The 120435-nt window shown below is 42.0% G+C and overlaps 1 protein-coding gene and 1 long non-coding RNA gene across 2 annotated transcripts; one reads left to right on the forward strand and one right to left on the reverse strand.

The window, feature by feature from the left end:
- The first annotated feature begins 753 nt into the window (after positions 1–753).
- LOC127582451 (growth arrest and DNA damage-inducible protein GADD45 beta-like) lies at positions 754–2679 on the forward strand. The gene is made up of 4 exons (XM_052037716.1): positions 754–964; positions 1114–1215; positions 1361–1574; positions 1851–2679. Exons 1-4 carry the CDS (start codon positions 921–923, stop codon positions 1962–1964), a joined length of 474 nt encoding a protein of 157 aa, XP_051893676.1. The 5' UTR covers positions 754–920; the 3' UTR covers positions 1965–2679.
- Positions 2680–13490: 10811 nt separating this feature from the next.
- On the reverse strand, positions 13491–120152 carry LOC127582656 (uncharacterized). The gene is made up of 3 exons (XR_007958142.1): positions 120095–120152; positions 36952–37160; positions 13491–13918 (listed from the first exon to the last, which is right to left on the reverse strand). It is a non-coding gene; the product is annotated as an uncharacterized LOC127582656 (long non-coding RNA).
- Positions 120153–120435: the final 283 nt, after the last annotated feature.

Consider the following 120435-nt stretch of genomic DNA (forward strand, 5'->3'; position numbering starts at 1 on the left):
AGTACATTTAGTTATACTTTGTACTTCAGAACACTAAAGTGCCTTCGATTTCCTGGTGCATCCAGCTCAAACGAGGATAGATTCCAACTGCCTTTGCGCAACAGTTTAATATTTAGTTTCACCTGCAATCCACACTCTAAATTTCCAGTAGAGCCTGTTGCAAAACACGACTTCAGTTTAAGTCTTGATCAACAAGTGCAATAAAAATTCACAGAATGTTGAAATTACATAAAGCTGATTATCCCCACTTTTTTGCAGGAAATATTCATAATTAATTTGAAATAACTTCAAGGTTTCCCTAAATCAGTCCTCAATACCTCAGGACTTTTTGTTTTGCTGGTTGTTAAATTTTGCATAAATGTTTTATGGCATTTAAAATATAAAAAAAATTAATAAAGCAGTGTAAACTATATACAGCCGCATACAATATGTGCACACGTTGTTACCGGGAAGTCATGAGAGTCTAATGTTGCATTGCATTATGCGGTTTTATTCTTAAAGATGGGGATTCATTTCATTCCAACAGATAGAAGTCTGCAACTTAATAATCCCCACAGCACGCGAAACTTAGTCACAGAGAAAACTGCAGAGACCAAAAACAGGCAGACAAACAAGGAATTTCCCAGAACTGTGGAAAAGGAAAGACGCGACATCTGCTCCGGCGCCCACGTGCTGCTGCCTGCCAATTGCAAGAGTGATATGTAAATGAGCCGGTGGGTGGTTTGCAATACTTACTTAAAGAGCGGCGAGCACAGCTTCGGAGCTGCAGAAGGAATTGGAGATCTGAGTGGAGTTTGTATCAATTTTCTAGGATCGTCGACAAAGACCTTGGGGATTGTTACATTCAGCGCGAAGTCTGCAACGTATTATTCGATTGTTGCACTCGCCGGCTCCTTTAACTTGGACTTGATCACTGCAATATGACTCTGGAAGATACTACTGGAACTGACAATACCAGCAAAAAGTAAGCGCACTTAATTATTGCTTAATTCAAAATCGTGCATTTGTTCTGCCGGAGATCGGGTTTAACAATGTGGAAAAGACCACGCATTGAAAATATGAACTTGGTTTCTGAACACGTTTTAATTAAAAAATCTTTCTGCTTCTGTTCAGGATGCAGACAATTGACCAAGCCTTGGAAGAATTGTTGGTGGCAGCTCAGCGCCAGGGTTGCTTAACCGTTGGAGTTTATGAGTCGGCGAAACTAATGAATGTGTAAGTATTGTACAGTTGCATTAACCTCCGTCTTTTAAAAAAAAATACGTGCAATTTGTTGCAGTTTCGTTTTCCACATCAATCTGAATTATAAGCTTTATCGTTTTGCAATTATTCTGAGCATCTCTCGTTTTGTCCCGTGTAGTGACCCAGATAGCGTAGTTCTGTGTCTCTTGGCGGCTGACGAGGAGGACGAGAGCGACATCGCCTTGCAGATACACTTCACCCTGATCCAGGCATTTTGCTGTGAAAACGATATCAACATCGTGCGGCTGCGGGGTGTCAAACGGCTGGAAGAGATTCTGGAGGCTGGAGGAGAGAGCGCCGAACCCCTGGACATGCACTGCATGCTTGTCACGGTAGGTTCCTTCATCTCACCAAGTCTTGATGCATGTAGATTAATATTCTATTTAAATATTACAACTCGTGCTTTTTTTTTGCAAATACGTAATGCAGAATGAAATTGGCTCTTTTACAAGTTGTATAGTGGTTATTCAGTTGACTGGCATTTATAGGGTTAAACTGTTGTAACAGACGTGAAACTTAAGGTTGCGTGACGAGGGAGAAGCTGACTGGAATTGACGCGCTGGTATGCTGACGCGTTTCTGAACCAAGTGTTTTCATTTTATTTGCAGAACTCTCATACCGACGTTTGGAAATGCGAGGCACTGGAGGAAGTCGGAAGCTACTGCCAGGAAAGCAGAAACAAGAACCAATGGGTTCCTATTGTTTCTCTGCAAGAACGCTGAAAGACCTCTGTGGCGAATTAAAAAAAAGCTGCAAAATCCAATCTTTAAGTAAGAAGAGTGTATGCCGTTTTTTTTAAAGAAAAGATGCGGATGGATGAGGAAAATCTGGTTTGCGAAGGCACTGTTTTTAAAGATGCAAGAAATCGGCAGAGCAGGCGGGACTTGGCTGTTTTCGAGGCGGCAAGTGGATTGCAACCGCTCCCGGAGCCGAGAAGGGAGCAGAGGAGTTGGAGATCAGGAAGCAAATTTGGAAACGGAAGAGGTTTCGAAGCAGAACATTTTGTACATGTATAAATATTTTTTAAGACTGGATTGAAACTCAGGAGGAATGTGGTATACCAGGAAGGACTGCTTGATGGCTGATTGTACAATGGTTGCCGGCCATGCCTCTCGCACTTGTTGTTTCACATCACGGAGAATAAAAGGAAACCATACGAAGCTGCACAGGATTATGGGGGCCGTTTTTATTTCTCAACGGGAAACCTTGCATGAGCCACGGTTGTTGCAGCAAATGTGGAGAACTGTTGCACTTAGTTTCAAATCGGAGGCCAATGCAGGGAATCTGTCGTGTAGTGGGCATCGTGCAATTTGAGTCGAGACTATTATGAAATGTCATTATTTTCTCATCAGTGTTTTGTAATTACAACTGATCTTCGATGTGTATTAAAATGAACTTGCAAATTATATTTACAATAAATATTTAAACTTAAAAGTACTTATTCGTCTGACTTGCCTTTTTAATATCCAGTTTTTTTAGGATTGCATAAAATGCTTTTTATCTGTCAGAATGCAACAGATAACAAGGAAGAAAACCGGGTTGGGTGGGGGTGCGCAATAGAATCACACCTGTCTGCAGGGATAAATGTCTCATTGTCTTTGGTTCTATTGTTGCCCTTTCTCCTTGCTACCGCCTCCATCCCACCGCTATTTCATCTGTATTGCTGAGCCTTCTCTGCAAAACAAAAATTAGACTGCCTTTCTCACAGAAGTTTCCTGAATCATCGCTTGAGTGCAGACATTTGATTGCAATTTCAGGACATCGTAAAGAGCACTGCAACCCTGCATCAGACTAGTGGTCACTGTCCATTGTAGCCAACTTGCACGCCGCTAGTTCCCACACGTGGGGGAGGGAGGAAGAAGAACTAGTAACAGTTCCTATTTACAGAATATTTTACCCATTGCCCAAGAGTGTAGAGAGAATTCCACTATTTTTTAAAATGGCTCTACCTATTCTTTACTTCAAGGGGTGGCCTTGGTTTAGTGTAGTGGTTAGCATAATGCTATTACAGCACCAGCAACCCACTGCTGTCTGTAAGGAGTTTGTACATTCTCCTCAAGTCTGTGTGGGTTTCCTCCCACATATCAAACACCTACAGGTTAGGAGTTGTGGGCATACTATATTGGTGCCAGAAGAGTGGTGACACTTGCAGGCTGCCCGCAGCACATTCTCAGTAACACAAAAAGATGCATTTCACTGTGTGTTTCAATGTACATGTGACCAACATATTTTAAAAGATGGTACTTCCAACTGTGCATACTTGTCACTTCTACACTGAAGTACCAAGCTAGATTTGTGCTAAAGTCTCTGGAATGAAATCCAGAAACATCTGATTTGGAGCTGAGATGGCCTAATGTTGAGCCATGGGTGACCTGGGAGAGAAGAAAGCCTCCATTCAACACAGGTCAGACTGAAAATTTAGCTTTACTGAAACACTTTCCAGCAAGGTGATGCACTACTCCAAAGTCATGCTTGTTTTCTTTGTTTAACTGCTCATTCAAGTCTCTACAGTTACTGGCTTTGTGATGATTCATCCTGCCACAAAGATTTGTGTTGTCATGGATTTTAATTGGTTTTAAATGCATTGAAATTTTTAATTAAGCCAGAACTATAAAGTTTAATGATTTCAAAAAACTTCTTATAATCCACTTCAGTATTAAGCTATGCATCAATATAATCTCATTTGGTGTGTGGTTGCTAAACTAATGCCAAAATTATGCTGCCATAGTAGTCAAGTGACTGGACTTGTGTACAATGACCACAAATACAGAAACATAAGTTTGATTCCCATTGTGGCAGCTTGGTATTCAAAATCAATAATTGGCTAAAATTGGAATGAAAAGGCAGGATCAATAATGGTAACTATGAAGTTACAGGAATGTTATAAAAGCCCAACTTTTATGCTAATGTCCTTTACAGAGGAAAATCTGCCATCGTTAGTTGGTCTGACGTATGTGGTTCCCAACCAACAAATATGATCAACACTGAACTACCTCTGGTATGGCCTAATAAGCCATTTTTCCAGGAAACAATTACAGATGGACAATAAATGCCAGCAACATTCACATCCCTTGAAGGAATCTGTTCAAAAAAGGTCCCATTGTTGTTACTTAAAACTGATACTTACCTCATCATTTGGCTTGTGCAAGCTCTTCTTCCTAATGCTAGCAAAACAGTGGCAGCTACAAGTTCTAAATGATACCACTCCCATGTAGTTTTTTTTTAAAACTTAAAACTATATCTACAGCCTTTGGAACGTACTATACTACAATTGTGTTAAATTATCAAAGAACTACATCTAAAGAAATTATCTAAAGGCAAATTTGTGGCATTTGGCATGCAACCAATTCTCTCAGCCTAGACTAAATAGTATATCAGGGCTGGGGCTCCTCAGGGACTAAGATTTCAATATTTTAAGATGCTAATCCTTATTGGGAGGCCAATGAGAAAACGTTTACCAGCCCTGTGACCTTGGTCCTCAGGGCTAGTGAAGCCTCAGACCCCAGTGCTCCTAAGGCACAAAGTATACCATTGTACTAGGGATATGTTCCATCGACCCTGTCATGGTAAAATTGCTTTTGGATGAAAATGTCTCCTGATGATTGACCACTAAGCCAAAGATTCTTTTGGATGCGAATAGGAAACATTCAAAAAGTAGGAGACAGAAAGAAAATATTGGCGAGTAAGCCTAAATCTTTCATTTAAGTAAATGTGGAATCCATCATTTAGGAAATAGTAGCAGGAGATTGAGAAATTTATAATAAAATTAGCAAAATCAATACAGTTTTATGAAGGGAAATCATGTTTGACAAATTTATTTGAATTCTTTGAGGATGTAAACTAGAAATATGAATGAAGTAGTGTATTTAGACTTCAAAAAACATTTGATACGGTGTTACTACATAATGTTAAAGCTCATGACATTGGGAATAATATGTTTGTGCAAACTGAAGATTGGCTAAACAACAGACAGAGAGAGTTGGGATAAACAGGTCATTTTCAAGTTGGCAAGCTGTAACTAGTGGGCTGCCACAGGGTTCCACTTACAATTTACATTAATGACTTAAAGGACTTAGTGTATCCAAGCCAAAGCTGATGACAATAGGTGGAAAAGCAAATTCTGAGGAAGACACAAAGTCTTGAAAGGGATAAAATCAGTTAAGTGAGTGAATACCTTTAACAGGAAGAATTTAAAACCACAGAATATTGTTTAAAAGGTGAAGGACTAGAAAACGTTGCTGTACAGAGAAGTCCAGATGTCATGCAAAGATACAGTTGGCATGTAGCTACAGCAAGAAATTAGCAAGGCAAATCAAATTCCTGCAAAGAGGATTCAGTGTAAGAGAGGAAAATGTTGGTACAACTTCACCTAGATGAACCAAACACTTGTGACATCATCACTTCCAAGACTCCCTCCAAATCCCTACAAACCACACGTCATTCTGACTTGGAAGTACATCACCAATTCTACTTTGCTCTTGGGTCAAAATACTGGAACTCCCGGCATAACAATACTGTAAGTATATGCTCCCCAAACTAACTGCATAGTTCAAGAAAGTGGCACATCATCTCCTTGAAGTTACTTAGAGATGGAGAACAAGTTTCGGCCTTGCCAATGACATTCACATCTGATGAATGAATATACAAAAAACTGCACTCTAGAAGTTAATTATTGTGTGAAGCCTTTTGCCATTTCAAAAAGACTCAGCCATCAAATGATTAATTACCTTGTCAGTATGTGGCTCATGACCAATCAAAGCGGAGGAGAAGTATTTTGGGATGATTTTGAGAACCTGAAGGCTATGTACTGGGAGCTTGTAGAAGCCTGTCATAAGTGGCAGAAGAAACACCCCACATCACAAACTATGTTAGGCACCCACCCCGTTAAGAACTTCTGCCCCAACTGTGGAAGGATATGTAGCCACATCAGAACCCACAAATCCCAAGTGGAAGCAAGGCATTCTTAGGTAATTCCAGATGAAAAACACTATGATGCTGGAGGAACTCAGCAGGTCAGGCAGCATCCGTGGCGAAAAGCAGGCGGTCAATGTTTCAGGTCAGGATTCTTCTTCAGGACTCAGTCTGACCCAAAACACTGACCGCCTGCTTTTCTCCACAGATGCTGCCTGGTCTGCTGAGTTCCTCCAGCATCATAGTGTTTTTCATCTAGATTCCAGCATCTGCAGTCCTTTCTCTTTCCTTAGGTAGTTCCATAAGATTAAAAATGTAAATATTTAAGAAGAACTTGTTAGCGGTGATTCAGAAATCTTGGGATGTGCAAATGTATTACACCAACTGCAATCAACTATAGATTTCAAGCAAGTCTCCTCAAATTCTTTTTAGGCACCACACCTGGGTTACTGTTTTCATCTTTGGTCACCTTATTTAAGGATATTATTGGTTGGAGGATGTTCAGAGAAGTTTCACAAGAGATGAAGGGGCTGTCATCTAAAGAAAAATTCAGCAGGCTGCATAGATGCTCAGAGGTTGTTTCCTCTGGTAGAGGAAGTTAGAACCAGGAGGCATACTTTAGGATAAGGAACTATTCATTTAAGACTGATATGAGAGGTAACTTTTCACAAATGGTGGTGAAGCTTTGAAATTCTCTACCCTAGAGAGTTGTGGAGGCAGAGTCATTGAATTTATTCAGGCTGAGATGTTTTTGGACTATAGGGCACTCAAGAGTCATGGGGAACAGGCACAAAAGTGAAGTTAAGACCAAAGTCAGATCAGCTGTGATCTTACTGGACGGTGAAGTATGGCTGAGGAAATGCGCAGTCTACTGCTTCTTACATTCTAATTCTCCAATAAACTTTGGCAATCTTTTTTCCAATGGATTCTACAAACTACTTGAGGAAGCTCACTTGAAATCTATAATATTTGCATCTTGAGTTGATGTTTTACATTTCCAAATCCCAAGATCTCTAAATCTTAGCTAACAAGTTCTGTTAAACACTCACACATTAAACAGGTCATTAACCCTTTGATGGCAGAGTCTTAATGATACCACCAAAAGGCATCACACAATAATTAATTTCCAGAGTGCAGGTTTTTCTTTATTCATTCATCAGACATGGACATTACAGGCAAGGCCAAAATTTATTCTCAACTTGAATTAGTCTTGTGGAGATAGTGGTGAACCTCCTTGAACCATATAGACAATGCAATGGGGCTATACCCACAGTGCTGCCACGTTCCAGAATTTTGACCCGGCAATAAAGAATTGGTAATACATTTCCAAGTGAGAATGGTTCATAGGGTCTTGGAGATGACGATATGCCAGCTGCCCTTGTTCGTATAGGTGGGTGATTCTTATTGTGCACATACAACCAAGTGTGCAAATGCAGGTCTCAATCCAAACACCAGTTGTCATTATTTTGTTTTTCTTCTGTCCGCTCAGCATGCCTACGACCTCCAGTAATTCCAACTAAAAGATAATCTGCATTTACAAAGTATCTTTGACAACACAATGAAAGACCTTGGAAAAGTAGGCACTTGTAATCTAGGAAATACATGAACCCATGAACACTACCTTGATATTCTTCTTCTGCACTATTTAATTTTGTAACTATAATAATTTTTATGTTTTTATGTTTTGCACTATACTGCTGTCACAAAACAACAAATTTCACGACATATGTCAGTGATAATAAACCTAATTCTGAAATACAGCAGTCAGTTTGGACACCAAACTCTCACAAATTGCAATGAGATACCAAGCAGCTGATCCATTTTATAGACATCAGCTGAGAGATAAATATTGACGAGGAGAATGAACTTTTGGACTTTTTACATTCACTTGAGGAAGTACACCAGGCCTCAGTTTAAATGCTTGAACCAAATGATGGCACCTCTACCAGTGTAGCACTCTCAGTACTCACTGCAACGTTAACCTAGATTTTGTGCTCAAGTATCTAGAGTGGGACATGAAAACAGAACCATACACTTTTTCTTAAAGTTTGTCTGATCCTGGAAGGGCTCTGGAACTGAGCCTTATGCATCTAAAGGCTCCAGTTTCAATCACGCTCTGTAACTTTGTTGCTAGACTACTGGTCTAGAGAAACAATTTCACAACTTAAATTCCAGGAGCCATTCACAGAACATGACTCAAAAGGGAAACCAGTATCAAAAGCCCTTAAATGAAATAACCAAAGCAGGAATCCTATCCAATGGAAGTGGTTTCCCAATTGGTATTATGTGATCAACCAGGAATCTGCACTTATGGAATTCAAAGTCAAAGTCAAACTTATTGTCATATGCACAAGTACATGTATGCAGAGGTGCAATGAAAAACTTACTTGCAGCAGCACCACAGGTACATAGCATCATAGAAGCAGCATTCACAAGAAAAAAACATAAATTAAACACTATCTTTAAAAGAAAGAACACAATTAGAACAAAAAAAAGTTCATTTTAGTGCAAAGTGATCATATGTTGCTAAACTAGCGATTAGGTTGTGTTGGTTTGTTGTCACAATTTTTTTTAAATATTATTTTACTGACACTGATCTCTGTCTGGTACTGAGAGACAGCTCATCAGAGAAATGATTGGATTATAATTTGTTAGATATTAGTCTGAATAGGTCAGTTTATTACCTCATTATTCACTAACGACTGCTGTCTAGCCAGGACAACATGTGCACTTAAAAGGCCCACCTTGACTGATAAACTATCTTGCATGCATTTTATTTGGCAGGGCTAAAAGAAAGTAGGCAAGAAGGCATGATGTTGGTATCTGAGATTAGGAACAAAATGTAAACACAAAGAAATTTATATTTTACACATGTGATTATTCTATGAAGGAGTTCCTCCCCCAGCCCCCCAACATAATTAGAATAAAAAGGCACATTGGAAGACAAAGAAAATGCAATTGGATTTAAGACTATTTACTGCAACAAAGAACAAGCCCCAGCTCAGGCACAATTGATTAAATTGACTCCTTCTGTGAAGACACTTAACAAGATTAAAACACAAATCCTGGAGATGGCTATGTTGTAGTGTGGTGCTAACACAGACCAGATGTTACCGCCCTTGTTTAGCAATCTCAGTCAAGGCCATACTGCAGAATTTTGCATTCTTGAGGGGTAGTGCAAAACAAATCCAAAAGACTTGCATTTCTATGTCACCAGTGACTTCTCTTTCTGAACAATTCAGAGCATTTTACAGCCAAAGTAGTTATTTGAAGTGTAGTCACTATTGAAATGTGCACAGCAAGCTCCAACAATCAGCAATATCATAAAGATATAATCCGTTTTAAAAATAGTGACTAAATATTGGCCAGGACACTGGGGAAAACTCTTCTACTTTTCTTTGATATGGTGCTATTTGTGTCCAAAAGGGGGAAGATAGGGGCTCAGTTTAACTCATAAAAGACAGCACTTCTGATAGTGCAGCACTGCTTCAGTACTGCAATCAGTGGCAGGCCAGATTTTTGCGCTCAGGTCTGGAGTGGGACTTGAACTTGGAACCTTCAGACAAGTTTGTTTAGTCATATTGGCTAAAAGATAAATAATGATCTAGGATACCAGGGAGAACTTCCCAAATCTTGAAGATGCCATGGAATCTTTTTTGACCATGCCCTTCAAATGGCAGGTCACTCTTACAGTTTAGGCTCTCACACAGCTGGAAGCTGAGTCAGGAATGGAAAAAGCTGGCAATGCTTATAAATCTGTGTCTATTCCATCATGTGTCATGACTTCAAGGGAGGATAAAAACTCAAAAAGATTTAAAACTGAACCTAAACAATGCCCGCACGAGACATCACAAATCCTCTGGGTTATTTCAAGTAATACTGAAAAAAACATTTATCTCCATACACAAAAGAAATAGTAAAAGGAGATTTGTAATGAGTCATAATTCAGGAGACCAGCTCAGATAGGTGGGTGTTTCAGTAATTCTACAGAAAAATATGAACTGAAATGTAAGTTGAATATGCCTGACCTTTTACTGACAGCATGTTCATAGAGAACGCCCATTGACACAACTGAGCATTCTTGTGCAGAGCAATTAACTTCTGGTGGAAGAATCCAAGGTATTCAGGAATGGCTAACAGTTTCTGCTGGAGCATTTATTAGCTTTATATATAAAGCATGCAGCAGAAGTGTAGTACAATATCTCGCGAATGACAAAGCACTGTACTCTGGATCATCAGTTATTTGCACCTCTTCTTTTGTAGAACCTGCTGCAAGTTTCTTTTTTCCTTTTTTTGCCTGATTCCAGTCCTTCCTTCCCCTCCTGTGGACATTGAAAGTTGCAGAAAGCTACAAGATTATCAACAAGCGATCGAGTACAATTCTTGATGGTGAATGCTGACTGCAACAGCACCACTGTTAAGTCTGGACTTGTTCTTGCCTGATGGTTTTTAGCAGTTTTGGCAAATAGGAATTGTGTGGGATCTGTCTGATTCTTACTCCACCAAATATATCTGCTCCCCAAATGTAGTGCCCACTTATACCAGCCCTTTGAGATAAAGGAACTCAAAGCAAATTGAGAACTAAATCAGGGATCATGTTGGGTTTGTACAGCTCAAAGGGCGAGGGATTTGTGGGGGGCGGGGGGGAGAAAATAATAGTCAAAATTTTTCTGAAAACAAAACATTATCACAAAAGCCCCTCCAGAGCACCTACATTTTATAGCAGAAACCCTCTGATGATGCTTCACATTTAGTATTGAATATGCAAACACATTAATTCCCCAGCTAATACAAGTCACACAAGGCACGGGGGCAGCTTTATGCCTGAAAGAATAGATATGATGAGTTTGAAACTAGCTGGGTCTAAAGTAACTTTCTATTTCTTTAGTTTCATATTTTTCAGAGATGTAACTTACTCTGAGTAAATATCAATAGAACAGAATGTGAGTCAGACTTCACAGAAGCATGCACAAAGAATAAGAGCCCAACTTAATTTTCATTTACTGATGTTCTAAGCTGCTTGCTGTAGAGTATTGTTTGATTGCCAAACCCAACTCCATTGCTGGCATGTGGTAATTTAAAATGTTCTTTCTTCAATTCATCAGCATCTCTCTCCAGTCATCTTTCCTTTTACCTCCTCCCCCAGATTATTTTTCTGGCACCATCTGCACACTGCTGATTCGGAAACAGAGAGAAATGTGCTACTTTAAAATAAGTATGGTGTGCATGGGCAATTAGGATCATGTGCAGCAAGTTCCCCATGCATTGGTCAAGGAGCATGACACACAGACATGCTATGCATATACAACTCTGAGTAAGTCAACTTTTCCTCACTCCACATATGCTATCTGACCCGCAGAGTATTCCAATTTTCTGTTTTTATTATATTTTCAAAATCATCACAAATTGCCTCTGTCACAAGTAACTACTGCACTATTTAGAATATAATCTGTCTGATTCAGAGCTTTGATTAGTTACAGGGTTTGGATGAGGTTTGAATTTTTCAATTTTTATTTTTCATTTAATTTGGTGCCCATTTTCAACAAAATCAGATATTTTAGTTTTTTTTGAAAAGCATCACTCCACTCAAAAGATAAATCAAATTATGATTTCTATACAAGTCCTCCCCAATTAAGGCAAGGTTCCATTCCTGTGAACTGTTTGTAACCTGACCAGTTCACAAATCGGAAATGTAGACATGAACCAAGTTCCCGTACAGCAGAAGAGGCCTCCAGCCCTGCAACAGCTGCCAATCTGAGCCACCGGTCTCCCAGGTGTTCTCTCCTATGTATGGGCTGTACACGAGTCGGGCATTTGTAAGCTGGAGAGGACCTGTAACGTGCAACTACATTGAAATTGTTAATGATAGTAGCTTATGGACATTCAAACTTAGTAAAATTTAATTGCCTTCCACAAGGTAACTAACAAACCTACTAGTGCACCCACATTTACATGGGATCAGGATTTTTAATGTGCATTTAGAAAGTTAGAAGCAATATTTTTAAAGCAAAATGAGTAGCGTAAATTCTGCTTTGTTGACATTTATTGACAGCAAGGAATTTTATTGGCTAAAAAACGAATTAAATTCCAAGTAGGCCTTTGGGGATGTTTATTTGTTTGTGTTAATTGGTTAAAGCTGAAAATTTCGAGCTCTGGTTGAGGGAAACAATTATGGTAAAGTTTAAATATGGATTTATTTGGGACATTCAAATTTTGGGGCATTCAAGTTTATTTTAAAGAGGAAAATTCCATGGGAGTAATTAAACTGCATGACATGGATACACAAAGCCAATATAATGTTGAACTGTGTTCATACAGTCAACTCACATCCTTCCTACGTGGAGAAAGTTACACAGTAAAGGAGATTTGGCAAACTTGGAAGCAGTTTGGGGAAATACTGGGAATCTACTTTGCAAATTTTGCATATGTTTTGAATTATATAGAGTATACTTTTATGTGTATGTGGTTACAGCTAGTTACAAACATGCAAGTCGGATAGTAATGAGGATTTCATGGAATCATAGAATATTGCAGCATGGAAGGAGGCTACTCAGCTCATTATGCCAGCTCCTGCTTTTTGAAGTGCTGCCCAATTCATCTCACTTCTTCCCCATAACCCTGCTGCTGGAGCCAATTAAGCTCAAGGCAAAAAAAATGCATATAATAGATATCTAAAAGAACATATTATGCTGGAAATATATAACAGGTCAGGCAGCAGCTGTGGAGATTCTGAAACAGAGTCAGTGCTTCAGTTCGATTATCCTTCATCAGAATTCAAAGATCATCAACCTGAAACACTGACTGTTTCAGAGACACAGTGTCAGAGACACACAGTCAGAGACACAGCTTATCTGAAAGTTCCAAAGATTCCCAGTGTTCTACAGTGCCGGCTAAATGGAGAGTTGTTGTCCGATCTGCTTGGTTATTTCAATGTTCTGTTTTCTTATACTTCTGAGTAGGTAGTTTCAAAATCATCATTACCTCCTCTATCACTGTATTATTCAGAATATAATCTGTGTGTCAGATTCAGGGCTGGGACTTGTTGCAGGTTTCGGGTGAGACTTGAATTTTTCAGTTTTTATTTTTAATTAGTTCAAGTGATGATTTTTTTTCCAGCAATATCAGATGTCCTGATTCATTAAAAAGCATCAGTCTAAAATGGATCAACTTACAGTCTCTATAAGGTGTAACTGAGTTGAAACTGAACACGGCAATGGATGGAGCCTGGCTCTGAATCTCTTCCAGCCAGTGAGTTTTCTCCTGGTGCCTGATTTAAACCAAGAAACTTGCATTTAAATAGCACCTTACCTGATCTCAGGATATTTCAAACAATGAAATATTGTCACTATTCTAACAGGAAGCACAGCTGTCAATTTGTGCTATGATCCCACAAACAGAAATATTGGCCAGGGTCCAGAACTTATGCACGTTCTTCAATTAGTGCCATAGGATCTATTCTTGTTTTTAGTGCCCCAAAAACAAGAATAGAAAACATACACCATTGACTAGTAATACAATATGTATTATTTATTGCCTCCAATGTCATCTCCTCAACACCAAATAAAGAGTAGGTGATCACTTCACAGAACATCTCCACTGAATCTATTATTGTAACCAAGAACTTCTGGTCATTTGCCTTTTCAAATTCTCCAGCCCTTCTCATTCCAATGTTGACCTTGGCCTCCCACAGTGTTTCAATGAAGCCCCATGAAGTTTGAGGAACAGCACAGAAAATGTTGTAATTACTCAACAGGTCAGGCAGCATCTGTGGAGAGAGAAACAGAGTAATGTTTCAGAATTAGGAAAAGTAAGAAATCAAACAAGCATTAAGTTGCAGAGCTGCGTGAGAGGTTAAAAGAACCAAAGGAATGCCTATGATAGGTGGAAACCAAGAGAGACTAAAAAGTGGTGCTGTCAGCTGAAAGAAGGTTGTAAAGGCATTTTAAAAATCACATCCAGATTTTCTGGAGGAGGTGCAGGTAGAAGGCAAGTGGGACAAGGAGAAAGAAAAAGGAAACACCATGTTTGTACCTTGAGATACAAAATACTGTGGCTCCAGGAAATCCAAAATAAAAGAGAATGCTAGATATACTGAGCAGATCAGGCACAAGCTGATGACTGTTCATCAAAACCAGTCAGTTCTGTCACAAGCTAGAAAGGCAGCTTATCTGAAATTGTTGAATTTAATGAGTCCCAAGGATCGTAACATGCCTAAATTGAAAGAGGAGATGCTGTTCCATGAGCTTACATGGGACTTTGTGGGAACAGTGTAGGAAGCCAAAGACAGAGAGGTCACAATGGGAATGGGTTTGAGAATTTAAGTGACAGACAACTGAAAGCTCAAGATTACCCCTGCAGACTGAATGAAGATGCGCTACAAGCCAGTCACTGAAATTGCATTTGGTTTCTCCATGTAGAGAAGACCATGTGAGCACTGAATGCAGTACATTAAAATGAAGTAGTATAGGTGAATTGTTGCTTGAAGGAATGTTTAGGCCTCTGGATAATGGGAAGGGAAGAGGTAAAAGGGGAGGTGTTGCATGGTACGAGTCCAGAGGAAGGGAGGTGGATCTTAGTGGAGATGGAAGAGTGAGCTAGAGAGATGAAGAGGGAATGATCCCTCCAAATGCTAAAAAAAAAGGGGAGAAGATGTGCCTAAAGGCGGTATCATGTCGAAGGTGACAGAAATTATGGAGAATTATCTATTGAATGTGAAGGCCAATGGGGTAAAAACAAAAACAAATTACAAAAGCAAGTTACCGCAATTGCTGGAAATCAGAAATAAAAATACAAAATGCTGGAAATACTCAGCAAAAGTTAACTTTTCTTCACTTAAATCAAGCACTGGTCAAAATAAATAAATTTGGTAAAGACAGTGAATTACTGAATGAAACAGACTCAAAAAGTGACATGTTCAATGATAAAGAAATGTAGACACTGGAAATCTGAAATAAAAACAGAAGATGCTTGAAACACTCAGCAGGTCAGGTAGCATCTGAAGAAAAAGAAACAGTTAATGTTTCAGGTCCAGGACTGTATCAGTTCTGACAGATGCTGCCTGATTTGCTGAGTGCTTCCATCATTCTCTGTTTAACTTCAATATCTCTGCTGTACTTATCTGGAACAGTAATTGGGGTGTGTGGTAGGTGGGTTTCTACAACTGGCTTCTGCTGACGTGTACCAGCCTCTGTTTGCTGTGCAACAAACAGATTGACCAGTTGTTTGGGCATCCTCTATTGTCCAATTTTGTCACTTTTACAAGTTACAGCAAAACACGTCAAAGAGCTGGAAGAGGGCCACTGGCAAATTTAATAACATTTTTCTACTCCAGCTCTGCACTAGTGTCATCATTCAATGAAATCTAAGTTGAGTGACTGATGAGAGGGGGGAAATGAAGCTCAGTGTGACTGACTGAAGATAAAGATGGGAAAAGGACAACATCCCCTGACTGTCATAGAGCAAAGTGACAATGAGAGATGAGAATATGGGAAAACCAGAGAAATAAATGAGTGGGAAAAATGAGTTAACTGAGCTACCATTAACAAGACTTGCCAGGGGCTTACTTCACATATCTATTACATTGTGGGAAAAAGATTTTTTAATCTCTGTTTTGCTTCAGGCTTGTCAAGTTTGTACTCATGTCCCCTTGTTCTATGACCTCTATGTTGACTAACCTGCTTCTTTCATCATTTCAAAGGCATCTTTTAACTACTTAAAAGCCTGATTATGGACACATTATCAATGATCATTTCCTATTGTAGGCCCCACGGTGATAAAGAATATTAGTGCTAGTTTAAAGGCTAGTATTACTTTAAATGAGCTTCAGTTTCAAAGTAGTAGTGCTGCTTCATAGCTTAGTAGTACAAAACCTCACAAACGAATCACCTGCCCACGTCAGCCACCCCCTGCCCCATCTGTGGAACAGAATGTGCTTCCAATGTTGACCTTACTGGTCACCTCAGAACTCAGAGTGGAATCAGGTAATCATTGATTCCAAAGCACAGCCTAAGGAGGAGGAGGATGAGGACGTTCAATACCCCAACTCATGTGGTACAGACCTTGGCTCCTTTACCTTCTAATCTCCAGATCCACAACCCTTCAAAAACCACGTCCTCTAATCATGGGTCTTTGCATAGCCCAGATTTTCTTCACCCCATCACTGGCATCCATGCCTTCAACCACCAAAAGCCCCAGCTCCAAAATTCCTGCCCAAAAGCTCTCCACCCTCTCTTCATTGACAACCCTTAAAACATACTATTTGTCTAAGCTTTTTACCCATCCTAGTATCTCTTTGTTTGATAATGCTTTCATAAAATATTTTAAACCATTTTCTGTGTTGAGGTTGTTATATCAATGAAGCCTGTTTTTGTTGTTGTGTTATGGGCCAAATAAGTACTCTTATTCATAAAATATCTTACAATGTCTCCAATGCATCTGTAAAAACTTCACAGGCAAAGGAGTTTCCACAAAGTGTTGTCAATTATTGTATTTCAGATAACTACATTAGCCACTTTGCACTCAGGGAAGTTCCCACAAAGAGTAAGGGAATAACCAGATAATGTAATATTGGCCAAAGCAGTTCCTTTCTCTTTTTTAATAAATACTAGCCAACCAAATAGTTGACTGAGCATGACAAACATGCAGCATTAACTCCATGTAATACTGAACTGTTAACTTAAAATTCTTGCCTAGTCCATGAGTCCTAGTCCTAGAGACTTGAAACCATAAACTGACTCCATGGTGGTAAATGTGCCCATAAAAACGTAGGCACTCGAGCCTCCTAGTTTCCACACTGTCATAGATTACAATTAACTTCTACATTCTAGACATGATTGAGGAAAACTACCTAGGATTTTTACTCTTTATTCAGTTAGAAAGTATGATATGGGGTTAGGACACAACCCAGTTCAAGTCGTTACCTATACTGTTGAATAGTCTGCTTAATGGCACTGCCAGGTCTCATGTATAAAAAATGGCCATTTGGGCAAGAAGCTAGAAGGCTGTGTACAGAACAAGAGGAGGAGAGATTTAGGGAGGTGTTGCTCGGTTTTAGACATGCTGCTTCATTATAAATTCAAAGATTATTTGTTGTGTTTCAAAATGTTCTGAAGCTCTGTGGCATTTTTATTAAAATACTAGATTGATGAGGGAGGTTTATAGAAACTGAGCAAATATTGCAAGGCATGCTGCTGCTAATTTGTATCATTTCTCACAGATTGATCATGCCATTCACCTGCCTTTGTTTTTGAATAACTGACTCTCTCGCATCCTTTTGCTTTTGTAGGAGCAGGTTCCAAATTTCCACTATCGCTTCTGCAAAAAAAAAGTTGCCTGATTGACTTCCCTTCCAAATGGCATATCTATAATTTTAAGATTATGCCCTTTTGTTTTGGACTTCTGCACCAGCAGAAATAGTTTCTATTTATCCACCCTGTCAAAATCCTTAATCATTTTAAATTCCCATTTAGATCACCCTCAAACTTCTAGGTTCAAGAGAACGTGCCAAGTTTGTGTGGAATGATCTCATAATTTAACACTTTAAGTCCTGTGACATCTACTGATTATATGAAAAACACTGTTTATATTCTGACAAAGACTTTATAAGTGAATGTAACTGCAAACACTGTGGACATTCAAATAACGTGAACAAATACAATGCAAGAATAACTGTGGTGACAATCATCAATAGGGCATGAAACTCATGCCCTTTTATTTATTTTGTAGGATTAACTCCAAAATATCCTTGCATGGTATTTGGAAATTTTGGCCATGGTTCAGTTGTGCATTACGTCCTCTCATGTGGAACTAAGCAACAGAAAGAGAACATGAATTTATATAGTATTTTGCAAGAGCTTGATATACGCCACAGTTTATTACAACCATTTTTGAACAGAGGGCACGGTTGTAACAGAAGAAACATCACTGCCAGTTTGTACTCAACCAACCATCATAGACAGAAATGTGAATATGAACAGATTGTTTTAGTTATGTTGATTGAGTAATTAAATATTGGCCAGGACACCAGTAGAGAAGCCCCCTGCCCTTCTTCTAAATAGCATCAGCCTGATATGCCAGGTGGAGCTTGACTTTTCATCTGAAAGATGGCAGTTCCTTGATTACGATGTGAATGGTGGATAAATGATCAGACCGGATTATCCGAACCAGCAATTGCCAGTTACTGACGGTAATGTTGGGACTTGCCCGTTTCCAGCTGGAAACTGGGTGGATTGGTGGAGTGGCTTGCTGATTGTTGTGCCGGCTGCCTTCTGACCCTCTGCTTGATGACAAAGCCGATTCATCAATGCGCCATTGGAAGTTTGCACCTCCTAGCCTTTGTGTTCAGGTGGACCTGCCATCCAATGATCCTGCTCCACTGAGAGTTATTGAAACAATTGGACTGCTGAGCAGCAGGAAGCCTCTAGTTTAGTTGGACCCTGGCCATTTCCAGGGTCTCTGGCTCAGCACTGAACTCAGGCTTGGGAGTGTGAAGTGAATTTTGTAAATATTGTGTGGCTGTACAATTGATTGTTTGAAATACCAGCCAACGAGACAAGTTTGTGCAAACAAGTGTACAGGCATATAACATTGCAGATAGAAGTTGACCCTGGTAACTTTCAAAGTACGTTTTTTGACTCCTGCTTGCTCTAAGATAGTTGACATGGCGACCATGTTTCTCAGCCATGTCCTTATCTGGATGCGGGTGGGTTTAATGTTACACCCCAAAAAAAAAGGAAACATCTGAGCAATGTTAACAAGGATTTCCATGTCAATCACCTGTGAGACAAAGGAAATGATCAAAGGTAGGTCACGCGACCTTCCTCTTGCACTGATAAAGGGCAAGTGGTTTGGAGTATACTGGGGCTCTATCTTACAAACTCAGGCTCACCAATGTCTCCCGAGCAGCAAATGTTGTGGCCGCAATTGCAAGGCAGACGTTGAACCAGACAATCTACAAGACTATAAATAAATGGTAGTAGAGTGAGCACCACTAGTTCAGTGTGAATAGTGATATCACAAACTGTCTGTTTAGCAGAATGTTTCACTTTTGCTGGGTTTTGGGCTGAGGAAAAACACCTACTGGGAGAAGACTGGGGAAACGTAACCCGAAAACAAATAAAAGAGCTGATGTACAACATTTAAGATTTAGTGGTTAAATGGAATTAATAGGCACATTGTTGAATCATCACAGCATTCTGGACATCTTTACAGAAAGTGACATTCAGCAGAGCTGAGGGTGTGAGTTATTGCTCTTATGCTGCCAACAAATATACTTCTAATGTGTTCAATGGAAATGCACCCGTACACACAGAACATTTGCCATAAAACAATGTGCAATGGCTCAATTAGTACATGATTATCTGCCGTCAAAATAGGCCATGCAAGCCTGGGTCTGCGGTGAGTAACCAATGGTACCTGGGATTGGGGTGGTTGGTGGGGGGGGGGGGGGGGGGGGAGGGCACGGTGAGGAGGGCTCCAGGAGTAAGATGTAAAATCAACCGATTTTCCAATTCGGGCCTAGTGATCCTCTTGAAAAATGTGCAATTCTGGATGTCTGAATGGTGCTACTCCTCAAGGTAAAATAGCATTGAATCATTTCTGGAATAATGGCCACCCAAGTGAGCTACCAAAGGAATAGCACAGCAGCAGGAGTGGACTACCTCACAGACTACCCACCAGCACACACTGTCAGCTCCATGCCCCAGAACCTGTGGTTCCCACATCTCCTCATTAGCCATGTCAGAATCCATAAAACCAGAGTGGAAAGCAAGTGCTCTTCAATCCTAAGAGACTGCTTAATAAGAAGTACAGCCCCTGTGGGATTGTACCCCAAATAAAGGAGCAGTGCATTCAGGAGAGAAATACTGAAACAAGGGTCACAGGAACAGAATTATCAGGTCACCCTGGTTTATTGGTTGTGGCTTTACAGTTTGGTACTGTACCAAAGTACAGTTGTTCCAATTTATAAAGAATGGATTCACTGACAATAGTGCAGAGAAAAGGTGACACTTGGCTCTCTGTACATTACTTTCCCAGTTAAAAGAACAATTTATTACATATAGCTGGAAGGTGCAGCCAAGATTGACTTAAAATAATCACACTGCATTAGAACAGGACAAGGTTTACAGTCAATGCTATTCTGACTCATTGCACACAAAACCTTTCCATTCTGAGCTATTTCAGTCTTCAGAACATAATAAATTATCTGATTTCAAGGAAGACAGATTGACAATGGACTACGATTGAGATTAGGAATGAGGTAAAGATGTCACAGCATTCCTAGTTCTTTCAAGAAGTGCATGTATGCCAACATTGGTTTAGAATAGCTCAGATGGAATGTTTGGAATTGGATGGCACAATGATGGAGGAGCAGTGGGATTACTCAAGCAGTCCATGTAAAAGGTGGTGGGAGAGAAAACCAGAAAAGGAAAAGTTTGAGACTTGGATCAGTTGAGCTACAATTGGAGAAGGTGGGAGATAGTGATCAGGACTGACAAGCTGCCTGGTGATTAAAGAGGATGCCAATAACAGAGCACAGAGTGTGATGCAGATTCAGGATTTATTGTTGAGAAATGTGCAGACTGTTTAACCACAGCAGAACAAAAGATTCTGAAACCAACTGTACTTTGTGTTTACCAGGGAACTCGGAGGGAGGCTTGACAACCTCTGCTTTATTTGACATAGAACCTCAAATGCTACTCACTGAATCAGAAAGCACTTAACTCTGCTCAAACAAAAACAGAGGACAATCTACCACTGTTACAAGCTAAGCAAAAACTGACTGTACTGAACTGCCAAATTGCAGCAGTTAATTTAACTGCACAAGATTAATGCTCAAAAGGTTTGCCAAACCCCAACTTCCTCCAACTCATCTTCAACAGAAAATTCAAAGTCCAGAGCTCTCTGCAGCTCAATAATATTGACAATGAAATTCTGTTTATCCCACAACCTGCTTCCCAGCCCCTCTACCCTCCAGTTATCCCTCTATTCCCACAAAGGCTGAATTTTACAGGGGTCTATGTCATTAGTTGCTGACCTCCTGGCAGATCTGCAAACCAGGATACTAAAGAAAACCTCATATTTACACAGAATCCATCACAACCGCAGAATATTCCACAGTGCTTTACACCAATAAAGTTTTATCAACATAATGTAAAAAAAAGACTACAGTTATTTTCCTTACGGTAAACTCCCACAAACAGCAATAAGATCCAGACCACATTTGGTTTAGTGATGTTGGTAATCCAGGACATTGGGAAAAATGTCCCTGCTCTTCAAAGTAGTTCACAGGATCTTTTAGGTCCACCTGAGAAAGCAAATAGGGTCTTGGCCCAATGCCTCATCCAAAAAATGCCACCTCCAACAGTGCCAGACTCCTTCCTTAATACAGTGGTGTTGCCACCTTGGTCTGTCTGTTAAAGTCTTCAGGTGTGGTTCTGACCCCAGAGGCAACTGTGGTATGAAGGGTACCTCGCCTGGACAGTATGCATCAACTACTGATGCTTCCAGTGTGGACATTAACAGCAGAAACTGAGCTTACCTTCAGCCTTTTACCACCCAGAAGAGTTTTCCAGCCAAGAGATCACTGAATTGAGACCAAGAGGAGAAATCCTGTTGAATTTTTCCTCAACTCCTTCTTCCTCAAATGGATGCTGGAGTCATATTCCTGTCACTACATTGGCTGGGGATGGGTAACTCAGTGCAGACTGGAGATACATCCTTGGGCCTTTTCCATGCTGAACTTTAGGTCATATTTTTTTCTAAAATATCAAATTACCAACTTCTGTTGTGCAAGTTCTATATTCAAAAATAGTTTGGAGTTTGCCACATACTGCATTGGTCAGGGCCCTCATTAGGGATAGGGGCAAGCAGCTGAGTTTGACAATAGGCCGACTGGATATTGGGTAAACTGGGGAGGTGCTCCAGACCCACTGGCCATGTTGAATTGCAAATGACTGCAGATGTCAGCTTCTTCAGGTGATCAATGGCCTTAATGGGATCACCGGAGACATTCATTTTTTAAATTAGCTTCATTGCAGAGCCAGGAGGACCCAGAGTGTTTGGCCTGACTCCATATTAAACCTCAAGCTGGTGGTGGTCAACATTCACAACTCTCCTTTCCAATGCCTCACAGCCACCTGGGCATCAGAGTGGGACAATTGTTAAGTATTTGAGTGTTGAGTACAGTGCACATGGTTCTTGCTGGCATTCTGCCTCTGGGCCCACTTATCTGCATCTACCTATCACCACCCTGTGCCCACCCTGCCTCCCCAATTTTGTCCACCTATCACTGCTCTGCTTTTCCCTCCTATATATTGGGCTTCCCCTTTTCCTATCTTCAGTCCTGAAGAAGGGTCCTGACCTGAAACGTTGACCACCTGCTTTTCTCCATGGATGCTGCCTGGCCTGCTGAGTTCCTCCAGGATCATCGTGTTTTTCATCTAGATTCCAGCATCTGTAGTCCTTTGTTTCTCTGGGCCCACTTGTCATGTGTTATGCTGGCATTTCTATCTGCTTAAGACAATTCAATTTCTTCCATTTCTGAGATTACCAGTCATAACTTGTGGACAATACTCACTGTTGAGTCAGGGAGTTTCCATAATGTGAATTGGTTATAACGTGCTTGATGGATTACGTGGGCTGCATTGGTTATAGTGCGATCACAATAGGGAAAACCTGTTTAAATCTGTGCTTTGAAGGCAACTACAGCTTGTTCTGCTATAATGTAGCTCTCTATAACTCAAGGTTTCTTAGGAATATAACTACTGCATTATAGCAGAACTACCTGTATTATGATTGCAGCATGAAAATCTATACTGGCATTATAGTACGGTTCTGGAGGAGTGCTGCACTGTCAGAGGTGCCAGATTTCAGATCAGCCATCTGTTCTCTCAGGTAGGTACGAAACTTCAATAGTTTGTATGGTGCTATCAAAAGATGTGTGGTGTCCAGGAAAATATTTTTTACCGTCAGCCAATAAAAAGATTATTTATCCTTCAACTGACTACTGTTTAGACAAGTTTGCTGTAGGCAAATTAGTTCATGCAACTCCCTGGAAAAGCAAGAAAAAAATGCTGAGGCTGGAAATCTGAAATAAAAACAAAACAACACTGAAGATACTCAGCAAGATACTGCCCAACCTGCTGAGTTTCTCCAGCATTCTGTGGTTTTATTTCCTGTGGTTTCTTGTATTATAAGTGACTAAACTTTAAATACATCAATGGTTGTGAGGCACTGTGTTGAGAAATGCAAATCTTTGTCACTTCCATCCTTTAAAACATTCTGTAGGGTTCAAGTTTATGTGGGCTTGTCCAGGAACATGCAAGAATTTAGTAAATATTCAGCTATTTAGCTCTTCAAATCTGTCCTACTATCTACTAATTAATTTGTGACCCAACTTCATAGATCCTTCTTTCCCCATATCCCTTAATATTTTGGGCTATCTAACATTTTTTAATCAGATTTGAGACTGACAATTGAGCAAGCAAACACTGCTGCTTCCAGTTATTACTACCTTATGTTCATGTGTTCCCCAACTTTACTCCAAACGATTGGTCTTCAATGTTTAGGCAATGGCCCCTATAATCCTAAACAAATCAAGTAGGGGAAAGAATTTCTTTCTATCTACCCTATCAGTTCCTTTCAAAATTTTGACCCTAACATCAGGCAAGTAGAGGGCAACCAATATGGTGCCTTTAGCCAATGACTGATTTGTGCTTTCACAATGCTGCAGGTTTTCTTTGACAAACATAACAAACACCAAGCAACCAGCCTTGGCTGCAATCCTCCAGTTCAAAAGACCCCTTGCATGAAGTTTACAATGTGACTAGGCAGTCAGCAGGGCAGCCAGAGTTCCACTGTGTTCTTTATGATTTCGTCCATGGCAAGTTATTAAATATCTCTTAAGGTCTATTAGGCTACCTTGTGCTGGGCAATTTACATATTTAGTGTGCAGAGAGTATTTCATAGGTTAGCGGTGACCTGGAACTCAGTCTCTGAAATTTATTGCATCTTTCCGGGTGACAAACTGTAAATTAAACAGGACCCACCTGTGGCTTTGTGCTGGCACAGGGTTAGATTAATGCCATTATAATTGATGATGGACAGTGACCACCATTGTCTTCCACTTGTATCACTAATTCTAACTTGTCAAGTTGTCCTGTACTACCGTAATGCATCCTGTCCTTCACCAGTAACAGCCCCCGTGCCCCTACATCCATCCCTCCCACCACCACAACTCCCATTCTACATCCCACTTTTCTGACAAGTAAAATGTATTATTTTCTGTGGGAACAGGATATTCACCCCAATAGGTCCTTGTTGGTATTTATGTTCTAAGCAAGCCACTTTCACCCTTCATTTTACACCATCATCATATCCTTCTATCCCTTTTTCCATTTTATTTATTTAGCTCCCCACTGAATATATTCATAGAAGTCACCTCAATAGCTCCCCATGGGAGCAACCTTCACTTTCTCACTACCCTTTAGGTAAAGACATTTCTCGTGAATTGATTTTTGCATTTATTAGTGACTATATTTATGTCTGCACAATATTGTCACCCAGCTATAACAAATGTTAACTCCTTTATTCAATAGGGGTTGAGGATAGAAAGCAGGAAACTGCAGGCCAGTTAGCTTAACATCTGTTGTAGGGAAGTTATCAAAAGCTATTATTAGAGACATTATAGCAGGGGACTTGGAAATATTCAAGGTAATCAGGCAAAGTCAACATGTGAAAGGGAAATCAAGTTTGACCAATTTACTGGAATTCTTTGAAGAAGTAACATGCTGTGGTTCAGGAGAACTAGTGGTTAATCTGATTATAGCCTCAACTTTGCATTTCTGTCTAACCATAATAACATTTTAGCCCCCATGCTTATCAATTATCTATCTAGTGTGTCTTAAAAATATTGAAAACCCTACTTATGGCATCCTTTGAGGCAGGGTTCCAAAGACCCATGACCCTCTGAAAGAAAAAAATTTCACTGCAACTCTCCTAAATGGGTGACCCCTTATTTTTAAAAAGTGACCTCTAGTTCTGGGTTCTTCCACAAAAAAAATCCTTTCTCCATCAACCCTATCAAAACCCCTCAGGAGCTTAGACGTTTCAATCAAGCCTCTCTCATTTATCTGAAGTCTAGCAGATAAAAGCTGAGCCTGCCCAATCTTTCCTCAAAAGACAACTTGCCTATACCAGGTATCAGTCTCGTAAACCTTCTCCGAACTTTCAACATATTAACATTCTTCCTGAAATAGGACCAATACCGTTCACAGTACAGGCACAGTAGTGTAGCAGTTAGTGTAACGCTCTACAGCACCAACGACCTGAGTTCGATCCCAGCTGCTGTCTGTAAGGAGTTTGTACGTTCTCCCCTTGACTGCTCTGGTTTCCTCCCACATTCCAAAGACGTACGGGTTAGGAAGTTGTGGGCATGCTATGTTGGCGACGGAAGAGTGGCGACACTTGCGGGCTGCCCCCAGAACACTCTATGCAAAAGATGCATTTCATTGTGTGTTCGATGTACATGTGACTAATAAAGAAATCTTAAATCTTGAACATGTAGTCTTACCAATGTCTTAAATAACTAAAGCATCACCTCCCAACTTTTTTTTAAATTCGATTCTGCTAACCTGAAATGCAAGATGCTGCCTGACCTGCTGAGTATTTCCAGCATTTTCAGTTTGTACTTCTGATCACCCATCTCACCTAACTGCAGATCTGCATATCTGGAAGAGGTATGATGGTGCTTAGTCATTGTGATGTCCACAGTGAAACTCCCCAACAGCACTCATATCTGGGTTCACACACGGAACATTTTCACAGGGTAACTCAGGACATCTTGACTGACACACAAACACCTGAAATCCCGTAAATTTACAGCAGTTTGGGGGGGGGGGGGGAGTGGGGTTGGGAGTAGTTGAGGGTGTGGATGAGAACATTGACAGAGCAACAAACAAATCCCACCTTTATCTTAAAATGTTTAAATCTGTTGAAAGTTTTTACTCTCAAAACAAATTAATGCCCTTTTAAACAAAATACTCATTTCTGATTGGGCCAAGTGCAGTGCTCTGTGCAGCAACCACCAGAACAAGCTGTTTTGTCGTGTTTTTGTTTTTATTTCTATTCCCTTGTGGCGATTCCCTCACTGGGTCAAGGATCACCTACATGCAGGAACAGGCTGAGTGCAGTAGTGGCTGGCTGTTATCAATGTCCCTAGAGGAGCTCAAATACAGCCTCCAAGCCAAGGCACTAGTTAGCTGAGAGTGCAGTGACATTGACGGTAATTGAAAAGGTTCACTCGCGTCATTCTCTGAGATCAGTGACCCACAGCAATCACCAGTTCCCTTGCTGCAGGTAAGGTCTAGCACACACTGGACTGGACCAGTGAACTTTGTAGAACACCCTGCTTCTCTCCCTGTGAACTTTAGTCAATTGCTTTCAGCCCTATATGCAAACTGTTGCCAGAAATTCTTAGTACTTCAAACGCTTGCATGATGCACAGAGTAAACAGACTATGGGAGCTGGGAAGGGGTCACCAAGACTCTGTACGTAGGAGACACAAGAAACAGCAGATGCTGGAATCTGGAGCAACAATCTGGAGGAATTCAGCAGGTTGAGCAGTGCCTGTGAGGTGGGGGGGGTGGGGTGGGGGGTGGGAAGGAATTGTCGATGTTTCAGGTTGAAACCCAGCATCAGGACTGAGAGTGGAGTGGAGAGAAGGCCAGCAATTTTTCCTCTAAACCCCCCATTAGCGCCCCCCCCACCAATCACCCATTTTCATCTCCCTCCCCATCCTGGTTCCATCCACTTACTACCCACACATTTCACCCAACGGCTCTTTCCCTTCTCTACCATCTCGTCCTGGTTCCATCTGCCTTTCCCCTCTCCCCAATGGTTCCCATTATCACCTTCCTTGCTTATCAGATTCCAGCTGGTAGCCTTTGTGTTCCTGTTTACCACCCTCCAGCAGCTGTCTCCATCTTCACCCTCCCTTCCTGCCTCCATCTTCCTCTTTTTTTCTGTCTGCCTCCATCTCCCAACTCCACCTCTCCCTCTTCCCTATCTGGCTCAAACTGCCAGTCATCCAACCACTCACCACCCCCCCCCCACCCCCCTTAGTCCACCAATCACCTCTGGCCTCTGTATCACCACTTTACACCAATTATCTCCTCTCTCAGTCCTGATACAGGGTTTCAGCCTGAAATCTCAACAATTCCTTCCCTCCCACAAATAGTGCTCAACCTGCTGAGTTCCTCCAGCAGATTGTTTGCTGCTCTGTATGTTGATCATTTTAATTATCAATCTCAGGACAGTAAAATAATTAACTGAGTAGTAACAACCCTCAGGAAATACTGGAATGCCTGGAGATTTTTTCAAAAATTAGACACAAAGAGGCTGTTTTCATGTGGTGGAAGGCCAAAAGTATAAGAGTCATTTGATAAATCTAATAAACAAACTCAAGGGGAAGTATCCTTACGCAATAAGTAGGAAGAAAATGGGAGACACTACCATAGACAGTGTTGGCACGGGTGGGTATCTTCATGGGGAAGATACATAAACACGGGAGTGAGAAAGGAATAGAAGGATATATGTTGGGTTGAAAATAAGTAGAATGGGGAAAAAACTGTGCAGGCGTAGAACATAAAAATCTCGATCAGTTTACGTTATGAAATGTTGTGGTTTGTATTTTTTCCTGTCACCACAATTTGCAAAATAATCAGAACAATAAACCCCTTCAAGATTATTCAAAGTTGCCTTATCTGTGTTATATAATCTTATTTTTTTTCCCCCATACACTCATGTTAACTCCCCACTCCCTCAACTCAATAGTGGCTGCCAATATCATCTCTGGACAGTGGTATATCAAATCCAATGCAAACTAAAACCAATTATAATGTTCTTGTCACTGTTCTTGGCTTAAGTGTACCTGCCCAATAAACCTTTAGACACATTGCCAAAGTCAACCTTAGCAAGCTTAGTGGAATAATGAACTTTGAGGTGAGGACAAACTATCAGACTATCAAAGATGTCTTTTAAGCACTTTATGACTCAAGTTGAATTACATACTTACAGAGCAAGTCCTATCTGAGGAGATCCCCTGATGCGGCTCAAGACCATTGTATTGCTAACTGCCATGATCTCAAGAGTATTAACTACAGATCATACAGACTACCTTGGATGCAAGTAGCTTCACCTGTTGGAACATAATTCCTAAAAACTGCATACCCATGTGCTCTGTGGATGACAGTCCTTAAGGTAGACGAACACTAAAAATTCACAGAATGTGAAACAAGAACTGGAGAAGATCAATATTCCTCTTGACAGCTCGGATAAACTTGTCAAAGATACTGCATGCAGTTCTGAGAATCGCCAGTGAACTTAGACTGAACTTTACAGACAAGCCAGGAAACAGACTTCAACCCTTCCTCCTGCTCAATGGACATGTTTTCACAGTGTGTAGGCCTGGTTGGACTGACTCTTCTCCTACACTGGAGTCTGACTCTTAGTACCACCCCATCATGTGTCAAAATGCTGGATGTTTTTAATCAATAGCTAAAATTAGCCTGCTCAGTGCAAGACCAGGAACCAAACCTGTGACTTTCAGTTTGTGTGGATTAATTTCATATTGATGGATGGTTCACATTTTATAGCAAAGGGTGAACCTTTATAAATACCTTACAGCTGTATTCACCATATACTAGATGACTTCAATTTAATATTGAAAAGGTATAAATCTTGTAAATGTTGCACTGTGGTTGTGCTGATACAGGTACACTATAGCACCTAATATTTCACAGAGAGATATATTGGCACAAAATATGTGGAATGTTTCTTTGAGAATGTACTTATCTAGATATGTTAGTTAGCTCTAATACAAGGTTAGTCAACTGATACAAATACAGTTTCTAATGTAGTGTTACTAATGGAATATTCTGGTATTAAGCTGGTGAGATAGTGCACAGAAGGTTTAACTCTGCTGAAGCAGTATAAAGAATGTAGCACCTGACCTTTAATATCTTGATAAGATGCTTAGGTGTATCCCACCTTGAAAATTTTTTGAGTTAAGATTAAATCCCTGGTCCATATGCATGTATCTCAGGTTGCAAATAATACCAGGTCTACATGTTGTGACCTATATTATCATGAGGCAACAGCTGAAGAATGTCCCTTCTAAAGCTTACAGTATTCACACCAACAACTGACTATTATCAGTGAAATGGAGTTACTTTGTGATTTGTTGCCCACATGACCAGGGTTTCAAAGCTGCATGTGACCCATAGGACATTGTTTCAAACACCCAAGCCCTTGATGGCTGGTGGTAAAGGAGGATTCATGTTATTACAGAGGGTGGTGTGTCCTGGCCGCAGGTCTGAAGAGAGTTATTGGGTATACAAACAGCAGGGAACTGATATGGAGGGACTTGGTCTACAGGATGGGTGTAGAGATGCCAGATGGAACTCCTAGTCTCGAGGAACAATTTGGATGAGATCCTTGTTAGGAACAAATTGGTGCGATTGCCAATAGAAAGTTTTTTAAAAATCATTGTCAAGATGTGGATGTTGCTGGCAAGGCCAGTATTTATTGATATGTGAGAAAGTGGTAAAGGGTTTTCTTCTTGAAGTGCTGTAGTCCATGTGATGAAGGAGCTTCAACAGTGCTTTATGACATGAGCAAGGACAGTAAGATACACCCAATCTGAAATGGTGTGTAACCAAAGTGGCACTTGAGATATAGGTGTTCCCATATTCCTGTGCACAAGATATTTTATGTACAAGATAGGGGGAAAATAACTTTTTGTATGGTTTCTTTTTCTTAAAAAGTTCAGCATAATTGAAGCTGAATAATATTCAAATATTGCAAAGTTCTGGGGATCTCTTCCAGGAATACTGGGTCATGACAGAGTTTGGGAACAGGCTGTCCTGATTTTAATCAACATAGTGGTTAGGCTCACTGCCAGGTGCAGGGAAGGTTGAGATAAATTATTATGTGAAATAAGGCAATCACTGACCGGAAAGATACTCTAATCAGATGACAAAATTAATAGGATTGCCCAGATTCCACACAACAATGATGGAAATAAAAGTATATTCACCCTGGGTTACAGAATACCCAGTGCCATCCTTTTGTAAACTTTGTCTGTAAACAACTAGGCTCAAATTCTGTCCTACTCAAAGGACAATTTCTCACCTTTTACACTTGCCAAACAATTCAGTCAAAATGAATTATCACCTCTCTAGCCTAATTCTTACTACCATCCAGCTGAGGTTGCCTAGTTCGGGACAGATCATGTCTCAGCCATAACTCATGCAAAGTAGGAAAGCCATTAGTTAATAAGTAGCACAAGGAGTCTAAGCAAAAAGTCCACATCATCTTTCAAATGATGTTTCTTCTACCCTAATAAGAGAATGCTAATGTTTGTACAGTGCTATTCCAAAGAGGAGCAGGGGAGTTCTCTCTAGTCCTTGGCCATTATTTGTTCCTCAGTCAACTTTCTTAATTAAATTACCTAGTCCTTATGACTTTACTGTGTGTGGGAACTTGCTCTGCATAATTTGACTGCATCCTTTCCTTCGTAACTGGCTCTAAAGAATATTGAACAATTTAATGGTGTTCCAAAATGATATACGAAAGTTAATTAGTTTTAATATGTAAAGCAAACTTCAGCTGAGGAGAGTTTCTGACCCGAATCCCAGACAATTCATAAAGTTGTTTTCCATAAGTTGCACGACTCTGCTCCTGCTTCAGATAATCTACAGCTGAAACCTTTACTGACGATGTCACCTCTTGACTAACTGTTCTCATGCTCTTGTGCCCAATCTACCATCTGCAACCTCCTTCAACCTCTCATCCAAAGCTCTACTAATGGTATCCTACCTCATGAGATCTGGCTGAGCTATCTGCCTCCTGATCAGGCAATGCCTGAATTTTGAAAATGTCATCCCTATTTTGAAATCCCACCATGGTCTCACCCTTCCCAAACCTCCAGACAACTCCAGTGCTAAGATGCACTTAAGAACACAGAGGTTAACTATTCTGACCTCATGTGCATCCCTCCATTTCTCTGCTCCTAAACCTCTGCTGCTCCTGCTCCATTAAGAATACAAAAGGTAGAAGCAGAAGTAAGCCAATACAGCCCTTCAAGCCTGCCCTGCCATTTAATAACATCACATGGATCTGGCCTTGGCCTCAACAGTTTCCTGCTTGTTCCCCATTACCCTCGAGCCCTTTATGGACTAAAAGTCTATCGGTCACAGCCTTGAGTGGAGTACAGAATTCCAAAGATTCACAACTATCAGAGAGAAGAAATTCCTCCGCATCTCAGTCTTAAATGGGTGACTCATTTCCCTAGGGTTATGCCTTGGTTCTAAATTCCCTACCAGAAGAAACATCCTCTCAGCATTTACCCTGACAGACTCCATCAAAATGTTACATGCTTGACATCAACTCTAACTCTTCTAAACTTCAGAGAGTAGAGGTTCAATCTGCTTAATCTTTCCTCATAAGACTTCTCCTTCATACCTAGAATCATTCTGGCATGCTTCTCTGCATTGCTCCAAGGCAAGGATATCTCTATAACTACCAATACTCATGACGTTTTGCAATTTCATCAAACTCTCATACAGATGTAGATGTTCTTAAGTGTTTGATTGTGTTTGTAAGCACTGCTGGGACATGTAACTGTATTGATGTAAATACTGTTATTGCTCATAGGACTGAGGAAGTTCATCCAACAACTAAGCCAGAAGCAGAAGTCTACCTGGGTCACAGCTTAAATGTGCAACATGATGTTGGGGAGTGATCAAATGCCCCACTTCCGGTTTCATCTACTCTGTGTAGTCCAGTTTAAAATGCCACAAGATTCTCTCCTAGTTTTGCATGTTGTTTCAGTTGCATCTGGTGCTAAATTCCCTCGTGACTAATGTCCTCCAGGCATCACATGAATATCAGCACTGCACCACTTGCAAGTAATCATTAAATAACAGAGCAGGCAGCAAACAGCCAAACATTAACCTACACAGGAGTGTGCTAAGAAGATCATTTCAAGGATAAGTTTCAGCTGGTATTTGCAAACATCAGCACTAAAAACAATTGCTTTCGAAGATTAGCATTAGCTGCGATATCATAGAAAGTGACCAATGCTCAAACAGTAATTGCTACACTGGATTGCAAGGTATCTAAGGCACATTCCATACTTTAAAGAGGGGGATTGAGTGCAGAATTAAGGAAGTCTTGCTACAACTAAGCAGGGAGTTGGTGAGACCACACCAGGAGTGCTGTGTACAGTTTTGGTTTCCTACTTAAGGAGAGATTCCTTTGCACTGGAAGGAGTTCCAAGAAGGTTCACTAGGTCTATGCCAGGATGAAGGAGGCAGACTTCTGAGAAAAGATTGAGTCAATTTTGGCTTATATTTATAGAATCATACAGCACAGGAACAGGCCCTTTGGCCCATCATATCCATGCCAATCTCTTGGCCCATCCTCACTAATCCTATTTGCCTGGACAAGGACCATATCCTTTTAGGCCTTGTCTATTTAAGTGTCTAAGTATATTATTGAAGTTCAGAAGAATGAAAAATGTTATTGAAATAAACATTTCTGAGGGGGCTCAACAGGGGAAATGATGAGAGCATGTTTCTATTCAACATGTAATCTAAAAACTGCCTAGTCTCAGAATAATAGTTTCAGAAGTGCCTCGGGGTAGTCAATTTATAATGGAGATTAGGAGGAATTTCTCTCCAAAAGTCATGAATCTTTGGGATTCTCTATCCCAGGGATTCAAAAGGGCTGAGTCATTGAATAGATTCAAAGCTGAGGTAAAACAAACTTTCTGGATTATAAGGGAGCGTAGAGTAACAAGAACCTGGTAGGAAATGAAGACATGGCCAAAATCTGAGCAGCAATAACCTTATTGAATGTGTAGCAGACTCAAGGGCTCATGTAGCTGACCCCTGCAACTATTTCTTACGTACAATCTGTGCAAGTCCAAATCAGAAATAAGATTTGGTCAGTGCACTGCCTAATTTGGGAATGAGCTCCATGGCTTAGAATGGTCTGAAGTTCAATGCCTAGTTCAGGGTTACTGAAAACAAGCCCGTGTCCACTGGACAAACAGGGGACAATTTGTCAAATTCCTGCTCTTTATTTTATATTTACAATGACACAAACAGAAGCTATTCAGCCCATAGGACCCCGTGTCAGCTACCAGGGAAAGAGTCCCGTTTTGTTTCAATCCTCTATCCTTATTTCCTGGTACCTTGCAATTTATCCCAGTGTTGGAATGCTTCAATATCAGGTAGGTCTAAGAATGAACTGAGGTTTAACAGCCCCAACAGCTTGCAGATACTCATCATTTCACCTCGAATATGAAGAATGCCTGCAAAGCTCCCCCTACCTTGCCCTAAAATCAACAAGTTCAGCCATACAGACCACAAAGGTCTCAGACACTCATCAACAATAATGACATGCAATTATGCAGTGCCTTTAACCTAATAAAATGTCAGAAGCTATTTCGCAAGTTTATTATCAAACAAGTCACTTAAGATACAGAACATAGAACAGTACAGCACAGCATAGGAACAGGCCCTTCAGCCCACGATGTCTGCAACAAACACGATGCTAAATTAAACAAATCCTTTCATTCCCTGCAATATTCACGTGCCTACCTAAAAGCCACCATCATAACAGCTTCCACCACTATCATGTCCTCTAGTATTCGACGTTTTCTACCCTGGGGAAAAAGATTCTGACTGTCTACTCTAATATATGCCTCTCAATTTTATAAACTGAGGGTCTCCCCTCAGCCTCCAAACTCAAAGAAAACAAGCAAAATCTGTCCAAACTCTCCTTATAGCTTATATCCTCCAATCCTGGCAGCATTCCTTTCTAAAGCCTCCACATCATTCCTGCCATGGGGCGACCAGAATTACACACTTTACTCAAAGTGCAGCCTAACCAAAGTTTATATAGCTGCAACATAACTTCTTGACTCTTCTACACAATGCCCTACCAATAAAGGCAAGCATGCCATATGGCTTCTTTATCACCCTATCTACATGCGTGACCACTTTCAGGGAGCTATGGACTTGGACCCCAAGATCCCTCTGCACATCAATGCAGTTAAGGGCCTGCCATTAAATGTATACTTCCCTTTACATTACATGTGCAACACTTGTTCGGATTAAACTCCATTTGCCATTTCTCCGCCCATATCTGTAACTGATCTATATCTTGCAGTATCCTTTAACAACGTTCTTCACTGTCCAATCTTTGAGTTGGCTGCAAGCTTAGTAACCCACCCATCTACATTTAATCCAAGTAATTTATACACAATCACAAACAGAGGCCCCAGCAATGATCCCTGCAGAACTCCACTGGTCATGAATAATACCCTTCCACCACTATCATCTGTATTCTATAGGCAAGCCAGTTCTGAATCCAAACTACCAAGTCACCATGGATCCCATGCACCTTAATCTTCTGGACAGAATATTAGAACAGATGACCAAAGAGACAAGTTATAGAGCATACAGCAACGATAGAAGACCTTCAGCCCAACAAATCCATGCCGACCCAGCTAGTCTCAATTTCCTGCATTCAACCCATATGCCTCCAATCCCACCACCAAATGATATCATTCTACCTGCCACAACTTCCCCTGGCAGCTCATTCCATATACTCACCTCCCTCAGCATGAAAAAGTTGCCCCTCAGGCTCCTTTTAAAACTTTCCCCTCTCAGCCTAAACCTATGCCCCTTAGTTCTGGACTCCCCTACCCTGGGGAAAAGACCGTCACCATTGACCTCTTGAAATTTTAGACATTTCTGTAAGATCACCCCTCATTCTCCTATGTTCCAAGGAATAAAGACCTAGCCTGGCCAACCTCTCCCTATAATTCAGGCCCTCTAGTCCTGGCAACATCCTTGTAAATTTTCTCTGCAGTTTTTCCACATCTTTTCTAAAATAGGGTAACCAAAACGGGACACAGTACTCCAAGAGCGGCCTTACCAACGACTGAAGTCTTTAAGAAGCATCTTACAGAAGGGTGAGAAACGTAATGAAGCAGTGAAGGAAAAGGAGAAATTCAAAAGTTTCAAATGTAGGCAGCCAGTGTTAGAGTGATGAAAAGTGGTGAACCCAAAGAGTTATGTGGTTATAACTATAGGGTCTTATAACCCTGTTACAGCATGGGAATGATTTGAAAGCAAGGATAAGAATTTTTAAATTACGGTGTGGTCAGATTGATTCTGAGTTTGTTCTATCAGCTTAACTCACCTGTATAGGTCAGCGAGACAAGTTTGCTGACATGTGAGGGACTAAATTTTAGAAGTTACCAGTGAGGCTGCCCAGTATTCAACAGGAAATGGAAGAAAGGCTTGATAGGAAAAGCTAATTTTTTAAAAAATTTTTAGAAACATTTTACAAGGATTTGGGAAACCCCATACGCAAACCACAAAGTTAGCATGCCAGTACTGTAAGCAATAAAGTGGTAAATGGTCTGTTGGCAATTACTGCAAGGGGGTTAAAACACAAGAAATAGAATCAGCAGGCAGCCATTTGGCCCTTCAAGACTACTCTGCCATTCATCAAGATCATGGCCAATCTTCTACTACTTAGACATTATGGTCTTTTATGCAACTTTGATTAATAGATAAACATTACAACACAGTAGACCATTTGACCCATCAGGCCCATGCCAGCTCCTAGCAGAGCAATCTCATCAGTCCCATTACCACTCTCCCTATTTCTTCTTCAGCCCTATGCCTCTTCTAGCTATCACCTCTCGGCTTCTTACATCTCCCCCCTCCACCTACCTACCTTCCCCCACTCACCTGGATTCACCTGTGTGTGCTCCTCCCCCTTCCCCGACATTCTGGTTTCTGCCCTTTTCCTTTCCAGTCTCGATGAAGGGTCTCGACCCAAAATATCCACTGTTTATTTCTGTCCATAGATGCTGCCTGACCTGCTGAGTTCCTCCAGCACTTTTTGTGTGTTGCTCCCTATTTTGCTGTAGTCTTGCAACTTGACTTATTCCACATCCCATCCACTCCCTTCTGATACCTTTTGCCACTTACCTACACCAAGAGGTAATTTGCAGTAGCTAACTAATTTATCAGCATATCTTTGGGAGGAAACCAGTGCACTCAGTGGAAACATTCACAGTCACAGGGAAAGTGTAAAAATTCCACACATTCAGCAACCAAGGATCGAATTCAGATTAAACCTGGGAATCAAGCTGTGAAGCAGCAGAATGGACTCACTTGCTATCTTCAAAATTAGTATCATGGGTTCCTTTACACACACAAAAGAGGATAAGCGGGGCCTGGCTGTTCCAAAAGAATACACTTCTAACAATACAGCACAGATTTTGTACTCGAGTCTCCAGAGTGGAATTTAAACCCACAAACTTCTCACGAAGAGGTGGGAGTACTATCAACTTGGCCACATCTGCAAGTTCCACGAATTCCAGAACGCTCTGATACTTCTTTTCCAGGAATAACTCCAATTCCCTTCAGAATGCTACCGCTGTACAGTATATACTCAACCAGGACTTGCAGTCAGCAGGTCCCACATCACAGCGAGTGTTGTGGAAACACTAATAAAATTTAAAGATGTTAACACCCGCTTAATAAAAAAAACTGATAAGTGCAGATTTGACAATCAAGGCTCCTGGTGATGTTTTGATTCCAGTGATGTTGTTGCAAAATTAATGGACAAGTGAATTCATTAAATCCCAGGACGTTGCAACCCCCGAACCCTTCACCTCCCCAAGACCCCATACAACAATGCCCCCCTCACCCGTGTATTCCACCTCGATGTCGGCCAGCTCCTTCAGCGTGTTGTCGTAGGTCACCTCGGCCAGGTCGAACGAGCCAACGCGATCGTACACCCGCCTTGTCCTGCACATCAGGGCCTGGGCCTCCTCCTCGATTTGCTGTTTGCCCAGGTTCCAGCGCAGGCGGTTCGGGCCTGCGGGCTCTCCTGTCCCGCCGCCATTGATCAGCAATCTGCCGGTGGGAGACATGCCGCTTTTATATTTTATTTAAATACAATCAAATATATATTGACATCACGAGGGCCGCCTGCAGTTGGATAGGGTTTTGCTGAAAGATGCTGCACAGGAAGCCGAGGGACAGTAATGATTCGCGACAAGGCCTCCACCAGCTCCTCGTTCTGAAATGAGAACCGGATTGCAGAGGTAGTGCATGCCAGTTCGGTTGCTATTGAGATCTGATCAGGTGAAATACCTTCTATGTGTGGAAGGGAAGAAAGATCCTGAAGAATACCATCCTTGGATCATGTTCATTCAGCTGGATTGAACCATAATTGGAGGCACCCCTCCCTCAATACCCCGATGCAATCTGTCTAGCAAGGTCAGAGATCTTGAGGACAGCCTCACAATCACTAAAACCGCCTTAGAAGCCAACATTAGCTAAGAAGGTATGTTGTCAGGACATAGGATAGATATTACAAAAGTGCAGAGGTTGGAAACGTGAAATAAAAGCAAAACATTGGAAATATTCAGTAGTCCTTAGGAAAGAGGATGGGTTAATAATGACCTTGAATCAAAAATGGAAATGTGAGATGAAAGAGACTTTAAGATGCAAAGAAAGGGAGTAGGGGAGGAAAGCACACAAGAGAAGCATGAGAAGGAGAGATTAAATGGCATAGGTGATGATGATGCGAGGTTAAAGGGGATAGTAATATGTCAAAGAAGTAAAAGCTGCAACCATAGAAGGGCAACTGGGAACAGCAGGATCAGAATCTAAAATTGCTGAACTTAACTATTGAGTCATTAAGGCTGTAAAGTGTATGGTCAGAAGATATCTTTATTGGTCACATGTACATTGAAACACACAGTGAAATGCATATTTTGTGTAGTGTTCTGGGGAGCAGCCCACAAGATTTGCCACACTTCTGGCATCAACATAGCATGCCCACAACTTCCTAACCTATACATCTTTGGAATGTGGGAGGAAACCGGAGCACCCAGAGGAAACCCACACAGACATGGGGAGAACGTATAAACTCCTTACAGACAGCGGCCGGAATTGAACCTGGGTCGCTGGCACTGTAAAGCGTTACGCTAACCGCTACACTACTGTGCCTCAAGTTCACAATGAGTATTAGTGGAATAGAGTAAGAGGTCAAAAATAGAGACACCATGGGGGTTCATGGAGTCCTACAGCAAAGAAACATGCCTTTTGGTCCACCGAGTCCACACCGATCATCAACCACTCTTTTACACTAATCCTATATTAATCCCATTTTTAAAAATTCTCCCCACATTCTCATCAACTCCTCCCAGGTTCTGCCACTCGCCTACACATTAGGGGTAATTTACAGCAACCAATTAACTTACCAACCCGCACGTCTTTGGGATGTGAGAGGAAACCGGAGGACCTGAAGGGAACCTAAGCAGTCACAGGGAAAACATTGCAAGCTCCACACAGACAGCATCCAGTATCATAATTGAGCCCAGGTCTCTGATGCTGTGAGGTAACGGATCGACTAGCTCTGCCACTGTGCCTCCCAACAATGTGGAAGTGGGACAATAGGTCAGGGTCATGCTTGCAGACTGAACTGAGCTGTTTTGCAAGTTGTGTTTTATCTCTCCAATGCTGAGGAAACAGCATTGTGAGCAGTGAATGCAGCATCCTAAATTGAACTTTTAGTGTTTCACCTTGCAAGAGTGCATGTGCCCTGGCTTTATAAAGGGATGACAAAGGACTTGCGTTGGATCTTCTGCACTTTCTCAGGCTGGTGTGACAGGAAGCAATGGGGATATTGGTGACACTTGGAAGACAAGAGAAATGCGAAGGGAATGCTTATTATGGAATACTGAAAATGGACAGAGAAAAGGATATGTTTGGTTGTAATGTAAAACTGGAGATGATGGAGGATGATATGTTGAAATATATAGGTTGGTGGGGTGTAAGGTGAGGACAAGAGGAGCCCATTGTGATTCTGGTGTGGAAAGAAGGGATGAGGACAGAAGTGCAGGAAATGGAATGGGCATGGATATGCGATAATCAACCATGGGAGGGAACGCATACAATCTTGTGTAATTCTCGGCAGCTGAGTTATATTCCAGTTTGAAATTCAATATCAAGAAAATATTGGGGTTGACAACTGCAGTTTACAAAATTGATATAGACGCAAGGTCACAGATTACAAATATACTGAGCTCAGACAGGGGTGCAGACCAAGTTGTTGTGGGTTCCAGTCTAAACTGAGTACACTTTTTGAAAGGATGGATGATATGAGGAGTGCCATGTGCAGACTGTAGATTTGTTAGTAGAGGTGTATGGGCTAAATGGCTTCACACTTCAATAGAATTGCTCATCAGGGATTGGAACTGGTTCACTCCATTTGCCCCAGTACTGGTTGGTTAAGGAAAAAGAAGAATATGCCAGGATCCTGACTTCTGTCTGTTGCAGTGCGACTCTGTCTTGAAAGTATATGGTCCTTGAAGAATACATACCAGGTAGGCTGGAATGCCCTTCATGGTGGAATAGTCAGACAAAACTCATGGAATTTGACTTGGTGGATTCATGCAAATGAGATCTTTTTCTTCTGCTTTTTGTGTCTATTCACCAAAGTTATGGATCTTTTAGTTGACTGATGGTGAATCATAGCCCATTTTTCTGCTTTTTCAGATATTATCCCGCAGGCTTGTAGACATGAAAGCCAGCCAGTGTGTCATTTTCTTCCAAGATGCAGCTCCTCTGAACATACAGCATCGTCTCAGTACCACATTGAAGTGCTGGTTTAAATCATGAACTCAGGTCAGCAACAGGAGGTAAATCCACAACAACAGCTTCTACTTACATTCATATACCATCTATAACATAGTAATACCATCTATAACATAGTAAAATGACACAAGGCAATCCAACGGACTGCTATCCAATAGGCTATGACACCCAGTACAGGTGGCCAAAGAGGTGTGTTCTAAGGAGTGTCATAAGAGAGGCGCAGACATTAAGAGTGGGAATTCTAGTGCTTAGAGGAGGCAGTGAACATACAGCTGCTAACATTAAATTAAGAACTAAATTGAAAATGTACAAGAGCTTAGAATTGGGAGGGGGTGGAGGGGGGGTGCATGTGCGGGGTCGAGTACAGAGATCTCAGAAAATTGTAGATCTGAACAAGATTACAAAGGCAGGGAGTGGCTGAGACCATGTAGGGATTTGAAAACAAGGATGAGAACTTTATTCTTTTCTCATATTTGCCTTTTGTCTGACATAATTGTTTTGCAATCTATCTTTTTAACAAAAGCATCTGAACGGGGAGGTTCTTTGTTAAAAAGGAGACTATTTGCAGAGGCACCAAGTAATTTATAATAAACATAACTGCCAACAGTAGTGGAAAAAAAAGCAATTCATTCCCAAGGACAAAGGATAATTTTGTACACAATTGAAAAGCTGATAGATCTGAAATTCTCACAGACTGACAAAGGACAGGTCTTACTGCAACTTAAGGGTGCGAGAGCGGCGGAAACTCCCTCTGTTTCCCAGCATTCTGTCTCTCTCCTCAGAGGAAGTGTATGATTGTTCTCACGTTCACTGTCACTTCCAGACACTGCCCTTTCACAGGCCAACCTGGTGAATACAAAGCAGGATCTGGAATTGTTCACAAAAGTGACCACACCATTGAAAGTGAGATACAATGTAAAAAGAATCATTAACCCTTGGTTAACTTTGAAAAGCATTTGGAATTTATAGAGTATGGCATTCAAAGAGGAAATGGATAAATCCTGGAAAGGAAAAAAAAATAGGGCTCAGGGAAAGACCAGGGGATGAATTAGATAGTGCTACTGAATAAGGAAGTTATGTAGGGACTTTCAAAACATGGGACATCCCAAAGAAATATTGATTCACATAATATAAATACTATGATAGCCAACTAGTACATAGCAAACCCCACAGGGAGCAAAATGATAATGGCTGCATAACGTTCTTTTACTGATGTTGATTGAGGGATAAATATTAAGCAGGTAAACTGGGGTAACTCCTTGCTGTTCTCCAAAATTGTGCCATAGAATCGTTCATACACTTGAGAGGGCTCAACTTAATGTCTCATCTGAAAGATGCCACTTCTGAGGGTGCAGCAGATCCTTCCATCGTTCACTGAAGTCTCAGCCTAGATTTTTGAGCTCAAGTCTCCCAAGAAGAGTATGACCCCACAAACCTTTGGACAGAGTGCTGCGCAATGATGGACTGAATGGCCTCTTTGCCTGCTGTGTCATTCTGTTGCTGTAAAGTGAGCATCCGATCTGTGCAATCAGCCACATGCCTCTCCAGCAACAGCTTGGGAGGCCTCTGTCAAATAGTTCTCTACGGGTGAAGTTTGGGAACTAATTATTGGTCCCTAATTATCCAGGATCACACAGGAATGCAAATATTGCTGCTGTTTGTCACCTAACTTGGGAGAATCAGCAGGGGGAAAATGAGAACATTTGGAAGTAGTGACCTGAGTGCAGCAGCTGGAGGAAGAGGCTCATTAATTTTTGTTTAGAAATGGTATAAAAAATTGTGTTTTCCTCAAACATTTTTCATTTCATTCTCTTGTGATGATTCCTTAAAGTTTGTTCATGGTAGTGGCTTGTCAAGAAAAATTCTAAAAACTGGTTTAAACTTCCTGGAAATATTATCACATATGCTGCACTATAACAGCCTAGAGTAGCATTAATTAGTGAGCTCAATGTGGTTGTAATACATCTTCAGCTTGTGGGAGGATCTCAGTTACACTCCTACTGTTTCTGAATTGGTTTGTTACATAGCCAGAATAAATAAGAGGACTCAATCCCTGCAGAGCAAGCAGAGACACTGTGTGAAAATAAAGGTTTTTCCACCATGAGTGAGTTTTACAGCTCTCTTTTTTTTGCTGGGATCAGTAGAGGCGTGGTGAATGGGAGGAGGGGAATGAGGAGACATGCCTGGATAGCACTCAGAGCCTCCATGGGGCTCTCAGCTTCTGGCAGTGACATCCCCTCCCCTGGGGTGGGAAGGAAACAGGGCTTTCCAGCTGCAGAAATCTAGTTCTTGCAACTTAGGAAGTGTCCAGAAGTATTCATTCTGCCATGGACCAGTTCCAGACTGGGCACAGTTTCAAGCTGCGGATGCTTTTGGGGATGTATTCATTGCATCACGTACTTCGTTAATATTGACGTAATTTTGTGTTGCAGTTAATTTGCACAATGTGACTGCCAGTCACTCTTTTGTCATTTCCTAGTTTACATTAAGAGGAAAGCTTCAGAGCATCTGATACAATAAAATTCCTCCATATTTGCTTGGAATTACTTGAATTTAAACAGTGCATTTCAAGGCCTCGAGACTTCAATTTGGGCACAGCAAGCTCTAAGAGACAGCATATTGATAATTACCAGATGTCCTCCTCTGAAGATATTGTGTGAAGATGCTGTTTGAAAAAGTGTCCTGGCCATGTGATCTTTCACCTGAGAAGCCATGTAAATCTGATTTAGAACCTCATCTGAAAGGTAGTGTTCCCTTATTATTGCATGGGAGTGTCACCTAGATTTTATACACATGTCAAGAGTGGAACCTGAAGCCACAACCTTCTAGCTTGGAGGATAAAATACTTACAGCATCATTTCAGATACTGACAGTGTCATTTGCTTTAGCTCTGTTTATTAGTCTTTTGTGCACCGTTTAGACATTGTGTAGTTAATTTTCCTTGTGATGATGCAAGACAGAAAACCTTGTGTTAGTGACGGAATTAGAGATCTGTGAGTACATATTCCCATCAGACATCTTAAACATGAACCTTGCCAATCACTGGAATATTTTCTGTGGGAAAATACATCTTTGCTACAAGGGTCAGCCTGGAAGCTGAACGCTGCTCAGAACTGGACTGAATTAATGCAGATCAAAGTAGAAATCAGAGCTTGGCCTCTTTGAGCAGCATTGAAGAAAAAAAAAACTGCTTGCTCTTTAAGAACATTAGAAATAGAAGCCCTTCATGCTGCTCTGGCATTCAAAAAGATCATAGCTGATCATTTAGCCTCAGCACCACTTTCTTGCATCAACCCCATATCTAAAAATCTATCAATCTCTGTGAAAGAGGTTCTACAGCCCTCTTGGATAGTGAATTCCAAAGATTTACTACCCTCTAGATGAAGAATTTTCTCTCATCTCAATTCTGAGCAGCTGACCCCTTAAATTGAGACAGGATCTCTGATTCCAACCATCCCTGCCGGTAGACATATCAACTCCACCTCTGCCCTGACAAGCCCTTTAAGAATTCTGTGTATACCAATGAGATCAGCTCTCATTCTTAAGAATTCAAGAGAGTACAAACCTAATCTGTTTAATCTATCCTCATACAACAAAGCCACCATCCCAGGAATCATTCTGGTCAACCCTCACAGCACTCTTTATCACAGATATATCCATCCTTAGATAGGGAGACCAGATGTTTACATAACATTACAGATGTGGGTGCACTGGGGTTCTATCTAAACGGAGCAAAGAACTTCATAGGACTTTTCACGTCTTCATAATGTTCCAAATTGCTTTACAGCCAATGAAACATTTTTGAAATGTAATACCCCTGATTCTGCTCTCATTGTCTAGGGTGTTGAATCTTATTCAACTATGGTTCAATTGGTAGTCACCTTGCCCAAGCAACCAATCGTGCTTGGACTCTTTGATTGCATGTGAACCTGACTTGAAGTGGAGTGGGTTGAGGTTAGTGTCAGGCTGATTCCAATATCAACATTATTGTGATATTTTTGAGGAAACTCTTGTCAACGAAAATACCTTCAAGTGAGGGGTCATTCCAGTTGAGGGAGCAAATGGATGATATAGTTTCCGCAAATTTTACAGGTCTGTGACATCTCAACCCTCTTTGATGCAGGGAAGGTGGCTGGTAGGCTGTTCCAGGAAATAAATGAGGAAGATTGCTTGCTGGTTGGTAAGGAGCACTGTAAGGAGAAATAGCTAAGGCAACGAGTGACTTGCATGGTCAACAGTGCAGAACCTTGTGGTAGATTATGATCAGACCAGGCAAAGTTACAAAACCGGTCACATTCCAAGAATGCTTTGTACTCATTACATCTGTCTCCAACAATCAAAGCCCATACTGACAATTGTTTTGAATTTACAATACAGAAACAATTCATTCAGCCAAACAAGTGCATTATGGATTTTATTTTGTGTCTTTTCCCACCTTTTCTCCTTGTAAGTATCAGCATAACTTCTTTCCATTTCCCTCAGAAGTCTATCCAGCCTCCCTTTAAATATACGCTGCTGTTCATCTCAACCACTCCCTGTGGTAGTGAATTATGAGTTCCACATTCTCACTAGTCTTTGAAAGTTTCTTCTGAAATTTTTATTGAATATTTTATAGCTTCATTTTATTGATGGCTTCTAGTTTTGTTTTTTCCCCAGATATGGAAGCATCCTTTGTATCTGCTCCCAAAATACGTGATGATCTTAGAGCTGTCTATTAATTTATGCATTGATTTTCTATTTTCAAGGGAAAAGAGGGATTCCTAGAATTGTAGATTAATTACAGCAAAGAAGGAGGCCATTTGGCCCATCAAATCTGTTGTACAACCTTGGATTACTAATGCCATTCCTTTAAATTCTTTTTGCACCTTCTCAGCGTGCCATTAAATCTAACATCTGTACATGATTGTCAGGTGTGGTTCAGTGGATAGCACTTTCAACTCTGTGATAGAGGTGTTGGCTTTAAGTTCCTCTCCTGAGACCTAAGCTCACAATCCAGGCAGATACTCCAATGCAGCACTGCGGGAGTGGCAGAGGTGCTGTCTTTTGGATGAGAATTTGAACTGAAGCCCTGTCTGTCCTCTCATGTGGTGTGCAAGATCCCATGGCATGATTTTGATGAGCAGGGGAGTTTTCCATAGTGTCTCCATCAATAATTACTGTATCCCTCAACTACCATCTGGAAAACAGATCACCTGCTACTGTTTGTAGGAGCATACTGAGCAATTCTCTGCCTCATTTAACCATAAAATCCAGAGATTGTGAAAGACATTGTGTATATCCAAATCTTTCTCTCTGTGTTAAAGTGCTTCCATTGCTAACTGTAAACGTTCATGCTGCCCTCTGGAAGTCTCCCTTTACTTACATTCTTACATGGAAGCATCCCAATAAGGTGACATGACTGTATTTCTTCATTGTTGCAGCACTCATCAGGTTGTATGCTAATGCCTAGGTTCAGCCAAGGTTTTTTTTCATCTCTTGCAGGCAACATGATTGTCGCTGGCATGGCCTATTGTTAGTAGTCCTTGAAATTGCAGTGAGGCAGTTATTGAACCAATGCAGACGATGCGCTGAAGGTACTCTCACAGTGCTGGTAGATAGGGAACTCTGGGACTTAGCTCCAACAAGCATGAAGGAATAGCAATATATTTCCAAGTATGGATATTGTGTGATTTGTAAGGGAACTTGCTGGTGGTGGTGTTTCCCTGCACCTTATCCCTCATGGTGGAAGTTGCAGGTTTGAGATTGTCACAGTAGCCTTGGTGAGGAGCTGCAGTACATTTTGTTGATAGTACAAAGAGCAGGTGGCTGCCTTTGTCTTGGAGGGAGAAAACTGATGGGTCAGGCTAGGATTATGATACTGAGGTACTAGAACAGATCTAAATCTTCTCCCTTTAGTAAGTGATAGAGGATTTCTTTTGTGTGAAAATAGGACTATGTATAAGGGCTGTCTGGTGATCAGTGCTTCAGTATTGTATTGGATAAATTGAGAACAAGGTCACCACCTCCTGTGGGTCTAGTCTGGTAGCTATTCCTCAAGGATCAAGCTGGCTAATCAGTGGCGCTGCTGGTCTCCCCACATCTGGATGTTTGTTTAAATCTGGTTTTCAATGTGGAGGGGCATTGATTCATCAGCTGAGGGATGGTGTTATAGGTAATCAGCAGGAGGTTTCCTTGGCCCCATTTGATCAGAAATTTTGGGACTTCATATTAAAGTTCAGGCCTCTCCCTGTGGCACGGTAGTGTAGCGGTTAGCATAACGCTATTACAGCGCCAGTGACCTGGGTTCAATTCCGGCCACTGTCTGTAAGGAGTTTGTACGTTCTCCCCGTGTCTGCGTGGGTTTCCCCTGGGTGCTCCGGTTTCCTCCTACCTTCCAAAGACATACTGGTTAGGAAGTTGTGGGCATGCTATGTTGGCGCCGGAAGCGTGGTGACACTTGCGGGCTGCCCCCAGAACACTCTACGCAAAAGCTGCATTTCACTGTGTGTTTTGATATACTGTACATGTACTAATAAAGATTTTTTATCTTATCTTACATCACTGAGCTTAGCAGTGGGACAGGGCAAACCGAGACATTGTCTAGGATACTCACTAAAGATGTCTTTTAGTGAGTAGGACTGCATCGGACTATTGCTTGACTAATCTATGGGGCAGCTCTCCAAATTTCGACATGTCCCTGGATGTTTGTGAGAAGGACTTTTGTAGGATTGACTGGGCAAAACGTCCCACTAGAATTCTAGCCCCCCTGCATTAACCCCAGTAATTTAACCATCAGGCTACTATTCTCTGCACAGCATGGCAAAGTTTTTTTAATATAGCTCGAGAATTCGAGAATAAGAAAAGAATAACCTCCCAGTTTCCTGAACAGGTGTCATTAAACCATGGGTGCACAGAATAACATCATCTTATCTGCAAACCACAAGTCAGGAGTGTGAAGGAACACTTCCCACTTGCACGAATGGGAGCAGCTGCAACAACAGGAGTTTGAGACCATCTTTGACAAAGCAATTGATTTGATTAACACCTTAGCCACTTGTCTAAACAAGCATGCCCTCCACCACTGATGCAATGTAATGCTGTCCACAAAGACCCAGAGATTTAATGGCTCCAAGTGCATAGGAACATCATCACCTCCACGTCCCACATTATCTTGATATATAGGCTATTCCATCATTTTCTAAATTCTGGAATTCCCTACTTATATAATGCTGTGGAAGTTACTTTACAATCCAGACTGAAAGAGAATGAATACAAAATTATTTTGAGCATTGTGATATCATACCTACTTAAACTGGGCCTTAAAACTACTATATGGGTTAGTCATTTATTTTGAAGTTAGTTGAAAATTATAGTTTAAAATTAATTTTAAGTCAATACAGTAATTATGTATTGGGTATTTATACATAGTGGGCGCTGGATGGTTGGTGTAGACCCGCTAGGCTGAATGGCCTGTTTCTCTGCCATGTGATTCTATGATGTGGAATTAACCAGAACCAGGTCCATGCCTGGGCTACAATACAGTTGCAACAGAAAGAGACAAACGTGTGCTATGAATAATAAACAGGCCAGATTGAGAAGTGCTTAATTCAATTGTAAACTACATCAGGCTCATGCAAATGTAGGAGAACAAATGCTGCCAGGAGGCATGTCCTCTGTGTCTGTGAGTACAATGAGTGGTGGGTATTCCTTGCACTTTTAAGTTTTAGTGTTTGCTAAGTTAAAGGTGCCCCGATTTCAGCAGGGCTGAGGGCTGTGGATTCTCGTGATCTTAATGTTAATCGTAATGCTGCAGGAAGCTAGTGTCTGCGTCTGCCTGTGTGGGTCCGTCTGCTGAGGTAGGGGAAGGCAGGAGCAGACATGTCTATGAAGCCCTCCCACAGTCATGCAGCCTTCCGACACTCACTGTCTCGGTTGCCATGTGATGGGAGGGCAGCCAGAACCAGAGAACTGTGTGTGAGTCACAGTCTTAAAAAGAGGAAGCTTTTTGGAAACCAGAGGAAATTGTGGGAGTTTTTGTACTGAGACCCATGTATATTGGATCAATTACTGGGTCTGCACAGCAGGTACAACACAGATGGAAACGGGCTTTGAACTGTCTTCCTAAATTCTATAAATAAAGTCAGCCACATAATGATAATCAGGGCATGTTTTGAACTCAGGAGCCTGGATTACAAACAGAACATCCTTGTCTTGGCTGTTTTATTTTCAGACATCACCTGCTATGCCAGCGTCTCCCTTGTTTACATTACTCCTTGACCCATAAGATGCCAGTTGGGCACAGCTGCTGCTCAGTGAGTGTTCACAGACCATCTCCACAAAATCCAGGCTCACACTCCACTGCAACACCGAGGGAGGGCTGCACCTTCAGAAGTGCCACCATTCCTTCCCTGCTGTACCACATGGAGGTAAAAGATCCCATTGCATTATTTTGAGGTTGAACAGGCAATTTATCCCTAGTGTTTTGTTCAAATTTAATCCTGCATTTGATATAATTAGAAACAGATTATCTGCTCGTTATCACATTGCTGGATTAGGGACCTTGCTGCTGCACAATGGTCGCTGCATTTCCCACATTAAAGTAGTAACCTCATGGTAAAAGTGCTTCATAAACTGTAAAACACTTGGACTGGCCAAAAAAGCACTATGGAAAGCAAGTCCTTTGTTGTACTCCATGTGTGAATGATGTTATAATAAATAAAAACAGAAAATGCTGGAAATACTCAGCAGGTCAGGCAGTATGTATGGAGAAACAGTATCACTATTTCATATTGATGATCTTTCACCAAACAAGGAAAAGTTGGAAATCAAACAAGTACTTTTCCTATTTCTAATGAAAAATCACTGAAAGGTTAACTCCATCACTCCTTCCACAGACACTGCCTGACCTGCTGTGTATTTCCAGGATTTACTGTTTTTATTTCACATTTCCAGCACATGTATTTTTTTGCTTTCTGATGGTATCGTAGAGCTTGGCTTTGGCCCAAATATTTCTACCCTGTAGCTTTAATGTACTGCTGTCACTTACTGTCACTATGACACCAAATACACTGGATGTCATAAATCAGTTACTAGCAGACAGAAGTCTAACATAAGTTTAAGGAAACACCTAATTAATAAAGGGAAATTAAAATAAACATTTTCCATCAGGGATGCAAGCAGGAACAAGGAAAGACTGTCCAACCTCTTGAACCTTTTTCACCATTCAATTAGATCATTGATAATCTGTGTCTTATCTCCACTTATCTACAATGAATCTAAGGCAACACTTTTACCTAAAAAAGATCCACTAATCTCAGTTCAAAACTTTTCATTTGATCCCCAACTTCAGCAGCTTTTTAGGAATAGAGTTCCAGATTTGCACTCCTTTTTGGGTAAGGGAACATATTTCCACTGTCTCTACTGAACTGCTTAGTTGTAATTTTAAGTTTATCCTCCCATAATTTTGGCTCCTCCTACCAGGGAAGATGGTTTCTCTCTATCTAGCCTATCATTTCTGGTAATCATTTTACTAACCTCAATTCCCTCACAACCTGCTATAGAGGCTAGAGGAAACAATGGTGGAAGCAGAATTCATAGTAGGTATTCATTGAAAAATGGATAAATATTTAAAAAAGAAATAGGTAGAAGATACAGGAAGGGTCAGTACAACTGGACAAGGAGGACTGCTTTTTCAAAAACCTGGCACAGTTGCCATGGACTAAATTATCTGCTTCTGTGTTGTAAAAAAATTGTGATTTCACATTAGTGAGTGCAATCATTGAATTTAGTCTCAATGACCAAGTACCCACAAAAGTGTGTCTGCTTCTGTCTGAGGTTAGTCAAGCCATTTATCAAACAGAACTGAGGATCGCACATTTACTGTTGGTTGCTATGAAGTAAGATAAAAGTACCATGATTTAAATCATTTAACTCACACAACAACATAAGAGAAATGTTCCTTGCGGTTCAAGATGCTAAGTAAACAGGTTTGAAATTGGAATAAATAAATGTTTTACAAAGAAGATATTCCCCTAAACATTAGCCAAAAAAAAAGGCAGACTGAGTAGAAAATGTGATTTAAGTCCAACAGTCTGCTCTGATTAACTGGGCACCACAGCAGTCTGTTAGTTTTTTAATGTTTTAAAGTTTCTTTTGTGAGATGTTTAGATTTGCGACCACAAGGCAGACACCACAGCCAGGTCCTGGCTCCGAGCTTTACCTTCTCAGGCTCAGTCTGCTCACTCTGCACTTGCACAATTAGTTTAGCAATTATTCAGTTACTCCTTTGGTAAAAAAAAGTCACACCAAAGAGTCAAAATAATTATCAGCCCAGTTCAAACCTTGATATACACACAAGTTTTACCTGAATGACATCTCATCAGTGTAATGCCAGGAAATATAGTTCAGAAGTTGAAAGAAGATGTGTTCTTTTAGTTTGTCATTCAATAGTTATGAATACATACATTGGACACATCTACCTGGTCCAAAGTTCAGGCAGAGGTCCGTGAGGGTGATCCTGAGCCTCCAGTTACCTTTCACTTTAGTTCTCCCAGTCACTCACACGCTGAATTATCCGTCTTTGGCCTCCTGCACTGTTCCAGTGAAGCTCAATGCTGATGTGGAGAGCACAATTTCCAAATTTGCTGATGACACAAAACTTGGAGGCATGGTGAACTGTGAGGAGGATAGTAAAAGGTGTCAAGAAGACATAGCCAGGTTAGGTGGCTGATGAAATTTAATGCAGAGGAATGTGGTGTAATGTTTTGGCAGAAGGATGAGAAAAGACAATATCAAACAGAGGGCACAATTCTAAAAAAGGAAAGGAAAAGAGAGATCTTAGGATAAATGTGCATAGATTGTTAATAGTACCAGAGCAATTGAGAAGGTGGTTCAGAAAGCATAGAGGATCCATGGCTTAATAAATCTAGACATGGAGTAAAAGAGCAAATAGGTCATAATGAATCTTTATCAAACACTTGTTTGCCCACAACTGAAGTATTGTTCCTGCTCTGAGCACCACACTTTGGGAAAGATGCAAGAGCTTCAGAGAGGGTACAGAACAAATTTATTTAAATTGATATTACTTAAATGAACATTCAATTCATTTTTCTCTATTGTTTTAGTTGCTACATCAATGTATTGAACAAAGAACTCTGCTAACATTTCAAACATGTTAAGCTCCACTGCACTGCTCCCCAGACAAAATCCAGCACCTGAGTGTTGTATTTGTGCAGGTGTTTTTTGATCAGGAATACAATATAATATCACGTGTATCTATTGTGAAAGAAAATCTGAATGTTCAGTATCAATGCTTCTCTGCCATTGCCTTTTCCCCACTCTCTTGTTGCTAATCAGATCTGAGTGTTTTATGCACTGAAGACTGTGGGTTCTCTTAAATTAGGGAGCTGTAGAATACAACTGACAACTAGACATTGTATATCAATGGAAATGCAAGATAAACATGGAATTTGTGGGTCTGCTGGTATCCACTGATAAGAGGTCTCATGATCACAATCTGTCTTGGTGTCAGCTGCAGCTTTCCTCTATGAATTGGAAGGTCATGAGATTTTATGTTTAGCTCCAAAGACATGAGTATAACATCTAGAAACAGAAAATGCTAAAAACACTCAGCAGGCCAGGCATCTTCTGCAGAAAGAGAAATAATGTTTTTGGTCAAAGAATGACATTCCTTTGCAGTACTGCCAGTACTATTGTAGGTTCCATTTTTCAAGTAAATCATTAAACAAGCCTCATATTTCTTCTCATGGATGTAAAAGATGCCACAAACACTGCTCAAAAAAGAACAGGGAATATCTCCTGGAGTCTTAGCCAATACTTAGCCCTCAACCAGTGCACAAGACAGATTGTTTGGTCATTTACTTATATTGCAGTTTGTGATATTAACTATGATGGTTGGAATATGTGTCTATAAAACACAAAAGGTGAAATGGTCATCTTTGACCACCCATACAAGACGTGTACTTAAATATTGTCTGTCAACTAGAGTCACCTCTTCACATCAGGTCCACTGAAATCAATGGAATTAAGATTAGTACAACTGGTGGTCAACACACTGAAAGCCCTGGAGCCCAAAGGTGAACTTCTCCCACTTAATGAAGTGTAGTTACATTTAAAAGAAAGTAAATCTTTGGAGTGAAGCAATCTGTGATGTCCTGAGGATGAGAAAGGCATTGGAAATAGCAGATAAATAAAAAACGGTAAGCCATTCAACCCCTTAAATCTGCTCCAGCATTCAATATCACTGCTCATTCCATATCTAGACTCTGCTTGCCTGCTTGATTTCCAAATTTCTTTGGTCCCCAAAAATGTCCTGAAATGTTAACTTTGTCTCTCTCTCCACAGATGCCACTTGACCTCTTGAGTACTTCTTCCATTTTCTGTGTTCAGATTTCCAGCAGATTTTTGCTGTTTGATTCCTAACCAAAAATCTGGCAATATCAATCTTGAATGTGCCCAGTGAATGAGCACCTGTAACCCTCTGGGTGGATGATTCTGAAGATTCCCGACCTCTGAGTGAAGACACCTCCTAGGTCAGTGCTCAATGGCCAACCTCATATCTTGAGGTTATGTCCATTAATGCTCAACACTTTAGCCTGAGGAAACAATTTTTCAGCATCTAACTTGACCAGCCTTCTTGGGACTTGTGTTTCAAAAGATCACCACTCTGGAGAATATAGAGTGACTGAACCTCTCCTGGTATCAAAGAATCATTAGAATACCAAGTAGACCATTCAGCCATAATTCATACTGGCTCTTTGAAGAGCAAACGAGTCAATCCTATTCCCCCCACTTTTTCCCTACTACCTGAAAATTCCTTTTTCTTGTACTCATCTAGTTCCCTTTATAGAACACTGATTGCCTCCAGCACCCTTAATGATGGTGAGCTCCAGACTATAACCACTCTCTGCTTAAAAATGTTTCTCCCCTCTATCTTTTGACTATCACTTTTGCCAGTTTGTCTTTGAACAATCCTCATAGGACAATCTTCTCATCCCAAGGATCAATCTAATAAACCTTCATTACATTCCCTTTAAAACAAGAGCATCTCTCCCTAAATAAGGAGACCAAAACTGTAAATACAGAGTAGCTTCACAGAATCCAGGCAGGGTCTAGAAAGTAGTAAGAATAGAATACAGCGTATGAGTTGCATTTCTGGAAATTACTGTAAGCAATGACTTGGCAGCAGAATGGCAACTGTCGTGTGTTTACCATCATCCCTCAGATTAAATATCAGATGCCGTGATGTGCTATTACATTCTTTTATCATTGGCCAAGTTGAGTAATACTTAACCACACAGACAGTGTGACTCCCACATAAAGGCTTTCCTTTCTCTTCTGCTTTATTACCATTCTTTCTTTCTCCATCTTTGATGTTCAGTCTCACATTGAATGAGGTAGGTGGGCTGGCTGCACCTCCAAGTCTCTGCCAATACCCACCGTTGCTGATCTGTTAATCTTCCAACTTTATGTGTGGCTCTCCAATTCATACCTGGGTTCACTGAGACTGCAGTTCCCTGTGTTCCATACCCAGCCTCAATGAGACAGTACCCTATGGTAAAATCACCCAGGGGTCTGCTTCCTGTTTGCCACCCACTGGCCTTTGTTACTACGATGGTGATATGTGGCTAATATGCAAGCTCAGGAAGAAAACTGTACAAACATGGTGTCCCCTGCTGAGGTCCATTTTACAGGGGATATCAATAAAAGTTAACCTGCAACATTTAGCTTGTACTTCATAATATATTAGAACTTATTAGAAGATAAGATATCTTTATTTGTCACATGTACATCGAAACACACAGTGAAATGCATCTTTTGCATAGAGTGTTCTGGGGGCAGCCCGCAAGTGTTGCCACGCTTCTGGTGCCAACATAGCATGCCCACAACTTCCTAACTCATAGGTCTTTGGAATGTGGGAGGAAACTGGAGCACCCGGAGGAAACCCACGCAGACACGGGGAGAACGTACAAATTCCTTACAGATAGCGGCCGGAATTGAACATAGGTTGCTGGCACTGTAAAGCGTTACGCTAACTGCTACACTTATGGCTTTAAGGTTACGGGTGGGAGATTCTGGGGAGATGTCAGGGGGAGGTTTTTCACCCAGAGAGTGGTTGGTGCATGGAATGCACTGCCTGGGGTGGTGGTGGAGGCAGATACATTGGACAGGTTCAAGAGCTTGTCGGATAGGCATATGGAGGAGTGTGGGATGGGGGGGATATGCGGGAGGAAGGGGTTAGGTAGTGTGAGGGTGGTTTGATGGACGGCACAACATGGTGGGCCGAAGGGCCTGTTTTGTGCTGTATGGTTCTATGGTTCTTATATTAAATTTTATAGAGAGTCAGGACTGCAGTGATAAAGGGAATCCTTTAGTGGTTGTAAGCAATAGATTTTTAAATATGTCTTACTACCAATTAAAGCAAGTGCAGAGTAGCAAAATAAACTTCCCCAATCTCAGAATGGCTGTCCTTAATGGCGGGGGGGGGGGGGGGGCGCGGGGTAACAATCAGTTTGGCATCAGAGAGAGTGTTAGTGATAACATTATCCTCAGCTGTAGGTTTCTCTGGAGCCCCAGCCATTAACTGATTCACACAAAAACAAAACTCGTCTCCAGGTCTCATGTTGACATGACTTGGCCCAGAGCCCAATTCTGCTGGGCGGGAGCTGCCAGGTTACCCGCCCCAAGGAAGTCTCCAGTTTATTCATCAGCTAAACATTCACGTAAGCCATGACATATGAGGAAACCAGAACCAAACTGGACAACAAGAGAGCAAAAACAACAACAAATAAAACAGTTGCTCCCTCGCGAGAAGTTCCGGGTGCAGGCTGGCTTTGATATTACAAATCCTTTTGATGTTCCTTGAACCAAAATTACCTTCCCACCCCACACCCCCCCCCCCACACCCCTAAAAAAGAGCCTATCTTTATCATCCAACAAAGATCAGACTGGGTTCCTCTTGCAGTAACTAGTTTGACAGGTTACAGTGAAGTAAATAACTGCAAATTTCAGTTATGCACGCACATTTGTTTTCCATTGAGTCTGATGTTATTTGCAATACATTTAGAACTGCACTTAAGCTCTTTAGTCCTGGAGGATTTTGAACTTGAATCACTGTACTTGGTACTAATTCTCTCAATAGCAATTGAGTGGCTTAGCCAGCATTTAGTATAATTAGAAGGAAGAATTCAGCAATGTTCAAATATCAGACACTGGTGAAGAGGCTCTAATAAGGGAGTGTCTGATCCTGATGGCTGAATTTAAAGGGGTTTCCTACCTGGCCATTAGGTAAAGGAGAGAAATAACCTTCACTTTTTTGACATTTTTCACACAGGACATCTGACATCTGGAGAGGGGCCACTGTTGTACATCAAATATTCAGTACACACCAAGCTTCAAGTCAAGTCAGTTTATTGTCATATGCACAAGTACAACGTGCAGCACTGAGATAATGAGTAGATCGCCTAGCTTAATGGCATTGATTAGAGGTTAAGTATTGGTCAGGACACCCAATATAAGAGGCTAATGTGTGGGATTGTGGAAGAAGTTGAAGTGTGGAGAGGATAGATGTGTGGAAAAGGAGTTGAAATATGGGAAGATTACATGCAGTGCAGGGGAAAGATAAGTGAGTGATGAGATGATGAATAAGCACATGGAACTTTTGGATTTTTTTTGATCACGAACTGACCTTGAGGCCATTGAAAAAAATTAAAAATTCTTCATAATGTTGCATAGCATTTTACTTACTTAAGTACTTGAGTAAAACAAAAACAATACTTAGATTTTATTTGGTGTAAACTGCAATTGATGCTGGTCCACGTATTGGAATCTGTGTCGACAACTGCCTTAAAATAAGAGTTTACTACATCTAATATTTGAAGTAGCAACAACAGTTACAATATCTGTCATATTGTGAGTTTCACCTTATGTGGGTTGCAACACAGTTTGTAACCGCTGGCAATATTGGTTTTACACCTGTTTTTACTCCTGCCCATAGAGTAGCTGGTCTCTGCACTCACAATAAATCATGCTACATGTTGAGAAATTTACAGCCAAGAGACAGCATGATTTTAAACTCCACCAATTCTTCTCCCAACTCTAAATGTTTATCAAGAGCAAGGGTCGGCCTAATTTCAATAGTCACCTTGGTTTTTTGAGTCCTTTTGTAAGTAACCTTTAAACCCAAACAGAAAGTCTTTCATTTCTATAGCAACAACTCAGGACTAAAATCTGGCTACCCAACCTGAGCCCAACAGGACTGAACTGTATGTGTCGGATTTAGATCATGTTGGGTGGGCATAAATGCAAATGAACCATTTGGGCTCAGGTCAGATACCTGAGATATGGAATGCTAGCAGAGAATAAGAGACGCAGGCAAAGAGAGAGGCATTGACAGGCAGTATGTGTCTGTGTGTATGTGAGAGAGAGAGTGAAAGTGAAAGAGAAGAAGAGGGGGGCAGGCATGCAGAGAGATCATACTCAGTTGGGAAAAAAATGTTAACGTCCTGGGCTTAGACTGGGTCTCAGCCACAGTTAGTTCAGGCCCAGTGCAGGCCCCAATTTTATACCTGAGCAGACTAACCCATAGCAGTTTACAGCCAATAAAACACTTTCTGAAGGGTGAAAGTTATTGTACAACAGGATACGTTGCAGACTCTTAATGCACAGCAAGCTCCCACAAAACATAAGTATGATAATGGCTAAATAATCTATTTTACTAATGTCGAGTGAGGGATAAATAGTGGCCAGGATGACAGGGTAAATTCCCTGCAATTTTTTGATAAATTGTCATTGGGTCTTTGGCACCTACATCAATGGACAGTTAGTTTAACATACTATTCGAAAAACAGCGCCTCCAACAAGGTAGGATTCCCTCAGTACTGCATTGCAGAGTCAGCCTCAATTTTTTGTGCACAAGTTTCTGCATCATTTTGGTGCATGCCAGCAAGTTCCAGAGCAGCAGATTGATCACCTCTTGCTTAAAGTGACCACACTTGGGGTCCTTGGCAACTAATCAGGATGTTGGCATGCTTTTTGATAAACATATCAAGTCCATGGGGTAGAATGTCCATATTTTCTAAAGCATTGACTGGAAGCTTGTCAAAGTAACCTATATAAAAAATGTACATTCCATATTGGAGTGTATAAAAAAAAGGTAACCTAATATTTTAATAGTTGCACATATATTCCACAAATGTGGTATCACAGTTGTGATAGTGCACTGTTGAGGCACACTCACGGAATGCTTGCCAATAAAACAAAACTCACTTACATCGTTATAACAGGGTGCTACATACTGGGGAACCATCTGAGAACACAGTTTACATTGTTTGAGGGGTATGACAGACCAACTGGTTGTCCTCTTTCCCCTCAATGATCACCGCTCCCCTCCTTGAATCCCTATCCTGTCCTCTCTTCAAACTCCCTGTCCTTTCCCTGGGGTGACCTAGTATTCACCCTAAAATTCCTGGGACTCTAATAATTTTCACAAATTTCTGGGGACTCCGAATCAAATCAGTGTAGTTCCCAGGTGTGGGGGTGGGGCAACGGAGTTTGCGTAAATTGGGTTGAGAGTACATGAGGGTGAGGGATTGTTGTATGTGGACAGTAAATTATGGGAGCTTGTTGAATATGGAGCACCGTGTGTGAGGTTACAGTGGTATCTAAGTGAAGAGCTGGAAAACATGGAGCAGTAACTTCATCCTCAGCCTTGCTGAGGTTGCAAAACAAAACAACTCACCAGTTTCTTAGTAACATGAACCAGAACGCTGAGCTCTGATTCTGCGATGTGACTGACTGATCCTTCATTGGCTTCTTGTCAACTCACCCAACCTCATGATCAGCTGCTATTTTAAAGCAAGGCTGCAGCATTTTTATCTGCTTTTCAATTCTTGCTACTCATTCCCCTCCCAATTAAAGTGTAACTTTTATGGTGAATGCAAAGGTAGTTCAGGCTCGCAGAGCCCTACGTGGTCCTGTAATTTATGTTCTTCCTGTTGCAGCAGAGTTATTTTGTACCCTTGCTATTTCATTCTTTCAACAAGTGAGACAATTTATATTATGTTTTTAATAACCTTGAAACAGCCAACTCATTTTGCAACCAATGAATTACTTTTTGAAGTGTTCTCACTGCTCTGATACTGGAAATGCAATGATCACTTTGTGCACAGTAAGCTCCCACAATCAACAATGTAATGATAACCAATGATCTGTTTGTTTTAGTGATGTTGATTGAGGGATTAATTATTAGCCCAGGCATCAGAGATAATTTCCAAGCTCAATGACATAGAATGGGATCATTTTTGTCCTCCTGAAAGAGAGAGAGACAGGGTCCCAGTTTAGCAGCCCATCTGAAAAACCCAATGGTGAATGCAGCAAATTAGGTTCCATGGCCTTAGAGTCAAAGCATCCAAAGTCAGCAACAACATGAGTGAGGGATGCACAATAAATCTGCAAAACTTTCTAACCTTCTGCCTTCTTCTCCCGACCCATACACAAAACGCTGTTAACTCACTCACTCTGACAGATGTTCTCCTTTCCCAAATCATTCCGCCATACCACATTCACAAAACTCAGCTCTTCGACATTTCTTAATCACACTGTCATCATTATTCATGAGGGGTAGAAGCACGGGCTTTGTGTGGTTAATAAAGGTACACTGATATCACTAGGGCCGCTAGTAATGATCCTTCCAAGTTGAAGCATGGAAGCAATTTGAATCCCGGTTCCGGCCACAGACACGGCCCACACTCCAGAATCTGGCTCTGGCTGCACACCCGGACCACTTATGGGAATATGGCTCTAACCACACACCCGGACCACACTCCGAACTCGTCTCCACCACCACACCAGACCCACACTCCGGACCCCAACTCCAGCCACACACCCAGATCACACTTTAGGTGACGGCACACATCCCCAATTTTTTGGTAGCCCAAGAACAAGTTTGAAGTGGACGTTTTGACGGACCCCATCAGCACATGGATCCATGAATAGTCAGCGGATAACAAGGACATAGTGCTTCTATGGCTTGACAACTTCTGCATTTTTTTTTGCCTGTTTTCCAAAATAAAAGCCAGGGGTCATTTTCTGATTTACAATGCCAGCTGCCAGCTATTCAACAATGAAGGGGATCATTATTGAGCCTGATCCCACCCCTAGTTAATGTCCAGGGTATATTTTCCAGCAGAGATCACTAGAGAATGCTTTTCCCTAGAATTTGGGAGGATCAGGTTTATTTATTGTGTGAAGCTCCACACCGAGAACATAGATAATTTGTGCTGAGTTCAGGAGTCAAGCAAATTTTTTGAACTGAAATGCATGCTATCATTTAGAAAACTCAGTTTTGTGTAAACTATTTGTTTATTTGTAGGTTGCACATCCTTCTTCAAAATGAGAAGAATCTCCATAAGTTTACAAAAACTAAAGAACAGTGAAAATTCTGACTTTGTAGTCAGATTGTCTCTCTCCTGGACTCCTCCACTGAGGTAGTCTGAAAGAGCCTGAGTGTGAAGCAGCAAGGGGCCCTGCACAATGGCAGACTTGTACTTTCAGTCAGACTCACAGACTACATTAAGAGAAAAATTTTTGTTTTACTTATTTTTGTGTCTCACTATTAAACAAAATAAATCCAGCAATGTTAATTTCAGTGGTTTTCTGAAACCGTCTCATATGTTTCGTAGAAAAACTTGAAGTGTTGGCAGCAAGCTGCTCTTGGCAAGCATGGAGCAGCCCATATGGACACGGAAAGGGGCCGGTTGAAGCACTGCACTCAGAATGCTGATGCTTCAGCTGTTTCAGTGTTCAGCTGTGGCTCAGTGGGTAACCCTTTCACCACCAAGTCAGAGGCTTGTGAATTTATGATATGCTCCATGGCCTTGAGTGCACAAACCGAGACTGACACAACTTTCCTGATGCAGGGTCTCCACTTGAAACATTGACCATCGCTCTGCCTTCACAGATGCTGCCTGACCCGCTGAGTTCCTCCAGCACTTTGTTCTTTGCTCCAGATTCCAGTATCTGCAGTCTCTTCTGTCTCCATTGTAGAAATGCTACCTGGTTAGAGTTGTTGCCTTTTAGAAAGATGTTAAACTGGTGCAGTTCTGATCTCTCAGGTGGATGCAAACTATCCCTGAGGGTGCTGTTTCAGTAAAGAGTAAGGGAGTTCTTTCAGTGGTCGGGCCAATCTTTATCCCTCAATCAACATTATAAAATACCAGGAGACACAGGAGACTGCAGATGCTAAAATCTGGAGCAACACACAAAAAACACTGGAGGAAGGGTCTGACCCAAAACATCGACTGTCCATTTCCCTCCAAAGATGCTGCCTGTTCTGCTGAGTTCCTCCAGCGTTTTTTGTGTTTTGTATTATAAAAGACCACATTGATGTTTGTGGTAACTTATTGTGCAGAAACTAGCCATGGTGTTTTCTGTATTACAATAATAATCACACCTTGAAAGTTACTTTGTTGGCTGTAGAATGTTCTGAAATCACCCGAGGCTGTGGAAGAAGCTATATGAATTTCTGGTATAGTAACTGAAAATGCACCACAGGCCAGGAGCATCTGAAGAACTCCACGGACACTGCCTGGCCTGCTGAGTTCTTCCAGCATCATAATGTTTTTCATCTAGATTCCAGCATCCTTTGTTTCTCAGAGCCTGCTGGAGTTGGAGAAGGGCACTGAGGAGTTTCAGAAGTATATCTGGTTCTACATTGTGCTTAGGATCTACAACTAAAAGTAACCCACAAGGCTGCATCCTCAGCCCTCTACTCTACTCCCTATATACTCATGACTGTGCAGCCAGATTCTGCTCTAACTCCATCTACAAGTTTGCAGATGATACCACCGTTGTAGGCCATATATCAAACAACGATGAGTTGGAGTACAGGAAGGAGATAGAAAGCTTAGTGGAATGGTGTCACGACAACAACCTTTCCCTCAATGTCAACAAAACAAAAGAGCTGGTCATTGACTTCAGGGAAGGGGGCGGTGTACATGCACCTGTCTACATCAACGGTGCTGAGGTCAAGAGGGTTGAGAGCTTCAAGTTCCTAGGAGTGAACATCACCAATAGCCTGTCCTGGTCAAATCGCGTAGACACCATGGCCAAGAAAGCTCACCAGCGCCTCTACTTCCTCAGGAGGTTAAAGAAATTCGGTATGTTCCCTTTGACCTCACCAACTTTTATCGATGCACCATAGAAAGCATCCTATCTGGATGCATCACGGCTTGGTATGGCAACTGCTCTGCCTGGGACTGCAAGAAACTGCAGAGAGTTGTGGACGCAGCCCAGCGCATCACGGAAACCAGCCTCCCCTCCTTGGACTCTGTCTTTACCTCTCGCTGGCTTGGCGAAGCAGCCAGCAGAATCAAAGACCCCACCCACCCGGGTCATTCTCTCTTCTCTCCTCTTCCATCGGGTAGAAGATACAGGAGCCTGAGGGCATTACCACCAGGCTTAAGGACAGCTTCTATCCCACTGTGATAAGACTATTGAACAGTTCCCATATACGATGAGATGGACTCTGACCTCATGATCTACCTTGTTGTGACTTTGCACCTTATTGCACTGCACTTTCTCTGTAGCTGTGACGCTTGCTTTTACCTGTACTACCTCAATGCACTCTGTACTAACTCAATGTAACTGCACTGTGTAATGAATTGACCTGTACGATCGGTATGCAAGACAAGGTTTTCACTGTACCTCTGTACAAGTGACAATAATAAACCAATACCAATAACAGCATCAGGATATGGGTCTTGAGCTGCCTGCTGCAACCCTATAGGAGCAGTGGCTGAATAAGCCAGCTTTTAACCCACTGCCTGGACCAACAAGCCCTGGCAAGTTTAATTTCGGGAAGGAAGGACACAAATACTATGCATCAGAAGCCAGCAATTACTGGGTCTTTTTGCCAAATGAAAGCAATTCTTATTAGACCTTGAAGCAATAGTGCATGTAACCACAGTGAAAGACGTGATGAAGTTGTGCTTGAGCCTAGTCTCTTGCTCTTTTTGCCTTACAATGAAGCAGTGTGCCTCTGACAAACAGTCGCTAATGGAGACTAATGACTAATGCTGAGGGAACACAATGATGACTTAAATAGCTCTGTGGCTTAAGGCTAAACATGACCTCCCAATCAGAGAATCATTAGAGGTTAGAAAAGACTGAGAATTACAGGTCAGTCAGGTTGTAATACACTTGCTGTTAAAATGCCATTGATTATCAGCGTGGATCACATTATCCAGCGGAGAAAACCAATTCTAAGGCTGAGGGAACAGAAGGGTACTTTGATGTATTGCTTTAAATGTCAGCTGTGGCTCAGTTGGTAGTGCTCTTGCCTCTGAGTCACAGGGTTAAAGGTTCAAATCCCCCTCCAAAGATTTGAACACAAAATATAAGCTGACACCCTCAGTGCAGTACTGAGAAAGTGTTACATATTTGGAGTGTCTCCTTTCAATGGCCTGCCACTCTCACTTTGACATAACAGATCCCACAGCACGGCTATGGACAAGAGTCTCCCTGCTGTCCTGGTCAATATTCATTCCTCAATTAACATCACTGAAACAGGTTGTCTGGTCATTATAACATTGCTGGATGTAAGTTGCCTGCTGGTTTCCTACACTTCAGTGATGAGTACATTTCAAAAGTACTTCAAAGGCTGTACAGCATTCTGGAGATATAATGAAAAGTGCCATCCTTTTCTTAATATCTGGTTATGTAAATGATTTTGGAAAATGGAAGTCAAAATCTCTCCTCCCTCTATATCAATGTCATCTATATCAACGATTTGGATAAGAACGTAAAAGGCATGGTTAGTAAGTTTGCAGATGACATGAAAATAGATGGTTATAGTGGACAATGAAGAAGGTTATCAAAAATTACAAGGAGATCTTGATCAGCTGAGTAAGTTGGCCGAGGAATGTCAAATGGAGTTTAATTCAGATAAGTGCAAGGTGTTGCAGTTTGGAAAGTCAAATCCAGATAGGTCTTTCACAGTGAACCTCAGGGCCCTGGGGAGTGTTGGAGAACAGAGGAACGTTGGAGTACAAGTGCATGGTTCACTGAAAGTGGAGTCACAAGTAGACAGGGTGGTGAAGAAGACTTTTAGCACGCTGGCCTTCATATCAGTGCATTGAGTATAAAAGTTGGGAGGTCATGGTGCGGTTGTACAGGACATTGGTGAGGCTGCACTTGCAGCATTGTGTTCAGTTTTGGTCGCCCTGCTACAGGAAGGATGTTATTAAACTGGAAAGAGTGCAGAAAAGATTTACAAGGATGCTGCCAGGACTTGAGGGACTGAGTTATAGGGAGAGGTTGGACAGGCTAGGACTTTATTCCTTGGAACGTAGAAGACTGAGAGGTGATCTTATAGAGGTGTATAATTTCATAAGGGGCATCAAGAACTAGAGGGCATTGGTTTAAGGTGAGAGGGGAAAGATTTAAGAGGAATTTGAAGGGCAACTTTTTTACATAAATGGTGGTATCCATGTGGAATCAGTTGTCAAAGGAAGTGGTTGAGGCAGATATGATAACAACTTTTAAAAGACATTTGGACAGGTACATGGATTGGATAGGTTTAGAAGGTTATGGGCCAAATGCAGGCAGAAGGGACTAGCTTGGATGGGGTGTCTTGGTCGGCATGGACCAGTTGGACCGAAGGCCCTGTTTCCATGTTGTACAACTCTATGACTCCCTGGGTGGAAGTAAAATATCTGCACTGGTAAAGATTATTAGTGCACTTTATCAATGAACATCTAACTGACCTGGAGCAAAAAATATACTGCTGGAAGAACTTAGCAGGTCAAGCAGCATTTCTAGAGGCAAAGGGATGGTCGACATTTTGGGTTAAGACCCTGCATCAGGACTCGTCCAGATTCCAGCATCTGCAAGCTCTTGTATCTCCATTCTATTACTACAGTGTGAATTCTTTTCAAAGTACATCCACATTTTGCAGCCTCTTTCTTGTGCCTCTAGTCTAGCTGACCTACTCTGCTCACTGCTGTTCTAATCTCGAACAAATCCATGGTTAAAACCTAGATTTAGTTCTCAGCTGATGACTGATTAAATCTTCCCAGCTATTGAGATAAAATGCTTGAGGCTGTGAATTTTCTTTCAAATCTTTGATATTGCTGCAGAAAATAAATTAATTAAAAATCAAAAACTTTTAAATGGTGGAAATCGGAAATAAAACAGAAAATGCTGAAAACACTCAACAGGTCAGGCAGCATCTGTGGAAAGAGAAACAGAGTTAATGTTCCAAATCAGGATGACTCAAAACATTAATTCTGTTTTTCTTTCCAGAGATTTTGCCCAACCCGTTGAGGCACTTCCTGGTTTTATATTCAAGAATAAAGTAAATCATTTAATCTGGGTCACATTCCCTCTGTTGTCCAGCCCTCAATTTTCCTGTGCTTCCTTTCTGCACCATTTCTCTGGTCCTTGGACTAGCCTAGCTCCTGCCCCAAGTAGTGGTTTCTTTATGTTTACACCTTCACAATTACTGTTCAAGTACAAATTGATGTTAAAGGCATCAGTGCCAAATCCCAATCCCATCTAGTGTCCATTCCAGCAAACACCAATGGCAATTGAGATCCTGGCATATTTTTCCCTCTTGCCAGTGATGCTCAGGTCAACTGTGGTGGTTCAACCACCTCAACACAAACTAGAGTCTGAATCTGGGACTTTTATTGGACCAAACAGTATCATTACTCATTACTCAATATATTCTGGTCCTTGTGCAAACCCAGTCTTGACTGTTCCACCATTGGTGCTCATGCCTTCATCTAATCGGAAGTAAATCAGGATTAGAAATTCTAATCTATATTTTAACACAGTCATCATGGGGAGAAGTGTGAAGAGGATTCACAGGAGAGCTGTCTAAATGGAAATCAGGGCCTTTTGCTTCCACCATTTTGACTCAGGCACAGTACAGCCAACCATTCCAGGAAAGCAGGAACTCACATTATGAAGTCACCATCTGCAATTTTATCATAGAAAATCAGAAGACTTGCACAAGGCCAGAATTAGTAGCAAGAGTTGGCTGGAGTTTGCAGCATGGCTAGTTTTGCAAAATATTTTTATTTAACTTTTCCTTTTATTTCTTCAAATAGCACAATGGGATCATATATTTAATCCCCAATCTGACTGGCCAATATGGAGGCTTTGGTTTAACAATTTACCAGAAAAACAGGACATCTGAGAATGCAGCACTCCCTCACAACCTCCCTGAAACTCCAGATTATGTGCTCAAATCCTGGATGTGTTTTGAGCCTTCAAACTTCAATGCAGATCTGAGGGAGGGGAGGGTCATAAGAGAAAGCGTTCCAACTGAGCCATATTTGAAGGTAAAAGTCAGACAGTCTGATTTTAACAGGACAATGGTAGGATGCTTAGAGGCAGGATTGCCTCCTTCAACTGATAAAGAATTCAAAACGTATTGGGAAGATCCTCTAGTAGGGCGGTTGTTAAAAAAAAACTGCAGACAATTTGACAATTAAATTGTGCAGATCATCTTTTAATCTCAAAATGTCTCCTTCTTTCTAATTCAATGCTTTACTTGTTCATAAGGAGGATTTGTCTCTCAAAAAGGAGTTTAAAATCATTGGTAATAAAGTAATGGAAAACAATCAGAATTTCATGCTCAGCAGGTGCTGGTGGGGCTCTGCTTTGTTCTTCAGCTGCACGCTTACCAAGTGGAGCTCGTTATTTCCCCAGCACATTCCAGACCTCAAAGGCAAGGCATCTGTCACTGGGGCTAAGACATCCAGTCAGCACCTTGGCAGCACACTGGCTGTCTGACTCGAATGTTCTTTCAGATTTCTTTCTCCCCACATTCCCATCTCAGTCTCTTAGTAAAGCAATCAAATCCTTAATCACAATCAAACTTCCTCAATGCCCTTGGCGTTGGGAAAGAACCAGAGTCAGTATAAGGACAATAGAGGCGGCACGTTAGCGTGATGCTATTACAGCGCCAGCGATCGGGGTTCAATTCCAAATTCAAAGGAGTTTGTACGTTCTCCCCGTGTCTGCGTGAGTTTCCTCCCACATTTCAAAGACATATGGGTTAGTAGGTTAACATGGGTTTAACTGGGCTGCACGGACTTGTTGGGCCGGAAGGGCCTGTTACCGTGCTGTATAAATAAATAAACTTCAAAGTTAAAGAACTACTGCTCCGACACTAACATGCTCCTCCCTATGAGGCAAGAACAATTTTTCTTGCATCATGACCAATTCTGTAGTCTAACAGCCATCACAATTTGCATATTACATCTCTTAATGTCACTGTCCCTTCACTCATCAGTGGTTCTCTGCCTGGGCTGCATGTCCAACCTTGTAGCCCAGGCAGCAATTGGCAGCAATTCTGGTTATCACCAGGACAGCCCTTTACTTCATCGTGCATTTATTTGGAGCGGGGAAGATGTGGGTTGTGTATCTTATCAACAAGAATGACTTTCATTCAAAAGGTTGGGATCAACTGGCCTGGACCGCAGAAGTTCAACGAGTTACCACAATACTTGTTCTCTCTTTGGACACTGTCGTAAGCCATCCACATGATCCACCTTCACCAGGCTACTTGGTACGATGACTTGGCCTCCATTTGCACACAAACTCAATTGTCGTCTGCATACTGCAACCCAGTGACTGAAGCTGGTGTGACCTTTGTTGCAAAGTGGAGGCGACAAAAAGTTGAACAGTTCTCCTCTAGATTACCTCTACTGAAGTGGACAGTTTGTTAAAGTTTAGGTGAAATATTTCACAAGAGGGTCATGATCTCAGGATAAACCAAAGGGTTCTACTGTAACCAGCAAACTTTTTTTTGAAGTCATCTGACTGTTTTAATGGAAGAAATTCAGCAGCCAAATTCTTCACTGAGAATGGTTCTATTGCTTAATCTCATGGCTTGCAGACCACTGTGAAGCATGTGTAAGATGGAGATGTTTCTAAATAACAGGCAGATAATGAGCAGATAGTCTATCTCAACTGGATATTGGTTGAAGTATATCTATTGACTAAGACATGTTAATTTAGAATGGAAACTCTGATGGACTTGCTTTTCTCGTGACTTCGTGTGCTGAGGCCAGTGGAAGGTGCCCCTTCCCTGCCTCAGGTGACATCATGGCTGGAACCCAAACACAGGATAATGATCTGAACAAGTGCCCCATATGAGGATGAGTTAACCCACCAGGCCTCCAAGGTGCTCTGGCTGAGTGGGAAAGACATTAAAAGAGGAGAATGACCCACATACAAAATATTAAGCAAAAAAACAGACTGCTGGAGGAGCTCAGCAGGTCAGGCAGCATCTGTGGAGGGAAATGGACAGTCGACCCTTTACCTGGACACCAACAAGTCATCAGTCAAAGGGTTTGACCCAAAACATTGACTGTTCATTTCTCTCCACAAATGCTGCCTGACCCACTGAGTTTCTCCAGCATTTTGCTCCACTGAGTTTGCTCCAGATTCCAGAATCTGCAGTTTCTTGTGTCGACAAACTGTTAAGTACAGTTCTACAAGCAATAATTAAATTGTTATCTTTGAAAACTATTCTCAGTTCCAGTTATTTTTCCTCCCCTGAGGAATCAATGGGAAAGGAGAGAACACTACAGCTGAAATCGAGGGGAAGCACTAGAATTCTTAACCTCCAGATTATTCAGTAATTTTAGTTTAATTACGTGATCACTCTGCAAGCAATTCTGGTGAAAAGTCATCACAGCATTATTTTTTGTTCATTTGATTTTCCATGAAGATTTTTGTTTATCCATTTTCCTGAAGGAATGGACGTGGGAAAATGGCTGTTTGCCAAGTGGGTGGTTGGAAGTCATGTGATGAAATCTCCAGGAATACATCAAACCAAAGTTGGCAGAAAAAACACAAAGAAAGCAAAACTGTCGGCATCGGTAACATCAGTTTATGTGAAGATGTTGCCTGATCTGCTGTGCTGCCAGTACTACACTGAACTGTCTGCCTAGATTTTTAGGGTCATGTCTCATAACAACGTAAGAAATAGAAGGAGTAATAGACCATTTGGCCTCTTGTGTCTGCTCTGATATTCAGAACGATCATGGATGAGCTACGAACTCAATACTACTTTCCTGCACGAATACCACATTCCTTGCTTTCCCGAATAGCTATAAAATCTATCAATCTCTGTCTAGAATATACTCAATAACTACAACTCCACAGTTATCTTGGATGGAGAATATGAAAGATTTTTCACCCTCTGGGTGAAGAAACTTCTCAGCACAGTTCTGAAAGGAAAACCCCATATTCTGATACTGTGACTGCTGACACTAGACAACCCAGCCAAGAGAAACATTGTCCCTGCATTTAACCTGTCAAACCCTATAAGATTTTTACACCTTTCAACGAGACAACAATTCATTTTTCTCCACTCAGGAGAGTATAAGTCCAATCTCCCCTCTTAGAACAAACCTGGCAACCCAGGAATCAATCTGGTGATCCTTCATTGCACTCCCTCTGTCTTAAGTATATCCTTCCTCAGTGGGAAACCAAACCTGTGCACAATATTCCTGGTGCAGTCACACCAGGGCTCCGTTAAATTGCAGTACAACAACTTGTGCTCAAATCCACTTGCAATAATGGCCAATGTACCTTTCATCTTCCTAATTCCCTGCTGTACCTGCACATTAACTTTCAGCGGTTAGTGTACAATGACACCCCTGAACACCAACACCATTCCACCTCTCCTTTTTTTAACTAAAGTTTTTGACCTCACATTTTATTACTCTATATTCCATCTTCCATGTCTAGCCTATTCATATCTTCCTCAACTCTCTGCATTCCCCTCGCAATCTACACTACCACCTAGCTTTGACATCGGCAAACTTGGATATATTACATTTGGTTCCTTCATCAAAATCATTGATACAGATTGTGAACAGCTGAGGCCTCAGCACCAATCCCTACATGTCAGCACCACGTCACAACTACCCAACCACAAAATGACTCTGTTTCCTGCCCACTAACAAATTTTCAGTCCATGCCAGTATATTACCCCTAATCCCAGGTATCCTAATTTTTGTTTTAATAACCTTATCAAAGGCTTCTGAAAGTCCAAATCCACCACATGCATCAATTGTCCTTTATCTATTCTATTAGTTACAACCTCCAGAAACCAACAGATTTGTCAAGCATCATTTGTTTTCCATTGATCCATGTTGGTTCTGCCCAATCCTATTAATAGTTTTAAGTGCCCTGCTACCACTTCCATTTTCCCCTTGACTGACATCAAGCTGACTGGTCTGTGGTTTTCTGTCTTCTCTGTTCCTCCACAACCTTGGGTTGGGAGTGCTACCCACTGAGCCACAGCTGACATCTTGTGCTTAATCAACCACAGAAACACAGAGGAAGACCACTCAGCCCATTCTTTGAAAGAACTAATTGATTGCACACCACAGATTTTTCCCTGTAGGACAGCACGTTTCCATTTCAGAATTCCCTGTTGAAAGTTACTGTGGGACCTACTTCCACCACGTCCTCAAGTGTTCCAGAGCATAACAACTGTCCACAGTAGAAGCTTTGGACAGGATTCTAACTCCTTCGAAGGGCGAGGACATCAGTATCTGAGTCCAAGTGGCTGTGTGGGCTGACCCTTTATCAATAGGCACTTGGAAGTCCTGATATAAGCAGAAACAAATGCCAAAACTACCTACTGATGCAAAAGCAATCTGAAGTGCCTGATGGGTTTTGGTTTAAGGAGAGTTAAATTTTGCATGTGAAAGGAGCATGCTCTTGATCCTGAAGTCAAAAATTGAATTTAAGGCCGAGGAGTGACAGTGTGGGTGAAGCCCAGCTTGTGAAAACAGGACTGCTTTTCCTGCTGCTTTTGCTGTGCAGCTGCTGTGTGCATTAATTGCTGACTTAAAGAGGGAACTGTGCTCCCAGCCTTCAATTGGATCACAGGCTACATGTGCTGCTTATCTGCTGATACGTTTCCTCTGCTGTCTCATCAATCAGATCCAGGCCAAGTGTGGAGGCAAACATGACTCAGTCAGCAGGGCAGCTTTAACCTGAGTATGAATTCCTCATTTGGGCTAACTCTGATTCCCAGTCTTGCCTAGGAAGAGAGAAGGTGTGGGAGGTGGGGAGGAGTGCTTGTGGAGGCCAGTCAACAATATGACTCTCTGCCTCAGAACAAACTTAAAGGTTATTTCAGGGGGACTTTCCAGAGTTTCACCATAGGGCCCCACACACTGTAAATAAAACCTGCTTACCAGAAGGCAAATTCCAAAAGGGGTTCTTTTTGCTGAAGTAAAATGCCCCTCAATTTGAGGAGTTTTGATGCTGAAAAGAAAGGTTTTACTAAAATTCATTTTGTGGTTTCCCTTGGTTTTAGAGAGAATTCAGAAAATTACATTTTACACAAAATTTAATTCCCCTGCACAGAGTGGTGAATTATTCAGTGGCCGAGCTATATTTGTTGGTTATCATCAGTAACTGTGCATTAAAGTAAATCATTGTATGGTAAATTCCTTGTGACTTTCTCAGCAGACATGCATAGGTTGTGCATAAATATAGCTCATTTCCTTTTATTTGGCCAGGCAGTACATTTACCATTCTTTGGGCAAATCTTGCACACTCAGTAAAGTTTTGGAAGTTTGATAGGTTTGAGAAACCACTTTCAACACAGTTCTGATGAAAGGTCATGCACCTGAAATATTAACTCTGTAAGGCACTGCCAGATCTGCTGGATGCTTCCTGCATTTGCTGTTTTTGTTTCAGATCTCCAATACCTAGATGGTGAGAAATTGGACCCACTTGTGAATTATTTTTATACACAAATCATTTTGTGAATGCTAGATTGAACTCACAATCATTTCTGAGCTGATTAATGACCATTTGGAACTTGGCCTGGGTACAAATTACGGCAGTGCATTTTACGTTTTCCAGCATCAGACACCCATTTAAGATTTCTTTATTAGTCAGATGTACATCGAAACACACAGTGAAACACATCTTTGCATAGAATGTTCTGGGGGAAGCCTGCAAGTGCCGCCATGCTTCCAGCGCCAACACAGCATGCCCACAACTTCCTAACCTGTACATCTTTGGAATGTATGTGGAAACCGGAACACCCAGAGGAAACCCACATAGACATGGGGAGAACGTACAAACTCCTTACAGACAGTGGCCGGAATTGAAACCAGGTCACTGGTGCTGTAATAGTGTTATGCTAACTGCAACACTATCATCCTTTGGCACACAGTGGCCATTTCCATTGTCCACCAACAGAAATTTAGTGTTAGAGGTGCAGCCTACCACTCATGTTTATAACTCAGAAAAATACCAAGGAGCAAATGCTGCAGTAAGGTGCATGTGACTTAAAGAATCCCTGGTGTTCCATCCAGATGTTGTTCTCTGCATTAATCAGCCTGAGCATTTTATTCATCAACATATTTCTTACAGCAGTGCTGGGTGTCCCTTCCTACATTGTTCACAGCAGAGATACACACAAAGGTGAAAGTCATCCAGTAGGGCATACCAGTAAGAAAGTGACCAACACACTAAGTATAAATTAGTTGGATCAGTAACTTTAGTGATATGATTGCTTTACTAAGAAATTCAAGTTACTTTCAACCACAAATACATGCTGACAATTGCAGCATGGGACTCAATGTAAGCAGACTATTTGGACAAACTAGTTTTGCTTCTTTTGGAGCGTTGGAGGCTGAGGGGAGACCTGATAGAAGTTTACAAAATTATGAGAGGCATAGATAGAGAAGACAGCCGGTATCTTTTTCCCAAGGTCAAAATGTCTAATACTAGAAGGCATGCATTTAAGGTGAGAGGGGGAAAGTTCAAGGGAGACGTGTGGGGCAAGTTTTTTTTAGATAGAGAATGGTGGGTGCCTGGAGTGCACTGCCAGGGGTGGTGGTGAAGGCAGATATGATAGAGGCGTTTGAGAGGCTCTTAGTCAAGCGCCTGAATATGTGGAGAATGGAGGGATAAGGACCATGTGCAGGCAGAAGGGATTCGTTTAATTACGCACCTTTGGCTTGATTGGTTCGGCACAACATTGTGGGTGAAGGGCCTCCTTGTTTGCTGTGCTGTTCTACGTTCGGATGAGGGTGGGGGGTTGTCGGAGAAGGGATGGTGTTCTGCAGACAGGTGTTCACCCCTCTCCACAATTTCCCTCTCTTCCAAATCAGTCTTTCTGTGGCAGCTCCTTGGCTACAGTTAGAAGGCTCTGGGCATTTTTCCATGCCTTGTGGAGTCATTGATGAAACAGCTGTGATGCCTGTAGATTGCTGCCATTGGAAACAGCACAGGTAAAGTTTTTACACATGCATCACGACTTACATCACCCTAACAATGTTTTGGATTGGCTTTTTGCAGGTCACTTGATTGGAAGCTCAGGTAACATACAGCACATTTAATGCAGTCAGAAAGGATGAGACCAGCCTCTGGGAAAGAGACTTTTACTTTATTTTCATCCTTATGTTAAACCAATGCAACATGTGCCTTGCTTACACAGATATAACTAGAAATTCAATTGCACAACTCTTCTTATGTATTTGAGAACGCCCCACTTGGCACTCACTGACTCTACCATCACCTTGTTGCCAGCTCTCGATTCCACTGTGCCAGCTTCATTCCAATATTTGAGGTTCCCTAATCACTTACCCCCCCCACCCCAATTCCAACATCATCCAAACATCGTCTTTATCCAATTTCCCCTCACAGCGCATCATCTAAACAAAGTCTGTCTTCCTATTCAACCCCACGCCACCAGCATAAAACTTTGTCGGTCTCCTGATTACTCCCCCATCACATCATTCAGACACCCACCCCGTCCCCTCCCAGCCTTCAGTCACAGCAAGGATCTAACCTGGCCCAAATCCAACCTCTGAACAAAATACTGGGGGCAGATTTCCAATGCTGAAAATAAGCAACAGGTAATCAGTTATGTCCGAGGCCATGGGCTTCAGCTGCTAATGGAACTTGTGGCAGTGTGGGATTGGGAGGAGGAGGACATTGGGACAAGACCCAATTGTCAAAGGTGCCCTGCTGCTACATCCATCCAGCACACCCATTAGAGTGCAGTTATCTATTTGGGCAACAACGCACAGCAGCTTAGAAGTGATCTATTAGATTGGCGGGATAGCAATTTAAAGCTGTTTGAATCAGAGACACTCTAGTCCAAGGGTGTTTCATTCCAAGTCTAACACCAAATCGCTTTTATTTGATCTGAAAGTCCTGAACCACAACAGTCCTGTTATGGTTGTTCTCACTGCTTATGTTGCCTCTGATCTCAGTTTATTTTTTAGGATTTATAATTACGCTACTCTATCTTGGTTTAAGCAATATATTCAGGAATGATCTCCATTTAATTCTTTACATAAATCAAAAGTGGTTCTTTCATAACCATCTTATTTGAAGGCTGCAAGGGTTGAGTAACTTTTAAAATTTCTTCACTGTACATAACCTTGTTCACATGAGGAATCATTCTTTTTTCATTTTATCAGTCTGTGTTGGAAGATTGTGGATTCAAGGCTGACATCCACATAACCTAAGCTGAGAGTTCAGTGCTGTAATGTCTGGGTACTGCTCAGTCAGAAGTACTGTCCATTAGATGAAATGCTAAGCCAACATTTGCCCTCTCTTAACCTGGCACCATTTGAAGATGGCAGGCAAGGTAGTGTAGCGGTTAGTGTAACGCTATTACAGCGCTAGCAACCCGGGTTCAATTCCGGCCACTGTCTGTAAGGAGTTTGTACATTCTCCCCGTGTCTGCGTGGGTTTTCTCCAGTTTCCTCCCACATTCCAAAGACGTATGGGTTAGGAAGTTATGGGCATGCTATGTTGGCGCCGGAAGCGTGGCGACACTTGCGGGCTGCCCCCAGAACACTCTACGCAAAAGATGCATTTCACTGTGTGTTTCGATGTACATGTGACTAATAAAGATATCTTATCTTAGAGCTCCAAGTATCCTGGTTGTCTTTCCTTCTTTATTCAACTCTACCAAGAAAACAAATTTTCTGTTGGTTATCTCATTTACTCTTAGGTCAAAGTTGCCCGGGTAACAGCAGTAACTACACTTCAAAACTTATTCCTTGGCTGTAAGATGCTTTATGGCATTGCTGTGTTGTGAAAGAAGTTACAATAAATGGAAGTTATGCAGGGGTAATAGTGCAAAGTGACTTTATGGGATTACCTCACAGATCAGCTACTATCACAATAAATGATTAAAAATGTTTTAAGAGCTAAATGAGCAATTCCTGTTCCTAAACTACTTGTATATGTTTCACCCCAATGCATGAACATGTTTTCTGTATTCTGCACTCAAAACTCCTGCCACTCCTTGATGCTACCAACGTATAAAATTCTCAGCTTTTCGTTATAGATGCATGTGACTCCCGTTTAACTCAAGCACTGACTTGTTATGACCTGCTATACTACTTCACCAGCATGAATGCACAAATATAAAACTACTTCTAGAGGGATCTTCATCCGAGGGTCAAGATGACCTTGGCTGAATAATATTGCTCTCCGGATTTATGTACAGGCAGGCCACTGTCAAGTTCATGACCAGTGTGGTGTTAAATGATCTGCCTAACAAATGAATAAATGGCCTGGTATTTTAGCTGAGTTGTTAAACAGTTGGTGATCCATCTTTGACTATTTATGCCAGGCTGATGCCAAGATTTAACTTTCAGGTTTAGATCTGTGATTTGCAGAAACATCTGGGGGAATGTGAGGAAAAACTTTATTTACTCGGTTATGATCTGAACTTTACTGCCTGTAAGAATGATGTAAACAGAGTTAATCAGAACATTTCAGAGGAAATTGTGTAGGCATGTAAGAACTATGGGGAATTGGGACTAAATGGATTGTTCTACAGGGAGACAATGTGAAATCAATGTGTCAAAGTAGATTCCCTCTATGTAATAATTCTAAAAAGATGACCTTCAAAGAGCAAGACTGAGGAGACTTGTCCAAAGTGTTTTGGACATTATTGCTAACAATAAAACACAGATCGAACAGAAGATTGTCCACCTTAGCTGGTACCTCTGGAACTGTACAAGAAGGGCCTGACACCCCTGGCTTTGATTTCCAAATGTCTGCTGAACTAGCTGCTGCAAGTCAGTAGAGATGTGATACCATCAATAGCTTATGGGCTAAAGAAGGGGAAGAAATTCAGCCAAACTTTCCACACATGAGGAAATCATGGTTTTGGACAGTGGGTGAAAATAATAGCGCTTGCACTTCCCATGACTGACACTCACTGCATGGTCATTTCGATGAGAAGAAAATAGTGGAAACCATAAGCTAATTGGAAGCAATGTCTTCTGCCGTAAAAGAGAACACAGAAAACATTTGTAAATAAAAATATGATACTGAGAATTGAGAAATTCTGCCTTGGCATGAAAATGAATTATGAGGCATCCCAACACCACTTAGCGGAGTACAGGGGAAGTGTAGAGCTACATGCTTATTGCTCAGGACTGTGACTTGTGTCAGCTTTGATGGAGATGCCCTTTAACCTTCAGTATCAAATGGAAATCTATTGTGTTCTCAGTGCTGTGTGTGTCTGTAAGTGTGTGCTCTTTCCCCCGCCCTGAGTTTGATGGACAATCCCTTTAACATGGGCTAGCAGATGGTGCTGGTGCACAGTGCATTGTTTTCTACCGGCCTGAATGGGAGGCCAGGGGGGAACAGGTGCAAAGCACCACAGCACTCCGAAACATTACAATGAGATTACTAACAGAATAGAAACCCCGGCAGTCTGTCCCTAGGCACGCGTCTGTCCTCTTATACAATTACAATGACAATCGCTGCACTCTGTATCATCACAAAGGAAGCACCAGCATTCTGTAACATTGGAAGAAATATACAGTCACCCCAACACGCGTCTGCACCCCGCACACTTGGAATATTAAAGTGAGTGTTATACTGACCTAGGAACTCAGGATTATTCTTCTGAAGTCAGATAACATTTCTTTTTAATTTTGCTAATTCTGCAATTACAGTTCATCATATTCCAGGAAAGACTTGCGCTTGTAAGGCCCCTTTATAATCTTGTAAATCACAAAACATTTTACAGTCAATGAAATGTCTTTGAAGTAATGTAATGTAGAGGTTCCCATAAACAATGGGATAAAGACCAGATAGTGATGTTTGTAGAAGTACAAATATTATTCAGGACATCCAGAACTCCCTGGTATATCTTTTCATGGTGCCATAGGATCTTGTAAACCACCTGAGACAGGAGCCTTGGTTTAATGTGTCACTTGGGAGACAGAACCTCTGACAATGCAGCACCCTCTAATATACACTGGGCTGCCCCCAGAACACTCTACGCAAAAAATGTATTTCACTCTGTGTTTCGATGTACATGAGAGTAATAACGATATCTTTATTCCCCAAGCTGATTTCCTTTAATATAAAATATCTCTGAAGTTCTCAGTTTTATATGCTCTTCAACAGCAGGTCACAGTCCACTCCCTTGCTCATGTTTAAGTGTGACCCCAGACAATTAATAATCTTCAGTTCCTGGATAGTGTGCAGTTGGTTGATTCTGGTCCTGGTTCCTTTGTCTGGTTGTTCAGTCTTTGCTGGAAAGTACAGGTGTGCTGATGATGAGACTGATGTTTAGCTGAAATCTAACTCATTGACAAATGGACATCAATACTTGCTAAGTAAAGAAGTGCAAAAAGAAAAGCCATTTCCGTGAAGTGCTGGAAGGTGCCTGGCATGGATGGTACTCAGGAGAAGTGAGATAAAATTAGGAGGAAGTATTGGTAAGAAGTAACTGCACTTACTGATGTAAAAAATTTCCATGACACTATTTGGAAGAAGAACAAATAAATTATCCCAAATGTCCTGGCCAATATCTACCCCTATTTTTGTTCATGTAAAATGAAATCACCTGGGTCATTATCGCATTGCTGTTTGTGGGACCTCGCTGTGCACAAAATGGTTGCCTTGTTTCCTACATTACAATGGCCACAAGTACTTCATTAGCTGTAAAGCAATTTGAGTCAACTTGAGAGAATCATGAAAGGCACTTCGTAAATGCAAGTCTATTTTCCACGTATTGACAAAGTTGTTTACACTCAGGAGATCAGGATCAAATGTCCTGTATTCCTCAGATCTGGATGGTTGCTTTTAAGACATGCTTATGTGGTGATTTCCCTCCCCACTGAAGTTGTATATTTTTTAAGTTATCAGAAACTCTCAGTGAACCTAACTAAAACTCCTGGTCTATCTAGCAGCAATGTGATCGAATGGAGCAGGTTATTTGAGGAAAGTTGCTTTGTTTTGAGGGCAGTGAACCCACGGAATGTGCATTACTGGCAGTGGACAAAATGCCAATTGTTGGAGCGCGGGGCTTGTGTCAGGATCAGCTGGTGTGTGCCTCATCTGTCTGACTCAGTAACAGCTGCTTGAGGGGGTCTTGTTTCTTTATCTGCTATTGAAATCACTGATTGAATGGAAAACAGCAGCAGGCACATGAAGCCTGCCCTTGCTCCGTCAAAATGAATGGAAGCAAGAGAGTGTATGTAATTATTGACAAATCTCTTTCTGCTGCCGATGAAATGAGATTTATTCTGACTATAAAATTTATCTGCAGACTTCTGATGCTTTCACTGCTACTGACAGGTTGGTTGATGGAGTGATGGAGTGCGTGCATGCGTGCGTGTGTGTGTATGCGTGTGTGTGTGTGTGTGTGGAAGAGGAGGGTTCAGGGTGAAGGATGGGCAGGGCAAAGGTCACAGCACCTACAGAGGTCATCTGCAGTACAACCTGCAACCTTGAAACTTGGGGAGACCATCTCAAGTATTTATTTAAAAAGAAATTCCGATTTTCAGCCTCTCCCTTTCCACTAATACCGACTCTGGATGTTTGTGTCCTTGACCCCAGTTATTCTCCAGTGCATGCAAATGTACAAGTATTAAAGTCTAGTAGAGTGTTTAGACACATGCTATCTTTCAAAATGACACTAACTATTAAGCAGACTGGGTTACGTTCCCTAGACTTTGAAAGAATGAGAGGTGTTCTCATTGAAACACAAAATTCTTCAGATCCTTGTAAGAGTAAAAGGTAGAGGTAATGTTTCCCCTGGCTGGGGTATCTAGAGTTAAGGATCCCGGACTCGATATAAGGGATAGGCCATTCAGGACAGAGTTGTGAAGAAATTTCTTCACCCATAGATTTAGAATCTTTGAAAATATCTATCCAAGAAGCTATTTGAGACATCAAGTATATTCAAGACCAATATCAATACATTTTAAATGTAAAGGTAATCAAGGGATATAGAGTTAGTGCTGCTGAGGTAAAAAGTCAAGCATGATCTTATTGAATGGTAGAACAGAATCGAAGGGCCAAATGGGCTACTCCTGTTTCTAGTTCTGACGTTCTGATATTCAAGACTCCGAGTGCCTTCTCAACTGGACATTAAAGATCCTCTGATGCTAATTAAAAGAATAGCAAGAGAGTTCTCTCCAGAGCCTATCTGGTAATTATCACGTTGATGCCTGAGGTGTTATTTCCCCACAACAGTGACTATACTTCAGAAAGTACTTCATAAGTTGTAATGTACTTCAGGACCTCCTAAAGTAATGAAGAGTTATATAAATCCAAGCATTTTTCTTTCTTCAGCATTGAAACAAATTCATCTGGACAATCCTTAAGCATTTTGCCATGAACTATACTGTTGGCCCAGAATTTCACCTCTCTGATGGTAGACCAGATGATATATGGTGCAGGAAGGACCAAGTACAGCAAGGAGGAAGATCCCAGATTTGTTGCTCAGAATATGCTAAGTCAGCTCAACGTCCTCAGGTCACATTTGGCTCCTGGTGTAGGGGAGAGTAAAACTAACGAAAATTCCTGCTCTTGACTGCTATCAGGTAACTCCATCTGGCAGGAATTCTTGTGTGGACTCTAGAGGACAATGAGATTAAACTCTGCTCTGCTGCCTTGACTGTCAAATAACCTAGTGACCCATGTAAAGAACAGACGAGGTGCCAGAAGGCTGTTAAAGAAAATAATTTACATAATTATGGCTGAATGCTCTGGTCCATCCTCACTATCCTAACCAACACCAACAGTGCACCCCCCCCCAGTCACCCACACTCTATTATCAAATACATTTGCAAAATTAGCCATTGCAATATTCCTCTGATGTTGCACTTTCTCCGACCCTGAAGCTGAAATGGAAATTCAGTGAGACCCGGGCTCAGTGCATGACCTTTTGTGTGATCAAGGTCCCTGTTGAATGTAATTAGACCCATTGTGTTTCTCCCTTATTCACCTTGCCATGACTCCTTCCACGTGCCTGTGTCTGGCTAAAAGGACAACAGTCTGTGACTATTCAAAGTGCTTTTTGCTTTATAATTTGGCATGTGACTGGCTTAAACCTGTTAATATGTTCTGTTTCTGTGCCTTTGACGGTACTTAAAGCCTGGGTGAATGACTGACGGCTGCAGCTGTTAACAGTGCAATGTTTCTAGTTTTCCTTTCTTCAGCTGTTTTGTATCTGGGAGACACCAAGATAATCAGTGCACAAGCCAGCCTGTTAAATGTGGAATTGATTTTTCACAACTTTTATATATGCAGAAGCATTTGTTAAGGCTGTGGAAGGTTGTATATCAAGATTACTGTACTATAACTACGATAAAAATATTAACTTCTGAGGAGAACTGAAACTGATTAGTTTCCTCCTTAATATTAACTATCTTGATAGTGAATCAACAGCTGGTTTTACATCACTTCCTGAATCTTATTTCCATTTTGCCTTTACAAAACACCTTTTCCATTCTCAGGGCATTGCAATCAATATAATATTTCACTTCTGTTATGAAAAAGGAGGCCATTTGGTCCATTGACTCTATGCCAGCTCTCAGAGAAACCCCATCTCTTTGCTTTCATATGTCAGTCAGTTCCTGCCACCTGATTCTTCTGCCGCCACACTACACCGGGGTAATTTACAGACGACAATTGTCTTACCAAACAGCACGGCTTTGATATGTGAGAGGAAACCAGAGGACTGGGGGAAACCCATGCCTCTCTTACATAATTATACTGCAGTCAGTTGTTGTAGAGGAAGTCACATGCACTGGATCATCCATCAAACAATAACTGAGAAACATGACCATATAAAAACACCAAACATTATGACAGGAGTAGATCACAAGGCCCCTCGAGTCTTGTCTGTCACTCAACAAGATCACAGCCTAAACTGTGGGCTGACCAGCTCACGTTAACAGTTCTACATGGGATCTTTTCACTTGTGAAAGGCAGATTGGATTTTGGATTAATCAAGGACCCAAAAGACAGCACGCCTTTGATAGCTGCAGTGGAAATGCGATGAAGTTTACAAGAAGAGGTCTTGAACCCACAACCCTATGAATCAGAGGTGGCAGTGTTGTAAAGTGGACAAAGGCTTCCTTGCTACCCTCTACCCCTCTGTTTACACCTCCATTCATTATTTAGGTTCTTTGCCAAGATACAGGCTCATCACTTTCTTCCATTTTTTTTCTGTGTGAGCCAAAGCAACAAGAGTTGGTGTGCTGTTCAACCAATCCAGAACATGTGGGATATCACAAAAGAAGGTGTTGTTACCATTCTACACCAGCACTGTGGTAGCTTCCCGCAGGGGCCAGTGTTGTTCAAACACTGCACATTTAAAACCAAATTAACCTTATTCCTACATATTCAAGTCCTTGTGGAAATAAATAGTGGGTGGAAGGGCAGGGAAGTTTTGGTTTTTGAAAAGCTCTGAAAGGGTGTGCACCAAATAAGCACACTCTCCATTAGACAGACTACAGATTGTCTGCTGGGGACAACCGTATAATTGCACGTTACCTCATTTAAAATCCTGTTCTTCAGGAATAATTTCCCCTGCACAGTTATCTCATATGCAGCTAGTCATAAGGTTAAGCAGGAGCAGTTGGGTAGGAGCGGTCTGCCCACATTTAGCTTGTTTTGCCCTCTTGTTTTGGATGTGGGAATCCTGCTCATGTTGAATGGAAAGTCATGGCCTGATTTGAAACTGAAAGATGCCAGCTCTGGTTCAGTTGATGGAACTTTCACCGCTTGAGCCTGGAACAAAGCCAGACATACATTTATATAGCACCTTTCACAACTTAAGACATCCCACAGTGCTTCACCGCCAATGCAGTGCATGGGAAATACAGTTGCTCTAGTAACGTAGGAAAGGCTTGTGGGTTCATGGCCTGGTCCAGAGAAACTTGAGCACATAAATCTGTTTTTTCTGTACAGTGTTGCACTGTCAGAGGTGTTACCTTTCTGAAGGGATAGCAAACTGAGTCCTCCCTGTCTGTCCTCCCATGGATTTTCAAAGTTCTGGCCTTCATTTATCCTCCCACAAACATCATTTACATGATCACATTGCTACCTTAGGGATCTGCTGTTCACAAATAGGCTGTGACTTTTCTGTAAGCACACACTCTATTACCACAGACTACACATTGTCTGTTAGCTTTTTGAACCATATAAACCTGGCTGATGTTAAGCTCGGCTTGTGGTGGGTCCTAATGCAGCTGACTTCAACCAGGTCAGTAAGAACCTCATTACAGAAGCCAGGAGGACAAATCAGCCAATGTTCCTCATCTAATAATTTTGCTGCTGGAAAACTGTGCAGTTAAGGACAGAGCCTGGTTTGATTCCCTCCTGGCAGTTGAATACCTTAATGCGCAGAGACTGGGGGAGATTAACAAAGGACTAAACTTCTGGAAGTGGATGCTAGCAGTCTGACAGGAGTCAAAGCCATTAGGAGGAATGGAATGGGTGGGGTGATGGTGGTGGGAATTGAAAATGAAGATCTAATCACAGATAGACAAGGGAACCCCAGCTGGTGTGTACAGACTAGGATGTGTAGACGTGTGCCTTGCAGAAAAATACCAATAGCTCTCAAACAAAGAATGATCCAAAGTGGCCATTTCACTACCTTCTGCAGCTCTTCAAGCTGATTACTGGGTGTTTCAGCTGTCGTGGTTGTGTTATTGTGATGCAGATGTGGGCACACGCAGGAGGAGGATGGGGCATGGAGGGGGGTGATGGTGAAATTGTAGACATTGTTATGCAGATGCCGGCACATGCGGGAGAACAAGGGGAGAGAGACCACGGCTGTTGCTATGTGGATATTGGCACATGTCAGAGCACAAAGCTGTGGGGTTCATTGTGATGCAGATATTAAGACACACGCAGCAGATGTCTTCTTGGGCCTTCTGGTGTGTGCGTGAACACACTGTGCAGATATGATACAAGTCACCGCCCAGTACAGCAGGAGCTGATCATTATCATCCTCTCCTGATCTTATATGGTCTGTGTGCTCCATATTAGCATTCTGCAAGCTTGGTCATTAACATTGGTGAACAAATCAATAAAATAACCAGAAGCTGAAGCGACTGAGCTTCGGCAATAATGTTTTAAAATGGTAATGAATATACCAATGCACAGGAGAAAACTGCTAGGGCAAAGCAGTACTAAAAGATGGATATCTCCTTCATAGGCATAACAGCCCAAATGGCTCCAATTTATGTTGCAATCTTTTATGAAAACCAGAAAATATTTATTTCTACATAACAATGACATTAGGTATGTTATTTTGCAAGAAAAATATCTGTGTTTTTAAAGCTGTTGCTATTCAATGATGTCATTGTGAAGCTTGCCAATATAATTTTCTTTAAAGATCAGGCACCAAAAAATTAGGAAGGGTGGAACTGAGCCAAACATGTAGGGCATTCCCAGAACTGGTTTGTCTGCTGGTGGATCAGATGATCTCAGATGCAGCAGGGGACTTCCTCGTGGCCTGTGACAGGAAAGGAGGGAGGATCATTCTGGCTTTGTGGTTAGTGGTGAGTGCACAGTGCACCTTCAAGACGTAAACAACACCAACAACAATCTCAATTTATGTAGTGTCCTAAAAGCAGTAAACTGTCCCCAGGACTTTGACAGAAGTGTTATCAGGGACAGTTTGACACTGAATTGCATAAGGACTTATAAAGAACTCTACCTCTACTCACTCCCTCCATAAAATCTTGGTCAAAGGGGTAGGTTTTAGGGAGGGAATGAGTAGAAGTGCTTTAGGGAGGGAACAAGGACATGGAGGGAGTCAAAAACAAGAATGAGAGTTTTTAAAGTCAGGCTGATGGTGGGATCAGGTGCACACGCCATTGGGCCCAAGCTCAACAATGTTGGTTGTCCCACCTTAAGGAGAGAAAATGACCGGTTGCTTAAGAGCTAAAGGACTGGTACATCAGCAGAACCTGTATCCCAGAAAGAGTCAATGACTTTGTCAAAGATGGTCTTGTCAAAAAAGTCAAAGAGTCATTGACTGAGTCAATGGGAGAGCAGAGACAAAGCTGGAAAGGAGAGCACTGGAAGAGGCAGAGTGAGGTACAGAGTCCAGTTTTATCATACAAAGAATCAGCAGCAATTAGTTAAACTTCTCCATCTGCAAAAACAACTCCCAATGTTCCTTTCAAATGAGCTGATGTTGTTTGCAATGACTGAAAATCCCTGTTATTTTTGGAGAATCGTTGTCGTTGAGCAAGTGCTCTGTCTATGTTCTTGCTGTTTCAGACTGCTTAAAGCTGGGATTTATTGCTATGCAGATCAAGCACATGCCGGCTGTCAGCCACTACTGGATGTCTAAATAGTCCAGAGCAACACTGAGAACAACTGGTTAACTAGAGACTGCACAACATTCAAATAAATCATGCTTGTCCCAAATCTTTATTATTTCCCCACTGCTGCCCAATTGGTAGGAATCCACCCTGCAACAAAATAATCACGCAGAATGGGAAGATAATGTAAAATTAATTTCAATGTAGTAACACTGAGGTGGCATAATTACACCAGATTACACAGGGCAAAGGGCACAGAAACAGGCCTTTCTCTACCCTTAGTGGGTGAAAAAGGGAAACTCCATATACCTTGTAAAATAAAGTTTTAAATGGGATGGCGGCAGACAGGTACTTGGGGTACTAATTCATCAAAAATAATAAAGCAAAGAAAAATCAAGGGATAAAGTGATCAAACAGGAAAGTGAAGTACATGGTCAGTCTTATCGAATGGTTGGGCTACGTCATGGGCTGTTAGGCTCATTCCTGCTTATGGGTTTTATATTCAAAGAACCAGGGTTCCTTTCGAGACGAATAGGTACAGAAATTCTTTCTTAAGCTTAGATAGAACTTGGCTTGATCATGAGAGTACTATATTCAGTTCTACTCTCCATTTTACAAAGGCTTTGCAAGGACTAGAAAGAAGATTTGCATGAGTTTCCGGTCCAAGAGATATCATGAAAGGCTGAACAGGCGGCAGGTTTTCTTCTAGATAAATAGGGGTATTTGATTAAATAGGGGTATTTGCAGTTCAACTGCTGCATTGATATTCAAAGCTTGTCTTATCTAATTTTAGGTGGGCTACATGGATACTTATACACAGGTGTCAGGGCACAATCACCTGTTGTGCCCCTGGGTAGAATGTTTGTTTCTAACCTATTCCCTCACTCAGTTCTGTGAATTAGTTATTTAATAAAAAGTTAAACATATTCTTCTCTGCACATAATATATTTAGCTTACAAAACAAATTAATAACATGGTTCAAGATATTTCAAGGAACTGTTTGAGGACACACCTAATCCTCTGGCAGACAGAGTCCCCACATACCCACTGGGTGCGGTAAAGCAAACCATCAGCAATTCACATTTTAAAAAATACCACACAATAAGGTTGAATCTGAAGCAACCTGTTCACCTGTGCAGCTCACAAATTCCTCCATTCAACCACAAGGCCAGTGTTCAAACCTACGTCTTGACTGTGCCTATTGTCATTCCCTTAATTAGTCACCGTCAAGGCAAATCGATGTGGCACACCACTATTTTTGTCATTAGGCCCTATACGTTTCTATCTTACTCTGTAGTACATTCATGTGTGGGGTACAAGTTAACAAAGCTGACTAGCAGTTGGGGCTGCCTTTGGTGTCTGTGTGCCCAGGTTCAGCAGATGCAAAATCAACTGGAGTTTCTGCTCCTCATACTGAATACTGGGCAAGGTGGAGATTGGGCTGACTGACCTGCTATTGTACAACTGCTGAGGTGAAATATGGTTACTAGACTACAACATCAGAGGGCACCCCATTCTGTGCAAATTAGTTTCTCTAAGCTACCAATTAATATTATTTCTAAAATCAAATTACTCAATATTTTTATGACTGCTGTGCCATCTATTGAGGTGTCTGATCCCTGACATACAGTATATTAAAGTCAGGTTTATATTTGTGGATTATCTAGCTCATACTGTACACCGTCAGCTGTATAGAGAGGACTACGTTGAGAATGATGTTGTAAGCGGTTCTGACCCACAGCGCTCAACCATTTGTGTCACCCTCGCTGTTATATAATCCTGACATTTATTAACATTTCTTTATGTGTATTTATTTTTTGAATGTGGACATTATTGGCAAGGACAGCATTTATAGCCCATCCTTAATTGCCCCATTCTGTTAAACCATTCTGGAGGAGTCAAACAAGTTGCTTCTGGTGTGGAGTCGCACATATGCCAGACTGTGCAAGGATGGGCGATTCCAACACATTAACACCCACCACCCCAACCTCTCATTAGTGATTGTGTTAGATTCTTAGGACTATCGGTCACCATTACTATGACATCTGATTTCTTTAAAATTCCAGATTGGTGACTGAATTTAATTTCCATAGCTGCCTTGGTGGGACTGGAACTTGGAGCTCAGGATTGTTGGTCGAGGTCTCTGGGTTGTGAGCTGCCTGGTGCTGCCTTCTCGCTCCTCAGTTTATCCTGGATTTATTAACATAGTAGTGAATATTAAGTGCAAGGGTTCAGGCTAAGACAAGGGAGATAAATCAGCTGATCTTTGAAATAGTGCCTTAGGATTTTTTGTTTCCACCTGAGAGAGCACCATTTTGTCTTTACATCTCAAATGAAGAAGGACACCAGTAGTGCAGCACCCCTTCAGCACTACACTGAAAGGTCTATCTGCATTTTGGTGCTCAAGTCTTTGAAGCAGGACTTAAATTCACAGCATTCTGACCCCGAGGGTCAGTAGAGTGTAGGCACAAGACACTGCAGATGCTGGAATCTGGAGCAACAAACAATCTTTTGGAGGAACTCAGTGGATTGAGCAGCATCTAGGAGGGGAAAGGAATTGTCAATTTTTTTGGGTCAAAACCCTACATTAGGACTGAGAGTGGAGTGGGAGATAGCTAGTATAAGGAGGAGATTAGGAGTGGTGAGACAGGAGCCCAAAGTGATTGGTGGACTGAGGAAAGTAGTTATCAAATAGTTTTAATAAGTTTTGATCAAAAAGTACATCAAAACATATTGTATACACTCACATGTAAATAGCAAAGAATTGAGGCAGGGAAGAGGTAAACTACTCTAACATCAGCAACAGGTTTCAGGCAAGAACAAGAAAAGTGAATCAGCCTTGGAAAAGAAACATATGTACTGTATCTGTGAATCAAGTTTAAGGAAACCCCCAGGATGAGACAGGTCCCTCACATTTCAACAGTGTAAATCACTCAGAGCTCAAATATAACACGTAAGATCAGTGCCTCTTTTAGCTGTGCTTGCACATTTAAAGATGACAAATCTTCAGCCAACCTCAGTGGCAGGCTCAGCATGAAAGTATGCCTGCACATCCAGTGGGACTGCTAATGCTGTGGGCTCTTTTTTTCATGATGTATTTTGATGAAAGACTATTTTGTTCAAATGCAGTTTAATATACGGATACAATCACTGGCAAAATCATGGCAGGAACATTGGAAGAGAACAAATGAGCATGTCCCATACATGGCAATGCTCATAAGCATACAGGTCCCACTTGACATGCAAGCTTTACTCACATGCATGTCTGACCATGTTTATGATTCACTCACATCCATATCTATGGCCATCCATACACGTTCCACTCTCCATACATTCTCCACTCATACACGTTACACTGTGTTCTTATACAGCAGAGGAGATGAGGCCTAGGGCAGGTTAGCCATGATCATATTGAATAGTGGAGTAGGACTGAGGGGCCAAATGGCCTACTCCTGCTCCTGTTCTCTTATTGTTCTTATACCAAACACGCACACACCCACCACCCATGCCTTAACCAGATTCATGTCCCACCATGTTTGGTTCTCACCCACGTCCCATCCAGAATCCTACAGTTACTGCTGAACAACACCATACAATTCAATGGTTCATAGCCATTGATGAATTCTGCCTATTTTAAAATGTCCGCCTCTATGAAGGACATTGGCAACAATAAGTCTGCCAGAAATGCATCTCACTCCTCCTTCACCTGTTCCCTTCTCTCATCACATACTGTTTTCTTATTAAACATTACTCTTCATCTTCTTCTTTTGATCTTTTCTTGCATTTCTCTATCAGTGTTTGATGTCTCTCTCACTTCCATGTTGTCTCCCAGCCTCTCACTTTTACCTTCCACTTCTTGATTCCACTCACTCTTTTATTTCTCATTTCCTATGTTTCCTTCCCTTCCTTATCTATTTCCTTCATCTCCTATCATTTTACTGTTAACTTACTCTCTCTTTTTCCCTTTAGCCTCTCTGCAATGTTGGGGCTCCTGCATGAGGAGACCTTGTGAAGAGGATGAAGGAGCTAAGTAGATCACTAGTCATTTTCCCTCAATGTCAGCAAAACAAAAGAGAAACCAGCTTCCCCTCCATGGACTCTGTCTTTACCTCTTGCTGCCTTGGTGAAGCAACCAGCGTAATCAAAGACCCCACCCACCCGGATCATTCTCTCTTCTCTCCTCTCCCATCAGGCAGAAGATACAGGAGCCTGAGGGTGCATACCACCAGGCTCAAGGACAGCTTCTATCCCACTGTGATAAGACTATTGAACGGTTCCCTTACACGATGAGATGGACTCTTGACCTCACAATCTGCCTTGTTATGACCTTGCACCTTATTGTCTACCTGCACTGCACTTCTCTGTAGCTGTGTCACTTTACTCTGTATTCTGTTATTGTTTTTACCCTGTACTACCTCAATGCACTGTGTAATGAATTGATCTGTATAAACTGTGTGCAAGACAAGTTTTTCACTGTACCTCGGTACAAGTGACAATAAAGACAATAAAATTAAACCAATAAAGACTTGTAGAAAAGCAAAATCATTGGGCCAGGCTTACTTCTCCATTTCCCACCAAAGTCATTATTTCATGCACACTGTGTTGCTCCATCCACTTGCATACGCCTGTCTTTCATGTACCTGCCTGACCCACATACAAAACTCATCCATTACCTTACCCCACCAATATGTAGGTACCATCCAATAAGTGCCACAAGCATGTACATATCCCATCAATACCTATACAACATTCAAACACATGTTCTATCTATGTGCATGCTTACTAAGTATTTATAGGGACAGTCGCAATCTTTCTGGTGGAGGCTTAATCAGAGTCATTTATTTTGCTTGACTTCTCTTTCTCCTTAAATCCATTGATTTCACAGGAACTGAATTTGAACAGGTAGTACAATGCACAGCCATGACCTAAAAGGGCATTCAGTGCTAGCAACCAAAGTTCAAATTTCTATCCTTTATTCTTGGATGGAAGTTCTTGAAGACCAAGAGAACATTCAGGCAGGGACTGATAGGTAGCAGGTAGCATTCACACCACGAAAGTGTTAGGCAATGACCATGGCTATCAGAACAGGTCAGAGGTTTGATATTCTGTGGCAAATGTTTCACCTCCTGACATGTCAAAACCTTTCCACCATCAACAAGCCACAGTCAGAAGTGCAATGGAATTCTATCCATTGTCTGGATGAGGGCAGTTACAACATCCAAGAAGCTTGACACCAATCAGGATAAAGCAGCCTGCTTGACTGGTATCCCATTCACTGCTATGAAAACATGGCCTCGGTGTGTGCCATCACAAAATGTACACCTGGACTATTCTCCCTCTACCATCCATAAGGACAAAGGCAGCAGGGGCATGTGACTGCCGACTCAATTTGCTCCTGGTTAGTACTTGATCACAGCCATGCCATCAACACATCAGGAATAAAATGAAGACTCCTGACACTGAACACAGGAAGGGTTTCCAGAGTTTCAAGTAGGGTTTGGATACACCGCAGCAAGCAATCAGAGTCACTTCTGATTACTCACCTGCTTCACTAAATTTGCACATTCCCAAATTCTGGGAGAGCACACAAGGGCTTCAGATCATTAAGGATACACAGCATAGTGATTACACTGCTGGATGAGTAATCCAGAGGCCTTGACCAATAAACCAGAGACATGAGATCGGATCCCTTCCATCCCTGAAATCAGTGGGGAATTACAATTCTGTTATTTAATTAAATAAATCCAGAATAAAAGCTGCAATGATGACCATGAAGCCAATTTGTCATAAAATTCCATACAATAAATGGCCTATAAGTAATGAAATCTGCTGCCCTTATCCATTTTAATCTATTTTAAGGTGATCATATTTTCTAATCCAGATCTAGGGTCGCAAATAAAACTTGCACTCACCAGCAGAATCCCTGATACTGACATCATAAAAATAGCTCTGGTTGCTGGCTGTATTTCTCTGATGGATGTTTTAATATTGTCGGTCAGTTTGCTTAGAAGTTAGGACTAGGCAGAGTGGGAAGGTAGAGAGAGGAGGCGAAGAGAGAAGAAGTGGCAAAGAGAGAGTGCTGGCCCATGTCAGTGGCCTGAGAATGCGCAGTAGATCCAAATGAGCTCTCTCTCTCTCTCTCTCTCTCCACTCTCTCCCCTCCCTCTGTCCTCTTTCTTTCTCTCTGTCTGTCTGTCTGTCTCTCTTTCTCTCACACACACACACACTCCGTCTCCTTCCCCTGTCCCTCCAAATAATCATAAATCCCCTGTTTGTTTGAAGATTCCCTCCCTCTTGTTGCATGGGTTTATCATAATAAAAAGATAGATTCAGAACAGATCCAGCAGCTTGAAGCCGACCCTCCACGAGGCTGTGCAGGCTATCAGCAGCAGCAGAGTTGAATTCCACCCTAGTTTGTGAACTATATCCCTTACACCGACATTACTGTCAAACCAGGACACAGACCCTGATTCAATGAGGGGTGAAGAAGAGCATGCTCAGCAATAGCAGGCATTCCAAAGAGTAAGATGGCAACCTATTGGAAAAAACAATAGGACTACATACATGTTAGGAGGGGAAGGAGCAAGCCACTGTTCTGCAATCCTACAACTCAAAGCATTGCAGTGCTGTTATGTCCAGTTGTGAAGGTGGTGGAATTAAGACAGATGCTGAAATAAGGAGGCTCTGTAGAGATGAGTGTAGAAGACAAGACTGAAGCATCTTCAACAACTTTCGGCCACGCCATTGCACCACTCAATCATCAGCAAAGTGATGGAAGAGATGGCAGTGCTATTTAAGCAACACTTACTTACCAATATACTCCTCAAAAAAACAGGGCCAGTAAGCTCAAGATGTTATTGCATCCTTGCCAAACAGAAACAGTGAGCTTAATTTTGAGGCTCTGACACCTACGCTGAGTATAACACCAAGCAGTCCTAATAAAACTTAAGTGAATGAGAATCAAAGACTCTCCATTGGCTGTATCATACCTCACGGGTAGATGGTTGTTGGAGGTGAATCATCCTAGCCCCAGGACATCACTGCAGGAGCTCCTTGGCACAATGCCCTAGGCCCAACCATCTTCATCAAGCCATCCATCATTAGGTAAGAAATAGGGGAGTCTGCTGATCTTGCACAATAATCCCCTATCATCATCATCCCAGGAGCTCAGTATTGGCCAAAAACTTAAATAGGCCAACCTCATGAATACTGTGGATGCAAGGACAGACCAGAGATTATGCTGTTCAGTCCAGAATTCACCACTGGCACACTGTGGCTGTAGTGTGTACTGTCATACATCGCAGTGCAATAACTTGCCAAGGTCTCTGTAATAGCACCTCCCAAACTTACAGCCTTCATCTCCCAGAATCTCTCTTCTCCCCCCGCCCATCAGACAGAAGATACAAAAGCTTGAAAGCATGTAGCACCAGGCTCAAGGACAGCTTCTATCCCACTGCAGGGATAGACTATTGAACAGTCGCCGTGCACAATAAGTTGGAGTCTTGACCTCACAATCTACCTCATCATGGCCTTGCACCTTATTGTCTGCCTGAACTGCACTTTCTCTGTAACTGTAACTCTTTATTCAGCATTCTGTTATTGATTTTCCCTTGTACTACCTCAATGTACTGATGTGATGAAATGATCTGTATGGATGGCACGCAAAGCAAAGTTTTTCACTGTACCTCAATACATGTGACAATAATAAACCAATTTACTAGAAGGACAAGGGCAGCAGGTGAATAGAATGACACTAACTACAAGTAACTCTCTTAGTCATCATCCTCATTTGGAAATATTACAGATCCTTCATCATCACAATTTTAAAACTTGGGAGTATCTTCACAACATGGACTCAAACAGTCCAAGAAGGTAGTTTAGCATTAAAGGGTAATTAAAGACTGTCAATATAGTTAGCACATCCAATGATTAACGAATGATTTAAAATAAATGATAACATCCTTTGAACTTGGACTGACCTCATATTTTTAGGTCCAGTAAGGAGATGCTGTACAGTCAGGCTTATTAAATTCTCAGCTGTGTGACGAAGGTATGCAAACCAGAAAAGAGGTCAGGGTTGCAAAGAGGCCAGGAGTTATAACTTCAGAGCAATGTAAGCCTTAACACAGCTGTTGGATAGGAAGAACGAGGAACTATAATAATTTGATGGGCAGTGTAGGGAATGAGCTGACAGTGAGAGAAGAAAATCAAAAGCAAGTAGATGTATATATAGAGAGAGAAAGAGAGAGCCTCAGGACATTTCAAGTCAGTCAACAAAATATTTTTGAAGCACTGTAACTTGTAAAGTGAGAAGAGCTGGATTCAACAGCGCACAGCTTCATGATAATAATTCGATAATCTGTTGATTGAGAGATAAATATTGACAGGTTTGTTGGAAGGTTTCCCCTGTGTTCATGTGGTAGCACCTTAGGACTTTTTCTATTCACTTAAGAGGTTAGATGAAACCTTGGTTTAACATCTCAAGTAAAAGAAGACATCTCAGACAATGGATCACTCCTCCTCTGGAGTGACAGTCAAGATTACACAGTCAAATCAACAAGCTTCAGAGTCTAACATGTTGACCCAGATACTGCAGGCATGCAGCAATCGTTTTCTCACTAAATTGCTAAAAAGCAAAAAACTGCCGATTCTGGAAACCTGAAATAAAAACAGAAAATGTTGGAACTACTCAGAAGGACCAGTGGGATCTGTGGAGAGAGAATCAGTTCACATTTTGGGTCCACAACCTTTCATCATAACAAAGAAAAATAGAAAACAATCTTTAAGCTGCAGAGAAAGTTGTTGGGGGGTGGGGGAAGGGGGCGTTGCAGAGTACAGAGGAAATGTAAATGTCTGCGACCAAAAGTAATTGACCTAAAACGTGTACTTTGTTTGTCTCTCCTGACCGGCAGAGTACACTGCTACCTCCTGGAGCGCTGATTCATCACGATGCTTTTGGTCCTCCAACTGAACACTCACAGGTATGTATCTCACTGGTTTTAAAGGACATCTGCTCGGTCTGTGTGCTGTGTGCCTGGAAGATGGTGCAAACACCAGGCACTCCCTGGGTAATGAATCACTGCACAGCTGTGAGGGCTGGTGTTGGGTGTTTGGGACAAGTGGTGCAGCCATTCTCAGTGCTGAGATGTGGGGCTCAGTGTTGTACTCTATGGGGCACGGTGAGTGCAACCATTGCCGGGGACTGGCTGCACCTGCTCCATAGCAGGGATTGAGCTGAGTGAGAGGAGAGAGATAGCAAAAGCAAATAGAGCCTCAGGATATTTCAAAGACATGCACAGTCAACAAAATATTTCTTAAGCGTGTCACTATGTAAAGTCAGAAGAGCACGACATAGAGCAAACTGCATATCATGCAGACTCTGTGGTGTCCTTCACCACCTCCTGTTGGATGTGATGGAAGCTGCTTGTCTCCCACTCTGTTTGGCTGCACTGCTCTCCCCAGCCCAGAGATTTCTTCATGGTTACAAGCACAATGATGGCCACTGGCCAGAGAGCTTCCAGAAAGTGGTAGTGAGACTGTGGGATGTGGGTAGTGTGTCCACACACTGAGCAGGTGCTGCCTGTCCCTCACTACGCCAGCCCAGGGGCAGGCATGAGCCCCATATCTGAGAGTTGAGTGGCTGCACCACTCACCCTTTGCCAGTCCGCACTAGGTACCCACTCCACACTGAGCTGTTAGTGATTTGTTACTACAAGAGTGCTGGTGGCGGGCAGGGATTTACAGCGGGCGGGGATTTACACCATTCAGTGCTGACAGTAACCCATTTGATTACATAATACTAAATGACCTCTTTTAACATTGATCTCATTAACACTCTCGTTCCTGGGAATGCAACCTAAGCACTAAGCAAGGGACCAGTGTGTTTCCAACATTTTCTGTTTTTATATCAGATTTCTTACATCTGCTGCAAGTAAGTTTTTTATTGCACCTGTGCATACCTGTACTTGTGCTATGACAATAAACTCGACTTGACTTTGATTTCCATGCTCCTCAGTGCATAATGCCGCTCCTTGCAACCAGACTGCCGCTGGGAGATCTCCGTCAAGTAGATGAGGAGCAAAATCAGAACTCCCAATGCACATTAAGAATAAGAATTAGGAATGATGACTTTCATTTTGTCTCCCTAGGAAATTAGTGCACGTTGGGGAAAGATCTCTCTGGCCTCGAACTATGGATATGGTGGGTTAGGTCTCGGCCTGCATGCATGGTACAGAATGGGAGCCGTGGGATACTGTAGGACAGGGACACTCGGGATACAGTGGGGTGATTCCCTGAGCAAACTGTCCAAACCATCTGGCAGAACACCTCATCGCCAGTTCTCACCAACAGGCACCAAGACCTCGTCTGGCTGGCAGTGAGAGGGGCCCTCCCCATCAGAGCATTCCTGTACAGACGATGTATCATCCCCAGTGTATTTTTTTAAATTTTATTTACAGCGTGGTAACAGGCCCTTCCGGCCCAACGAGTCTGCGCTGCCCATCTTAAACCCAAATTAACCTACCCGTACGGCTTTGGAATGTGGGAGGAAACTGGAGCACCCGGAGGAAACCCACGCAGACACGGGAGGACATTCAAACTCCTTACAGACAGCAACGGGAATCAAACCCCAATCGCTGGCGCTGTAATAGCGTCGCGCTAACCGCTACGCTACCGTGCTGCCCTTGGGATGGCTGTGGTGGGGAATAGACCGCCACCCACCTCTTAGCAGACTGTGGGTTTGCAAAGATGGTGTGGAGACAGATGCAAGGGTCCGTGTCCCAGTTAATCCACAGCAGCTGCGTAAGAGGACTCTCTGATCTACGGGCTGTTTCCAGGGGCACACACCAAGACAGACATTAAGTGCTGCTGGAAGGTCATCAACTCGGTGAAGGACGCCCTTTGGTCTGCTCGAAACTGGTTGGTCTTCCAGCACAGTGAAATGTCCGTAAGGGAATGCTGCCAACTGACACATTCCAGGCTGCAGGAGTACGTGCTGAGGGACGCACTGAAGCTCGGTGCAGCCAATGCTGAGGCTCTGTGGTGAAGGACCACAGTCTGGGCTCCTTCTGCTACTGCACATGGAGGAGCTGAGTAGGGTGGGGAAGCCCCTTGAACAATGAAAGGGGTTTCACCTCAGGGAGCCCTGTGAGTAGCAATGGTGCTATGTTTGTTTGTGTTTTTGTTTTCTTTAAAAAGTTTACATGACTGAATGTAACAACCATGAATGTGAAAGTTTTTGCACTGCTCCTTCCTTTGTATATATTTTTTTATTATGAATAAAGTCTATTTTTGAAATTAAAAAAAAATCACTGGGAGCCATTGCCTACATCACTGGCTAATTGCAGGCTATAGATAATGGATTGGTTTTGCCCAGTCAAGGAGAAACAACTCTTAAGGTCGGTTTTACCTTATGTATTTACAGTGAGATTCCATAGCTATGCTTTAGTATGAACACAGCATTGCATAGTGAATACATGGTGGGGGTTGGCAGACAAGCTCAGAAACAAAGAGGGGCATTAAGAGGTTGTGCATGATATTAAATATGCGCACAGTGATGGAAAGTTCCCTTGGCCAATTTAACAAGGGGCTGATGCTTTCCTGAGTTGGTGGACTGTAAAGTTGGCTCTGAATGTAAGATTATCTCCAGCTTGGAGCCCCTCCGTCTCCTCCATTGTCTCTCCATTCCTACAGTGGTCTGTTCTCTGTGGTTCCTGCTTCTTAAGGAACTCCCTTCATTCAGCCCACAACATGCTTCTTTCCATTTAGTTTCCAGTCACAGTTTCTGGAAACTAAATCATTCATCAGGGTAAATTTAAGAGAAAAGAACAAACCTAAGCATCCCATTTCCCATAGAGTGGAAAGACTTGGCTGCCACAGCACTATATTTAGATTTTATGCAGACTGTGCCTCAGACAGCCTGAAGAAAGTGAATGAGTTTTTATTTCCATGAAACAAAGTGAAAAGTTGCAGTTTCTTTTCCATCTTTGGAATTTCAGTGGTCTTGTTCACCGTACCTCTTGTTCTACCTCTGCAACTTCTCCAGACCTACAACACTCCTCTAATTTTGGTCATTTGAATTTTCCTAATTTTTAAACATCGCTCTATCAGCAGGTCTACCTTCAGCTGCCAAGGCCCCAAGCAGCAGAATTCCCTCCCTAAACCTCTCTGTCACCACCTCTCTCTCATCCTTTAAGGATCTCCTTAAAATCTGACTCGTTGGCCAAGCTTTTCATCATCTTTCCTAACATTTGCGCTAGTTTCAAATTTTGTTTGATGCCTTTCCTGTGAAGTGACTTGGGATATTTTACTTTCTAAAGGTGTTATATAAATGCATGATTATGTTGTTGCTTTTATTGTCCACATGAATCCACATCCACAAAGCCATAGCTATATGCTGCCATGCGGTTGGATTGCTGCATACAAAGAACCAGAAACAACTGACGTCAGATGCCTGCCTATTCTGGTTTTGAGAGTGGATTTGCATAATACCTTTTATAACTTCAGGGAGTTTTAAAATATTTTGCAGCCAGTGAGCTACTTTTGAATCAGAGTCAGTGTTTCCTGTGAAATATTGGTCTTCAGCTGCTTGCTCCCACTGGATTGGTCTTGCTTAGCTGGTGGTAACATTGAGATAAACTGGTCTTCAGCTTCCCTAGCCAGTGCCGGACTTTGTGGAGCCAGAACGTCTGCAGCCCTGCCGACAACAGCTTGTGTTGTACTAATGTGATGCAACGTCACCACCTTGCACGAGTACACTGGCCAAACTGTCTTGGCCTGTATGTGGGTGCCAAAATAGTAACATTTGCACACACCCCTCCCTTGCAAACACATCATCTGGCTTACAGAAAGACCAACTACAGTATTCACAACTAAATATGGGAGAGGGCACAGTTTTCTTTCTGTCTCAATGTCCAGAATCCAATACAAGCACAGCTTGTTATTATACTACGGAGTCCAGTGGGTTTGTGGAGACCAGCAAGAGGTGTCTAAAGCTAAAGTGGAAGAGTGACTCACATACAGACTTTTACTTTATAGGCTGGATCTGGGTCAAGAAGAAAGTTCTCTTGAATTGAATTTAAAACTGAACCAGAGAAAAATAGCAACCCCTCCATAGGCTCTCTGTGATGTTTTATGCCTGCACGTAGAATTATGTGGAATTAATTAATTAATTAATTCAGAACTAAATGGTGCCTTTCATGGCCTTAGGACCTTCTGAAGGACTTCACAGCATATGGAATGCAGTTGTTGTTGTAATATAGGAATCACAAAGGCATTTTGCAAAAAATAAAGGGATAACGATCAGAAAATCTGTTTTGGTGTCAAGATTCGAGGCATGAATATTGACCAGGGCAGCACTTCATCAAATAGGGATCATTCACATCCACCCAAGAGGATAGACAGGACTCAGTTTAACACCACATCTGAGAGGCAGTTCATCTAGCAGAGAAGTGGAGAGAACTGAGAACAGGAGCAGGAGTTGTACATTTGGCCCTTTAAGCCTGCTCTGCCATTCGTCAAGATCATGGCCGATTTTCTTTCTCTTTCTCTCTCTCTCTCTCTCTCTCTCTCCCTCCCTCCCTCCCTCCCTCTCCCTCTCCCTCTCCCTCTCCCTCTCCCTCTCGGAGACTTGCTGTAATTTCAGCAAAAGGTAGGTTTGCCAACAGTCTCACATTCAACAGGACTTCCTTTATTCCTATAACAGATCTGAAGAGAATGTCCACTTTCCCCTAACCTGATTATAACAGTTAAGACCTGCATCAGGAAAGACCCAGCACCAACTCACCACTGGCTGTAAGAATAAATAGAAATTTGCCTTTTGAAGGCAGCTGTTCTCCAGTGGGAACTTCCAGGGACCAATGGAAGAAATCCTTCCTGACAAGGCACAAGCCGTGCTCACAAAACAAGCACCACTCAAAGGCTGGGCTTGACTCCAATATAACAAACTACCAAAGACTGGCATTTGACTTGAGACTGAAGGGAAGAGAGAGGACTGAGGAGGTGAGAGAAAGGAGAAAGGAAGAAAGAGGGGAGGAAAAAAGAAAGACGTGAAAGGGAGGAAGAGATAGAGAGAGGGCTGGAAGAAGTGGTAGGATGGAAAAGGGAAGAGAAGGGAGGAGAAGAAATGGAATAGACATGAAAGGGATAGATAAGATAGAGGCAGAAAAGTTGTTTCCACTGGTACGTGAGACTAGAACCAGGGAACATAGCCTCAAGATTCGGGGGAGTGAATTTAGGATGGAGATGAGGAGGGTCTGCTCTTCCCAGAGAGTAGTGAATCTGTGGAATTCTCTGCCCAGGGAAATGGTAGAGGCTACCTCATTAAATATATTTAAGACACAGTTCGATAGATTTTTCCATAGTAGGGGAATTAAGGGTTATGGGGAACAGGCAGGCAGGTGGAGCAGAGTCCACGGCCTGATCAGCCATGATCTTGCTGAATGGTGAAGCAGGCTCGGCAGGCCAGATGGCCTCCTCCTGCTCCAATTTCTTATGAATAAGAGCAGGAGTAGGCCATTCAGCCCCTTGAACTTGCTCTGCAATTCAACATGATCATGGCTGATCATCTATCTTAATCCAATATTCCTGCGTTCTCCCCACACTCTTGATGTTTTTGTGTCCAGAAATCTTTCTGTCTCCTTCTTAACTATATTCGGTGACTTGGCCTCTACAAATTTTGAAGGAGAGAATTCCACAATCCATCACCTCTGAGTGAAGAGAGTTCTCCTCCCCTCAATCGTATCTTGAGATTGTGACTGCTGGTTCTAGACCACCCCAGCTATGGGAAACATCTTCCCTGCATCCAGTCTCTCCGGCCCTGTCAGAATGAGATCCCTCCACATTCTTCTGAAACCTGGTGAATACATGTCTAAGAGGGGAGAGGAAAGTGAAGCAAGGGATGAAGGTGGGAGCTGGAGGGAGGGGTAAGGAACAGGTTTGTTAAAATAAAAGCAGAAAATATGAGAAATACTTAGCAGTTTAGCCTGCATCTGTGGGAAGAGAAATAGAGTTAACATTTCAGGTCAAAGATGCTTCATCAGACCTGGGAAGGACAGAAAATAAGATTGTTAAGCTGCAGGGAGGTTAGGGGAAGGGGAATGTCTCTGCTAGGGTAAAACTGGGGATAAACAGTAAACAAGGTTATCTGGTCAATGAGTGACTGGGAGCAGTTAGAGAGTGAGAACACAGACAAAAGAACATAAACAAAAGAATGTAGGAGTTGCGAAATGCAGAGCAGGAAGACATGTCTGGCAGGTCAGGGTGGGCATGTTCTTTACTCCCAGAGGGAAAAAAAGCAGAAAAGGAAACACACGACAAACAAGCTGAGCCAGTATCTCAGATGGATGACTGATGCAGACAGAGAAATCAAGTTACTTTAATTTGTAGAATTCAGTATTGAGTTCAGAAAGCTGCAATGTGCTCAGCCAGATGAGATATTGTTCCTCAGGCTTTCACTGGGCCTCACTGTAACAGTGCAGGAGGCTGCAGACCAAGAGCTCAGAGTAGGAGTGGGATGGAGAATTAAAGTGGCAGGTAATGGAAAGTTCAGGGTTAACCCTGCAGACTGAACACAGAGGCTCCACAAGGCGGTCGTCCAATTTGCATTTGGATTCTCCAGGGTAGAGGAGACCACATTGTGAATGCTAAATGCAGTACACTGGATTGGAAGAACTGCAAGTGAATCACTGCTTCATCTGGAGAGACTGTTTGGGTCCCTGGATGGTGGGAAGGGAAGAGGTGAAAGGACAAGTGTTGCATTGCCTGTGGTTGCAGGGAAGATGCTGTAAGCGGGGGGGGGGGGGGAACTGGGGGAATAGAAACGTGGACCAGGGGGTTGCAAAGGAAATGGTCCCTGAGAAATGCTGAAAAGGGAGGAGAGGGGAAGTTGTATCTGGTGGTGGAATCTCTTTGAAAGTGTGGAAATTGTGGAGAACGATCTGTTGAATGTAGAGGCTGGTGGGGTGGAAGGTGAGGACCAGGGGAGCTGTCCTTGGAGGAGAGGGACTGAGAGCAGAGGCATGGGGAATGAATTAGATGCAGTCAAGGGCATTGTTAACAATGGTAGTGGGGAAGTCACAGTTCAGGAAGAAGAAAGAAATCTCAGAGGAACATAGGGTTGCTACCCCTGGGCTGCCCTATATGATATTGGTACAGAATGCTGTGTAGCTGACCCACATAGCTAGCTTGGAAATCAGTCCAGGCTGGATTTCTACAGTGGTTGACAAGCTTGTTGGTTCACTATTGACCTCAGAAATAAAAGTCAACTTACCTTGGGAGCATTCCTCCCAGCGTGAATGTTTGGGTAGCGTTGGAAACCTTCCAGCAAGGCAAAACAGGGGGTCCACCCACACCATCCCACCCAGAACTGAAGTACAGCATGAAAAGACAGATGAGAACTTGCCCTGTCCGTCAGCTCCAACCCACTTGCCCACCTCTGCGTCAGGGTTAGTCTCTACGGTGCTTACAGCATTATGGAGAAGACCCTGGATTAGTATCAATTAGGAATTGGAATCTGATCCTCATTAATTTCAATTGCAGCATCAACCAACTCAAGGTCAACTGAAGATTGACTTTTTCTCTCTTTGTGGTTATTGAAAGTTAATAATTTTCATTTATTCTTTCTGACTCTATTTCTAGGTTTCTTGTGTCTCAAATTCCAATCAAATGAGTCACTCTTTGTCTGGATTTACATGTGCTGAAATTATCCTGCCTTGAACAGCATTGCATGTTTCTTATACCATTACATCACAATAACAAAGCAATACTTCTCGCCTGAGCCATTAAATAAATGGAGAGCCGTATACTTCCTAATGGCCTGGCTCCTATTTTTAATGGCCAAGTGCTTCATTTCTGCCAATGGCCTTTGCAAGACAACTGCCAAACTAAAGGGCTTTTAAGTTTCAGAGATTTACTCATTTTAAAGGAGTGTTCCATTCTATCCTGTCAAGATCCAAAGGTGATGAGTCAGCTAGTATTACTGTGAGTCTAGACTCTATAATCAGATCATTTTAGTATAAACATAATTTTTAAAAAAATTTTATTTACAGCGTGGTAACAGGCCCTACTGGCCCAACGAGTCCGCGCTGCCCATTTTTTAAACCCATATTAACCTACCCATACGTCTTTGGAATGTGGGAGGAAACCGGAACACCTGGAGGAAACCCACGCAGACACAGGAGAACGTACAAACCCCTTACAGTCAGCGATGGGAATCGAACCCCGATTGCTGGCGCTGTAATAGTGTCGCGTTAACCGCTACGCTACCGTGAGTTTTTCTGAAAGTTATTTTCTTACGCACTTCACAACATTTCTTTCTTTGTTGAAGTGAGATTCTGTGAACACCAGGTGGTCCCCAGGATCTTACCCAGGAGGGTTGAGGCAGCCCCTGAGAGTCTTATTCAACTGTGGAGTGCAGCACACACAGGACCAACTCAGTCCTTGCACCACAATTTCCACCAAGAGGTTACTGAATTAGAAACAGCATCACAGGGTGGAAGGTTTCCTCTCTCCACTCAATCTGTTTATGATTTCACTTCAGACTACAGAAGAACCACTCTTCCTGCTGGGTGCAGGACCATCGGTGTGCCAAACCCGGGCTGCTGAAAGGAGACAATGTGTGTCTTACTGCCACCTTGGTTGCCAGCCTGGTTAAGCAAACACCCGCCAACAAGATAACTGTGTAAAAGAAAGCCCTTTCTAAACCACTGGGACTGAGCTGCCTATAAGAGAGCCGTGTAAATATTGATCCCTTACTCCTGGTGCAGGAAGATGCAAACAAACTCAATGTTAGAATTAGCAATAAAGGAGTAGGAGGTGGTCATTCATCCACTGAGGCTATCCATGATTTGGATTTTTTTTTAATGGCTGATCCCCTCATCTTAGTTCTTTTTTGCTCCATATTCCTTCAACCTTACAAAGATCTCTGAAACTTTAATCCCTTTAGCTTTGTGCAGTACTGAGTGGCCTACTATGATTTTCAGAGTGATGAAATTGATAAATAATTAAATGCTGGGGCAAATCAAGTGCCATGGGGACTAGATAGGGAAGCAATGAAGCTCAACAATAACGTTATTGAGTGGACAAGCAGGCTCAAGGAGACTACTGTTTGCTCCTAGTTTTTAGTGCAAGCTGAGGCCTTGCAAGTCCCAGGTTTGAAATCACACTGGCCTGATGGACGTTCACTAAGCTGCAGCAAAAGCTTGTCTGGTCAGCTATCATTTATTTTACAACTTTCAACTTTCTGAACTTATCAGTAGGATTTCTGGTTACGTTTCACTTTCCTATAATCCAATGGCTAGTTTATACTGAACCATTTAGCACTTCAAATGTGTAAGACCACAAGCACTGGAAATTAGAACTGCTTTTAGTAACTCAGGAAACTGCCACTCAGAACAGGAAGCTTCTAGGTTTCAAGTTCACACACGAGTTACTCAGAAGAATCTGAGTAAAACAACACTCCATTGCACCACCCTGTTTCCCCTTCACCATGCGCCTGTGGGGAATCACCTTCTGTTGAGAACTGCTTCTATTTCAGGAAAAGAAATAACATCTCATCTGCTGATGAGCTTAACCAATACTCTGAACTCAGAGTATCCTCTGCTGAACAGCAGTCCATAAAATCGCCTCTGGGGGTTAAGCAGAGGGACTGGAGGTCCCGTGACCCAGATGACAGTGCAGGAAGAACTGATCAAAGCAGCCAGTAGTCAGATGTAAACATAAACCAAACCCCAACAGGAAGCTAAACTTCTGATACCAACATCTGTCCGGTTGTGACTCAGACAGTCCATTTCTTCGGTGAAGTGGCTAAAGCTCCAAAAATAATTGGAATAATTTCCCTCAATGACCTCATTGCACTTATTCGGTGAGTGGCCAATTAGGTTTTAGGTTCAAGTAGTGATGTAGCAGGTCCAGCCAAGGTGGGAACAATAATTTCACAATCAGTGTTCCCAGGCTACACAGACTGGATTACATTCCAACCTACCCACCAGTGACCCTGCATAAGTGGCTGTTAGTCAAGGCTGTACTGGAGTTAGCTGGAAACAACCAGTTAACATGCTCTGAAGTCTGAAACTTAGGCAAGGCTATCAGGTTCCTGAATAGCTGCAAGGAGTCAGGGAAAAGGAAGGCAAATAGTCAAGAAAGGAAAAAAATTGAAATGTGTGTGTGTACTTTAAAGAATGGAGTACATCACGTTTTATGACTTTGATATATTATTGTACCAGACGCTGCCATTTAGTTTTACATAAATAGTTAATTGTATATAGGTGACATCAAGAAGTATGGCATCAAGTAGTAGTCAAGAATATGTAATACAATGCATTCACAGTCACACAGGCAGGTTGAAGCAACAATTGCAGAACAAAATGTAAGACTATGTATATGAGGTCCAGCTGGCGAAATGATCTGCTGGAATTACTGGACTGGATACTTTGGACATGCAGTGAAGAGTTCAGAAAATGAAGAGCTCAAAAGATTAAGTGAATTTACAACCGTATATTGGCGTAAATAGTTAAAGCGATCCTACAACTTCATACATGTAAAGAGTTGATGGTTTGAAATGAAAATGGAATATATTGGAAACATTCAGTAGGTCAGAAAGCATCTGTGGGAAGAGAAACAGTTAACGTTTCAGGTCAAAGACCCTTTGTCAGTTCTGTTTCTATTTCAAATTTCCAGCATCTGAAGTTTTTTTAAATTTTCATTCCAATTGATGGTTTGCAGTAACTTTTTTTTAAGAGGGGGACGTAATGCAGTGTATACAAGCATAAATAAAGTTCTAACCATCAAGTGTAATATGTTGTATGACTTCGTTACATTATTGAACCAGACTTCACTGCATTGAGAGCTACTGCCTTCAATAAAGAATGTTGTCTTGATAACTCTACACCCGTTATTTACAAAAAGAAACACAGGACTTATGGCAAGAAAGAATTGCACTTATATGGGACCCTTCATGACCTCAACCCTTTCAGTTAATGAAGTAATTTTGACATGGACAAGATGAGCTGATTGTCCTCCTTCTCTGACATAAATTGGTATGATTTTGGAGAACAGTCACTGCTGTTAAATGGGAAACACAACAGCCAATTTACATAAAAAAGGATCCCATAAACAACAATGACTAATGACCAGATCATCAAGCTCAGGGTTTGGTTCAGGGAAAAATGTGACCTAAGACATTTCAGTAATTTCCATAATCTTTTTTTCAAAACAGTGCCACTGGGTCTTTTATATCCAGCTGAGGGGCCAGGCAAAGCTCCTCAGACTGTGCAGCATTCTCATGGTATGCACTGGAGCACCAGCCTAGATTTTGCGCACAAGTCTCTGGAGTCACCCTTGAACCCGCAACCTTCTGAGCCAAGAGATAGGAGTATTCGAGGCTGATTGAGCCAAGAATGACCCTTCATGACACATGCATAACATGATGAGCCATGCATCATGGCTTCCCTTTTGAGTGCAAGTACAATCAGAACCTTTTGCCCACCTTAAAAGTCTGATCTTTTAAAACTTTCAGCTTTTGTGGAAGCAACATAGTGGTACAACTCATTACATCATTGTACAGACATTCACATTTCATTGAGAGCTCCTGCCTTCAATAAAGGATGTTTTGTTGATAATTCTATATTTGTTGTTTGCCAGAAGCAACACAAAAACAGTTTACAACAAGAAGAAAGTTCTTTCCTACTCCTGAAGTAAAGTTGTTGACATTGATCTCATGAATACCAGCAGCTCAATTAGCCATTCATTACACAAGAACATCAATGTGAACACATGCTTGGACCTGATGGGCCAAATGGCCTGATTGAGTGCTGTACATGCTGTAGTCAATAGACAATTGACAGGCCATGGAACTGCATTGGGAGGAGGTATTATTAGCACTCAGTCCAATTCTATCTTCTGCTGACATTTATTACAAAGGTAATTTGGTTCAACAGGTCATACGTGGATGCATGCTGCACATTACCTCCTTCCACCTATGCTTATATAACCCTTTTAACATTCTCCCCCTATTTCATTTTCTGCAGGGGTGGTGCTCCTACAAGTGTGTCACATGTCTTTCTTGATTGAAGAGTTTGGGGGTTTTGGAGGGGTGATGTGTAGTCTGGGTGAGTAGCTGCAGTGTGTTTTGCAGATGGTGTACACTGCAGCCACTGTGTGCTGGTGGGGGAGGGAATGAATAATTTGCATGTGGATGGGTTACTATTCAAACATACTGCTTTGTCCTGCGTGGTGCAAAATAATGCTGGAGCTTCACTTATTCAGGCAGATGGAGAACATTCCATCACATGTGTGACTTGAGTTATGTAGATGGTAGAATGGATTTGAAGTGTCAGTGGGCAAGTCACTCACTTACCTCTGACCTGCTCTTGTAGTCACAATATTCATGTGGCTGATCCAGTTGAGTTTATGATCAATTGTATTCCCCAGATATTGATGATGGGGGACTCAACGGTAGAATCTCGAGGGTATGTGGTAAAAAACCTCTCTTGTTGCAGTTGGTCATTGCCTGGCACTTTTGTGACATGGATGTTGCTTGCCATTTATTAGCCCATTCCTTAATGTTATCTAGATCTTGCTGCTTGCAGGCATGGACTGCTTTATTTACTGAGGAATTGCAAATGGAATTGAACATTGTACAATGTACTGTTATTGTTTTCACCTGTACTACATCAATGCACTCTGTACTAACTCAGTGTAACTGCACTGTGTAATGAATTGACCTGTACGATCGGTATGCAAGACAAGCTTTTCACTCTACCTTGGTACAAGTGACAATAATAAACCAATACCAATACCAAAACATCTTGATATCATATGGCAAGTTGAATTGGCTGAAGACAGGCTTCTTTGATGCCAGGGAGGAAGCCAAAATAGATCATCCACTTGGCTCTGTGGATACTGAAACATTTGGTCTTTGTTTACTCAAACAAACCCTTTCATAACCTTAAAGGCCTTGATCAGATCATGTCTCAGTATTCCCTCTCCGGAGAAAAAGCCACATCCTGTTGGCAGGACTCTGGTCAGGGAAGGTTGGAGAGCAAACCCTGTTCTTTAGCCGAAAGTCCATGTTGAAATCAACGAAGTTAGAATTTCTCTCTCAATCTCTCTTTCTTTTCCTGTCCCAATGTTAAAGTTTTTGAAATATTTTCATTTTCTGCAAGGCAAATTTTAGAACTGAAAGTGTCCAAACCATCTGGTATTCTCACTATTTCATTCTCATGTCCAACCATGGGATTTGTCTAAATGTGGTAACCAGTCTCTAGTGCAGCATGTCAATAATGTGATGATACTGTATCATTGCCACGAGGCTTAGTTTGCTGACAACAGTCAGCAGGAGCAGTTCATTGCCTAGAATACTTTATCACATCATTTCCCTACTCAGTATTAAACCACAACCTTTTTTTTCCCAGCATAAATGTTTTTTGGTGTCAGTTTCAATTACAGTCTGTTATTTTGCAACATTCATAATGAACAGAATCATTTCAAGAATATTCATTCAGGGAATACAGAACTCAGGAGGCAAACCATTTTACTCATTCATAGTATGTAGGCTTTGCTGATAAGGTGAGAATTTACAGTCTTTCTCTAACTGCCCATAAACTGAGGGTGCTCCTGGCTTTTTTCACAAACCAGTTAAAACCACATTGCCCTGCATCTTGAGTCACATACAGACCAGACCAGGCAAGGTAGGTAGATCTCTATCCTTCCAGGTTATTCACGAACAGATAGGTAGTTTCAATGTTCACATTACCTTTCCATCTTATTTTTGGATTAGTTAACTAAATTTAAATTTCACATCTGCTTTGCTGGGATTTGAACCGGCCACCAGATTATTATTTATGCATCTGGATTACTGGTCCAATGAACATTATCACTACTTGAAAAGCAAAACACTGCCAATTTCTAGCAACTGCTGTGTTCTGCATGTCACAATTCTGCACTTCTTTTTCTCTCTGCACTGCACTCATTCACCCTCCTCTAACTGCATTCCTCCAGACTGGTCTGTCATGATCAACAAACATTCATTTCCCTCTTTCGAACAGTGACAAAAACAACTGTGTCACCGGGACAACCCTGGTCTCCGCCCCATCACAGACATTCCCTTTGCTCTCTCCGCTCCTCCCCCAATCTGCAACTTGTTTTCCAACTTTGCCAGTTCTGATGAAGGATCATTGACCTGAAGTACTAACTCAGTTTCTCTCTCCACAGATGCTGCCTGGCCAGCTGAGTGCATCAGCATTTTCTGTTTTTATTTTCAACAAAACCACTGAGCTCTGCTTCATTCTCAAACAACTTAACCCTTGGAATGCCAATGCTTTCAGTTGGAAGAGGTCCTGAGATCATACTGTACAGCTGGTCAGGCTCAATGCAAATTAAGAAGTGTCCTGTAACTTCATCTGTCTCCAGCTGGTGCTCGGAATTTTGGTGTTCTGGTCCAAGATTGAAGGCCTTGCAATTGCACAGTATCTTTAACACCCAAGATGTCTAAGGTAGGGCTGTCAACCCTTCTAGATTATCTGGGATCTCCTGAAATCAAATTAAGTTTCCCTCAGACTACTGACAGCAACCCAGGCATGTCTCTCTGCCAGTATAGGGGAGATTCAGCCCATGGATTGAATCTGTCCAAGGAGACATGTACAGGGAATGAACCAGCCAAACTGGTGAACTTGGACTTTCCCATCTGACACGTGTGAGTGCAACAATAAGAGTTGCACCTGGGCAGAGATAATCATCCTCCTCCCCTGATACGGGGCACAAGGGGTGCGCAAGACAGATGACGCAGCAGAGGGAGACAGCCCTTACTGATGGTGAGTCACAGAAGGAAGCCTGGGTTGGAGATGTTCAACCAATGGCTGGAGATCTGTTGTTAGTGGAGTTTCATCATGTCTGATGTAATTACATCTGACATAATAGGATACATGTTGAAACCTCCTGGCATAGATCTAAGCAGAGTTAGCAACCTTACTCCCAAGGTGCTTTGCAGCTATTAAACTGTAGTCACTTTTCTAATGTCCAGAGCAGTGATTTTGAATCCAGCAGTTTCTTATAATAAACAATCGAGGGACAATATGTATTTTTTAAACTGGTTTTAGTTGATAAATGTTGGTTAGAATACCAAGAACAGTGCCACAAGGTCTTTTTGGAAGGAAGAAATGGCCCTTATTTTAATGTCACATCTGAAAGATGCATCTTCAATGTGTCAGCTGGAAATGTGTGCAAATTTCTGCAGTGGAACCCGAATCAAAATCTTCTGACTCTTGGATGAGAATTTACCCATTGACCCAGTGCAGTCATTCATACCACCAGCAGGCAATGTTATAAAGAACAGCTCTTTCCAGAGCTGCAGGCTCACAAAACTTAAAATGTGAGAGCTAGAGAAAGGGCAGAGTTGCTGAAAGCGCAGTGTCAGGGAATGCCACTTTGGTTGCCTGAGACAGCATCATTTGGTGGGGAGCTCAGGACATCCAGTGTGTTATGGAACATTGTATTTCTGCTTCAGCAGAGCTACGAGATGTTGTTAAAGGTGTGAGGAGCGACAGTGGTTGGGTTGACGATGGTTAAGGCAGCTACTTGTAGCCACATATTAAGTTATAAAATGAAGCTTAGCCACATATTGTGTTATAAAATGGAGTGTTATGGACTGAGTGTGAGGCATTGTGGGATTAGACCACATTTCTGTATAACTACAGCCACAGGATGCCTCATTATTAATTTGATTGGATTAATGTATGTAATAAAATTATATCATGATTTCTCCTTAAATGTGTAAAAGGTGGATGATTTCCTTTGTTCAAAGGAGAAGTTTCCTGGGAAATCCAGCAACTTACTCCCCACCAGTGTAAAACAATAAACCTTTGACAATTGCAACGGACTTGGGTGTTGAGTGACATTTTGATTGTTTGACTTCCTCAAAAAAACAAAGGGTAGGACTGGTCCTCGGGTTGAGATTCTAAATTGGAATAAGGCCAATTTTGATGGCATCGGAAGGGATCTGGCAGGCGTGGATTGGGATGGGCTGTTTTCTGGCAAAGGGATGCTTGGTAAGTGGGAGGCTTTCAAAAGTGAAATACTGGGAGTACAGAAACTGTATATGTTCCTGTTAGAATAAAAGGCAAGGCTAACAGGTTTAGAGAACCTTGATTACTGAGGGATATTGAGGCCCTGATAAAGAAAAAGAAGGTGGTGCATATCAGGTATAGGCAGTTAGGATCAAATGAGGTGCTTGAGGAGTGTAAGAAATGCAAGAGAACACAAGAGAGAAATCAGGAGGGTAAAAAGAGAACACAAGGTTGCTTTGACAGACAGAGTGAAAGAGAATCTCAAGGGTTTCTATGGCTATATTAAGAGCAAAAGGGTAGCAAGGGACAAAATTGGTCCTCTTGAAGATCAGCGTAGTCATCTATGCATGGAGCCGAGAGAGATGGGGGAGATCTTAAACAAATTTTTTGCATCCATATTTACTCTGGAGACAGACACAGAGACTATAGAACTGAGGCAAAGAGTAGTGAGGTCATGGACCGTATCCGGATTGCGGAAGAGGAGGTGCTGGCTGTCTTGAAGTGAATTAAGGTGGATAAATCCCCAGGGCCTGACAAGGTGTCCCCTCGGACCTTGTGGGAGGCTACTGCAGAAATTGCAGGGGCCCTGGCAGAGATATTTAAAATGTCCTTAGCCACGGGTGAGTTGCTGAAGGACTGGAGGATAGCTAATGTTGTTCTGTCATTTAAGAAAGGCTCTAAGAATAAGCCAGGAAATTTTAGGCCAGTTAGCCTGACGTCAGTCGTGGGTAAATTATTAGAAGGTATTCTGAGGGACAGGATATACAAGTTTTTGGATAGACAGGGCCTGATTAGGGATGGTCAACACGGCTATGTGGTACGTCACATCTAACTAACGTTATAGAGCTTTTCAAGGAGGTTACCAAGAAGGTCGATGAGGAGAGGCAGTGGATGTTGTCTACATGGACTTTAGCAAGGCCTTTGACAAAGTCCTGCATGGGAGGCTGCTCCATAAAGTTAAGTCGCTTGGCATTCAGGATGAGGTAGCCAATTGGATTCAACATTGGCTTAGCGGGAGAAGCCAGAGAGTGGCAGTAGATGGTTATCTCTCTGACTGGATGCCTGTGACTAGTGGTGTGCTGCAGGGATCAGTGCTGGGTCCGTTGTTGTTTATCATCTATATTAATGATTTAGATGATAATGTGGTAAACTGGATCAGCAAATTTGCAGATGACACCAAGATTGGGGGTTTAGTGGACAGTGAGAAAGGCTATCAAAGCTTGCAGCATGATCTTGACCAGCTAGGAAAATGGGCAGAAAAATGGCTGATGGAATTTAATGCAGACAAGTGTGAGGTGTTGCACTTTGGGAGGATGAACCAGGGTAAGACTTACACAGTGAATGGTAGGGCTCTGAGGTGTGCGGTAGAACAAAGGGACCTGGGAATACAGATCCATAGTTCCTTGAAAGTGGTGTCACAGGTAGGTAGGGTCGTAAAGACAGCATTTGGCAATTTGGCCTTCATAAATCAGGGCACTGAGTACAGGAGTTGGAATGTTATGTTGAAGTTGTATAAGACTTTGGTGAGGCCGAATTTAGAATATTGTGTGCAGTCCTGGTCACCTACCTAAAGGAAAGATATTAATAAGCTTGAAAGAGTGCAGAGAAAATTTAAAAGGATGTTGCCGGAACTTGAGGACCTGAGTTATAGGGAAAGGTTGAATAGGTTAGGACTTTATTCCCTGGAGTGCAGGAGAATGAGGGGAGATCTTATAGAGATATACAAAATTATGAGGGGTATAGATAGGGGAAAAAGCCTGTAGCATTCACTCTCAGGTTGGGTGAGACTAGAACTAGAGGACAAAGATTTAGGGTGAAAGGTGAAATATATAAGGGGAATCTGAGGGGAACTTCTTCACTCAAAGGGTCGTGCGAGTGTGGAACGAGCTGCCAGCGGAAGTGGTGGATGGGGGGCTCAATTGTAACATTTAAGAGAGGTTTGGATAGGTACATGGATGGGAGGGGTTTGGAGGGATATGGTCTGGGTGCAGGTAGATGGGATTAGGCAGAAGATCAGGTTGGCATGGATTAGATGGGCCTAAGGGCCTGTTTCTGTGCTGTAGTAGTCTATGACTCTATAATGTAGCATGTACTTGGTTCCTTCTCGATAACTGTATCACAAGCTGTGTCAAAAGCAATGCTCCCAGGAAGTGACAGCTTGGACTGCTGGTCTGTGCTGTCAGTTTAACTTGTCTGTGACGCCGACAGCAGTACTTCTAGAATTAGAAAGTGGAACTCTCTGTAACAGAGTGGTTGGAACAAATAACTTTGATGCATTTCAGGGTGGCTGATTGAGGGGTGGGTGGAGGCTGCAGAGAACCTGCAGAACAGCATAGAACAGTTGAAGCAACTGGTCTGATTCTGTGCTGTACATTTTATTCACTTCGGCACCTTTGGATGTGGAAGAGGCAAAATTATCACATTTTTCTTTCTCCCAATTGGAATCCACTGTCTTCTGGTGAAAGGAATGTGTGGGTGAACCTCAGGGGAGAAGGATTTGGGCCGAACAGCAGTGCATCCCACAGTTGAACTGCTGTATCTAATTAAACAATCTTCTCCTCCTATAACAGGCAGACAATTAAACTGGCTGAAGGAATTTAATTCCTTCTCCTGGTGGCATTGCCTCATGGTGGGCTTTCGCACCAGGAACAAAACTCACCAGCCAACACTTCTTCTCATGTGAACCAAGACACTGAGTAACACAGGCAAAGTTTAAAAATAAAAAAAAATCATTGATATCTATCTAATCTCGATATACAGGCCAAGGAAAGATCAGGTTTTAGCTGAAACTGGTTTCAATGTCAGCTTGTACAGTTTCTTGAAAACAAAGCTTTGTTTTAATATGTTTGGAATCAGCTGAGCTGAGGGAACTCCTTTACTATTGACTGCCTGACGTGCTGGGGTGTGGAACACACAATACAACACCTGCAGTATGAGCTACTTTCTACCACTGATAAGGAACAGCTTTTGGCATGGTGTCTCAGACGTTCACAGCTGGACAGGGGAAAGGAAGGAACAGGCCTTTGTGAGTCACACTATAATTTGATGCAAAAATGACATCCCCACGTAACCACATAGAAAGGTTTCCATTTTTCTCTGCACTTTGAAAGAATGTCTCATATCTCAGGTTGGTTTTTGCATTAAAAAACCCCCAGCATTCTTACACCTACTGATTAGTTAGTAATGTCACTGAGCTACTCCTGCAATGATCCGTACAACTTTCTCATGTTTTAGCTTCACCTTTGAGGCTTTGATCATACAGTTAACTACACCTCCGCCCTCTCAAATTCTCCTCCATGAAGCATCTCGCAATACCAACTCATTCCCTGACCACCTCCTCGCCCTCCTGCCCACCTCTTTCACAAACAAACCTGAATTTTGTATCTACTCCCCAAATCTTCATATCTCCATCCAGTGATTCCATCGCAAGGGGGATGCCAGCAAATGATGATTTACCATTGCTCATCAAATTTTTTTGTTCATTAGCCAATGACTCATGTTCATAATGATCCGCCATTTACTTGACTACGTTGGACACACAAGGTGAAGCCAACACCAGCCTCAGCAATAGGATAAAGGACAATGTTCACACACACACAGGACAGGAAGATGTATGCACTTTGCTATGGCACTCTCCACAGCAATCAGCCGAATCTCAACATCAAACTTCTCCAATAACAAGTGGCACTTGAGCAAATTACAGGTTGTGAGGGGTGTGTGGTTGGGAAGGGACTGTGATGGGGAGGTGGATAGGGGTTGACCAGCACACAAGGAGCTGTACTTACAAAGAAGGCTTTCAGGAAGAAAACTGGAGAGCACAGTAAACTAGTGTTCATGGTCTAGGGTGCTAGGCAAATGCTGCAATCTACTTGGGAGCATGTGTTTATATCCTGCCCCTTCCAGAGATTGTGCCTCTTGTGAAGTGCCAACTGCACCAGGGGTGTAAATACTTATAAGTCCAGTTAACTTGTTAAATATGGAAGTAAAAAGTTTACCAAGAATACATTATTTGATTCAGAGATGTATTCACTTGGAAGTTTAGCTAAAGGTACCTGTGCATATGAGGTTTTGAGCCCCAATTTATACCAATCGACATTTTCATTATAACTCATGAATTGAGAAAAACGCATCAAGATTAGATACAAGTAAGTATGCTTCCCTTTACATGCTAACCTGATCCAGGCTAAGAGGTGCCACCGATTAAGAGACCATACAAGATCCTAACTTGTGCTATGGCAGGTTGTGGGCACAGTCCAATTACATGAACAGTATCCGATGTTTCATCTCAGGCAGTGAGGGGTAAAAATTCAAGGATGTGCTCAAAACGTCCTTGAAGTGCAACATCCCCACTGACTCAAGAGAATCTCTGGTCCACCACCACTCTAAGCAGATAAGAGCATTCGGGATGGTATTGAGGCCGTGTATCAGGAACACACTGAAAGTCTGCACCATCAGAAGAAGGAGTGCACCACTCCGCAAACTACACCCCTCCCACCTGCCCCGTCAGCCACCTTCTGCCCCATTTGTGGAAGAGTCTGCAGCTCCCACATTGGCCTCATTAGCCATCTCAGAAACCACAAAACCAGAGCAGAATCAGGTCATCCCCAGATTACCTAATAAGAGAAAGAAGTTGCTTCAATCAGAACCACTGGTATTCAGCAATTGAAAATAAGATATGTCTTGCAAGGAAACGTGCACGGTCCGGACTCACTGACGGACTCAGAAGGCTCACCCTGGGGTCTGGTGACAGAGCCCTGGCTTGCTGGAGAGATCACTTCATTTCTACACTATGTTAGAATTGCCAAAGGATCCAATACCTCTCTGATCTCAATGGGATTGCAGAGCACAGACTTAGGAGGCAAAAAGGAAGTTGAGTAACATAGGGAAAAGAAATAATTGCTTTTCTTTAACATTTTAATGATATGTGTTTTATCTATTTTTAAATTATCTTTATTTTTTATAAAATATTTTTAAAATGTCAGAGACATATATTGAAATCAATGGCAACTTCCACAGCCAGTAAAGCCCTCCAGCTTTGCCAGCTGCCAAAGGCTGCAAGTAGTCCTTCAGATGTGAGGCCCTCTCACTGCCTCACCCAAGCTGGCCAGCTGACATCCAGGTACTGCCCAACTCTGGGCAGAGTGGGCCATCTGTTTCTAGCCCAGGTAAATATAGGTGTGATTTAACTGCAAGAAGCAATTCTGAGCACTATTCCGGGCCAGAATGACCCGACTCCTTATTCCTGGCATGGCATCTGCTCTCTTGCAAGGTCACTTCAGTTTGGCATTTCTGACCAAGGGGCAAAACGCTGCCAATGTTGTATATCTGAGATAAAAACAGAGAACGTTGGAAATACTCAGCATGTCAGTGGCATCTGTGGAGAAAGAACCACAGTTTAACAAAAGATCAGTCTCTATGGATGCTGCCTGACTTGCTGGGTATTTCCAGCATTCTCAGTTTTTATTGGTGGTTCTGATGTTTGGATGAGGGCAGATAGACAAACATAAAGGTCGATGTTTCTGCTGAAGGGGTAAATAAAAAGAATTTGCCTTCAGAGTCATAGAGTTGCACAGCATTGAAACAGGCTTTTCGGCCCACTGTGTCTATGCCAACCATCATGCCTATCTAAACTAATGCAACTTGCCTGCATTAATTCCATATCCCTCTATGATTTGGTCATTCAAGTGCCCATCCAAATACCTCTTAAATATTGTTCCTGCCTCCACCACCTCCTCTCACAGCTCCTTCCAGATACCCTTTAAACCTCCTCCATTTTAAACCTATGCCCTCCAGTTTTAGACACCCCCTATCATGCCAAACAGACCGTGGCTATTACCCCTATCCATGCCTGTCTTAATTTTATATACCTCCATCATGTCACCTCTCATCCTTCTTCAGTCTAGGAATAAATATCCATCCTATCCAATGTCTCTTGACATCTTAAGCCCTCCAATCCAGGCAACGTGCTTGGCAATCTTTTCTGCACCCTCTCTTAGTTAATCACATCCTTCCTATAATATGGTGACCTGAACTGCACGTAATACTCTAAGTGCAGCCTAACCAACATTTTGTACAATTTTAAAAAAAATTTTATTTACAGCATGGTAACAGGCCCTTCCAGCCCAACGAGTCCGCGCTGCCCATTTTAAACCCAAATTAACCTACCCATACGTCTTTGCAATGTGGGAGGAAACCGGAGCGCCCGGAGGAAACCCACGCAGACACGGGAGAACATACAAACTCCTTACAGACAGCGACGGGAATCAAACCCCAGGAATCGATCGTGCTAACCGCTACGCTACCATGCCGCCCTCCAACATGATCTATATCTCATCATGTTCTTACATTAGTATTTCTTGGTATAAGGTGTTTAAGCATACTCTGGAGTTATTGAAAGGTGCTATATTAAATGCAAGTCATTCTTCTCTTAAAGTGCTTCAGTGCCAATTAATTACTCCTACAGTTTAGCCACTTGTTGTTATCTAGACAAACATAACAGTTGTGTTTGCACTTAGATCACTCAAACAACAAAGTTAAATGACAGGTTAATCTGTTTTTATTTGGTGCTTTTCGTAATGGGGACATAGAGGATGCTGGCAGACCATCCTGTTTTTCTTTGAACGGTACAGTGGGATCTTTCAATAAGGGCCTTTGATTCATGTCCCATCTAACAGCACAGTATCCTGCCATTACACAGACTTGTCAGCAAGAGAAACTCCTGGATCGAGCTTGAACCAAAAACTGTTGGCTTAAGAAGCAGAAACACAATAGGCCAGTACACAGTCACTGTTCTCTCACAATCCATTGCAAAGGTGTAAAGCACTGAGAAAAGTGAGCATTTTAAGTTCCTATTGGATCAGAGGAAAATGCAACCAGCCATGTAAAACACAGTCCAAGGAAAATACTTCTGGTTCATTCTAATCTATGCTGAGTTCAGACAGGAAGCCTTTCAGGCCTCATAAAGGTGAATATTAACATGTGGCATTGGACAATCACAGCACATGCTAGGTTGAATCTTGCAACACTTCAACAAATTTGTCACACAAGAAGGGACTTGAATAAACCCATTGATGATAATCCAAACCTTTGAAACTATGAGATAAATACAAAAGATGACAACTGCACAGATCTAAAGCATTACACAAAACTTAGGGGAAGAAATTCATCTTGGTTCCTGCTGCTGCTTCAAATATGAAAGGAATCTTCAAGGTCTTCACAGATCAGTGTCACCATTTACATGGTTAATTTGACTTGTTGGCTGTCTTAGATACCTTCGCTACAATATATTATCAGCAGTTGGTGAAAGGTCTCTGAACTAAACCCTGATGACTCACTAAAAAACTCATGAAACCACAGCTGCATAATCACCTTGGTAAAAATGCAGCGAATCTTTAAAAAATCCTACAGTCACAAAATACAGAAACCTATTTTGCACAGTATTCACATACTGATAGCACAGTGGAGACTGTTCCATCCACTGTAACAATCTAATCAGTCGCACTCTCCTGCTTCTTCTCAATCCTTCAACTATTTATTTGATTTATTTATTAAAAACACTATTGAATTGCTTCCACTACACGTACAGCAGTGCATCCAGATCACAACTTGTTGCTTAAATCTTTTACCCTCATGACAGCTCTGGTTCAAACATCTAGTTGCAACAAAACTTGACTCCTTCAGATAATGATTCTGCCATTCACAATTATTCCTCTGCTAGACCTTGCTTTTATTTGTCCTTAAACCATCATTCCCTCCCTTCCATTCCTTTGTCCTTCCCCTCCCTCGGCTCTCCATTTTACCACTTCTTGAATCTTGGATTTGTTGAGTTTTGATGAAATGTCATCATCCTGAAACGTAACTCCTGTCCCTCGTTGTGGATCCTGCCTGACCCAATTGGTTCTATTGTGGATTTGTTTTTTATTTCAGATACCAGCAACTGCACTATTTTTGTGGCAAGAGGAATTTTACAAGGAATTTACTGTAATGGCAAAGTAGCATCTGCGGAGAGAGAAACCAAAATAATGCTTTAGGTCCATGAACTTTCATTGGAAATAATCCAGGAGAAACCACCATTGTCCATTTCTAGCTCCTCTGATGACCTGGCAATGCCTGCGTTTATTGCCCAATTGCTTTTGAGAAGGTGGTGGTGAGCTGCTTTATTAAATGGCCACAGTCCTCCTGTCCTCCCACAGAACTGTTGGGCAGGGAGTTCCAGGCTTTAGATCAATGATGATGAAGGGATGGTGATATATTTCCAAGTCAGGATGGTGAGAGACTTGCAGGAGTACCTGTAAGTGGTGGGATTCCCATGCACATGCTGCCCTTAAGTCCTTCTTGTTGGAAGGGGTCATGAATTTGGTTGTTGCTTTGGAGTAGCATGTGTGATGAATGATGCACACTGCAGCCACTGTGTACTGGTGGTGGAGGGAATAAACGTTTATGGTGGCTGAATGGGCCCCAGTTAATTGGGCTAATTTATCCTGAGTTGTCTCTTAAGTACATTGGTTAAAGTGATTTGAATCTCATGAAGCTAGAAGGTTTAGCAGCTAAATCACACAACTGTGTAAGAGACCTTCACCTTCAACAGCAAGTGTGTGGGATCACATTCACCATTCCGCTCCCTTTGAGTAATATACCATCCTGACATGGAAACTCATCGTTCGCTCTGCTGGGTTAAAGTTCCCAAACTCTCTTCCTATTTGCACTATGCGAGCCTCTGCTTCATATGTCTGCCCAAATCTTGGTCTGTGAGAAAATCAGGGCTCATATTAATGCACAGTGAGTCAGTCAATGGTATCCTGATTGGAACCTAAAGTTGGTTTCGAGCCCCATTCCAGAGATCAGGCCAACACTCCTTAAAAGAGCTGAGGAAGTCCTGCATGGATGGATGTCCCCCAGCCATCACAGGTGGATTGAAATGGTCACAAAGATAAGCAAGTGGCCTGGCTCACATAGGCAGATTAGTTAGTCATCTGTTTCCTACACTGCCAGCACATCGCTGTGCAGAAATTAGACGACACAAAAATAGTTCATTGCCTGTAAGGAGCGTTTGAACATTCTATGTTTTATAAAAGGACAAACCCACCAATTTCTTGACGCAAACGGACTTTTGCGAAGTTCAAAACAGCAAGGAATATATTTCTTTTTCTCACCTGCAATATCATTTGTCACTAACCACACTTAAAGCATTCCAAATAAAAATCAAAGGCCTCTATTGACCCCTCATATTGTGGCACATGCTCATTTGTTGCTAGTTCATTGCTCTGCAGATTCGTGGAGGTTTAGTTGCAATAACAAGATGTTGTTATTCACATGTTCCAAAACAATGTGGACTATTGCAGTATTTGGTTCCAGTCAATCTTACTCCATAGTCACTGTTATAACCTTTGTCATATCAATACAGAAAAGGAAATGAGCCACGTGCTGTTCACTCATCTTTCTCGCCCCGACCCCCCTCCTTTATCCCCCTCCCCCTCCTTTCTCCCCCTGCTGGTAAACCTGAACTATGGCAACCCAAGGCAGACAAGCACAATGAATTGCACAACTCAATATACTACAATCAATATACTAATATCTGAACAGGAGTAGGCCATTCAGATCCTTGAGCTCGTTCAGCCATTAATTACAAATCATGGGTGATCTACCCCTCAACATCCTTTACGTGCCTTTGTTCTACATTTCTTATACCCTTATCCAGCAAAAATCTATTGACTTTGGTGTTCAGAATTTCTTCAGCATTTTCAACTTTTTGGGGATGCAAGTTCCAGAATTCCAGTTTTCATCATGTGAACAATTGCTTGCTAATGTTATTCTATCCCATCTCACACAGATCATTGTAAGATGACATTTCCCAGAAAATTTCCTTCACTGCAGTATTCCCTTCACCGTCTCTTACCACTTATCTACTCAGCATCTCCCGATATCCTTTAGGCTGCCATAACTCCCCTCTTAATCCCATCACAGTGTAAAGGCCCATCTAATACACCATAACTAACACCTCTGCAACTTGAAACTAAATGTTTTTCTTACATTACCAGTCCTGATGAAGAATCATTAATCTCTGTTTTTACCGGGGCATGGTAGTGTAGCGGTTAGCATAACGCTATTACAGCGCCAGTGACCCGGGTTCAATTCTGGCCACTGTCTGTAAGGAGTTTGTACATTCTCCCAGTGTCTGTGTGGGTTTCCTCCAGGTGCTCCGGTTTCCTCCCACATTCCAAAGATGTACGGGTTAGGAAGTTGTGGGCACGCTATATTGGCGCCGGAAACATGGCGACACTTGCTGGCTGCCCCCAGAACACTCTACACAAAGATGCACTTCACTGTGTGTTTCGATGTACATGTGACTAATAAAGATATCTTATCTTGAAATGTTAACAGAAGGGATATCAGGGGCAGCTTCTTCACGCAAAGGGTGGTGCGTACTTGGAATGAGCTGCTGAAAATAGTGGTTGAGGCGGGCAATTAGCAACATTTAAAAGCCAGCTAGATAAATACATGGATAGGAGAGGTTTAGAGGGCTATGGGCCAAACGGGGGCAGATGGGACTAGCTCGCTGGGCAACACAGTTGGCATGGACGAGCTGGGCCAAAGGGCCTGCCTCCATGCTGTATAACTCTATGAGATACCGACTGAATGCTGTTTCCAGCATTCTCTGTTTTTATTTCAGATTTCTAGCATCTGCAGTTTTGTCCATTTTCAATCACTTTGGTTCTGTTGGCATTGGCTTTCTCAGTCTGAAGGATGACTCATGAAGTCACTCTGACCTTTCTGCATCTTGTCCTGTCACTGTTTACCGGTTCTATGATCACAACAGCCTATTCTGTAGCCAATACATTATTTACACAAATACATTTAAGATCTATTGGTAAATGTCACCCTGTTATAACTACAGAATAGGAATGGACATTGGCAGGCTCTGAATAGTGAAGAACAATTATTTAACATATTGCTCATTTGATTACAAGATAGATGTGGAGTGGAGTGAACAGGAAATGGAGTGAGGTCACATCCAGGCTGCAGCTAATGTTTTGGAATGGACTGGAATAAATTTTACAGTTCTTAAGTATAACAGCAGCATATTAATTAGTTCTTCTCCCAAAATTAGGAGCTATGACTATACGACTATGAGACGATGGGAAGAAAGTCTCATCAAACAACAACTGCCACCACCCCTCCCCTGACCCCTTCAAAAGGTTTCAGAGTGCTGCATGCTTCATGAATCAGAGCATTCCCATGGCTTTCTTGGCCAAGACTGAGGATTCCATTTTGGTGCTCACACATGCAGAGTCCTCTGGTACACTTCCATTTTGTTATAGACTGACATAATCAGCAGTCTATTCGCTCCCAGGTTATTCAGAACCAAGTCAACCATGCTCTGTCTTCACATTGTCTTTCATCAGGTATCACTAGATTAAGCTCAGGGGTCCTGAGACCACACGTGGCATACATTTTCAAACGAAACTCAGATCAGTTCACTTGGCACTAAAGCAAGATTAAACCAAGATCTTACCGTAGAGGACAGAGGGTAGTGGTTGACGGGACTTATTCTAGCTGGAGGTCTGTGACTAGTGGTGTTCCTCAAGGATCCATACTGGGACCTCTGCTGTTTGTGATGTATATAAATGACCTGGATGGAAATGTAAGATAAAATATCTTTATTGGTCACACATACATCAAAACACACAGTGAAATGCATCTTTTGCGTAGTGTTCTGGGGGCAGCCCACAAGTGGTGCCGCGCTTTCCGGCACCAAGTACATGGGTGGGTTCATAATTGCAGATGATATGAAGATTGGTGGTGTTGTGGATAGTGTAGAAGACTGGCAAAGGATACAGCGGGATATAGATCCCT

Source organism: Pristis pectinata, chromosome 24 (assembly GCF_009764475.1).
Source record: "Pristis pectinata isolate sPriPec2 chromosome 24, sPriPec2.1.pri, whole genome shotgun sequence".
Lineage (NCBI taxonomy): Eukaryota > Metazoa > Chordata > Chondrichthyes > Rhinopristiformes > Pristidae > Pristis > Pristis pectinata.

Coding starts and splice junctions, on each gene's coding strand:
- LOC127582451 (XM_052037716.1), top strand. CDS start 921: ATGACTCTGGAAGATACTACTGGAACTGACAATACCAGCAAAAA. Junction 965..1,113: donor ACTGACAATACCAGCAAAAA/GTAAGCGCACTT, acceptor GCTTCTGTTCAG/GATGCAGACAATTGACCAAG. Junction 1,216..1,360: donor TCGGCGAAACTAATGAATGT/GTAAGTATTGTA, acceptor TGTCCCGTGTAG/TGACCCAGATAGCGTAGTTC.